Source organism: Prosopis cineraria, unplaced genomic scaffold (genome assembly GCF_029017545.1).
Source record: "Prosopis cineraria cultivar Desert tree isolate PC_DT_omini unplaced genomic scaffold, ASM2901754v1 PC9, whole genome shotgun sequence".
NCBI lineage: Eukaryota > Viridiplantae > Streptophyta > Magnoliopsida > Fabales > Fabaceae > Prosopis > Prosopis cineraria.
The window spans coordinates 22,097,172-22,241,350 of NW_026555340.1; the positions used below are offsets into that span (position 1 = coordinate 22,097,172).

General features: G+C 31.5%; 12 protein-coding genes, 1 long non-coding RNA gene, 2 other non-coding genes and 4 pseudogenes across 68 annotated transcripts; 2 read left to right on the forward strand and 17 right to left on the reverse strand.

The window, feature by feature from the left end:
• Positions 1 to 4,176: 4,176 nt before the first annotated feature.
• On the forward strand, positions 4,177 to 6,373 carry LOC129319929 (uncharacterized). Its single transcript, XM_054965038.1, has 2 exons — positions 4,177 to 4,758; positions 5,752 to 6,373. The coding sequence occupies exons 1-2, from the start codon at positions 4,405 to 4,407 to the stop codon at positions 5,989 to 5,991; spliced, it is 594 nt and encodes a 197-aa protein (XP_054821013.1). The 5' UTR covers positions 4,177 to 4,404; the 3' UTR covers positions 5,992 to 6,373.
• A 1,985-nt stretch (positions 6,374 to 8,358) lies between these two features.
• LOC129319931 (uncharacterized) lies at positions 8,359 to 12,295 on the reverse strand. The gene is made up of 5 exons (XM_054965043.1): positions 12,118 to 12,295; positions 10,782 to 10,930; positions 10,331 to 10,526; positions 9,926 to 9,945; positions 8,359 to 8,631 (listed from the first exon to the last, which is right to left on the reverse strand). Exons 2-5 carry the CDS (start codon positions 10,895 to 10,897, stop codon positions 8,601 to 8,603), a joined length of 363 nt encoding a protein of 120 aa, XP_054821018.1. The 5' UTR covers positions 10,898 to 10,930; positions 12,118 to 12,295; the 3' UTR covers positions 8,359 to 8,600.
• Positions 12,296 to 25,108: 12,813 nt separating this feature from the next.
• LOC129319930 (peptidyl-prolyl cis-trans isomerase CYP95-like) lies at positions 25,109 to 27,850 on the reverse strand. Of its 4 annotated transcripts, none has more exons than XM_054965040.1 (7): positions 27,569 to 27,848; positions 27,379 to 27,433; positions 27,124 to 27,221; positions 26,778 to 26,801; positions 25,895 to 25,933; positions 25,638 to 25,755; positions 25,109 to 25,488 (listed from the first exon to the last, which is right to left on the reverse strand). In XM_054965040.1, the coding sequence occupies exons 2-7, from the start codon at positions 27,384 to 27,386 to the stop codon at positions 25,356 to 25,358; spliced, it is 420 nt and encodes a 139-aa protein (XP_054821015.1). In that variant the 5' UTR covers positions 27,387 to 27,433; positions 27,569 to 27,848; the 3' UTR covers positions 25,109 to 25,355. The 4 variants fall into 4 exon arrangements, with proteins under 4 accessions (XP_054821015.1, XP_054821014.1, XP_054821017.1 ...); XM_054965039.1 differs by having other exon boundaries at positions 27,121 to 27,221; positions 27,569 to 27,844; XM_054965042.1 differs by lacking the exon at positions 25,895 to 25,933 and having other exon boundaries at positions 27,569 to 27,850.
• Positions 27,851 to 28,563: 713 nt separating this feature from the next.
• On the reverse strand, positions 28,564 to 29,564 carry LOC129319673 (uncharacterized). Its single transcript, XM_054964761.1, has 4 exons — positions 29,480 to 29,564; positions 29,267 to 29,384; positions 29,071 to 29,122; positions 28,564 to 28,953 (listed from the first exon to the last, which is right to left on the reverse strand). Exons 1-4 carry the CDS (start codon positions 29,562 to 29,564, stop codon positions 28,564 to 28,566), a joined length of 645 nt encoding a protein of 214 aa, XP_054820736.1.
• Positions 29,565 to 32,986: 3,422 nt separating this feature from the next.
• On the reverse strand, positions 32,987 to 33,748 carry LOC129319674 (secreted RxLR effector protein 161-like). Its single transcript, XM_054964762.1, has one exon. The coding sequence runs from the start codon at positions 33,746 to 33,748 to the stop codon at positions 32,987 to 32,989; it is 762 nt and encodes a 253-aa protein (XP_054820737.1).
• A 13,675-nt stretch (positions 33,749 to 47,423) lies between these two features.
• LOC129319675 (ferritin-like catalase Nec2) lies at positions 47,424 to 49,948 on the reverse strand. Its single transcript, XM_054964766.1, has 3 exons — positions 49,623 to 49,948; positions 48,837 to 49,062; positions 47,424 to 47,804 (listed from the first exon to the last, which is right to left on the reverse strand). Exons 1-3 carry the CDS (start codon positions 49,946 to 49,948, stop codon positions 47,424 to 47,426), a joined length of 933 nt encoding a protein of 310 aa, XP_054820741.1.
• Positions 49,949 to 52,038: 2,090 nt separating this feature from the next.
• Positions 52,039 to 59,790, reverse strand: LOC129319676 (ferritin-like catalase Nec2; the record flags this gene model as incomplete). The annotated part of the gene is made up of 5 exons (XM_054964767.1): positions 52,039 to 52,413; positions 53,209 to 53,434; positions 54,680 to 54,905; positions 58,923 to 58,988; positions 59,655 to 59,790. Coding segments are annotated over 5 exons (1,029 nt in total), but the record flags the coding sequence as incomplete, so codon positions are not given.
• Positions 59,791 to 61,134: 1,344 nt separating this feature from the next.
• Positions 61,135 to 61,320, reverse strand: LOC129321120 (U2 spliceosomal RNA; annotated as a pseudogene).
• Positions 61,321 to 62,283: 963 nt separating this feature from the next.
• Positions 62,284 to 62,479, reverse strand: LOC129321145 (U2 spliceosomal RNA). Its single transcript, XR_008595934.1, has one exon. It is a non-coding gene; the product is annotated as a U2 spliceosomal RNA (small nuclear RNA).
• A 5,574-nt stretch (positions 62,480 to 68,053) lies between these two features.
• On the reverse strand, positions 68,054 to 68,572 carry LOC129319677 (calcium-binding protein CP1-like). The gene has a single exon (XM_054964768.1). The coding sequence runs from the start codon at positions 68,570 to 68,572 to the stop codon at positions 68,054 to 68,056; it is 519 nt and encodes a 172-aa protein (XP_054820743.1).
• Positions 68,573 to 70,910: 2,338 nt separating this feature from the next.
• Positions 70,911 to 71,093, reverse strand: LOC129321123 (U2 spliceosomal RNA; annotated as a pseudogene).
• A 241-nt stretch (positions 71,094 to 71,334) lies between these two features.
• On the reverse strand, positions 71,335 to 71,495 carry LOC129321122 (U2 spliceosomal RNA; annotated as a pseudogene).
• Positions 71,496 to 87,884: 16,389 nt separating this feature from the next.
• LOC129321118 (U2 spliceosomal RNA) lies at positions 87,885 to 88,079 on the reverse strand. Its single transcript, XR_008595914.1, has one exon. It is a non-coding gene; the product is annotated as a U2 spliceosomal RNA (small nuclear RNA).
• Positions 88,080 to 91,598: 3,519 nt separating this feature from the next.
• On the reverse strand, positions 91,599 to 93,316 carry LOC129319372 (uncharacterized). Of its 2 annotated transcripts, none has more exons than XR_008595488.1 (3): positions 93,042 to 93,316; positions 92,781 to 92,890; positions 91,599 to 91,926 (listed from the first exon to the last, which is right to left on the reverse strand). It is a non-coding gene; the product is annotated as an uncharacterized LOC129319372 (long non-coding RNA). The 2 variants fall into 2 exon arrangements; XR_008595489.1 differs by having other exon boundaries at positions 91,599 to 92,099.
• A 2,261-nt stretch (positions 93,317 to 95,577) lies between these two features.
• LOC129320125 (uncharacterized) lies at positions 95,578 to 105,301 on the reverse strand. 34 transcript variants are annotated; one of them, XR_008595665.1, is made up of 11 exons: positions 104,381 to 105,301; positions 104,221 to 104,294; positions 103,937 to 104,034; positions 102,477 to 102,525; positions 101,683 to 101,877; positions 101,496 to 101,557; positions 101,196 to 101,376; positions 100,833 to 101,027; positions 100,606 to 100,751; positions 97,761 to 97,922; positions 95,578 to 96,322 (listed from the first exon to the last, which is right to left on the reverse strand). XR_008595665.1 is itself a non-coding variant. In XM_054965332.1 (4 exons), exons 3-4 carry the CDS (start codon positions 100,726 to 100,728, stop codon positions 96,032 to 96,034), a joined length of 414 nt encoding a protein of 137 aa, XP_054821307.1. In that variant the 5' UTR covers positions 100,729 to 100,751; positions 100,833 to 101,027; positions 101,196 to 101,489; the 3' UTR covers positions 95,578 to 96,031. The 34 variants fall into 34 exon arrangements, 1 of the variants encoding a protein (XP_054821307.1); XR_008595658.1 differs by having other exon boundaries at positions 95,578 to 96,342; XR_008595660.1 differs by having other exon boundaries at positions 95,578 to 96,347.
• A 2,010-nt stretch (positions 105,302 to 107,311) lies between these two features.
• On the reverse strand, positions 107,312 to 112,994 carry LOC129320297 (uncharacterized). Of its 15 annotated transcripts, none has more exons than XR_008595725.1 (5): positions 110,994 to 112,994; positions 109,344 to 109,421; positions 108,646 to 108,684; positions 108,192 to 108,290; positions 107,312 to 108,106 (listed from the first exon to the last, which is right to left on the reverse strand). XR_008595725.1 is itself a non-coding variant. In XM_054965673.1 (5 exons), exons 1-5 carry the CDS (start codon positions 110,974 to 110,976, stop codon positions 107,999 to 108,001), a joined length of 303 nt encoding a protein of 100 aa, XP_054821648.1. In that variant the 5' UTR covers positions 110,977 to 111,151; the 3' UTR covers positions 107,312 to 107,998. The 15 variants fall into 15 exon arrangements, 1 of the variants encoding a protein (XP_054821648.1); XR_008595721.1 differs by having other exon boundaries at positions 108,192 to 108,550; positions 110,942 to 111,260; XR_008595722.1 differs by having other exon boundaries at positions 108,192 to 108,550; positions 109,400 to 109,421; positions 110,942 to 111,181.
• Positions 112,995 to 115,563: 2,569 nt separating this feature from the next.
• Positions 115,564 to 119,735, reverse strand: LOC129320542 (serine carboxypeptidase-like 26). Of its 2 annotated transcripts, none has more exons than XM_054966048.1 (10): positions 119,335 to 119,726; positions 119,121 to 119,228; positions 118,880 to 118,975; positions 118,703 to 118,795; positions 118,353 to 118,441; positions 117,955 to 118,242; positions 117,699 to 117,859; positions 117,488 to 117,583; positions 117,015 to 117,120; positions 115,564 to 115,856 (listed from the first exon to the last, which is right to left on the reverse strand). In XM_054966048.1, the coding sequence occupies exons 1-10, from the start codon at positions 119,591 to 119,593 to the stop codon at positions 115,710 to 115,712; spliced, it is 1,443 nt and encodes a 480-aa protein (XP_054822023.1). In that variant the 5' UTR covers positions 119,594 to 119,726; the 3' UTR covers positions 115,564 to 115,709. The 2 variants fall into 2 exon arrangements, 1 of the variants encoding a protein (XP_054822023.1); XR_008595789.1 differs by having other exon boundaries at positions 115,657 to 115,856; positions 117,502 to 117,583; positions 119,335 to 119,735.
• Positions 119,736 to 122,897: 3,162 nt separating this feature from the next.
• On the reverse strand, positions 122,898 to 126,931 carry LOC129320768 (serine carboxypeptidase-like 26; annotated as a pseudogene).
• A 4,466-nt stretch (positions 126,932 to 131,397) lies between these two features.
• Positions 131,398 to 138,199, forward strand: LOC129320478 (uncharacterized). 2 transcript variants are annotated; one of them, XM_054965952.1, is made up of 5 exons: positions 131,398 to 131,544; positions 132,176 to 132,335; positions 136,647 to 136,680; positions 136,805 to 136,871; positions 137,233 to 138,199. In XM_054965952.1, the coding sequence occupies exons 2-5, from the start codon at positions 132,224 to 132,226 to the stop codon at positions 137,509 to 137,511; spliced, it is 492 nt and encodes a 163-aa protein (XP_054821927.1). In that variant the 5' UTR covers positions 131,398 to 131,544; positions 132,176 to 132,223; the 3' UTR covers positions 137,512 to 138,199. The 2 variants fall into 2 exon arrangements, with proteins under 2 accessions (XP_054821927.1, XP_054821928.1); XM_054965953.1 differs by having other exon boundaries at positions 136,808 to 136,871.
• Positions 138,200 to 144,179: the final 5,980 nt, after the last annotated feature.

Here is a 144,179-nt window from a genome sequence, read left to right on the forward strand (position 1 = left end):
CATGCATTACATGTTTTAAAAGATTAAATGTGCTTTATAAGGGGTTATGGGGTACTACTTTGATTATAGTGCAAATATGTTTTCTAATTGTTTAATAACAATGTTTTTATGGAAATGAGATTTATAATAAATATTATACTACTTTAGAGTGTTGAATGGTCAATACTCAGGAAAGGTAGACAAGAGTAAAAGGCATGATCTCGGTGGGAGTTCACCAATGAGAAGGTGTGGATTTTTTTGATTCTATGGCACACTGTCAGTACTCAGTGTTGTCTTACGTATTGTGGGCTCAGTGCACTAAAGTGGTTAGTGTATTGAGTGTTCGACACCTCTCAGTGGGGGAGGGAATCCGACATATGAAGTGTGAGGTTGAGTGCCTAGGCCAAGGTAGCCCTCACATGGAGAGTAAGTCGGGCTGGCTCTGGGAGGGAGTTAGCTTTGACTGCTCAGGATTCACGTCGAAGGGGCATAGGCGGTTCGGTGGATTAGATCATGCCTTAGATTATGTTTTGTGCCTGTGGAGGTACAAGTAGGTATAAGGTTTACCTGCGAGTTAAAGAGTGCCAGGGGGCATTCTGTTGGTCATGAAAGGCCATACCGGCCTAGGTCATGCATTCATGCATTTTAAATGGCTAAATTATATACTATGTTGAATTTATTATTCATTTATTTGATTATGGCTTACTTTGTAATAATCAATATAGATTTCACTGTTACTGAGACTGTGGTTGTCTCACCCCTTTCTTTTCAATATTCTAGGTCCAGGCGAAGGATCCAGTGGTGGACGGGGAAAAGAGCAAAGCTAGGGGTTTGCTTGTGATTTGTAAAGAACTGCAACCCCTTTCTTTTGAGCAAATATATTGTAATGTATTTAAGATTAGGGTGCCAGTAGGATATGATTATGTGTGTGTGTGTGAATATGTGTGGATTGTGTGCTTGTGTATGAATTTTTGTCTGTTTGCAGACTTGTGGCTAGGAAACTTGTTATGGTGTGTGGTTTTGATGGATTTACTTAGTAGACCAAGTTTCTATTACAAGCAGATCTTTATTTTGATATATATGTGATTTTATAAGCAAATGTAAAGTGGTTGCATTGCAAATGGTGTGCTATGGGAAAACATACAGCTTGGATAGAGAGAGTGGGTGCGTGGGCCCCACAAGGAGCTCTGAGCCAAGTGAAAATGTTTAGCATATGTATTTATATAAATACATGGTATTTGGATTGATTTGTGACCACTCTTGTATGATTTGTGCATTTTGGGGGTTTAGGGTCCATTTTAGTAAATGGCACCCGGGTGGTCAAATTTTGATGTATGGGGGTTTTCCATCATTTGAATGTTCTATCAATTGTTTTTAATCTTATTTGACGTGTCCAAAGTGTTTCCACAGGTTTGTGACCATTAGGATGGGATTTGGACAATTTTGAAAATGGTTTTTTACCAAAAAGCTGCACTTTTGCATCCGGGTGTCCAAATCTTAATCCGACCGTTGGATTTCTCTAAAATTTGGGTCACAAGTAAAACCTTTTATAAGCTTCGTGTGGGCTTTGGAATCACGTCGATCGGATATCGGACGGAGAAACGAAGCACTCCGGAATTTGGTCTGGAGGTGCTGTCATGACAGCATTAAATTGCTGTCATGACAGCTACAGTGTTGATTTGTAACCTGCACAAAATTCAATCCGTCCGTTGGATCTTTTCAAAATTTAGTATGCTAATAGTATTCTTTAAAAGTGACATGTGGGCTTTGGAATCACTCCGATCGGAGGTCAGATGATGAAATGGTGCACTCCGGAAGTTGGTCCGGAAGTGCTGTCATGACAGCTTTTTAGCTGTCATGACAGCAAAAATAGTCAATCTTTTAACATGTCTAATTTTTAATCCGACCGTTGGATCTTTTTGAAATTTGGTACACTTATAGTACCCTTTGAATGTGACGTGTGAGCTTTAAAATCACTTCAATCGGAGGTCGAATGACGGAACACCGCCTCCTGGAAGTTGGCCCAGGAGGGCTGTCATGACAGCAATAAATTACTGTCATGACAGCATCTTTTTATTCCATTTTCGTCTAACTTGCTTCCGTGCGCTATAGGTAGAACCTATAATTATTTTTAAGGTTTTAAATGATTTATTTCTTAAGTTGGTTAGAGGATCAACTCCTTAACCACACTTAGTTTGTTTGAATTATGTGATTTTTGGATAACACTCAAGGCTAGTGTTACAAATGTCATCACATTGTTAAATATGAAAAACATTGATCATTAAAAAAAGATTTGACTAAGGTATTTTTGCCTCTCCTTCCTTATGTGTTTTTTTATCTCTACCTTCCTTCGCCTCCCTTTTTTCTCTCTTCTTTCTTCTCCTTCTACTTTTTTCTACTATTTTTGGTGTAGAATTTGCATTACTTTGAACCTTGTGATGAATTTGCATGCATAATTAGTTATTTTGGTCATTATCTTTAATTTTTGGATCATTTCCTATAATTTTTTTAATCTTTTTTTTATTTTTGAGTTTTTTTATTATTTTTTAATCAATTAATAATCAAAGTTAACTTTCATTGATGATAAAGATTACATTACTCTATTTTTAAAAGTTGAAGGGAAACTTTACAATAAAAATGAGTCAAGAGTCTTAAAAATTTTAGTTTATAATTTAGAGGCCAATTTATTATCTTACCCAACTAATGAAGCAGAGTTATTAAAGCATAAATATGATGGATTACTATTTCTTTTTTCTTTTTAACTCAAAATAATGTAGTTTTAGACCCTGTAGGGGAGAAAGAAAAAAAAAAAATTACATAGACTCTTAACTGGAGAGACCACGATACTTGCCTATTGCAAGATATCTGTTGACATTCCACTCTCTTAAAAAAATCTTATTAATGATAGTTTAACATCTACAAGCTATGGCATCTTACTCTTTTCATTCCACCCAAAAAATCCCAAACTACTAAATGAAGAGAATTAATATAGATTTGTATTAAAAATAGATAATTTAATATAGATATTTTTTCTTAATTTTAAAAATAAGAAGTAAATCTTTCAACAATTTTTTTATGCATATAATTAATAGACGCGAGCCTTTTCCACTCATTCTAATGACTTTGGGTTGAAACTACTAAATCGTTCTTTTTTTTTTTTGATAAATAAATCGTTCTTTTTTTTTTCTCCCATAAAGATGGAAAGTATTAAACTTTGCATCTGGAAGCTTGACCAACAGTAAAAGTTGGAAAAAGAGAGAGAGAGAGAGAGACAAAGAATTACATTGAGGGTCCTCCGAAGCAAGAAATTTATTAAAAAGACCCAATAAAATCTAGTATTACTTCAAAAGGCCTTGTTTGCATTGTATTTTTACCTAAAATGACTTATTTGCCCCTCACACTACCCGACTGTTCGACTCTCATTTCTCTCACCGCCGCTGCAATCCACCTTTCCACATCACTTGTTCATTCTCAGCTCTCTCCCTCTCTCTCTCTCAACCTTCACCCCACTCAATCCGGAATCACTGGATGAAACTGCCACCTAATCAAATCCCAGATATTCAGGCCGATCCAAAAATAATAATCGAATCCCATATGGGATATTGTTGACTATTTTTGTGGGTTTTTTATCAGAACACAAAATGACCCACAAGAGAAGCAGAGTGAGGAACAGAAACAGAGTGTTATTTATGAGTGAATAGCTGCTGGAGTAGGAGGAGGAGACGACCTGGGAAAGCTAGATTGCATTCATGAAACCATGGCTGCGCTTGTTTTTTGTGACAGGATGAGCCATTCAGCGCGCAGGTTGTACTCGTCGAAAAGGATGGCATCAGAGGTGAGAGAAATGAGAGAGTAGTATGCTGGGGGCAAATAAGTCATTTCACCTACACATGTACAAGCAAGGCCTTGCCGCCTTTAGATTCAATTTAACCTTGTTTGTTAATTTCTTGTTTTTGATGGCCCCAAATGCAATTGATTCGTAGAAAAGCACAACTAATTTTGTTAAAAATTTTTATAATTTCTCATTCATGAACAGTCCATTAAAAAAATATTAAAAATTCACGAGAGAAAAACCCTAACCGAGGAGAATGCGTTTTCACGTGACATACACGTGACTATGATTATAGGAGTACTGATCCGTGGGCGCCGCAATGCGCAATCACGCCATCCGCACTGAACTCGCAATGCTTTCTCAGGAACCGTCGATCTATTGCCACGTCATCGATTCGCGTGAATTCTCGTTTCAACGGATGAGATCAGTGCTGCAGAGCTAACTGGTGAAACGAAGGAAGAAGCTGGAATCAACGTTCTGTCTCCCCTATCCTCCCTCCCTGCTCGATTTTCGATTGATTTTCGTTTCTTCCTGGAAAGTTAGGATTTTTTCTCGAGAAAGTGGTGTGATTTTCCTGTTTTTTCGATTTGGAGATGAAGGCTACGGAAGAATTGAAGGAACACGTGGCTGAAAACGAGGTCACGGTTCGGGAGGAAAAAGATGACGAGTATGAGGAAGATGACGGCTCCGAGGATGAAGTAGAAGATGGAGAAGATGATGACGATGACGAGGACGATGATGACGAGGACGAGGACGAGGACAATGAGGTTGATGACGAGGATGAAGATGAAGAAGACGATGACGACGCTCCGGACGGCGACGATGACGAAGATGGAGAAGACGATGACGATGCAGGTGATGTCGCTCAACACGCTGGTGCTGATGACGATGATAACGACGACGACGACGACGACGGTGAGGACGACGACGAAGAGGGCGACGATGAGGTAATTAACTCAGATTTGCTCTTTTTCCTACCTAGTTTTTGCAGAAATAGTTAAAAATTGCTGAATTTTCAAATCTGAAATATTTACTGCAATTCATGCGATTCGCTTCTCTTCTTTTCATTTGTTTAACTTTTTGGTTCCTTTCAAGTATGTTGTCAGTCAGCTCTGAGCAACAATTGAAAATCACAAGAAAGGGAAAAAAATAAAAATAAAAATAAAACGGAATTCGTTTTAGCTTATTTCTGCAACCATTTCCAATGATAAATCCTGGTTAGATCTTAGAAGAACCTGTCTGTGCATCAAATTTCTTTTCTGAATCTGTTTCAGCTTCAATTAGAGTGCGCTTTCGTTGTTTGTTTCTCCCTTAAAGTGATGGGAGAAGGACTAATCTAGTTTCTGCCATGTCCTTTTCCTTCGTTATCCTCAATCTTCTCGGTGATTTATCTTGGCGAGTCATAAATCCGGCACTGATCGAAAAGGTGAGGGAGAGAGAGCGAGAGAGAGCTTATAATTATAGCTTTTGACCATTTTAGATTTCGAGTTTTCTTAAATTACGTCTCTAGGGTTCTCAATATCCATACATTTGCTTTTTTTTTTTTTTTTAATAAAACCCGTGCATGTTTCATTATTCAGAGCACTGGGTATTATGTGCTAGTTTGGTCACCTGAATTTTTTTTTGGGACCTGAGTCACCTGAATTTTTATTATCCGTTTTATTCCTACTTTTTAAGGGGGGTTTGAGAAATGAGAATCATGGAATTGGACTGACATCTAAAATTGCATATATAATCATGTCATGCTTAATTGTAGCCTAATTGATCTGGCTGAGCCAAGGAACTTGAAAAATGAACGCCTGTTAAAGTTGAAGTTTTCTTGTCTATACGCCTATCTGCTTTTATTTCCCCCCCTTCAACTTTTCGTTAAATTATTCTATTTGGCTTTCTCTTCCCCTTTTTAAACTGCCCTAGTCTTGTAACACTTTTTAAACTTTTAGGAGGATTTGGGGACAGAGTACCTTGTTCGTCCTGTAGGCACTGCTGAGGAAGAGGAAGCATCAAGTGATTTTGAGCCTGCGCAGAATGGTGAGGAGGAAGATGAAGTTGATGATGACAATGAGGGGGAAGCTAAGAAGGCTGAGATTTCCTCAAAAAGAAAGAGGTCCAAGGATGATTCAGACGACAGCGACGACAACGACGACGGTGGCGAGGATGATGAGAGACCTTCCAAACGATAGGGTTTACAACCACACTTAAAGGGATTAGCTACTCAAACATAGTCAACATATTGCCCTCTTCTTAAAATCTCTCTCCATCGAAAGTACAACATGCTTGGTGGGAATTTTTCTTCTTGGGTCCTTTTTCCATATTCTGTATTGTTATGATGCAGTACTTTTACGTTTACTAGTTTCGTCTGATGGATTAGTCTGTTGAATGTGATTTATGGAGAACTCTCTTGAAGTACTGGTGAAGATTGTGTTAAACTTGAGTTTTATGTGATAGGCCTTTGCTTAGGATTTTAGTCTCTAGATAGAGTCCTCGTGAACTACAACTTCTGATACACTGAAATTGTGGGTAGAATTTCTTCTTGATTTATATGATTGGTGGTTGTTCATCTTATCCTTACATAATTTGGTTGTCATGCATTGATATTTCTGGAGCCCTATCAAGACTTCGAATGTTTGATCACCTATAGAGGGTCAAATATGGATAGAGAGATATTTAATTGTCTTTTTGCCAAAGTAAAAGGAACAGTGATTAAGTCAAAAACTGGAAAAGGTTATAACCAGGTTTTGTTTGAGAATGTTTTAGTATGTCATGGCGTTTACTTTGTGATGACAAAAGGTTAAGAAGAATTGAAACATGTAGGACTTGCATTGCTCTCTTTCGATGAGTGATATGATTATCCTTGTAAGTGGCACCTACAGGACATATAATCTAATCTTGTTTACTAAAATCAAAGTTCGAAATGCTCAAATGTCATTTTCATTATCGTCATGGATAATCACGAATCGTTGTTGCCTGTGTGTTGGACCCAAGGGTGGGCTTCCTAGTAGGTCTAGAAATGGTTCCATCCTGTACGTAAGGGGTCTCTTTCTTCACTTGAGAATAGGCCTTGCATTAAGCTGTTGAGTTGGACAATACTATTCTATAAACGAGAACGATAAAAAAAGTGGGGAAAGGAATACTCTATAATCTACATAGCAATAGGACCTTTATGTCTGGGATTTAAAAAATGATTTTAATTAGACTGAACATGAGAAGGTTGTTACTTGTGAGAATCTATGCGGGAGTTATTGTGAGAATTTAAGCTTAACACAAGCGTTAGTTTATTTGGATAAAAAATGGATATATTTATATATATAAAAGCAAAACTTTTATGATTAGCTTAATTTCTTCTCCAACAATTCGAAGAATCAAATTTAACTAAAATCACATTTTTTTAATTTTAAATAAATTGCCCCTTAAGGCCATCACGGCCATCACTAAGCATTGCAAAATCATTTTGCTGTGAATTTCATTATTTGAAATAAGTATGGACTTTTCGGCTAAAAAAAATATGAGCTTGAATGCACTTTTTAATAGAGCTGACAATTTAAGTCAAATTGATGTGTCAGTTTGAACAAACTTAAAAAAATTATTTAAGCCACTCAAATAAACTTAAATATATTCAAGCCGAACCCAAGTCCACCTAAATTCATTTTTTATTAACAAAATAAAATTAACATTCACTTTAACCTTCATTTCAAATTCACGGATCCTCCCCTATACTTAGTTTGCATACTTTATACTTCTAAATGAAGTTTCAATTTTCCCATAACTGTGTTTTAGATTTTTTTTTGTTGAAAATTTTAAAGAAATTTAGACTTAAAATATTACTTCTCATACTCTTTTTTTTTTTAAAACTTTTTAAATACTTGGTGTCACATTAGTAAGGATTAAAAAAATGGCGTTGTAATGTAGAGATATATTGCTTAAAAAATTATAATTTTTTAAAGTAAAAATTGAAAAGAAGTAAAAAAATAAAATAAAAAAAGGTTCAGCCATTCAAGCATTCAAACCAATTCAAAAAACTTAAAAAGCTTGAAATGTTTACGACCGAACTTGAATATGTGAACTTTTTTATATGATCCATCATTTTAAGCTTGGTTGAAATAATCATGACTTGAATTACCAGCTTTATTCAACAGTTTGATTAGTACAAAACCATGCTCCCTCCCTTAATAGACATTGGAGGGTATTTTAATCATTTTCTATTAAGACATTTTTAATTTAATCCCTTGATCCTACAGTGAAATTCTAGAATCCAATGGTCCTGATGTTAAATTATTTAGCTATTGTGGCCTTTTACTAAAATTCTCCCAATAAAGAGAGAGAAAACTATTATTTGAAAGTACTATTGCTTGATATGATCTTAGGAATAATCAACACTAATGAAGTTGGGGGAAAAAATCAACACTAACGAACAGTATCAATTATAACCCTGATCTCCACAGTTTACGCGCACAACACATGGATTCTATCGTCAAATAACTAGACGCTTGGAAGAAAATGTGAACATATTATCTGTCTACCCACACGAGGTATTACGTGGCACAACGACGTTGAGAAAAATCATCTCAGTAAAACTGTGTAACTGAAGAAATGTCAATTCAAAGATCTAATTATCCATTCTATCTACTTATGATTCCATTATATGATAATAATATAAATAAACTACAGAAATTACAACGTTTGAAAAAGCCAACATCATGAAAACTGACTAGAAAAGCAATGGTGCAAAAGCATCGTGACAAGCAGTGGCCACCGAAATACCTTCTCGTGAGACCTTCCACTTGGCTCTCCATCAAAATATATGAACAATGTCATATGCAAATCTTCGTTATGTTAAGGAAGAACATAAATAATAGCAACAATATGATCATTAGAGCAAGGGAAGCTTAGAAATTTTGGTTGAATTGTGCTTTATTATGGAAAATGTCACTAATACCCACACAACCCATACAAACGTAAGTTGAATGGGCAGTCTTGTCAATGACCATGACATAACAATTTAATGAGACACCATGGAACGACTCCTTTTTAAATGTTGTGAGAATAGCATCTGCTTTAGTAATGTGAGAAATTTTTCTATCACAAGAATACAGAGAATGGAGCTTCCTGCATGGGTACTGTCTATTTTGGCTAAGTGATGATATATTATTTTCTTGGAAAGTTTTAGTCATGACTATTTTCTTCCCTCTTTTGTCATATTTTGATGGGTATCTAAGTGGGATGGGAAACCTTATCCTAAAAGCTAGCTGTTAGAGTGGGAGAACCAACCCACTGATATACCCCATTGAACATCCCATACTACTTAATATGGGACTTGGTATTTCATACTACCAAGTCTCCATTAATTGGCCCCCCATAGAACCCAATGGTTGCACTCCACAACATTTAACTCGATCTCCTTCTAGTTAGAACCCTTTGTGGGTAGCCCTTTTCGAAATCACCAACAACGAGGCTCCAATACCAATTGATAGGTACCTAAGTGGGATCGGAAATCCAAAAGCTAACTGTTGGAGTAAAAGAACCAACCCACTTATATACCCCATTGAACATCTCATACTATTCAATGTGGGACTTGGTATCCCATACTACCAAGTCTTCACCATATTTTCATCAAATATGTTTATATAAATTTTGTTTTTGTTTTCAAAAGCTACAGTGCATGCACTAGGTAATCATACCTATTGACGACACTGGCAATGGGTAATGGCTGCCCTAGGGCATTTAAAATTTGGGTAAAATCCATATACCCTCCTTAAACTATAGTCTATAACAACTTTGATACATGAACTCAAACATAACTGCCACAAAACGTGAAAACATTACATGTCATGGGGGAAAAAAAAACAAACAAACCAAGTGATTGTCACATGATAACTTACATGTTTCATGTTACAATCACATGGCTCTGACGCATCAATGTTTTCACATGCACGTACTATAGATAGTTTAGAGGGTAATGTAATGTGTCATATTTGAAAGTTTCTTAACAAGTTGTAATCAAGCTATAGATGTGATGAGTTGTGTATAGTTTACTCTTATAAACCATAATACAAAATAAGTTCTAGTTATTTAAATATGGAGCCATACTTTACCACGTACTATAGATGAGAAGGATACGTCCAGAACAGCACGAAGGACTGCAGAAAGTTCAAAGGGAAAAATGTTAAAAAATGCAAACAATGCACGACAAAGGGGGGTTGGGGAGGGGGTTAAGGGAAGATCACTCATACCCACAGAAAAAAGATATATCACAATCATCATAAGGTGATGGTGAAGTGTCAAGCCAGCTATTTAACAAAATACAAAGATGGTAGTTCTGAAGATCAGACAAGCATTCCTTGCTAAAATTTCATCATGAAGATTGAAGTGGTTTGTGTTTTTCTGTTTTATTTATTTGGAGGATTATATCCTCTCTGTGGCTACTTCTTTAACAATCTACATGGGCATACTTCTTCATCCTAGAAATAAAAATCTCATACAAAAAATCATGCTGAGATAGAAAGAGATGATAAGAAATTGTACCATTAGACCACCAAAAAAGCCATCAAGTAACACCCGGTTCCAGGAGTCAAAGTATGAGTGGATTGAAAATTTAGCTTTTGCTATGAGCCCAATGGAAGTAAATGCCATGATAAGGAAGTAAAAGACAAATCCTTTCAATCCAGTAAACCCCAAAATTCCAGCAACAACTCCGCCAATTATAGACATAAATGTTCGGCTGCAAAAGAAACCACCACAGAAGGTATCTTGATTTAGTATTACTCATATCATCTAAGAATCATGTTTCCCTCTCCCGTTGCTCTATGACTAATCCGTATATACACATCTCATGCACTCTGGCAAGTGTTTCTCGCAAATAAAGTCATACAATGTAATTTAAACTTGGAACACCACCCCAAACATGACGCTTCTAGTCATATGCATGTTTTAGATAAATAGTTGAACTTGCTTACCGTAAAAAGTCAAAACAAACCTGTAATAGATAGTTTTCATGTTGTGTTGCAAATTCTCAGCATTGAAGGTTGGTAGGTCATTCATTCCATTGCCTGATTTCTTCTCTGATGAACTTGAGTCAATATGTGCACCCATGATATCTTACTTGTCTGATTTGAAAAATTGTATCTGAAAAAAGAAACGGAATTGACGCTTCTGAAGAGAGGCAGACCAAACATCAACTAAATTTGATGGAATGGACTACAAAGACATGGGCTTCAAACTAGGGACTGAGGAGAGATACCAACAAGAAAAATATTGGCATCGAGGGTATATACATTCTACTTGATTATACTTGATTGAGCGAATAAATGGTAGTCAAATTAAAATTTCTACACTATAGAGATGTCACCGTATATCAAATGGCTGCGAACCTAAATAAATCAAACTTGATTTCTAAGCTTGACATTCAAAAAGTGAATCAAAGTTGTAGGTTGGGAAGAGAGAACATTCAACATCAGTTACACTTCTTCCTTCCTTTCTCTTGGCACAAACATGAATTTAAATTTTGATGTGATGAAGTTTGTCTGATGTTGATGAGAAAATTCTTCTATTAATTCTGCGCATAACTACATAGGCAGACCTGTATTACAGTGGGGGAACCTGTCCCCATGAAATCCTTGAGATATGCATAGTTAATATCATACCCTTTTAATTTTTGTTCTAGATAGTTTTTAACGAAGATGGCTTAGTAAACCAATTGATTCAGGAAATTCCTCCAAGCCACCGAAGAGTGACAAGGTTAACACTCTTTGCAGTTTATGATCTTCCAATTTCATCTTGCAATTTATGATCATGACAAGTGTTGCTTACAGTAAGGTGGGCAATTGATTGTTTCTGTCAATAGCTCCTAAATTCACAGCAGCACGAAATGATTAAAAGTCAAGCTTCTAAATTGCCAGACACAAATTGAGCCAATTCATTTAACAGATCGTGCATCACAAATACCTTGAGAAATCTCTCAATTGATGATAATATAAACAGATGATTAACAAACAGAATGCCAACACACAACAAATCCAACATTGAATAACAACACAATCCAAAGACTATATAAGTCGCTAGTATTAAAAAATGGAGAGGGCAGAAGTATAACGGCCAACTACACTCCATCACGCAAAAACTAGAAATCAAAGTCAATTAAAAAACTGTAAGCGTCAATATTCAAACGATTACACAACCGGATTCGAAGAAAAATTAAAATAAAAATTTTATAACAAATCAAGAAACAGTTCGACGGCGTCCAACAAAGGGTTGACCACGACGCAGGGAACAGATGACGCGGGGGACAAATTCAAATATAGAATAAATCTCACCGGATTTTGGTATAAGATGAAGCCCTAGGGTTCGAATCTTCTTCAATACTTCCCGGAAAACAACCACGCAGGGCTGACAACTGTGGATGGCCTCCAACGGCGAGCTCGACCAAGTGTGGGGTGCTTGTTCGTCGAAGAAGACAAATGGATCTGCTCCTTGTACCCGACGAGACTGTACTTCGCTGGAGACTGGAGATTATAATTATTAATTTTATTAATTAATAATTAATTTTTTATAAGTTCATGATTTTTTTTTGGCAAAAAAAAAAATGATCGCTATTGTTTGGGCTTCTACTGTTCTATTAGGAAGTGGGGACTCTCCATTTTTCTTCACTTTCCCCATCTCCACAATTCATATGGGAGAAGTGGAGGGAAAGGGGGGGGAAAATGGAGACAATCCTAATTCGTTCTACTGAAAGTGGGGACTCTCTATTTTTTTCCTCTCCATTTCCCTCCATTTCTCCCATTCCAACCATTCATTAATTTTATCATTTAAAAAAATTGTCTAATAAAAAAATTTGAATGGTGGGGATGGGGGAAGTGGAGGGAAAGGGAGGGGAAAAAATGGAGACACCCATAGTCCGTCCTACTGGAAGTGGGGACTCTCCATTTTTTTTCTCTCCATTTCCTCCACTTCCTCCATCCCCACCATTCATTAATTTTATCATTTTAAAAAATCATTTAATAAAAAATTTGAATAGTGGGGATGGGGGAAGTGGAGGGAAAGGGAGGGGAAAAAATGGAAACACCCCCGATCCGTTCTACTGGAAGTGCGGACTTTTCATTTCTCTTTTCTCAATTTTCCTCCACTTCCTTCATCCCCACTATTCAAATTTTTTTATTAGACAATTTTTTTAAATGATAAAATTAATGAATGGTGGGCATGAGGGAAGTGAAGGGAAAGGGAGGGGAAAAAATGGAGACACTCCTGGTCCGTTCTACTGGAAGTGGGGACTCTCCATTTCTTTTCTCTTCATTTCCCTCCACTTCCCCCATTCCCACTATTCATTAATTTTATCATTTAAAAAATTGTTTAATAAAAAAATTTGAATGATGGGGATGGGGGAAGTGGAGAGAAAGGGAGGGAAAAAAATGGAGACACCCCTGGTCCGTTCTGCTAGAAGTGGGGACTCTCTATTTCTTTTCTCTCAATTTTCCTCCACTTTCCTCATCCCCACCATTCATTAATTTTATCATTTAAAAAAATTGTCTAATAAAAAAATTTGAATGGTGGGGGGGGGGAAGTGGAGGGAAAGGGAGGGAAGAAAATGGAGACACCCCTGGTCCGTTCTATTGGAAGTAGAGACTCTTCATTTCTTTTCTCTCCATTTCCCTCCACTTCCCCCATCCCCACCATTCATTAATTTTATCATTTAAAAAAATTGTTTAATAAAAAAATTTAAATGGTGGGAATGGGGGAAGTGGAGGGAAAGTGGAGGAAAAAAATGGGTCTCCATCCTAATACTCTAGTACCCTCCTTCCTAATCTCTTTTAAAGCCAGCGTTTAAAAGGATTGGATTTGAAAAGTTTGAATATATTTTAGGGTTAGTTTTTTCAAAGCCTTAATGGCTTGTGACCCTAATTTTTTTTTAATTTTAAATATTTATAAGTTAAAAAAACTATTTTACATAAGATAAAATCTAGAAAAAATAAAAAATTAAAAAAAAATCAACCCACAACCATAACAAATCAATAACAACTATTAATAATACAAATAACACATTAAAAATTAAACATTTGCAGCAACATCATCATTAAGATTTAAGTTCATCATTATCACCACCACCACTCCAACATTAATACAATTTGATCATTCTCCTTGTGATACTTTCTTGGTAGTAAACATATTAAATTTTTCATATCTTCCTTCATCATCCTTTATTGTTAACATGATTTAATTAATTTGTGTTTTTATTTGAAATTTAAGAACAATAATAATATGCCTTAACAGGGTGGGTCCTTTTATTTTTAAGCCCAATAGAACTAATCTTTTTAACTTTGAATACCTTTTTTAAACTCTAAATGAGAAGTTTGACCCTATCTAATTTAGGGATTAAATAAGTAGGCCTAACAGGCTTGGTCTATTTTTCTGACTTTAAAATCAAGACATGTTACTAAATTCTAGAAACACTTATATTGATACTTACAAATTGCCCATGATAAGGTCTTCATATTAGTAACATAATTTGATCAACAACCTTGTGGGTTATGGGTTAACTTCTTATCAATTAAATTAACTTTATTGTTTTTTTCTTATTTTATAGTTATAAAAAAATGGTGTACTTTTTTTTGGTTAAATGAAAAATTAACCACCAAATTATAAGTTTTAAACTTGCTTTTAATGCAATGCTCCTTTGAAAATTTCACAATGATACAATATGGTCCCTGTCATTAATAAAAGTTGAATCTAGTGACTATAAAATTACAAAAAAGATGCAAAAACTGTAGAAAGGATGAATAAATTTTTCTTGATCTTTTTTTGTAAATTTTTGTTCTTGTTTGTAATTTTTGTTTAATTCTCTATAACTTTCTAGCAAACTAATTGCAGAGTTAACTTTTGCTATTGGTAGAAATGACATTATATTATTTTAAAAATTAAAGAAAAATATTACACTACAAATGAGTTTAGAATCCCACACACCCTTTAACCTATAATTTAGGGGCTCATTTGCCTTTAACACTTATTATTTAATATTTTTTAAAAAGATTAAAACTATAGTACTTCATATTTTCTAAATTATAGAAAAATACAAAAATTACATTTTAAGATATCATAATATTTTTTATTTTAAGTAAGAATAAAAAATAAATTTGAAAAGGTGGGGTGTTATAAAGCATTTTAGAGGTTTCAAGCCCTTCTTGTCTGCCAAATAATGTTTATGCAAGCATTCATTTTAAAATTTTTACAACACTAGACATATTTTAAAGATTCTTTTTATTTATTTTCTTTTTCACATTCTCATTTTATTCCTATTCTAGTCCCTTCAAAATCTCTATAATGAATCAAATGTTGAAATGTATTAGCCTTTAACTCCATCTATAAATTGAATTGAACAAAAGAAATAAAGTTGATTGAAAAAATCATGAAAAATAAAGCAGACCTTGTTTAACATACATGTATAAACTGTTTTTGGGCCAAACATAAAACTTACAAAAATACATTTTTGTCAAGAGATGCTATCTATACTATTCATGACAAAGCTTTGTATACATTAAAGTTGGATTTTTGAAACTCCTTAAAAAATTTAAAAGAAAAAAATAAATATTTGGCCATTATTATTTGCCTTAATTGTTAATTTAGTCTATATAATTTCAAAACTTTCTTTGGAATTGAAAATGAATATAATTGTGATGCATCATTTATTTATATCAAGTCCACCCATTGAATTATGATATTCCATTTTATCACACACAAGTCTTCATATTACATAAACATAATAATTTAGGCAAAGCCTTGCTATCTCATCAGGCTGAATTGAATTGAAAGAGAATTAACTTCACATTAATCTCATGATTAAAAGAGTTAATTATTTACATGTGGAGTACCTAAAGGTTCAATGACGCTTGAACTAGAAGGTGCTTTTCTATTAATCTCATACTTTAAAGAGTTGCATTCATAAGAAATTGATGTTTGCTTTAAAGGAGTAATTGGAGGCTCAATGACCCTCAAACTAGATGGAGCTTTTCTGTTTATCTCATACTTTAAAGAATTGTATCTATTAGATACTGAAACTTGCTTCAAAGAATGAGTAATCGGAGGTTTAATGACTCTCGAATTAGATGGGACTTTTTTATTTATCTCATACTTTAAAGAGCTGTAACCATCAGACATTGAAACTTGCATCAAAGGAGGAGTAACTGGAGGTTCAATGACACCTGACTTAGATGGTACTTTTCTATTAATCTCGTACTTTAAAGAGTTGTATCCATAAAAAATTGAAGCTTGCTTCAAAGGAGGAGTAACTGGAGGCTCAATCACCCTCGAACTGGATGGAACTTTTCTGTTAATTTCATACTTTAAAGAGTTGTATCTATCAAAAACTAAAACTTGATTCAAATGGGGAGTAACCAGAGGCTCGATAATGCCTAAACCATATGATACTTTTTTATTCATCTCATAATTTAAAGAGTTGTAACTCTCATGACTTTGGATTACAGGTGGTGGAGAATTTCCTGTTGGACTTGGACCTTCAAGTACAGCACACTGCATGGAAATAAAGCTACAAGAAGTTAAAACAAGATATAGCAAAGACAAAACGAAAACCAAATATTTCTGTGATGTTGCCATTTGTTTATGTTTACTCTGGTTCTAAAACATGCATATAGAACCCAATAAGTGGAGGTATATATAAATTTTGAAAAGCTGTACAAAATTCATCACATATAAAGATAGAAACAAAATCTAATGATTTTATGAAATTTACATTTTAACAATTAATATTTGAACCAAGGAATTAATTATTTATTCATATAAGTTATATTTTCATTAACAACATATTTGTAAAAAGTCAACACTTAATGCTTAAGTTTTTTTGTCACATGACCAGTATTCTATCACAAATTTAAATTATTTACATAATTAGTATACAACATCTAAGAGGTTAAAAGAAATACTTATTTTAAAAACAACAGTAAAACAAGAAAGGAAACTAAGAAAAGAAGCTTTCAATAACAAATTACAAAAGCAGAAAAAGTTGAAGATTCACATATGAGAATCCAACTCATTGTGGGTTTCCGAATGATATACTAATAATATACAAAGACATGCAAAGATATGTCTTGATAATATAAAGATAAATTTTTAGACAAATCAGTTGCGCTTTATCATTTGTAGTCTATCTAATTAAAATGTCTCAACCTATCTAAATAAAATATTATGTAATATTATTTTAATTAATTTCATTTCTCTAATATAAAATATGAGCTCACACATTATCTAATAAGTTTAAAGAAACAATTGTGAAAAAGAGAGAGAGTGAAACAAACATGAAAGGAAAGTTACTACTAGTATTCACAGCTCTTCCTAATGAAAAAATAATGCAATAAACTTTAATAAAATCAAATCATTTATTTACTTGTAATATTCATTAATAAAATTTACGATTTATTACTATTTTTTTAAGGAAAAGTCAATATATTACCATTTAAGATGAGTACAAAATAAAAGGCCCCTCAGAACACAAACTGTGGGTCCATTAGTAATGTTTGGCTTACTAATTACAACAATAAAAATTAAAAGTCCAAACAAATCAAAGACAGATATCTGGAAAAGAAAAACCAGATGGGCCGCGTCATAATAATCTGGAGCTGGCAGAGAAGAAGCTAAGTGGTTCTTTGAAGAAAGATCATTAATTTTTCCAAATAAAGGATCAACAAGAAGTTGAAAAAGCACCACGAACCAAAGGAAATTTTGATCTCCATAGACGTTGGAAATCAAAAGTTGAAGAACCTTCATGATGTCAAATTACTATTTATACTTTATGTCATTTTTATTTTTTAAAAATATTATTTTCAATTTTCAAATTGGTATTGATGACCATTTGATTTAATATAATATATAAATTTTGAAATATAATATTTTTTAGACCATGCAAATATATATTTTAATAATTATTTATTAATAAAGATAAACTTTTACTATTTTACATTACGAATCTACAATAAGAATATATTCTTTCTCCACAACTTTACTTAAATTTGTTAGTTTGACAGCCATAAAGTACTTATGGCTTTTCCTAATAAAAGAAAAAAATGTTGCATCAACCTTTGATAAAATTAAATCATTTAGTTATTTGTCATAGTCTTACGTAAGATTGGGTTAGTTATTAACTTGATGCCCAACCCTTATATATTGAAATTAAGATTGGGTCAACCCATATGAAAAGACTAGGTTTGGTCTTATATTGAAACAAAAAAAAAATAAGATAACAAATAAATTTTATATATTAAATTACGTCCATCTAAAACGTTCCCTTGCAAAATGATATTATAATCAAAAGTAATATTTTAAATTTTTAAAAACTTTAACATACATTGTTTTTATATAATATTAAGTTAGGAAGTCAAATTAAAATTTTAAATAAAAATAATATATTTACTTCTTAAAACTTTTCATAATAACAACAAAGTAATTTATTAAGTATGATCTATAAAAGGAAAAATTTCTTATAAGATTAATTGATACTAATAAAATTTATGATAACATATATATACACATACACCGGGCAAGCAAGATCGAGTTTAGATTAAACCTAAAGTTTAGCCCGACCTGATAATTGAGACCAACTTGAAAAACTAGGTAAGACCGAGCTTACCAAGTCACTGGGTTAGTTAAACACCCCTAGTTAAATTGCCATCTAGGAAGTTTAATTTCATAATTGTAGTGAATTGAACAATATTTTGGTTTTTATACTTTTAATTTGAAATGGAATCTCATTTGATGAACTCTATAATTTAGTAAACTTTCAATTACCATAATAGATTTTATTTATTACACTTAACACTTTTCTACCATGATATACTCTTTTCTATCATGGTAGTTGGTTTTGAAATTATCTTTATTTAATTAAAAGAAATCTTTTTCTATCATGGTAAAACTTTCTAAAATTCTTTTATCTCTTTTCTATCATAGTATTGTTTTCAAAAATAGTTTTTGTTATTTCTACCATGATAAATACTTTTTTACTATGTTAAGCATTTTAAAAAGATAAGTTTGTTTTAAATACCATGATAGACATTTAATTACCATAATAATTTTAATTAATTTAGTTTTAAAAAAATAGTGTCAACTGACCTGCTAGGGTTTAGGGTCGTTTCTATCTCAAGATACACAAATCTCACAACACTCGACATTGATAAAGAAGAAAAGAAAACAATTACTCACTTCATTTAAAAATATAAGGTGTTTTTGAGGAGTTGGATGTTAAAAAAATGTAAGACATTTCTAATCTTTTGAGATATAATTATTACCCTTTTTTCAAAAAATACCCCTATTGATGAATGACTTTATATTTATTGTAGAGTGTTTCATAAAGATAAATATGAAAATATAGGGTTAGTTAAAAAATAGATAACTACTTTATTGGGGGTAAAATTTAATTAAAAATATCTTATATTTTTAAATAAAGAGAGTATCAATTAGCGTTCAAATAAACGTTGATTAAAGAGGTCACTCATGGAATCTAACCAAACCCTCCGACAATAACACAACACAATGATTTAGTACACTTTTTATTCTCATCATTATTTTCTTGGTGGAACCTTATTCTCATTTTGATTAATACATGATTTTAAACCATGTCTTTGAAGTTTTAAATCAATTAAAAGCTTTTTTTTTTACTAAAAAAAATTTGAAGGCTTGTGTTTTTATGTTATCTCTCCACCTAGACCAATGTTCCGGGTTAAAAAAGGAGTCTTGAACCATACTTAGCTAAGCATGAAAGAATTATATTGGTTACGTTACTCATTGGAAACCGAAACTTGCCTTAAAAGAGAATAAGTCAGAGGTTCAATGACCCCTAGACCAGATGAGACTGTTTATTGTTAATCTAATAAAGAATTGCAGCCATTAGAAACTAAATCTTGCTTCAAAAGTGGAGAGGCCAAAGGCTTAGTGACCCCTGCACTAGGTGAGACTTTTCTATTAATCTCATAGTTATTTTTAGAATAATAGCCTTTTTAATTGTAGAGGCCATTGAAATTTTTATGATAAAAATATTCCTTTTGGTTCTATATAAAAGTTATCTTTCTAAAAAATATGGTCCTAAATGCAAGTCATTTTATAAGAGTTAGCATAGCATTAATTTCTTTATTTCAAATATGTCATTCTTTTCAATGAGGAGATAAAGAATTTTTTTTTAATTTATAGTATTCATTAGGGGAGTAAAAATGGAAAGGAATGTGATTTTTAGACAATTTAAATGATGTAATTATTTTTTATAATTTAATTATAGTAGCTTTTTTTTGGAAGTGGAAATGATTATGAAAGTGAATGTAGTTGTAATGCATCATTTATTGATATCAAGTCCACAAATTGAAATGTGATATTGCCTTTTATTTCACATACAAGTCATCCTATTACATAAACATAATAATCTAGGTGTAGCCTTGATATCATAAGATTGAATGGATATCAAAACAGATTTAATGTCCTATTAATCTCATAATTTGGCAGAGTTAACTCAATTTTGCTTCATATATTGTAAAACTAGAATCTCAAGGACCTCCAAACTAGATGGCACTTTTTTATTAATTTTCATACTTTAAAGAGTTGAATTTATCAAAAACTGAAGTTTGCTTCAAAAGGGGAATAATTGGAGGCTCAATAATACCCGAACTAAATGGGATTTTTTTGTTAATCTCATACTTTCAAGAATTATATTTATTAGATATTAAAACTTACTTTAAGGGAGGAATAATTAGAGGTTCAATGACTCCCAGACCAAATATGGCTTTTCCATTAATTTTATATTTTAAAGAGTTGTAACTGTCATGACATCAGACATGAGTTGGTGGAGACTTATTTCCTATTGGATTTGGATCAGAAGGTACATTATGCTTTCTGGAAACGAAGCCATAAGAAGCTCAAAAATGATATGGCAAAGACAAAACGAAAACCAAATTCTTTTGTGTTGCCCGTGTTTATGTTTCCTTTGGTTATCTAAAAAATACATGTACAACCCAAAATGTAAAGCTATATATAAGTTAGGAAAAAATGTACAATATTCATCACAAATTTAATTTAGAAGTAAAATATAATGATTTTATGAAATTTATCATTTAAAAAATAATATATGAATCAATAAATTATTGATTTATAAAAGTTATATTTTCCTTAACATATATTTACAAAAAGTTAACATTTAATGCTTAAGATTTTTGTTATATGACCAGATACTTTCGTAATTATTACACAATATCTAACGAATTACAAGAAATAATTATTTAAAAAAGAAACAGTAAGACAAGAAAGGAAAAAAAAAAAGAAGAGAAAATTTCACTTAGGACCCTTGATCAAACATAATAAAAAAGAAAGTCCTTGAATTTTTTAAACTCACTGCAAGTTTAGGCATTCAATTGAAATTAGAATTCAATGAGAAATGACAAGATTGTCCTTGCCCCTCTAAAAGTAATTCAATTGAAACAGAGCATTCTCTTGCTTTGAAGAGTTGCCGATTTGAGTGACAGCACCATTGTTGCTTCAGACAAGCCTTGCAAGTCACCAATTTGATAACAAAGCTCCTAGTCCAAGAACAAGATCCAAAAGAATAAGAGCGACCACTTCGTCTTTATGCTTTTCCCATCATTCCTCTTCTATTTTAGTCTATAATGGAAGATTCTGAGGAGCATGATAAAGCACAAGGGAAGAAGAATTGAAGTAAAATTTCACTGGACCATAGATTAAATTTTTTTCCCCCACTAAATCTATTTAAATCACTTGTTTATCACCTTAGTGTGTGTGGTTCATTACCCTACAGATTGTTGTTAATTTCTCTATCTTACTTCTTTGTTAGAACATTGACTTGAAAGAATTTTAAATGTTGGTTTAGAACATGCCCATACATATAGGGTTTCATATTTGAATGACTTGTTTGTCACTTTAGTGTGTGTGGTTCATCACCCTATAGACATGTGTTAGTTTCCTTATCACACTTGTTCATTATAACACTTACTTGAAAGAATTTCAAGTGTTAGTTTCATACTAGTAGGATTTCAAGTTTGAATAACTTGCTTGTCACCCTAATGTATGTGGTTCATTTCCTTATGATAGTTGTTAATTTTTCTACCGCACTTGTTCGTTACAACATTGATTTGAAAGAATTTTAAATGTTAGTTTCATATTAGTAAAACATGCTTATACTAGTAGAATTTCATGTTTGAATGACTTGTTTATTACTTTAGTTTGTGTGATTCATTACCCTACGACAATTGTTGTTTTTCCCACTGAACTTGTTCATTACAACACCAACTTGACAGAATTTTAAGTGTTGGTTTTATATTGGTAGAACATGTTTATACCGATAGAATTGTAAGTTTGAATGACTTGTTTATCACTTTAGTGTGTGTGGTTCATTATCCTACTGACAACTGGTAATTTCCCTGTTGCACTTGTTCATTACAACACTAGTTTAAAAGAATTCTAAATGTTAGTTTCATACCAATAGAACATGCTCATACTAGTAGGGTGCCAAAGAGGCAAGGACAATATTGTCATTTCTCACTAAATTTTAATTTCAATTCAATACCCTAGACTTGCAATAAGATTTCAAAAATTTGGGGTTTTTTTTTATTATTATGTTTGATCAAGGGGTTTTTAGTGAAATTTTTTTAAAAAGAATCTTTCTAGAACAAAAAGGGGGAAAGATAATTCACATATGAGAATCCAAATCCTTGTGGATTTCCGAAATCTAAACGTAATGTCTTAATAATATGAAATATGACTATATGAATCCGCAAAATATCAAGCAAGTTAAAAGAAACAATAGTTAAAAAGAGACATGGCGTAACAAACATGAAGAGAAGTTTTTTTTTTTTTTTTTTGGGCCAAGGAAAGAAAGGTTACGACTCGTAATAAATAAAAAATGGAGAGAATATGAATAAAAAAAATTAAGATAAGTAAATGAACAAACTTTCTCTTAAATTATAAGTCTAAAAATATTTAGGATTCTAAACTCATTTCTTATGTAATATTTTTCTTTAACTTTTAAAAACTGTACAATTTTACTTGTATCATTAATAAAAATTAACTTTGACTAGTAGTTGACCTTAAAATGACATAAAAAATTACTGAAAAGACCAAGAAAATTTTCTTGATATTTTCTTATATATTTTTAGATCATTGTCTATAATTTTTAGGGCCATTATTGTAATTTTTGATGTTCTTTTCTATTAATCAAAGGTAACTCTTGCTAACGGTAGGAGTTAGATTATGCCATTTTCAAAAATTAAACAAGAATGTTGCATAAAAGATGAGTTTAGGATTTCAAATGTTTCTGGATCTATAATTTAAAGACCAATTTGCTCACTTATTTCTTTTTTTTAATTGACTTAGCGCATCATTTTGAGTCATCGTTGATCTCCAGTTGAGTCACACAAATCCAGTTGAAGCAACAAGTCTATTTAAAAAGTAGGTCTCTTAAATAGGCTTATATATGAGTCTTTATATTTATCAAAGCCTACATATATTATATATTGATATAATTTATAATTTACAGTTTATATAATAATATACACCCTCAAGTCGCTTTTATAATTCACATTCTAGAAGGTCTATTTAATTTTATTTATAAGTCACCGTGTGACTTTTTAGGTAATATTTAAAAGGTATTTTTAAAATTACCCTTCATGAGAGAAAAAAATTAATATGACATCTCCTTTTAAATTTGTTATATAAGTAAATTTGTTATATAAGGACGTAATTGAAATTTTATGCACTTTTATTCTGTTTATTTTTTTTTTTTGCATCGTTTTGAGTCATCCTTGATCTCCAACTGGGTCGCACAAACCTAGTTGACGCAACAAGTCTATTTAGAAAGTAGACCTCTTAAATAGGCTTACATGTGAGGCTTTAGACTTATCAATGCCTACATATATTATATATTAATATAATTTATAATTTACGATTTATATAATAATATACACCCTCAAGTCGCATTTATAATTCATATTCTAAAAGGTCTATTTGATTTCATTTATAAGTCACGGTGTGACTCTTTTGGTAATATTTAAAAGGTATTTTTAAAATTATCCTTCATGAGAAAAAAAAAAGTAACAAGACATCTCCTTTTAAATTTGTTATATAAGGACATAATTGTTTTGAGTATTGATAAGATTGGGAGAAATAACTTATAAAGAGGACTAGAGGAGTATTTCATAAATATTATATATATTTATCTAAATTGGTAGGTCTTACGAAAATAGGCCTGGTATATTTATCTAAATAGACCTTATAAATAAACCTTCCAAAAAGCCTAAACTTAGTTGGCCTATTTATTAAATAGGCTAGGCCACGTTGAAAGTAGACCAAGCTATAAATTTTTGATAACCCATTGAACCTATTTTCACCTCTACAACCTATCAATTGAACATTTAGTCATAGACATTACTAAGTTTCCAACCATGTCCTACTCAGTCAATTTCTCACTTCAAACTTGTTACTTGATATCCACTATGTAAGAAATGGAAAAATAAGTAATGAATCTTGCATAAACATTTTCTTGTTCCTTTTTTTGGGACAAAAATTATTTGATATCCATTACTAATTGATAAATTTGAGCTTTGTTAGAAAATAATAACAAAATTTTACATTAGCAATCAAGGGCCTAATTTTAGCCTTTTTCTTTATTTAGGCTAAAAATATAGCGTGATTTATACAGCTGGTAATAAAATAAAACTTGTTATTGTTAGTCCTAACAAGGGATTCCTTTTCTAATATGATTTTCTTTTACATTAAGGTCTAAACCCTCAACCCTTATCCACATTTACTTAATTTTACTCGTTTGAATTACTTCATCAGTTAAATGCAGTATTAGGGGGAGTATTACTTGATGTGTTTGTATTACTTGTTGGTTTTTCCTTACTTTTCAGTGTTTGACACGCTCCGAAAAACACTACTCTAGGGAATATTGGCTTTGTAATATAGGATCTATCAACTATGCTAACCAAAACCAGTCCAAAAGCCAGTGCAGCTCCAAATAAAGCACTCAGTCTTGTACAAAGCATTTAGCCTTGAATTAGAAAGGCATGGATAAAGAAGAAACGCCTTTTTCCGTACTATAGAAACGTGTTTAATGGAGCTTTTGATAAGAGGAGAAGTTGGCGTATATGGAGTGTTCTTCAAAGACAAAATCAATAATATTTTATGTCCTTTGGATTTTATTAGACCATTTTGGATTAAGAGTTTCTTTTGCTAAGTTCTGCAAAGAATCGCTAAACTTGATCAAAGTCAGGAAAGAAATGCAAGTTGACCAAGATAGTGAGTTATGGACGAATTTGATGTATGGAGTCTGTATCTATACCATCATGTTTGTGAGTTAACATGATTTCTGCATGTAAAAATGCAAACTTGATGAACTCGATAATTCAACTAGTGATTTTGACAAACTTGTTCTTTTAGCAAAACAGCTTAGATATTCTAAGCAAGGCAAATCACCCAAAATAAGAACCCTATATGGCTCTATTAAAAGCACGTATGTACTCGACTTTCTGAAAACTAAAGAGATGCTATATGAGGCCTACCCTCATGTGTCTTTTTGACATTCATTGCATTCACTACAATTCGTTACTTCAATTAGTGCATAAGGATCCGCAGTAGCAACAATCTTTTCCAATACTTCATGTCTACTATCAAGCTTTCCAAAAACCACGAGAAACCTAGAAAAGATTTCACATAATAGGATTAGTAAATTATAAACTTCTTCAACTGCAATGCTTGCACAAAACACCCTAGCCGCTCAAGAGAAGGAAAAAAGGGCAGAAACACAGTGCTAAATACCTACAAGAGTTAAAACATACAAACAAACCTGTCAAGTATCGGATCATCCCTCAACTTGATCGTGAAATGAGAACCAAGGCTATAACGATCACGAATGTCAACGCACAGAATTCCTCCTCCAGAAAGTTTAACTGCAGATTTCTCATCTGAAATAAATCACATCATTGTAAATACCTTATTATCAAAATAAAGAGACATTTTGAGCTATGTCGGTAAGACAACAAAATATTTTGAATTTTTGCATTCTACATGGTGAGAACTTAAAAGCATGAATGGCATTCTCACTTGGGAGATTTGCACCATAAATACTTTGTCCATGTACGGCTGCGAAGATTTCAAAACAAGAGATGCAGAGGCATAAGATTAGACATTATATCAATGGGCAAAAGAAAATGAAATTTATAGAAAATTGAGCATTGGACTAGATGAAACTTATACTTGAAATTAACATTGTGACAGAATGCAATGCAAAAATGATTTTAAATACTAACTCCAGAATTGATATTCAACTTCCAAACATGATGCACAAAGTGTGAGCCTAATGGATTAAACTTTCAAACAATGAAGAAAATGAAAGAACATAAGAAAGACAAACTGAATACAAAACAGACCTATTAAATAAGTAAAATGATATTTTATATCAGTTGAAGATTTACATATACACCGGCACACACACACGCATAAATATCAACCGCAGAAACTGGTTAAGCTTGGACATTTTAAACAGATACACTATGTAACCACAAATACCACATCTTATGTGTTTAATTGGGAAAAAATGATCCTATTAAAAATCCCAATTGTTAGTCTTAATCCAATCCTACTATTCTGCGACTCAAATTGAATTCGAGGATAAGAGGACACAATGTCAAAGATAAATTATATAATAAGATTCATTATTTACAACCAATGAACATTATAACTCATTCTTCCATTTCCATGCAACGCAAAATAAAACAAACGAATCTGTTTTTATTTAATTAGTAATAGTAATTGCTTGTAAGTTACAGTAACTGCTTCATGTGATGACCCAAGATGATATGACCAAAAACATGAGATGGACAACTTCAAAAACATGAATGCGGCCATATGTATTGTATCAAATTACAAACATTGAAAACTAGAGAAGTGTGTCATCCTAATTCCAATGCAGCAATATAAAACATACCGTATGAATGGCAGAAATCACCCCCTGCAAGATGAAAACTAGCTATCAATACACAGTTAAGGTACCACAATGCATACAAAAATAGGTTTGGACACTATGAAACTTGTTAGCATTATAAGATGGACAACTCAGTATGTACAAGCTTAAAACTACATCACAAGAAAAGCACTCATGACCATCAACATTCAACAGTGCAACCTACAACATAAACAAGCATAATTGACTAAAAGAAGGGACCACAACTGAGCCACGTTCATCTTCAACCACAACAGGATGGATAGATCTACAATACAGAAGAATGACCTTGGATGTAACAAGAGTTAAAAAAAAAAAATGAACTCACCACCTTCACATAGGAGCCGCCTTTCCCAAAGTGATAAAAGGTAGAATCCTTGTAATGTAGGGGAAAACAAATACAACCTTGCTCCCGAGTTCCCTTTTCTCCTGAACAAAGAGGAAAACTAAATGAGAAATGGGAAACCTATAGCATAAGCTATAAAATCTAAATAAATTAACATGTCAAAGGGATTGTTCAATCAATCAGATAGTAATCGTAGCACAATAGGGTTTAACTAGGGGGAAAAAGCCATCAAATTATTACCAGTGCATAGCGCACAGAAATTTTCTACGGAGGCAGGGGCGTCATCTTTGAATAGCTGGGAGGACAAAAGAACTCATTAAGTTGCATTCCAATTCTCCTCGAAATCAAAGTTGCAAAATCCACAAAAATAAAAACTTGATCAAACGGTCATTGTTGTTTAAAATTAAAAGTATTGAAAAAAAGGGTATACCTCAAAAACCATCTTTCCTACAGGAAAAAAGATCTATAGAAACTTCCATAAAAACGAAGGGATTCTTCTTCTTTTCCATTCCCTTTCTTTTACCAGTCACGACCCTGGTTTTAAATACAAAATTCTTGCTTACGACACAAATCGTTGTTTATTACACAAATGAGCCCAGAGCAGTAATTTTTGTCAAACTACTCCTCAGCTCACCTGCAGCACTCAGTACGGTAGGATCCAAGACTCTCTTATATTGAAAGTGCTCCTCCACTCTCTTCTTTGGCTGTTCGATGCGGGACTTAGGTACAGGAACAGTAATACTAATTTGCATGCAATAGAATGCATTTTTTATGGTTAATGTTTATTGATTATTTTACTTAATTCTTAAATTATTTTTATAATATAAATAACCCTTTCATTTGAAAATATAAAACATTTTTTGCAAATTTAAATGTTAAAAAAGTGAGACATTTTTAATCTTTCAAGATACAATCTTTATTTTTTTTTAAAGTATTCTTATTAATAATAACTTTATATTTATTGTAAAGTATTTAATAAGAGTAAATATAAAAAATTGTGGCTCGTTTAGAAGAAGATAACTATTTTATTAAATGGTGAGATTTGATTAAAAAGTACATTATCTACTTTTTGAAAAGTTCTACCCCGCCTCCTTACCTTTCCAATATCATCCAATCGCCATCAAGGCATAAGATAGATTAATATAAAAAATAAATCCTGCAGGTTATCTGTCACAATCTAAAATGCAAAGCAAGTAGAATAACACACAAGTTGGAGATAAAACTCCTGTATTATTCAGGGGACCAACTATTCAAGGGACAAGTTCAGACAGTGTCGAGAAAACAACTGAGAGAGAGAAAGTTACAGAGAAAGAGAGAAATAACACAAGGCAATCCACATTTTCCATAACCACCCACTCCTGGCGTGTAGCTTTTATAACTCTCCTCTATCTGCGGTGAGCCTCTCGTAACTTTCACGTGAACCTTCTAGTGCGAGAACTCCTGCGCGTTCTGTCCCTCAACGCCAGCTGGCTTTCCCACTTGAACCTCCAGAGCCTTCGTGGAGTCCAAAGTCACTAACTGGACACGTGTACGTCTCATTCTCCTATTCATATCAGTATATTTAGATTTTGAACAATGCATGACCTTCATCAAATTTTTTATTAGAAAATTTAAACCCAAATTCCTCGCCTTTCGACGTTTCCCTGCAGAAGATGGATCGAAGGATGGGCATGATCCACTTGGCCCTTGAGATTTCCTTGAAGAACCTTGTGAGTACCTGAATGATTTAGGGTAGAGAGCCACCATCATATAGAGAGGACCTGACGCCACACCATCCAAATACCAAGGCCTATGACTAGCTGCAAAAAATGTTTTCTATGAGCTTAAAGAAAATTGTCATTCTTAATAAAATTAAGAATCAAAATAAACTACGGTCAGATACACCACAACTGGTGATTTGAACTGATGTTATGGGAGTCCATAATCCAAAACATCCTGTAGCGCATCAAGCCCATCCACAACCTCGCCAAAAATGACGCGAGAGCTGCCAAAAGATTCCAAATAACAGGATTAGCATATTATGTACTTTTACAAATGCAATGTTTGAAGGCCGAGCATTTTATAATGACACCCTAGCTGGTCAAGTGGAAAAACCAAAGCAAAACAAGAGTTAACAATACAAAAGAACCTATCAAGGCTGTGATCAGCTCCCGATGTTATTACAAAATGAGACCCACGATCATTACAGTCTCTTCTATCCATTGATAGTAACCCTTCCCTATCATGCTTACACTCATTTTCCTCAACTGAAATAAATCACAACAATGTAGAAACCTTGTTCATCAAAATACATAGACAGACATTTTGATAACTCTTTAAAAGTATGATCCAGCATTCTCACCTGGGAAATATGGGCCATAAATGCGCTCTCCACCTTTCCCTGCAAGACTATCAAAAATGAGATGCAGAGATGTAAGAGTAGACATTAATTATACAAAGGAGAAGAAATGATTGGTACCTTCGGAAAATTATAGCAAATTGGACATCAGACCAGATGAAACTTACAATTGTACTCAACAATGCAAGTATTAAGAACCTAACAATACTCGATCAACATGATAAAATGTTGAGAGGATCATGCAAATAATAATTCATATTAAGTAAAACAGTATTTTACATGAATTGAAAAATTATACGTACAATGTAGAGACTAGTTAAACTTACAATTTCCAAACAAATACACTATTTATCCACTCGTTTAGAAATACATCTTAGGGGACAACATTTTTGTTGCAATTATTGTGTGAGTGTGTCAAAGATAAATTTCCATTGACCACATGAGAGGAGAGGTTTCAGCAATTTTTGTGAAATATATTTGACAAAAATCAAAAATATTTATTTAAAAGAGTTTTTCAGAAAAGCCTTTATTTACTTGTTTAAATTTAAATTTAAATAATAAACTTGTTTTCTTAATTACCTTGGCAGAAAATGTTAGTCCCTCCTTAACTTCTAATTATCACATTTGAATATGTTAATCATCTCATTTGCAACATCTAGTCTTAATGTTTTATTATATTCAAACTGTGGTTTTATTTGGCATTAATTGCACCTTATATTTCTTAATGGTTGAAACTGATTTTCTTTGGTTGAAAAGGTGGCTTTATCCTTTTTTAATATTTTAATGATCAACTGAAGTCTTCTCCTCTAACGTCCAAAAATGTCATTCATCAATGACATTTTATTGTGTCAAAATAGTGAAATAAAGCAATGAGATGATGATAATTTATTTATTTAATAATGGTGTCGGTGAAAAGATATTTTATTATGAAGTGATGGTGATTCATTTTAGCAACAGTGCTTCAAATGTTTTTGTTCAATGCGTGGCTATATATATAGCAAAGTGTGTGCATGAGATTGATGCTAAGCATTTTTGAGTTTTTGGGCACTTCTCTTCCTCTCATGTGTCTTGCTTTCTGAGTTTAATTTTTCCTTTGAATTATCTTTACTATTCTGTCACCCTATTCAATTTTACGGGAGGGTTTCACTTAATTTTGAAAAACTCTAACAATTGTGCCGAAATTGCTCTTAAAGACAATTTTCTTGGGCACGACTTAGAACAAATTTTACATTGCTAACGCCAACAATTTTTAACTGGGGAAAAAAGATCCAATTAAAATCTTCAAGTGCTAGTCTTAATTAATTCTTACTGCATAGGAACCCCAATGATTTGAAGACAGGAGATACAAAATTTACTTGAAAGCAATACATCAATATCTAATATAAAATATAGATAACAAGACGCATCATTCACAGGCAACGAACATCATGGCTCACTGAATGAATACCGTGCTATGCACCAAAAAATGAATCTACTTTTATTTACTTAGTAATTAGTAATAATTAGAAAAAACAATAATAACTGAATCGATTGAAATTGACTAAACGTATTGTATCAAATAACAAACTTCGAAAAGTAGTCAAGTGTGTCATCCTAAGGTCAATGCATGGATAGACATCTTACCAATTTGAGACAAAGCACCTCCCTGCAAAGGAAAAGTGGCTACCAGTCCCTAGTCTTGATGCCACATTGCATAAAAAACGGTTTTGTACATAAAAAGCCTGTTTAGTATTGTAAGATGGACAACTAAGTAAGTAAAAGCCTAAAACTATATCAGCACACACCTTAACATGGGATAGGCTATTAACCTTGTAAAGGTAACACTACAGGTAAGACAAAAGCTTCCCGGTTTTGAGACTTACTCCCATTTCACCTGAACAAAAGAGAAGTCTAAATAGGAAACGGGGAAGCCATATCATGCATAAACCATAAATTCTAACTTAAATTAGCATATCTAGGGCCTTGTTCAACTAGTGAAACTGCAATTCCAGTACAGGAGGGTTCTATATAAAAGAAATGAGATCAAATAATTACTTGTACATAGCGCATGGAAATTTGACACGGTGTAGGGGGCTTTGTCATGGAATAGCTGGAAGTACGAAAGAATTCATTAGGTTGCACTTCTACATTCACGGTCGAAGTTGCAAAATTCAATAGTATTGAAAACAAAAGGGTACTTTAAAAACCATCCTTTTGTAGAGCCTCCATTTACAGATATCCATGTAAAGAAGGGGTGCGGGATCCTCCTCCGCCATTGTCTTTCTTTTGTGAATTAGAACTCAAGCCAACAAAACCACTAAAGTCACAAAAGTCAATCATGATAGGCCAATTAATTACTAATATTATGAAATAATAAATAATGCATCAGAAGCAGACACTGATACTGGCACTGTGCCATTTTTTTTCCAACAAGAAATTAAAATAATCAAAATCAAAATTTGCAAGTCAAATTTTTAAAGGCAAAAGAACATGATAAAGTCATAAAACCAAACATATATATAATCTCAGAAAAAAAAGAGTCGGGATACATATGCAAATGCAAGATAAGTAAAAATCAAAATGGGGGAGAAAACCAATTCTGAGATAGAAACATAGATTGTATCAGTTTTATAGACTAGTAAAAACATAACTGAAAGGAAAGCGTTAAAAATACAAATTAAATTAGTCAAATCTCATTTAAAGAATAAGAGAAAGCAGCTGAGAACTGATATTGGATAAATATCATGGATAATACTTGAATCAAAGAAACATCAGATAAAATGCATCAGATTATAACTTTTAAGAAGCAAATTTACTGGTCAATAAGCTAACATGTGCAAAGCTTACAGCAAATACTGAGATGAGCAATTCATGCAAAGAACTAAATAAATACAACACAAACCAAACAAGTGTTGGGGTTTTAGATGTATCATGAGTCTTTCTGATGTAAGAAGAAACGGCCAGAAAATTTCTCGAAAAGCAATTCAAAAAACTTGAAATAGCTCATGATTTTTAATCAATAAACATGCATAGAAAACAGAGAAACAACATACCAACCCAATTAAAACAAAAAATCAAATGAATATCGGGCCAAATCAAAGGACAAGCTGAAGGAATTGTGATAAGAAGCAACCAAAGATGAAGGGGGCAAACCTAGGATGAATCATAAGGAGCATGAAAGGCAACATAGGGCACCCAATATTACCTTGGAACGATGCGGAATGGGGCGACAGCAAACGTGATCACAGGTCTGGGCGACACGAGGATGGGCACGGATTTGGGCGACGCGAAGATAATAAATTCAGAAGCAGTATATTATTCTGCATGTTGCAATACATACATGTACATGACAGTTTCCTCTTGAATATAATCATATCCCTCTTCTCTTGCTATCTCCACTGACTATCTTTCCACAATATGCCCTTATATGATATTTACTACATAACTAACAGTATCATATAATATATTACATGCAATAAATGATATTTTCCATTATCGCAACGTATCTTTGACGTTCTGCAGTACTCCCCCTCAAAGTGGTGCATGGAGATTCGCAATGCCCAGTTTGCCCATGAGTGCTTTGAGTCTCTCTTTCCCCAACGCCTTCGTCAGCATATATGCCAGTTGGTCTCTTGTCCAGACGTTGCGTGGCATTATCTCTCCCGACTGATATCTTTCTCTCACAAAATAGCAGTCCATCTCTGCGTGCTTGGTTCGCTCGTGGAAGACCGGATTCGTGGCTATGTGAATCGCTGCCTGGTTATCACAATAGAGGGACGTCGCTTTGCTCTGCTGCTCCTGCAGTTCTTTGAGCAACCAACGAAGCCACAAAACTTCACTAACTGTGCAAGCCATCGCCCTATACTCTGGCTCAGCTGATGATTTGGCCACAACGTTCTGCTTTTTGGTCCTCCACGGCATAGGTGAGCCTCCAAGTGATATGAAATATCCACTACTTGATCGTCGGGTTAGAGGGCAGCCTCCCCAGTCCGCGTCGCAATATGCCTCAAGTTCCAGATTTCCTTCTGATCTGAGCAAAATGCCTTGACCTGGAGTGCACTTTAGGTATCGTAACACTCTTTCAACAGCCACCACGTGGGAGTGTTTGGGTTCTGATGTGAACTGGTTTAGGATATTTACCGCATAGACGATGTCTGGGCATGTTACCGTGAGGTATTGGAGTTTCCCTACCAACCTTCTGTATCGTGAAGCATCAACCTTGGTTTCACTTTCATCATTATGTAACTTACAATGCTGCTCCATTGGAAGCGCACTTGGTCTGCAGTTTGCCATATTCGAGCGTGTTTGGATTACTTTCTAACTGAGGTTTGAGAGGCTCCAACCTCAGTTGAGATAAAAAAAAAGCTCATCAGAGCATGTTTGGATAAAAAAAATTTCGGACGAGCGTTTATTGCAGAACGAGCGTTTCTAACGAAGCCAGACGAGGGAGCTTTTTTGATGCATATGGACGTTGGTGGGGCTGGGGGCAGATTCCTCTCTCCAGTCCTTATTATCTCACCTCAGCCGCGGCTTCTTCACTTTAATAAGCACTAGCTGTTAAAGTGATCTAATTATATATAAACTTTTGTCTGCTATTTCCTTTTGGTTTTATTAGTCTGTCATGCTTGGACTTCATATGGCTTTTTTGAGCCTTTTTTGTATTGCGATTTCCTTCTGCTTTCATAATGTTATAGTTTCCATTAAACTGTTACACTCTTTTGTTGTGATTTTTTTAAAATAGGAATGTGAGGTTGTTATTAGATGTACTATTCTAAAGGTAGAGATATACTTGGAACTATGATGGATGCGGCCCGTGTAAGAGCAAACCAAAAAAAAAAAAAAAAAAAAGAACAAGGTGAATGGTATTGCAAGAATTGTAAATAAACCATTCCTATTCTAGAACCAAAGTAATTCTATCTTCTAATACTTTCTTAATTCATTGGTTCCAATAATAGTGTTCTTCTTCGGTTCTTCCTCTAACTCAATTCTTTCACCAAAATGGCTTATGTGTATTCAGATTTAAGGTTCACTACACTGTTTTTGATAGCTCTGGTCATTGCTCTATACTATAGTCTTCTTCAATCGTTCTGCTGTTGAGCTCTTTGAGACTTCTTGTACCAATCTGCTTGCTAGCATGAATAAGGTTTGGTGAAATTATTCTATAGTCAAGAATAAGTGAAATGTGTTGTTTCAATAAGGTAAACAATTCCAAGGTTTGTTCTGGAGTCTTTTATCTGATATAATTTCTTCCTCTTACCTAAAAATTCCAAAATAGGCCTAATTCTTTCATAAGGGCTTCAGCAAAATGGTTGGGAGGGAAATGGTTTTAATGCTTAAAATTAACTCTTTCAATATTCGAAACCGTACAGTAGGCATTTGTGTCTCTCACCACTCCGAGGATCCTGACATCTGCAAACGTTTCACCTATTCAGAAAATTCAGGTAAATTTTATACATTTGCACATGAAAAAATAATTCAAAGAATGTGTATAAATAAGACACATAATCTAACTTCTCTACTACTTTGTATCATTGTCATCTGTCATGAAGCCTAATTCCACACCTGAGGAAGTTGTCAACCAGGTTATTAAAATTATAAATTCATATTATTTTTGGGATTTGAGCTTCTTTTATAATAATATTAACAATTTTCCTTCTTTGAATTCTTTCAGAAAATTCCTTCAACTAATACATTCTCTGAAGGAATGATGTCCACGCCTTCTAAGTCTACTAGATCAAAGAAATTTCTTCAATATTCAAGAATTGATGATGATATTGAGCTTGCAACTTGTGAATTCCCCAACCTGCAAGAAATTAAGGGCAAGAAACGAATCAATGATGGGGCATCTCTTGCTGAAGAAGATCAGCGAGGATTAGTTGCCATGTCTGTCATGCTTAGATCTCATATGGCTTTTTTAGAACCTCTTTGTATTGTGGTTTCCCTCCGCTTTCAGAATGTTAAGTTTTATTTACCAAGTTGATGACTAATGTTAACAGTTTCCATGAAGTAGATTCATATAATGCCTAAAATAGTCTATAGCATCCTTATTAATCAACCATCTACCTGATAATGAAAAGGGAGTTCAACATCATTTTCACAAATGAACCTTAATATTGTAGGCCATTGCAAGTTCTTCAAAAATGATCAACAACTTCATCATTTTTAAATTTGGCAAACTTTTATAGGATTATATTATCGTTTCAAGCAAGAGGAAGTTGTATATATATCATTTCTTGGATAATTGGATTAAAAATTATCTTCCTTTTCAATGATGTCGAATGATTCTCATGAGTCTACATCTTAAATCATTTCTGTCAATTCAAAAAATTTTAGAAGATGCATTTCTCATGTGCTTCTCTCCCAAATGAATAAGATATTGTATTTTTTCAAAAAAAAAAGATATTAAATATTTGATCATAATAGAATTTATGTAATCATTCTCAACACATTTATTAATATGAAGTTAATGTAAATATCGAAATCCTGTTAGTTCTATCAATGTTGAATAATGGTTTTCATCATTAAAAGGATATGAAATTTTAGTCTCTGATGCAACCATTGTAAAGTCACCTCCTATCCTCACATGCCATTCAAGATTGCCTCTTCCATAGGTTGAAACTGTATTCATTCTTACTCGATAATAATTCAAATGATTGAATAGTAACTTTCCCCAATATAGATTAAATGATTTCAACTTCCAACATGAAACAATTGAACTTGACCTCTTCCATTTTATAGCAACCATTGAATTTTGCTCTAATTGGAAAATTCATTGCAATATTATTAATATTGATGTGCGTGCAAAGCTGTACAATTGAGTAAGATCAATTATTCTCAAGTTTCAATGAAATATTTTTTATGGTCGGAATGGGAACACCAAAGTCTATTATAAGTACTTTCTATAATCAAGCACTATTATCATGTTCAGATTTCAGTAATCACATTTCCTTCTGTCATTAATGGACAAATCCGTGTCTTCTTTTTAGGTTGCATCTGACTGGGGGAATGGTTAATATTAATTTTCTTAAGTTAACTAATGATGCTAATGAACCTTTAATGTATTGGCTGTGTATATAGATATATTAAGTACATTGAATATGTTAATTATATAGATGGGGCTCTTCCTATTCTTGCTGATATTACATCCTCCAATATTATTAATATTTCAAATAAAAGTTCACCATAATTAATTTTCACTCTCTCCTTTTATTCCAGTACTCCAACGTTCTTCACTTACTTCTGTAAGCCACTTCAACTTCAATTCATCATATATTACTAATGCCTCTGTTTGGTGAGAGCTGTTAAATTACGCTACTTCTATTGTTCATTGCGCCCTTGTTGAAACACTAATTAATTCAAGATGAGTTCAAATGGTAATATCATCAATACTTAGTAGTATTCCTTCATGACAGTCTCCTATAGTTATCACATCCATTCTAAATATTTCTATTGCTATGAACACAGAAAACACTCCTCCGAGATCAGTTTTGAGCGTTAGAAGAACTGCTAGGATGGTGAAATTTAATAAAGGAAATGAATTCATGTTAGAGCTCTGCTCTAAAGTAACTAATAGAACCAAGCTTTCAATGTAAAGAGAAATAAATGAGGGAAATTCTGAGGTTTTTGATATTAATGCATATGAACTGAATCAGTGTTACAAGAAAAACTCACTGATTCTAGCCAAAACCCTATTCCCAACAACTGAAATTACAAACTAAATGGAAGAACACAGCAACAAGAAAAGGTCTCTCACTGGTGTTCGAGAGACCAGCACTCTCCTCACTTCTGCCTAACTTCTCTAAAACATCCTTGAGTGCCAACAAAAATAATACAGCCAAATAAAGCAAGCAAAAAGGTGACTTCAATATCAAGACTAAATCTAAGCCACCCTACCAAAACATCATGGCATAATCCTTCTTTTTTGGACCCTCAGGATATTAATCCTAACCCAATGGGTATTTCCTTTCTACACCCAACTGCCCCCTTGATCTCCTCTTATAAGTCTGACCATATCTCACGGTCACATCATTTCCCGCCTCTAAGAGTCTCACCTTGTCCTCAAGGGGAAAATCTGGAAATTGGAGAGAAATGGTGTCAGCTGTCTCCCATGAATTCTCAAACTCGGGTAAATCTCTCCATTTCACTAAAACTTGCAGCTGGCCTGTCATAAGTTTCCGAACCTTGCATATGTCTTGAGGCTGTACCTGTAGCTCCAATTCTGCAGAAAGTACTGGTGGTATAGTAGGAGTGACAATAGCTGAACAAACTGATTTTTTGAGTTGAGAAATGTGAAAGACTGGGTGAATGCAAGCTGTAGAAGGAAGTTCCAGCTTGTATGCGACCTGTCCAATCTGCTCTATGATCTTGAAGGGGCCATAGAAACGAGGGCTGAGTTTCTCATTAAGTCTTTTAGCTAAAGATTTCAGCTTGTAGGGTCTGATTTTGACATAGACTAAATCTCCAATGTCCAGCTGTATCTCTCGCCTATGTTTGTCAGCTTGCTTCTTCATTCTTTCTTGCGCCACAGTGAGGTTTTCCTTTAAAATGGCAATAATGGAATTCCGGGACTGAATCTATTCATTGACAGCTTCAATGCCTGACGGTTCCCCATTCAACTTAAAAAAAGTAGGAGGGTCCCGTCCGTACACCGCCTTAAAGGGTGTCATTCCAGCAGCCCCATGATGAGTTGTGTTGTACCAATATTCAACCCAAGGTAACCATTGCGCCCATTGGGTTGGTTTCTCACTGGTGAAACAACGCAGGTAAGTTTCTAAGCTCCTGTTCAAGACTTCAGTTTGGCTATCAGATTCCGGGTGGTAAGCAGAGCTAAGACAAAGCTGAGTGCCTGCTTGCTTAAATAATTCCTTCCAAAACTGACTTACAAACACCCTATCCCTATCTGACACAATTGTTTTTGGAAACCCATGCAATTTAACAATGTCATTAATGAATCTTTCAGCAACTTCTTTTGCTGTAAATGGGTGGGTCAAAGCCAAGAAGTGGGCATATTTTGTCAACCTATCAACAACAACAAGTATAACGTCATGTCTTTTGGATTTTGGAAGTCCTGTAATGAAATCCATGCTAATATCTTCCCAAATTTGTTGAGGAATCGGCAAGGGTTGTAACAGCCCAGCTGGAGTTAATGCTTGATATTTGTTCTTTTGGCACATGTCGCACTATGACACATATTGTTGGATGTCTTTTTTCATGCCTTCCCAATATACAACAGTAGAAAGCCTCTTGTAAGTGCGCAAATAACCCGAATGGCCTCCGGTTGGTGAATCATGAAATTCTTTAATGAGCAATTGAATTCTAGTAGACTTCTTTGGTAGCATCAATCATCCTTTATAGTGTAGACAACCCTTCACAAGGCTGTATCCCTCCAAATTTCCTTGCTTGGTAATGACTTTTTGCAGTATATCATTTAACTTAGGATCAGCATGTACTTCTTTCTCCCATTCTTCAAGGTCACCTTGCTGCCATAAAGAAAAACCATGTATCTCCAGATTTTCTTCTTTCCTTGAAAGTGCATCCGCTGCACGATTTTCCTTGCCCGGTTTGTAAGCTATTTCAAACTTGAACCCTATTAATTTAGTGATCCAGTGCTGTTGACTTTCTTCTACAATTCTCTATTCCAGCAGAAACTTTAAAGCTTTCTGATCTGTCCGGATGACAAATTTCTCCCCCCATAAGTAGTGTCACCATTTCTTGACCGCCATAACAATTGCCATAAGTTCCCTCTTATAAATGGAACATTGTTGAGCGCGGTTAGAGAGCTTTTGGCTGAAATATGCCACTGGACGGCCATTCTGCATCAGCACTGCTCCTATTCCAGACCCGGAAGCGTCTGTTTCCAACTCAAACGGGATGGAAAAATCAGGCATAGCTAGTACTGGGAGAGAAGTCATGACTGTCTTGAGACTTTGGAAGGCTTCTTCAGCTTTTGAGGTCCATTTAAAGGCATCTTTCTTAAGTAAATCGGTGAGAGGACTAGCGATTTTTTTCATAATTCTTGATAAATCTTCTATAATACCCTGTCAACCCTAGGAACCCTCTTAAGGATTTCACATTCTTGGGTTTAGGCCACTGCACCATACTCTCAATTTTGCTGGGATCCGCTTGCACTCCCTCCTTGGAAATGATATGCCCAAGATATTCAATTTTTGGTTAGGCGAAAGTGCACTTTTTGAGGTTGATCACTAGCTGGTTCTCTTTCAGGATAGACAAAACAGCTTTCAAATGTTTCAAGTGAGATGATAAATCATGGCTATAAATAAGTATGTCATCAAAAAATACAAGCACAAATTTTCGAAGATGCTCTCGGAATATCTCATTCATTAAAGATTGGAATGTGGAAGGAGCATTGGTTAAACCAAAGGGCATTACCTTAAATTCATAATGTCCCTCGTGGGTTCTAAATGCTGTTTTATGTTCATCTCCAGCCATGATTCTGATCTGATGGTATCCGAACTTCAAATCCAGCTTGGTGAAGATGGCGGCTCCTTTTAACTCATCCAACAACTCATCTATAGCTGGTATGGGAAACTTGTCAGGCACCGTGATTTTGTTCAAGGCTCTATAGTCCACACAGAATCTCCAGCTTCCATCTTTTTTCTTAACCAACAAAACTGGACTTGAATAAGGACTTTGACTGGGCTGAATGATACCTGCTCTCAACATATCTTTCACCATCTTCTCAATTTCATTTTTTTAAACATGAGGGTACCGATACGGCCGTATGTTAGGAGGCTGTTTGCCTGGTTTGGTTGCTATTGCATGATCATGAGAATGAGTTGGTAGTAACCCTTCAAAAGGTCGACAAACTATAGAGAATTGGTCTAGGAGGTTCTGAATTTCAGGCGCCAATTGTATAGTTTCAGCTGTCGTTTCTTCATTATTCATCCCATTATATTCGATCATGTACCCCTCCCCTCTCTTCTGTACGGATCGAATAAATGACTTAAGGGAAACCAAGGCCTTGGTTAGAGCAGGATCACCTTGTAAACACACCTTGTTTCCTTTCTTACCAATCTTCATGGTCAGTTGCCCCCAGTTAACCTTCACTTCTCCTAAAGATTTTAACCATTCCACTCCTAGTACAACATCCACGCCACTGAGTGGAAAGGGGTAGAAAGTTTGAATAATGTCCAGGCCTTGTACCTGTAACTTGAGGTCATTGCAGCGTTGCTTCCCTTTAATACTAAACCCATCCCCAACAGTGATAGAATAGACGGCAATGTCCTCCACTGGAATTTTTATTTTGGTGACTAATTCCTCAGCTATGAAGTTATGGGTAGCCCCACTATCAATCAAAATCACAATCTCAGCTTTCTCTAGTCTCCCACGTACCTTCATAGTGTGATTCCCTCCAAACCAACTATGGAGTTTAGTGATAACTCCATTCGAGTTTCATCTTCTTCAGCTTCTTCACTATCTTCGGTGCATATTGGTTCATGGCCTTCGGTTCCCTTCTCAGGCTCTAGCTCCAGCAACATCACTTGCAGATTTTTATTTTTGCAGATGTGATTAGGTCCGAATTTATCTGCACATTTAAAACACAAACCAAGCTCTCGTCGACGAGTTAATTCCACATCTGACAGTCGCTGGGTTCGTCCCCCTGGACACGACGACGCTGTTCCTGTCGTGTTGCTCGCTACTTTTGAGTCTGCTGTTTTTGTCTCAGCCCGTTTCTGGAGTCCCGAGTGTATTGAAGAGGCGTGCATGCTTTTACTGGGCTCAGCCACATGAGTGATCCGTGTGAAAGGAGTTTGGGCTGATTCATTTTTAAGCCCACTTTAAAAACGCTGGCCTCGCAGAAACCGTGAGTCTTGGCCTTCTCTATTACCTGATTCCTCTCATCCACCCTAATAGACATCTCCATAATTTCTCTAAGGGTACTGGCGGCCGTGAGCTTTAATTCAGCCCTTATCTCTGGTTTTAGTCCTACACGAAATGCTCCAACCACACACGATTCTAATGCGTCTCCCACCATAGCTGATACGCGTTCGAACTCCTCCACATACTCGCGCACAGAATACTCCTGTTTGACTGCAAACATCATCTCATATTCATCCCCAAGCTGTGAGGGATGAAATTGACGCAGAAGTTCTTGCTTGAACTCTGACCATTCTCGGATAGGTGCTCGAGTTTCCACCCATTGATACCAGTTAAGAGCCTTACCTTCAAGGCACACGATGGCTGCTTCCAGTCTCTCTATTTCAGCCACAGCATTGATTCGAAAATACCTTTCCACTCTGAAAAGCCACCTAATAGGGTCTTCTCCATCAAATATTGGTAACTCCAGCTTCCTGTACTTCCCTACTTCTTTTTCATGATCTCCGGTGCTTCCTGTAGTCTCTTCATGGCTGGGTTGATCTTGTTCAGGAGGTTGGTCTGCACTTTTCTGTTTCTCTGCTATTTGCTCTAATTTATCTTGCATCGTCTGCATCATCTCCTTCATCATGATCATTTCTTTCGATAGTCCTCCAACAGATTCTTTCAACTCTTGTACCTCGGGATTGGAGTACTGCACTCTTTCGGCCATCTCTCTTGCGCTTATCAGAAGGTCCGAGGATTGCACGGCTCTGATGCCAATTGTTAGAGCTCTGCTCTAAAGTAACTAATAGAACCAAGCTTTCAATGTAAAGAGAAATAAATGAGGGAAATTCTGAGGTTTTTGATATTAATGCATATGAACTGAATCAGTGTTACAAGAGAAACTCACTGATTCTAGCCAAAACCCTATTCCCAACAACTGAAATTACAAACTAAATGGAAGAACACAGCAACAAGAAAAGGTCTCTCACTGGTGTTCGAGAGACCAGCACTCTCCTCACTTCTGCCTAACTTCTCTAAAACATCCTTGAGTGCCAACAAAAATAATACAGCCAAATAAAGCAAGCAAAAGGTGACTTCAATATCAAGACTAAATCTAAGCCACCCTACCAAAACATCATGGCATAATCCTTCTTTTTTGGACCCTCAGGATATTAATCCTAACCCAATGGGTATTTCCTTTCTACACCCAACTGCCCCCTTGATCTCCTCTTATAAGTCTGACCATATCTCACGGTCACATCAATCCAGCAAAAGCCTTTCTCATCCATTGGATGGTATTGTCGTTTGTTCCAACATCAACTGCAATGTGCTACTATATAATATCTGATAATTTATTCTTTACATTAATACAGGTATATCTGAAACTCAACCTGTAATAACATCAGACCCCATGGGAAGCAATCCTTGCAAAAGATCCCATCTGAAAAGCAGTAGTTTGAACACTCCCATGTATCTTCCTCTTTGACATGTAATGACATGTCTATCTCAAGTAACACCTAAGGAAACAGAATTTGACCAAATTAAGCTATCCATTCTCCAAACTCAATGACACATTTTCATGTTAATTCCTCTTTATTTGACAGTTCAAATTTTATCTCTCTGAATTTTTAGGCACTTTGTAGTCATCAGAATTAACAGTAAAGATTTGCATTTTTGAAACATTTCAATGATTGAAATTCTACTTCAAAATGGCATCAGCTATGACTATTTTTGTCAAGCATGGAATTAATGTAGTTTTAATCAATTGAAGAGGGTAACTTTAAATGGCAAATGAGATTATCCAAAGGTAACTATTGACAAAGAAATAATAATAAGAGAGCGAAAAGAGTGCATAGTTTAAATTATAAAAGTGATTTTATACCACTATCATCTATAAGCTTCTTCTGTAGTGTTTTTTAACAAAAGTTACAATTTACAACTAATCCTAAATGACAAATTCAAGTAAAAGTAACTAAAAGAATTGTCTATGTTGATAATGATTCTGTTCCATGTTTAAGTTTATTCATCATCATCTATATAAATAAGTATCGGAAAAATCTCTTCCTTAGGAATAAGTATCTGCAAGGCATGCGCAGAATCTTATTTAAAATATAATTTTTTTACAGGTCATCAATCAAAAATTAAACAATTTATCAAATGATGCCAGTAAAAAACTCAGATGTTTCTATGAATCCTTCCCCCCAATTTATAGTTCAAATCGCCTTTGGATAGATAAATCAAAATCCAAATTGTATAATAATATTTTAAACTTTAATATATGATAAGGATTTGGATGGACCAAATACTTGTTAAAAATAAGAATTTACTTGTTAGAAGTCTTTTTGTAAAATTAAATTGAAAAATATTGCGATAAACTAATAAAATCAAATCATTCGTTTATTCGTGATAGTTATGTATTGAGTGGAAGAGAGAGATAGAGAGAGGGGATTGGCGTTGAGATCGTGAGATAAGAAATTGAAAAATAAAATTGATGGAAAGAAAACAAACAAGTTCTACGTTAACATGACAGGACACAATGATTTAGTACACTTTTTATTCTCATCATTATTTTCTTGGCAGAATCTTATTCTCATTATCATCAATATATGTAGCATGGGGATACATTTTATTTAAAATATGATTCTAAAACATGTTTTAGAAATAAACTAAAGAGTTGTTTCATTGAAAATTGAACCTTACTTCAAAGGAGGAGTAATTGAAGGCTCAATAACTCTCGGACCGAATGAGACTTTTCTGTTAATCTCATAGTTTAAAGAGTTGTAGCCATTAGAAATTGAACCTTGTTTCAAAGGAGGAGTAACTGGAGGCTCAATAACCTCTGGACCAGATGGGACTTTTCTATTAATCTCATAATTTAAAGAATTGTAGCCACTAAAATTGAAGCTTGCTTCAAAGTAGGAGTAGGTGGAGGCTCAATAGGGTCTGAACCAGATGGGACTTTTCTATTAATCTCATAGTTTAAAGAGTTGTAGCCATTAAAAATTGAAGCTTGCTTCAAAGGAGGAGTAGGCGGAGGCTCAATAGGGTCTGGCCCAGATGGGACTTTTCTATTAATCTCATAGTTTAAAGAGTTGTAGCCATTGTAAATTGAAGCTTGCTTCAGAGGAGGAGTAATCGGAGGCTCGATGACCCCTGGACCAGATGGGACTTTTCTATTAATCTCATAGTTTAAAGAGTTGTAGCCATTGTAAATTGAAGCTTGCTTCAAAGGAGGAGTAATCGGAGGCTCGATGACCCCTGGACCAGATGGGACTTTTCTGTTAATCTCATAGTTTAAAGAGTTGTAGCTATTGAAACTCAAAGCTTGCTTCAAAGGAGGAGCAATTGGAGGCTCAATAACCCCTGGACCGGATGGAACTTTTCTGTTAATCTCATAGCTTAAAAAGTTGTAACCTTTGGAAATCGATGCTTGGTTAATTGCTAAGACACTAGAAGATTGATAACTTTGGAACAAGGAGGCTAGGAAAATAGTGAAAGAAATAGAGATAAAGTGGGTGTGAAGAGCCATGTGAGAGAAATATGACAGTGAATTGTAACTCACTCTTGAATTGCGTTTTATCCTTGTATGTGTAACTATATATACACATGCAAGAAGAATGTTAAGGAGGGGTTGGTGCATGTAATTCAAATAAATGATAAAACATACACGTTGGCATAGGATAAATCATTATCATTAAACGCTATTATCTTCTCGATTTAAATATGTATAAATTAAATTAGTAGTGATGAGATACGTGAATATGTTGATATATTACCTTTTTTTACCAACGTTATTGATATATTACCTTTAAAAATACATTTGATTCATGCGACCAAACTTTAAAATCATCATACATGTACTGATCGGTTTTGGGAGGAACAAAGAGGCTTAGGAAAATAGTGAAATAGATAGACGTTGATCTGAATCTGATAGGTGAGGTGCATGTGTATGAGGAAGATCAGAACTATGTGAGATAAATAACCGTTTCAATTGTAAAAGTTGAAGCTTGTGTGTGATAGAAATATCGAATCATTGTATCAAAAAAAATATCGAATTATATATTTATGGAAAAATTATAAATAAATTTCAAATAAAAAATTATTTATTAGTCTCACAAATTTGTGAATATACTTACATGTCTCATGAGACTTGATTAATTGTGATTATTGATTCTCCTTTGACTAGAATTGACTGAAGTTGACTGGCCATTGTTAGCTGGCTTCCGTTGATCAGTCATCAACTGGAGTTGACCGGTCAAAAAATAATTTTTCTGAAAAATTATTTTTATTAAAATATTAATACTTTAATATTTAAAAGTGAAATATCACAAATTTACAATTAAATTACCTGAATTTATAATTCAAACTTCTTATATTTACAAATCAAATTTTTATATTATTAATAAGTAACTAATATTTAAAATTCAACTTCACAAATTTACACATTAAACTTAACAGATTTACAAGTTGAATATCTTAAATTTACAAGTAAATTTCTGAAAAAATTAATACTTTAATATTAACAAGTTAATATTATAAACTTTGAAGTTAACGCAGTAGATCTAAAGGCGAATTTACATAATTTATTCTGTGGCTCTTCAAATTTTATAAATTAATTGAGTCAAAACTTAGAAATTTACCACTTAATACAGTAAAAACACTTAGTCTATTTAATAGAATGATTTGAAAATTTTGCAGATCTATTTTTAAAATTAGAAGAACTAATGCAAAAATTATATAAATTTATTTGTAAATCTATGGGGTTGATTTATGAATATAAGAGATTGAATTATAAATATTAAGATTTTAATTTTTTTTAATGGCTTACCTATAAATTTTAGAAGTATAAGTTGTAAATTTATGAATTTAATTTATAAATATTAAAGTACTAATATTATAAGAGGTTGACTTGTAAATATAAAAAATTTTACTTAAGTATTTACTTGCTAATCTATGATGTTTGACTTATAAATATTAAAATATTAATATTTCAATAAAATTTTTGTTGTTGGTGGTTGGTCAATACCGATCAACACTAGTTAAAGGGGCATGTGTCTAAGGACATTTATGTCATTTTACATGATAAATTAAATTTAACCTATTTTCATGAGATTTGAGTGCATTTTTACAAAATGCGTGGAATTCAATTGGAAATAATTTTTTTTTGTTTAAGACTCATTTATAATTATCTCTTTATATATTCATTTGTCACCATAGTTATGCACTAAGTGTTGAGGGAGGATTTGTGTGGTTGAGTTTTTTTCTTAGAAATTTATGTGTGAACTAATTAAAATTAATTAATTTATTGATTTTCCAAAACAAGTGCGATTTGTTGAGTTTGGTTAATCGTTAAAGTGTATGCCATTAACTAAACTAAAGCTTTGTAGTGAATGAGCCTAGTAAAGCTAGTAATTTGAGCCAATACAAATTAGCTAGCCTAAAATATTTTAGGCCTAAGCTAGCTAAGGAGTTTGGGATAATCCAAATAAGTCTAAATAAGAATAAGTTGTGCTCGAATGCCTAACTTTTTTAATATTAATAAAATAAAATTAGCTTTCATTTCAACTTTCAGTTAGCAGTTACAAACCCTCTTTCAAACTCTCAATTTTTATATTTCATATTCCTAAATGAAGTTTTAATGTTTTAATAACTACTTGTTTTGAATATTTTTAAAAATATTAAGAAAATATAAACATAAGGTGTTACTTCATATGCTTTCATTTTTCTCTTTTAATGCTTGGTCTCACTTTCATAGGGATAGAAAAAAAGATGCATTATAACGTTATGTTGCTTGAAAAATCTTAATTTTTAAGATAAAAATTAAAATTGGCTTAAAAATAGTATTTGGGTTAACTCTTGAATAAGCTTAAAAGTCTGAGATGTTAAAATCTAACTTGAGATTTTTTTTTTAACACAACCTATTGATTTACTAAACTTTTTTAATTCTCATAATTATTTTCTTCCCTATGATTATTACATATAGCATAGGATGGAGAACAAGGAAATTAATCATACTTAAAATATGATTCTAAAACACATCTTAGAAATAAAATATCTTTTCAATCTCTCTCTCCCCACCTAGAGTGTTCCAGGTCAAGAGAGAGAATCCTGAAGCGTACATAGTATAGCAACTAAGCATATATATGATCTATATTTTCTTGGGCAAGAAAGATCTGGCAATGCGACCATCACCTCCTTTAGGATGAAAACCACCAGGAACATGCTCATCACCACTACCATACACAATCCTTAAAACCTCTTGAGGTTGTCTGGGATAAGCAACAGAGTACTTATCACCAGCTAGGATGTTGCCAGAAATCTTTCCCTCTGCACCTATGTCATTTGCTACAACAAGTCCCTCATCTTTGATACCAGTTTTCCCTAACTTGTCTCGAAGAATAGAGATGCGATTTGTAAACTCTGCCACACTCACTTCATATGGATGCACAAGTTCATCTTTATGCTCATATAGCAATGTCCTAATTACTGCATCTTGCCCTGACTCTACTCCCAAAAGTCCTGCTACAAGCTGTACAGGCATTCACAAATCTCAATCTAACTAGAATTGGGTCTTATGTATTAAACTCTATATATATACATAACATCCATCCATTATTATAAGGTATTTTTTTCAAAGTTAATTTACAATTTGAACCTTAAACTACAAGCTTTGGGGCGATTTGAATTATAAATTTTTAAAAGGTATATTTTGAACCCTAAATAATTAAAGTTGAGACAATTTTACTCCCACCATTAACTTTCAACAAGCATTCATTAATTTTTTAAAAATTAGGGTATAACATGTGATTTTTACCAAATTTTGCTCCCACCATTAATTTAATAGTGGGGATAAAATTGCCCTAACTTTAATTATTTAAACTTAATGGTGGGGATGAAATTACTTCAACTTTAATTGCTTATGGTTCAAAATATATCTTTTAAAAGTTTAATATTCAATCACCCTTAGACTTATAGTTCAGGATTCTAATTCCATATTAACCATTTTTTTCTAAAGTACTCTAATATATTTTAAAATATAATATATTTTGGGTATTACAAGGTGCAATAAATAAGGTATTTTTTTAAAATACCATTAATTAGGGGGTGTAATTAATAAGATTTTCTAATTGAGACATCTTATTAAATAAGGGTGAACATAAAAAAAGTATATAATTTTCAAGATAATTAACTAACTTATTAAAATATATAATTCATTTAAAAGTACCTTATAATATTAAACGAATGGATGTAATATATTGATATTGATTCACATAGATTCCATTCATGATAATAATATATTCTTTCTCAGGGCACTTCTAACTGTTTGGTTAAAATTAAAGAAAAATAGTTAAGTTGTTGAAACGGTTTGATAATAAATTTAATTTTCAAGATTATCCCTATTTAAGAGTATGAATTTGAAAAATAAAATCATATGAAATTGTAAATGAGGGTGATTTTAGAAAAATAATAATTAATATTTTAACTTTTTATATAAAGTAATGTGTGAGAGAGAGAGAGAGAAAAGGGGGGGGGGAGACTATCAAATGTTCAAATTTAATACCTCCTTGGCAGTTTCAGTCTGGAGCAAATGCATGGCTCCAACATAGCCAGTGAGACCAACATAAGGAATAACGTAAGAGGCAAGCAAGTAATTTATGGAATTGGCATAAGGATCAAAAGGTGGGTTCAATGGTTTTCCAAAAGCATTGTCCATTATTGTGGCAAATGCTTCGCTGCTCAAATTCAATAATGGCCTTGGGAACCCTTTCACTTTGCTCAAGATCGCCCTACAATAACACATTCAATTTTAAATAATGTTGTTATTATTCATGGAGTAAAATATTGATAAAAGTAAACATTTAATTCTTTAACTTTATATAATATTTTATTTTAGTCCCTTAATTTTATAAAGTGTATTTTTATTCTTCTAACTTTAACAACATTAGTTTCATTAACAAAAAAATGCCAACATTAAACTTTTAAATGTTAACAAAACATTATCAAATGTTGATATATTAAGTTTAATTTTTTAGGAGAAAAATTTAATATATGATAAGAACTTAATAAATCAGATACTTGTTAAAACATGAACTTCACTTGTTGTTGTTAATGTTTATTTGTTAGAAATCCTTATTAGATATTAAATTCTTTTAAGGGTCCTTCCATGATATTCTCCCTTAATTTTTTTTTAAATAACCATGATTGAAAAATACTTTAATTTATAAAATTAAGGGACTAAATTGAAATTTTATATGAAGCTAGAAAACCAAATATGCACTTTTACCTAAAGTATTTAATTATAGGAGTATTATAATGGAAATCACAAAGAAGCAAAGATTCGAAATACCTTAAATACCCAACTTCTTGATAGCCAAATTGCAAGATAATATCCTTAGTAAGAGGATCAAGGTTGGCTAATTTTGCACCGCTTGGTAATGGGCCTCCTTGGGCCAATTTTGGATCAATAGCATCGAGCCCAAAGCCCAATGCACCATATAAAAAGAACTCGGCTTCCAAAAACTCCAAATTTAAAGGGAATTCAAGAAAATCATTATCTGTATAATTCAATGTTGCAGGACTTGCAAAGACATTAGAAGACTGAGGACTTGGGAGGAACAAGGAGACTAACAAAACAGTGAAAGAGATAGAGATGAAATGTGTGTGAAGAGCCATTTGAGAGAAATATGATAGTGAATTTGTAACTCACTTGAATTGCACTATATTCTTGTTTGTGTCTCTATACACACACACACACACAAGGAGGGTTGGTAGAATGGTGCATGTAATTCAAATAAACGATAAAACATACACGTTGGAATGTGATAAATCATTATCATTAAACGTTATTATCGTGTTGATTTAAAGAAATACATACATATATATATATATATATATATGAATTAAATTAGTAATAATGAGATATATATACACACACACACGTGAATATGTTGATTTGTTACCTTTAAAAAAAATATTTGATTCATCGTACGACCAAACTTTAGAATCATGTATGTACTGATCTGTTTTTAGTTTAAAGGAAAGCGGGGTTAAAGCACTTTAAAATATGAATCTCTAGATTCACAAAATAAATGTATATGGTGCTTAGCTTGTAACTTGTTCATAACGATAGTACGAATCATCATGACTTATGGCACTTATAGAAGATGATATTAATCAGGCTGCAAAATAGTTATAAATGATAATTAAATGTGATGATTCTACATATATTAAAATCAAATATAATAAAATAAAATCAACCATTAGAAGATTAGGTTAATGGTAATTTTATGCGATCGTTCTACATTTATTAAAATAAAATAAACCATGAGAAGATTAATTAGATTTATTCAAACCCTCCATTTATTAAAAAAATATAATTAAAATATTAACAAAAATAAATTACCATTAAATCTAAATTGTGCAATTATAATTTAAATGGTTCTGATTTATAATCAACTATATGTAACATCCCAAATTTTATAATCTAAATATATTAGAATTCAGTAAGTTATTAAGTTCAAATAATCAAAGTCCTTAAGGTTTCTTGAAAAGATAGAATAGTTCTCAAGAACTAAATCATAATTTTAAAGTTTTTATTGGATAAAAGTATAATATTTTAAGAGACATCAATGAAGTGTCTTTAATTGAAGTATGAGCAAGTTATAGTTCAAAAAAAATTCAAGATAGGTTAAAAGGAATAAATAAGGTTTAGGAGGGTAACATATATATCTAAGATTAGTCATAGAAAATAATCACTACAGTTACTAGACTAAATAGAGGTAGTTATTTGACAACTTTATCCTTATATCCTAAGTTGTTAGAGAAGGATTGCAATTAGATCATATTGATCATAGTATATCCAAAAAGAGCTCAATGAGATCGCAGTTAAATCTTATGATCATAATAGAGCTATAAGAAAGTTATTGGGCTACTAAGTATATGACGATTCTATAGGAAGACGACAGCATCGGATGGGTTAAGAGTACATATACATTTTAAGTTTGGCTAACTATTATTGAAAGAGTATCCTTAACTTTTTTTTAAATAGCTCAACAACTAATTAGATTAAGAAATGAAAGAAAAGAAAAGCAAGTAAAAATAATAGTCTATCCAAAATCAGATAGCAATAATTAACTTTTAAGGATAATTATATGTAATTAAATAAAATTAAATGATGAGAAAGTACTTACAATTAAAATGAACAAGAGTAAACTTTAAGATGGAAATGTCAAGCCCAACTGAAGTCAAAATGTAATTTTTTAAAGTTTTGGGTCTCAAAATGTGATTATAGAAAATTGCTCAAAATTGTGAAAAATTAAAAAAAATTAGTATATGAAGAAGAAATATTTAGAAGAGTAATACCAATTTTATTGATTAAGAATTTTTCTAAGGAGCTAATTATTAATTATATAGAAATCAAATTCATTTTGGTCAAAACAATGTCCAAACTAATCAAGATTAAAAATACAATGAGAATAGAGTTTTCAAATAAAGGGCTTGTATAATTGCTTTAGGTACACTGTCTTGTGGAGTTTATTGCCTTTATTATTATTTGACCTTGCTATAAAACAAACAAGAAATTTGCGGCGAATTCACAACAGAGTTTTCAAACACTTACCCTACTCATAAAGAGATGTGATTCACCAAAAGAAAAGAGGAAATTTGCGACGAATTCATGACAGAAATTTGTGAGTTCGGTCACAAGGACATGAATCTGCTGCAAATCCGTCCCAAATTTCCTGCTTTTTGTAGTGGCGATTTAATTATTGTGGTAAATAAGATTTAGCAATGCGACCATCTGCTCCATTAGGATAGAAACCACCAGGGACACTCTCATTGCCTCCTCCATAGCTAATCCTTAAGATCTCCTGAGGTGTTCTTCCATAAGAGAGAGAATTGTTGTTAGCTGAGAGAATGTTGCCAGTGACTTTGCCCTCAGAACCTTGTTCTATTGGCACCACAAGACCCTCGTCCTTCAAACCTGCGTTTCCTAGGTTGTCTCGAAGCTTGGAGATTCTGTCTGTAAATTCAGCTACACTCATACCATATGGAACAACAAGTCCAGATTTCTTCTCATATAATAATGCTCGAATCACTGCGTCTTGCCCTGATTCTACTCCCAATAGCCCTGCCACTAGCTGCTCATTTTCATTTTATAGCCACAAAGTTCATTAAGTTATAACCAACCCAACTTTTAATCTGATACTTCTTCCTATTCATAATATAGTGTAGTCACAATTTCATATTTATTAAGAAATAATAGTTACTTCCTTCCATCCTTAATATAAAACAAATTTTGAAATTCTTTTTCCTTCATATAAGGAAAAGTTAGAGTAGTTAATTTTACTTTTTTAATTTTATCCTTGTTTATTTATTATTATCTGAATTCTCGGACGTTATTAATTGTAAATAAGGATAAAATTAAAAAGTTACATTATTTTTTCCTACAATTTTAAGGACGTAACTAACATTTCGTAAGATAGCTTTGATTTTTAAAAGAAAATGTAACTTTTTAATTTTATCTTTTTTATGCAATTAATAATCATAATAAATTATTTTTTAAAAATTTAAATGACAATAAATAAACAAAGGATAAAATTGAAAAAAAGCATTAATTATTCTGACTTTGACTTATATTAATGACGAAAAAGAATTTTTAAGTTTGGCTTATACTAAGAACTAGAGAGAGTACATATTTATAATTATATATCCTAATTAAATATCATATTTAAATGTCTTAATATTGAAAATTAAAATCTCAGTGGACATTTTATTCAAAAAGAATAATAAATGAAATATGGGTAGAATTGAAAAAAATATATAAAAATCATTTAATATTATATTTTTTAAAAAATATCTTATATTATCAATAGAAAGGAGGTATGTAGCAAGTGATCATGAACCAAAGTTTGAATTGTATATAACATTTACACCTGCTTGGAGGCGGTACTTTGGAGCATAGGATTAGCTCGAACGTAGCCAGTGAGACCAACGTAAGGAATCAAATAAGACGCCAACAAAAAGTTAATGGAATTAGCATATCGATCAAAAGGTGGGACCATAGGTCTCCCAAAAGCTCTGTCCATTATTGTGCCAAACACTTCCCTGCTCACATTCAGTAATGGCCTTGGAAACCCTTTTACTGTACTTTTTATGGCCCTGCAATATTTACAATAATTTATAAACTAATATAAATACATACATACATACATATATAAAGAGTCTCCAACTTAAACAATGTGTGCGTGTAGCAGAGTGTGCTAATCGTGTGCTTGTAAAGTGTATGTGTTAAGACTCTTATCATTTAAGAAAATAATTGGGAATTTCAATTACTATTCTTGTACATGTATAAACTTATTTAAGATTTAGAATAAAGTCTATCATTTGCTTTCAATATTTTGGAAGAGATTAAATTTGAATGATTTAGGTCTCATCAATACTTTGTCAAGATGATGAGCTCCATGGTGTGCATCCTTCTAATGCATTGGATGGTAAGGGATTTTTTATGAAAATTTCAAGAAAAAATTATTCTTGTACAACCTACTTGTTCTAGTCCTAATTATATGAGCTAGTTAGGAAATTTGTTTTGATCCTAAACGTAAGATCTCAATCTCCTTTGATTTTTTTATTATATTTCCTTCAAATTAGCCCTATCGTAAGATTCTTGTGTATTGCAAAGTTGAATGGCTATCATATTCAAACTCTTTTAGTTGAAATATTTTAGGAAAATTTACACATTATTTTTGAAAAAAATAATTATTTGATCCCTGTAATTTTGATTCAATTATAACTTAATTTTTAAATTTTAACCCATTATAACTTAATTTTTATAATCTTGATTTGATTATAACTCAATTTTTAAACTTTAACTCGGTATAATGCAACTCAATCTATATAGTTTTAATTATTTAAAATATCAGTTCTTATATTTTAAAAGTAAAATTATAAACATCACAATTATTTTTAAATTTGGGGAATGATATTTTAAATCACTAAAACTTGTAATCTTTATCAAGATTAAAAATTTTAAAAGAATTTTATTTTCTAAAATATAAGTACTAATATTTTAAATTACTAAAATAAAAAAAATTGAGTTGCACCGAGTCAAAATTCAAAGCCTAAATTACAATGGGATCAAAATTATGAAGATTAAGTTACAATGAGTTAAAGTTCATTCATTAACTAAATTACAACTAAGTTAAAACTATAAAATTAAATGATTGATTTTTTTTTTATTTTTTTCACAAATAACTAGCTTACATAATTTTCTTAATCTATGTAAATTTTTTCATTAGCTCCTACATTCAAGATGAGAAGTGATATAATTGAAAAGTGACATATAGAAAATAGAAAGGAAAAAAAAAGGAAATAATTATAGAAATTAAAAATGAAGAAAGAAACAACCTCAGATGCCCAACTTCCTGCAAACCAAATTGGCAGATAATATCTTTAGTGAGAGGGTCAAGTCGTGCCATTTGCCCGCCAACTGGTGATGGGCCTCCTTGGGCCAGATTTGGGCTGACAGTGTCCAACCCATAGCCCATAGATCCAAACAGAAAGAACTCAGCCCCCAAGTACTCTAGATTAAGAGCACACTCAATGAGATCCTTGTCGTTGTTAGCATTGGCGGCTGCATTCACAATAATCTTAGAAGAATAACAATTTGGGGCAAACAAGGGAAGCAAAAAGGAAGTGACCAAAACGACAAAGGAAGTTGTGATGAAGTGAGTGTGAAAAGCCATGTTGATTCAGAAACTTCGCAAATCTCTTGAATGAATCTGTTGCTTGTTTGAGCAACTACATATACAGACAAGATGATAATTTCAAAGTGGGGCTGGAGTGCGAAGTTCAAACAAGTGGACAAGTAAATGCATGACAAATGTGTATTCTTTTTTTAAATGTAATTCTTGTTGATTTGATAATATTAGTTTTTTAAGAAATCAATTCTTATTTTTCAGATAGCCCATCAGACTTAAATTATTGATTTTAATCTTTCTGTTAAAATAACTTGATGTGATCGGAAAGTTCTAAAAACAAATGTATTGAGGAAGGTTGTTTTTTTTTTTGTAAAATTAATAACTACTCATGTAACATTATAGATTCAAAGAAACAAGAATATTTTGGAGAAATTTTTTTTAAATATTTTTTGACTTTATGTTTTATAGATTCAAAGAAACAAGAATATTTTGGAGAATTTTTTTTAAATATTTTTTGACTTTATGTTTGCTTTATTTTTTAACAATCAATGTTATAAATTTAACGGGATATAGATTGTTGCACTCCGTATTACAAGTTTATAGATATTCATGCAATTTTATTCACTTAGGAATATTATGTGTTTTTAGATAAAAAAAATTATTAAATATTTTTGTCTTTTAACCCTATGTTAAAACCCCACTTATTCACGCCCCGCATAGTTGACATTTTATTGTAAGCATAGTAATTAATTTTGTTAAATATATTTATACTAGATTTTTGTTCCCTAATCCTCCCAGCCTAAAAAATTTTCTGAAGAAGCACAAGCACGTCATCGAATCTTTCATTTTTCGGCCAAAACATGTGATCTAATCAATACATAGTGTGGTCTTGATTGGGCTAGCCTGTTTATTTTGACAAAATTTATTTAATTTTTATAGTTTAGATTACAAATGAAAAGTCTATAAATAAATTTTATCTTTTACTTTAATAATATTTATAAAATGTTGAATTTAAACCATAAAATTTGTTCAATTTTTATGAGCAAACATAACATATTATACCCCAACCCCAACCCCACCCCCCAAAGAAAGAAATTATAAAACGTGGCATGCCTAAATTCGTTTGATTAATCATATGGTTGAAATTTTTGACTTTATCAATCAAATTATATGAGAAAAAATATTGATTGGGTCCAGGTTCAACAAGAACAAGTCACACCCGAGTAATTTATAAAATGTGGTGTGCCAAATTTTGTTTGATTTGTCATGCGCTTGAAATTTTTTATAGAATTCATTAATTGGGTTCAATCGTGACAAATTATACTTTATACTCCTAATAAATTATAAAATACAACATGTGTAAATTCTTCAATTATTCGTGGGGTTGAAACTTTTTATTGAATTGGCATAATTTATAATAACTTAAATATAATTTAAACTCAATAAGTTGAAAACCGTGCTGGAATTTCAATAAAAAGTTAAGAGTCCTTTGGGCTAGTGTATGTTGCCCGGCAAATCCGTAGTTGCTCGTGATAAATAAATGAAAAATCTTATAAATAAATTTTATCTTTTACTTCAATAATATTTATGAAATGTTGAATTTACGCGATGAAAATTTGATTTGAACCAGTGATTAAAAAATAGATCGAATCAGATGGTCGGACAATCGACCGGTCCCGATTTTGGCTCAATCAAGATGTCAAAACTGTTTTAGGAATTAAGTCGGATTAGACCATTTTGGATTGACAGTTAGACAAGGAACCAAAATTAAGTCTGAAATCACATCTGATTTTCAAAATTAAATTGTTAATTTTTTTAAATTTTTTATCAAATTTTTTTTAGAAATGACCAATTTTTTAATCATTTAATGTTATGTTATATCATATGACTTGTTAAATTATGATAAACTTAAAATAATTGATTTTATTTTTAAGTTAAGTAGCAATTTTATATTTATCGCTTATATTTATATTATTATATACATATATAATTTTTTAATTTAATTATTATGTAACTAATTTAACAATTTATCCAACTCGGTTGAATCATGCAAATCATGAATCATTGACTTTCTCGATTCAATATCCAATCTGGTTTTGAAAATATTGATCTGAACTAGAATTTAGTTAATTTTAAAATGAATTCAACTATATGTTTTTACAAAAATATATTGATTGGATCAAATTGGATCAAGTTGTACACCCAACAAATTATAAAAATGTGGCATTATCCTTATTTCATTCAATTAGATAACATATAAAGGTCTTCACAGGATGGGACGGGATCAAGATAAGAGTGTCCTAGTCTCGCCTCATAAAAAAAATTGAGACTAAATTTTTGCCCTGTGTCCCATCTTATCCCATCCTGAAAGTCTTCCCTTCTTGTTAGGAATCGAGATAGGATCAGAATGTCTCAATGTCTCAATAAATTGAATAATGTAGGAGAAAAAATAACATCAATTAAAATTTTAAATCATATAATTTATTAAGTTTAAAATCAAAACAATACAAGTACATAAATCACAACAACTTAAAGTCAATTATTAAATTATATTAATCACAACTACGCATTATAATGACAATTACAAGTAATCTCTAGGCTATAAGAGCAGTAACAATAGGCCAGTTAAATATAACATTAAATCATTATTCTTCTACTTTAGTTAATATATGTTAAGCTAATTACTCTTTCAAAAATAAAGTAAGAAATACGACATAAATAAAAGTTATTAAATAGATATATATATATATATATAAATTATATTAATATAATAATATATTATAAAGAAAGATATCTCCCTGTTTATTCTATGTCATTAAAATTATTAATGTAAAAAATTTAATTAATTAATAATTGCACGTATTGAAATTATAATTGATATAAGTATAAATTATATTAATATAATTGATATATTTAATGTATATTTTAAAATAAAAATAATATATATATATATATATATATATTTGGGATGAAATGAGACGTGTAACACCCTCAAATTTACAAACCGATTTTTCACAAATTATTAATTCAACAAATCATTTTTTTTTCATTGAACCCTTATCATACCCTTATCATGGTAGAAAAATTTCTACCATGATACATCCAAGACAATATACCACAGGTCTTAAAATATCTCAAAAAGCAATTAGAACCATGAGGGACAGACATGATCCTCATAGCATGTTATTCAAATTAAGTCATAAATCAAAAGGGACAGACATAATCCTCTTGGACATATAAATGCATTTAATAAAAAGGATTAGAGTTTACATGCTCCATAGACAAGATATGTCCTAAGTTGGCATAAGATACATTGTATAATCTAAAATAAGAGGCAACGTAAAAGATGGTGTCTCATACACCATAATTACACCTCTGGTGCTTTCTCGGTCGGATTCGCTCCTGTAAAAATATTAACCACGGGGAATGAGACTTAAAAGTCCCAGTAATCAAAAATTAATATGTAATGATGCATGCGGATGTAACTAATCATGCGATTGCTAAGTGGGCACACAAAACATTTAACCGAACAATATTTTCAAACAAACCGAACAAGTATTTAATTGCATAACTGCACCTTATATCCTCCTTTCACCATGCTCGGATGCCAAATCACCCGGCCAAAGGTGAGTTGGACCAAGCGACACTCCACTCATTGGGTCTAATGAGGGCTTACCACGTGGTAATAATTAACCGAACAGAAATTCCCATTAACACCATACATTAAAATACCCTGACAAGTCATGCATCATTCAAATATCCAAATAGGAATATATCCGAACAATAATATCTCATCATGATAAACAAAAATAAATTTTTAACCCACTTAGCAATAATTTCAAACAAGTATATATAGTATTTATTTTTAATAATTCATAATTTTTCCAAACAACAAAACAACACATAACCATTCACAAACACACTCATCAAAACACATTAATAATGGTTACCTTGTGTCTTGAATAACAAGTTCCCCTTCACAACTCCTTTTTCACCACTATCTTTGTCAATATAATCTACATAATTATTTCACAAAACTATATATTAATTTTACATTAAAATAAATAACTCTAATTTAAAGAATTAGAAAGTCTTAGATCTATAATCCATATTAATACTAATTTAAGATTTATGCCTCATTTAACTTCCCAAATTCTTTTTCTAAAATTCTCGTACCCTAATAAACTATTTTTTTATCCTCAAATCACTTATAGTATCACAATTTCATCCTTCTATATTCTAAAAATTCGTCCAAAAATAAATTAAAAATTTTAAAATTATCCTGAAGCCTCAAATCACCTTTCTATAACCTCTAAAATACCTATTCATATTTAAATAAATATTTAATAATCATAGGTTTATCCCTACATCTCAGATTCCACATAAATTCAACCATATAGATCTAGATTTTAACTTAAAAATTCTTAAACATGAGTTTCAACCTCAAGAAAATATTCTATAATATTTATTATATCCCTAAGAGTTTTAACCTATATTTTTAATCCATCATATCATCATATTAACTATCCTATAGAAAAAAATCCTAATCAGAATATTTACTCTATCCTATAAAATAATCATATCATTAGAAAGCTAATATTATTTAGAAAATAACTATAAAATTAATTTTGTAATTAAATAAATTTTTAAATGCTAATCTAAACAGGAAAGTTAGAACATACCTGAAGAAAAAGAAAATAATCCCCCCTTGCGAAAAAAACGCCGAGCAACGTGAGAGGAAGAGAGAAAAATAATATAAAAATGGGATTGTGGTCCCAAAATTATATTAAAAAAAACTATAGGTTCGAATTTAATTATTCAAACCTTTGGGCCAAAAGCTGCAATTTCCTCTAAATTGCATCTTAGCCTCTCATACTTCCTAATGCACATACCCCCTCCTTTTTATACATGAAAGCACCTCTTCTCTTCCCTCATCTAACCAATGTGGGACTTAGAAACAACAACCTTCCACCACCCCCTTTTTTTTGTTCCTTCTACCTTCTCTTTTTTTTAACACACAATAAAAAATTATTTATGTATTATATCTTAACTAAATATTGCTTATGTGATTTTAAATTTAAATTTTTAAATTTATAATTAAATACCTAACCATAATATCATTTCTAAATAACCTCAAATAATATAAATTCCTATTATTATCATTTTTTTCCTAAGAACCTAAATTCCACAATTTTTTTATTATATAAAAATCAGGATGTTACAAGACGTCTTAATGACAATCTCATGTGTCGTCCTAAATTCATTTTCTGTCCCATTCTATAAAATTTCATTCTGATTATTTTTGAATTGAAATGATATTGGGCCAATCGAAATATGTACAAACTACACACCCTTAATAATATGTGCTAAAAAGAAAGGAATAATTGGATTCGATAGCAACAAATCATAGCCATTCCAAACCTAACATACCCCTAAGTCCTAACATGAATGCAGTTGCCCTCACGCAAAGATTATTTACATTGAACGGCCGAAAAGATCATAAATAAAATTAGTTCTACAAAAAAGAAAATACTACCCAAAAAATAAAGAAAAGAAATCAGTTGGAGTTAGATTTGGAAGAAAAGCTTAGGACCTGTTTAGTTTTTGTTCTCATCTTTTATTTTTAAAAACTGTTTTATAAGATAATTTTTAAAACTGTTTTTTAAAATAAAATAAAATAAAAATCTGTTTGGTTATATTAATTTAAAAATAATTTTAAAATTAAAAATAAATTGATAGTGATAATTATAGGTGATTAATGATGGTGATTTATCATAAAAATTGATCAGTATAATTATAATTTTTAATAATTAAATGTAGTATAGTTCAAAAATAAGAAAAATAAAATGAAAGCAACTTAAAATTATTTTTATTTTTTTATTTTTAAAAACAAAAAATAAAACCAATTTTGCAAATAAGTAAATAGAAAAACACTTAAACAAACGAGTTTTTAAATCTTTTTATTTTCAAAAACAAAAAACAATTTTTAACAATGAAAAACAAACAGGCTTTTAATCTCTCGCCATGTCATAAACCGTGCTTAAATTCTCATTAAAAAATATACTTATATTTAATATTTAATTGTACCTTGAAAAAATTCTTTCTAATAAAAGGGGGGAAAGGAAAACAAAGAAACAGTTGAAACAAAAACATAGCCCACTGTCTAAGCACTTCAAAGCCCATGCTGTCGTGCAAAGCAAAGTTGACACTTGAGGGACCCCGTAGCAAAGCTACCGTAGTGGACAACCCCTAGAAATATAAATTTAATATAAAGTTAGCCGTACCAAATATTAAACTGATTAGAACAGATACAGCATTTCATCTTAGCCTTAAGGCCGTGAAAGGCATGCTTCTTATTGTGGGTTCGCTCGGCTTTTGACGAGAACAGCTAGTAGTCTAGTGCCCTTCCAATTAAAGTTGGAAATTCAGGCATGGGGCAACTTGAACAGGTTCGATTCTTTAAAAAATTTTAATAGTTAAGTTCAGTCTGAATTTATTCGGGCAACCAAAATAATCAAATTTTATTTTTAAAATTAATTTTAATTATTTTTTATTTTAAAATTAATTATTTTATTTTATAAAAAATATAAAATATAATTTTTTTTATATTTAAATGATGTATATAAAAATTATTTATTCTAATATTCAGGCCCAGCCCAATTAATTAGGCTTGGTTCAAATTTTTTCAGACCTATTTATAAAAAGTATCTTTTTTTAAAGTCAATTCTAAAATTTTCAAGCCAAGTTTAGGCTAATTTTTTAAGTTTGACTTGAATTATTGGTTCCAGTTCTAATCTAACTCTCCACTGATAATAAAGTTATAAATTTCATATCGTTCAGGTAGGTTCAACCCAGTAAATACTCTTCCATTTTAGTTTATGAAATATTTTTTAATAAAATTACATATATTAATAAATTTCATTAAATATATTTTACAATCTTATATTTTAAAATAAAAAAATATACTTCACAAAATGTCATTTATTTAACATTTTATTTATAAAAAATATTAAAAAAAATTATATATGCAAATGAAAATATTTAAAAAAGTATTATTAATAAAATTTTATTTTTATTCTTTATATTTTGAAACTTCATTTATTACACCGAAATCGTAGGTATTCAATTGCCCTTGGAACTTGCATAACTATTCACGTGAAAAAGCGTAGCAGAGAATGCCTTCTACATCAATCTGAAACGCCAATATTAAGAACATTCAAAAAATGGAAAGATTTCTTAGGCATACAATTGGGCCGTCATTGCCATAGCATGCTTCAATGAAACTGGGTCGCAAAAGTTAAACTAGATTTGGTGGGGTGCGCCAGGCCCATGCTGTAGTGCAACGCAAGGGCGACGCGCGAGAGTCCCAATAGCAAGCTACTGCAGTGAACCCTCCCCTTAAAAAAATAAATTTAATATCATGTGGACCAATGGCCCACGTATCAGATATTAAACTGATAAGAACAGATACTACACTTGATCTTAGCCAAAAGGCCGAGAAAGGTATGCCTGGTTTGGTGGGTTCGTTTGGCTTTTATTGCTGCTCATTCGTTTGCACACTTCTTCATTCCCCGATGTGAGCCTAAATTCTAGATCACAGATAAAAGCTTTCATCCGCAGGTACTGTAGAGTAACAAGCAGTACTTCCTATTGTTGCCGCGAAAGCTCCATTTCAAGGCGAATTTCATTTCTAAATTCTCGTTTCTTTGAAGTATTGACGATGAATGATGTTGGGTCTTCGTGGATGCTTGAGTTCTTCTGAGTTTTAAGTTCGATTGTATTCTTATGTGTGCGTCTGCTGTGTGTATTTCGTTGTGATTCTACTTTTCATTTAATTTTTGATGTTCGGAGTTCAGACCACACAAGACGGTTTTAATATGAAGATTTCTTGGCAGCATATCGGATTGCCCATGAGTTTTAGTCATATTATACTTTATTTAGATTTTAACTAAAGCCATCATCACTTGGTTGAAAGCAAAATGTTTTAGATTCTAAAAATCGTCACTCAACATATATTTCAACAAGGAACTAAGAACAATGAACCACAACATAGCTCTTTGTTTTTTCTCCAAGATACAAGCTGTCAAGTGTCAATATTTCTGGCATTCGAAATGATGGAACAGACATATAAATACAAATCACGAATTTCAAACAACTTGGTAGAAAAAGATGAAGATACCATGCACAGGATCAGAGATTGCCAACTTGGAGCTCCATGGTGAAACCAGAGGAATATAATGGCACCAGTACTTCAAGAGTCTGCAAGAGATCATAGAGTGGTTAAAATGGAACTCAAAATGAAAAAAAGAAATTGGATCAGCGCACACCAAAAGGGATACCTTGGAAATGATTTTGAGCAGATGGAAAGTAATGCAGAAGGTGGTAGGAGAGGGATTGAACAGAGAAGCACTAAGTGAAACCAGGAAAATCATTTCAACCTGAAGATCGATAGATGTGTCAACAGATGATATATAGAGAAGAATACTCAAGTGGAGGACTCATCGCTGATGTGCAGGAGGCATGGAAGGTGGGCTTTTGTCAACAGCTATGTTCAATCCCTTTGATGATTTCTGTCATGAAAGGTATTTAATTATTAACGTGGTGGATATAGTGGTTCATACAGATATCTGTTGGAGAAAAGCAATGCTGAATGTAGTGGTTCATACAGATAATGCACTGGTGTTAGAATCAACTGCTGAGAGATAATGTGGAGAATCATCCTATTGCAGATCTTATATGTAAAACTAGGAATCTAAGGTGAAAAATGATGACAGGTGTCTTTATTTTGAGCTGTGTACATAATGTCTTTGATTGATGAAGTTTCTATTTCCATTGAAAAGAAAATTAAAAAAAAACTGAAGATTACTTACTGGGTTTCTTCTCCTTCCTCGATCTGTAAAAGAAAAAAGATGATGGTACATGCAGATAGGGTCACTAGGCAATGAAAGTGCAGCGACCTGTTATCCTTGCACTGTCAAGAGCCAAAGATTTTCGCTGCTCCGTGAAACCAGCCTCACGCTTTATAGGGCAGGCCAGCATGATACAGCAATCAGACCGACCCAGTAAAGCTGAATCTGCAATCCATCAGCTAAATGCATTCACTCGAGTCACAAGCTAGCATTGTCCAACTCAGCAGAGAGGAAGTACAGTTATGGATTTTATAAATTACTCGTGATCGATGTGGGACTTATAAATACTTTCAAGTACAATCTATTTAGGACTTGATGGGGATGACAGTGAGCTCGTAAAACTGAGAGCAAACCGAAAATATGATGATGCATCAACGAAGGAGCTGGAAACTCTTCGATAATCAAACCATCTCGTTGTGTTGTTATAGATTTGCGGCTTTTTAGAGAGACCCAAAATCATATATAAAAACATGTGAACAAGTTCTGAATTCGCCTTACACAAACTGAGCTTTATATGTTTCAAGAAAATTGAGATCCACGTGACGAATAGAGTCTCTCCTTCTATAGTTCGATCATACACAAGCTTAAACACATATATAGTTCGGTAGGAGACGAGCCAGCAAGTGAACGTATGTTTTGTTTGGGTACGTAGATCTGAACCATGCTTGCCTCCGATTGGCAAAATACATCGAAGTACTGTGTAGGAGAGGGCTGCTAGTAATGCTTTGGCTGTTAACGAAGTATTATTTAGGAGGAAGTGTTCAAGTAGCCCGAGATGTGGAATTTGCAAAGTGCATGTGGAAACTGTTAAACATATGCTTTTTCTATGTCCTTGGGCTAAGTTGTGTTGGTTTGTCTCACCTTTAGGGTTGAAGTTTGATGAGATTTGTATCAGTAGGTTGGATAGGTGGTTGGCTGATTGGTTGATGGGTAAGGATAGTCCTGATGATTTTGGGATAGCCTTGTTTGCTGGTATATGTTGGGAGATTTGGAGGGACTATTGGGAGGCTAAGGAGAGAAGAAGAAGGTGCTTGGTTTCTGTAACAAAGGCTGAAAGGGTTGTTAGGTGGTGCAGACCTGATGTGAATATGATTAAGGCCAATTTTGATGCTGCTTTTTGTTTGAATAGTAGAAAGGCAGCTGTGGGAGTTATTGCCAGAGATGAGAATGGTTTGTTTTTGGGTGGATATAGAAAGTTGGTTGAGCCTGACTCTGCGTTTACCGCTGGGTGTCTGGCATTTTCTGTAGCTTAGGAGGTAAGAGGTAGGTTTGGGTATAGGACTATGGTTTTTGAGACTGACTGTCAAGATTTGTTTTTGAGATTGAGGAATCTTAATGCTGCAGGTTATGAATGGTTTTGTGATGATGCTTTGCAGAATTGCTTCAAGTCCTGGAGGTCTGTCACTGATTGCTGCTTGGTTTTGGTAGCTAGAAGTGGGAATAGAGCTGCGGATTGGATTGCATTTGAGGTAATGAGACGACTGGTTCCACAAGGATGGCTGTTTCAGTCAGCACCCTCTCTGGCTTCAATTTTGGTTGAGGATCTCAATGATTTGGAGGTCTCTGCATACTAGAAGAAGGGTATAGGTTAATTGTTGTATTTTTTGATTATAGGTTGTAAAGATAAAGATCTACATATGGTTTTTATTGATTTGAAAAAAGCTTATGACCGTGTACCAAGAGAAGTGCTTTGGAAAGCGTTGAAAAAAAAGGGAGTACGGATTGCTTATATTAAAACCATACAAGATATGTATGAGGAGGTAAAAACTAGTATAAGAACACCTAGTGGTCAAACAAAGGATTTTCCTATAAAGATTGGACTACATCAGGGATCATCTCTGAGTCCTTATTTGTTCAACTTGATTTTAAATGTTTTGACGGAACATATTCAAGAGGAAATCCCGAAATATATGCTCTTCGCGGATGATATAGTTCTTATAGCAGAGACAAGAGAAGAGGTTAATTGCAAATTTGAGTTATGGAGGAGGACATTGGAGTTGAAAGGTTTTCGTCTGAGTAGAAGTAAGACGGAATATTTATATTGTAAATTTGGTAAAGGACTATTCGAAAATAATTTGGAAGTGAAATTGGGAGATCAAATTATACCTCAAGTGGAAAAGTTTAGATATTTGGGAGCCATTATTCAAAATGATGGCGAAATCAGTGGAGATATTTCACATAGAATTCAAGCTGGGTGGTTTAATTAGAGAAAAGCTAAAAGAGTTATTTGTGACCGTAAGGTGCCTAATAAACTTAAAGGAAAGTTTTATCGTACTGCTATCAGACCGGCAATGTTATATAGTAGTGAATGCTGGGCTCTAATGGGACAGCAAGAGCATAAAGTTGGAGTAGCAGAGATGAGAATGTTACGATGGATGTGCGGATATACACGTAAAGATAAAATTCGAAATGAGCACATACGCGAAAAAGTGAGGGTGGCACCTATTGAGGAAAAAATGGTAGAAAATCGGTTGAGATGGTTTGGGTATGTACAAAGAAGACCAAGGGAGGCACCAGTGAGAAGAGTGGAACATATAACTTTGAGTCCGATTAAGAGAGATAGAGGAAGGCCTAAGAGAATACTCTTGGAAGTTGTTGAACGTGATCTCTTAATTAATAATATTTCTAAAACCTTGATAAATGATAGAGTACAATGGCGTCTTACAATCCATGTAGCCAACCCCACATAGTGAAATAAAGGCTTGTTGTTGTTATTGTTGTTGTTTTGATTATAGGTTGTATTGGTGGTGTTCATGATTGTAGATTAATTACTGTATTTGCTTTATATTTTTGTTTGCTTTATAGGTTGTACGTGTTTCTTTTGTTTGCTTTCCAGTCTACTAGTGAGTGTAATAATTTTTTGATATTAATAAAATTGACTTTGTTTGTTCAAAAAAAAAAGAAAAGAAAAGAATGTGCTTTATCTTGAAACTCAAAAAATACAATGTTAAATAAGGATTGAAACAGCAAAATATTGATTCATATTAGATTTCATGAATAACCAGAGGTGTATAAGTTATGTTGGTCTATCTGAATCTATACATTAATATCTCTGATATATGGACTGGCAATCCTGCTGTTTTTTTTGCCTTTTTTTCAAAAATTAAATATCCTTCCTGTTCGAAGCAAATATTCTTTCATGAATGTAAGTGTTAGCTTTTTCAAGCTTTCAAAACAGAATAATAACTATAATCCTGTATGATCTTTTTTGTTGGATGAAAGCTTTCATTAGCACTCTTCATTTCTTTAGCCTTAATTTATTATTAGTACAGTTTATTCTATATATATATATATATATATATATTAGGAAACATAGTTCCCTCTCGAAATGAATGTATAAAATTGGATAAAAATGACATATCGCTACAAAAATATATAACAGGCAAACTTCCCAACAAACAAATAGCTTTTGGCACCATAAAGTATCAATTGAGTTAAGTTCCTATTTTTAGTAATTATTTAATTAATATTCTTAATTTTCATTATTTGATTTATATATAAGTCTATGTAGAGCCAAGCCAAGAAGAAAAAAAATCAGAGAAAAAGGAAAATCAAGGTGCTAGTTAGCACAGTTGACTTGGTGTTTTGTCCACTTACTTAACTTTTACACGCATTTACTTCCTTTTTCTATATATACAAAAGAGAAAATAATTGTTTATATAATTTTAAAAAATTGATTAATGATAATAATTATGTTTGGAATTTAAAAAATTAACTTAAAATATTCTTATATTTAATCAAAATAAGGTTGCATTAATAGTTTATTGTGATTGAAAATTATGAGTTTATAAGGAATAATTTAAAGAAGTTACAATAAATACTTATTAAAATATATGATTTTATTTATAAATAAAAAACAAGACAATAAGTAACAGTTTATGTTATGTATAGAAATAGAGGGAGTACAATTTTGGATTAATGACTTTCAGTTTTAACCCGGTCGATATTGTGCTTGACCCAAAAAAAAAAAAAAATAAAACTTAGTCATTATTGTGAACATTTTACACTCCATCATTTTCTCACACTCTCTCATTGAAACACACTGAAAAACACTAGCCTTCTTGAATCATCAAAATCAAATTGCTAACTTTGATTTATTTATAAATTATAAGAAACAACTCATAGTTAAATTAAAATAATGACACGATGTCTATAATGGATGAAATGGATCGTCAGGGTTCAAGACCAAGTATCCGAATGAAACCACCAAAGCTTACGCCGTCGTTTTGATCGCCGCCGCCAAGGGCGATCATGTCATCGATGTCTTGGTCGGAAACCGCGAGCCCAGCCCACTCCATGAAGCTTTTCAGATCTTTGTGGCTAAGCTTGTCATCATGGTCATGCATGTCCATGATTCTGAACACTTCCTTCATCACTCCACAGCCCCAAGCGCTTTTCCCGCCATCCGCCGCTCTTTCCAACACGTGCTCAAACTCTTCGTACTCCACGAACCCGTTGTGGTCGGTGTCCGCCTCCTTCATCATCGTCTCTATGATGTCTCTATTTTTGGTGTGGTCGTCCATGTCATGGCAAAACCTGTGGTAGAACGATTGAAGATCGTCGTGGCTTATTCTTCCGTCATGATCGACGTCGATCTTGTTGAACGCTACTCGAAAAGGTGTATTGATGGCGGCGGACGAAGAGGAGGAAGCATGGTGTCGGAGGAGGCTCCGGCAGCCGGAAGAACACATAAAAAGTTTTTGGGAAAAGAGAATGAAAGGAAACCCAGAGAAAGATGAGATGGGCTCGGTAAAATAAAGGCCCCATCGTCAAATATTGGTTTTGGGAAAAATAAAAATAAAAATATTATAAATAGGATATTTTATAAATCTATTTGTTTGGTGCGTTATTTTTTTTTTTGGCCAGCTGGTACGTCATATGCTTGTATGGGATAATTGTCAGCATTTTTTAACATTTTTATCAAAAAATCAAGTGAAATTGGGTTGCGGGAACTTATTAGAGTCACTTCAAGATAGAGGTAAAAATAGATTAAGCTGAATTAAATTTTAATTAAATAAGTTTGAACTTGTGTGGGTTAATCAAAATCCTAAGTTTAGTCTAAAACTTCTATGACTTTTTTTTATAATTCAAACTCTAAGTGAAACTTACTTAAAAGTAAATATTTTAAATAAATTTATATGTTAATTTTAAAGGTCTCATGTATCCTCTAAGATTATTAAAGTTTATATATACACACACAAATAACTTTATTTATCAACTTTAGGAAATAATAATTAAGAGGACTTATTAACTATGACACAATATGACAATAAAGTAGCGATATTAAAATTTATTAAAATTAATATATAGTTTCATTCTAATTGAAAATATAATTAATAAATTAAAAAAATTAATTAAAAATTAAATGGTAAAACTGATGTATCATCAATTTATTATACAAAAGTTAATATAAAAAAAACATATGTAAGAACTAACATGTTTAGTGCTTTCAAGTTTTGATTAAGAGGAAAAGCGAGAAAGGGATATAGTCGAATATTTCATAATTATTAAAACAAATATTGTGTGTGTGTGTAACGATATATGCATATATAGGCTTCATTTATTTAATTAAATAGCCTTAATCAAAGGTATGATCCTAGCCTATCAACAGATGATGTCTTTTTTTTTTTTTTACATTGCATGTATAAATAATATAATGAATGAACAGAAATATATTATTTTAGTTGTACGTAATCTATAAATGGGCTCATAATAATAATAATAATAATAATAATAATAATAATAATAATAATAATAATAATAATAATACGGTAAAACATATGATTTAATTAAAAGTTATACAGTTATTTCTAAAAATAATGTATCTATTATGTAGGCATGAAGATTAAATTTGTGAATTTTTTTTTTTGAGAGCATCAAAGCTGACAATGCTGACAATTATAAATTAGAAGTTAATGAACGCAGCATCACGGTATCACAGTAGACAGTAGTATCATTAAAAGAAATGATGGCTTTGTTTTATGCTAATGGAAAAGAAATAATGATATCGAAGAAAAAGCAGCGGACTTACTGTGGGAGGTGGTGGCGTTTTGTATGGTGTTTTGGCGCGGACAGTATTTGTATACGTATGCCATGACATCATTTGTGTTATATTGTTTTTTAGAAAAATATTATTATATGCGAAATTGTGAGCATGTTTGTTTTTCTTTCCTTTATTTTAAAATATTACCACCTAATGATAGCCTCGATATTTTTATTTAATATGATCGGATATCTTGCATTCGAATTCGAGAATAAGTTGATTAACCCTCTCAACTAATTGAATTAACTGTCTCGGTCTTTTTTTAAATTTTTTTAATAAAATACAATTTGCCATTATTTGAATTTTGAAACCATACAGGAGCCAGCGATCAAAATAAAATACCAGAGGAAGGAAAGCATTTGCACGACATAAAAACAATTCTGAAGAGAATAAAGGCAAGTAATAATATACCCTTTCAGCCAAATTACAGCTCACAAAAGTAATAATAAAATACATAAGAAATATATTCTGAAGAAAAAGGCAATAACCCTTCCAAATTATAATCCTCCATCAGAAGTTGATTTCCTATAAACTTTACTCTCTGATGGCTTAATGAAGTTAATATAAATTTCAGATTAGCTAAGTAGGCTCAACTCAACCCAGTATTGCAAAGCCGCATAAAAATTAATATTATTTAAACAAGTTCTACGTAAATAAAAAAAAGGGGCGTAACTATACTAAGTTACCAAGCCAACTACTCCAGCAGTAAATACCTAAACCTTGTAGATAAGTTTGAAAAAGAAATATTCCCAGTTCTAAATAAAAGATTTCTTATTTTTTAAAAAGTACATATGCAGATCAGTTTTAAATATTCCCCTCTTAATGAAAAAATAGAGAATGAAAATACTGCAAAATTAATTTAAATATTTCCGGAAAAAAATATTAAGAGACAAAACAAATTTTACCTCTCATTACTATTTTGTTGGGCCTTGATGTCTAGGCCCTTATACACAAGTGTACATGCGGTTTAAAAGGCTTTTGACTAGATTTGGCGAGTTAGGCCCAAGCTACACTGCCAACGCAAGGGCGATGCTTGAGAGCCCTAGTAGCAAGCTACTATATTGGACCCTCACCCTCAACAAATAAATTTAATATCGATCATGCGGACCATTAGCCCACGTACCAGGTATTAAATTGATAAGAATCATGATATTGAAACTCGAATCGGACCTACCAGGTCAACTTAAAAATCAGTGACCCGATCTCTTATTCGGTCTAGATTTACTTTTAAACCGGTGAGGGAATGAACTAATGGAACCTGGATTCAACCCAGTATAATCGGGTAGGTTGACTGGGTTAACTGGGTTATTATTTTTTCAAACAAAACCCCTAAAACGATGTTTTTTTGGGGGGATTTTTTTTTCATCTTTGATTTTCCAAAACGCTGAGTTCAAAAATAAAATAAAAAAAAAAGTAAAACTGAAGTCAAAAAATGAAAAATTAGAAGCAGATCCGGTTCAACCCTGATTGAACCACTAATCTATGACCCAATATCATAACCAATTTAATGACCAATTCGAGATAAGAACATATACTACACTTGATTTTAGCCAAAAGGCCAAGAAAGGTATGCTCGTTAAAGTCGATTTGCTCGGCTGATGTACCTGCTCGTTGCTTCGCTACTTGATGCGGGACTAAGTTCTAGGCTTAGACACTAGCATTCACTCACAGCACAAGCGCAGAACCTGGTAACACTTCACATTTCTCAAGAACTAAAATGAATCATTAGTTATTTTTGCTATTATATACATGTATATTGATTTGCAGATTTTCTAATTTTCTTTAGTCCGTACGAAATATGCTGAAAGAAGAGAAAAGAAAAACCTTACTTTATCATACCCCCAAAATGCTGGTTTGCTGTTGTTCCTATTCTACTCTCAGATTAAGTTTTCATGAAAGGTATATTTCATTTCTCAGCATATGTATGCATGTATGTATATTTTGTGGTGATAAGCTAATTAAGGAATGTGATTCCTGAGACCACTTCCTGCCACATAAAACTAGTGCTCGAAAGATATACACCATTGATCTCATGAGGAATATCCTCACAGTTCATTGTCCTGACAACATCCCGTGCCTTAGCTTTACATGAACATATACAGTTAAGTCATATAGTCTTTGGGGAATAATTATGCTGAAGGAAAAAAATTATGTATTTATAGAAGAAAGTGCTTAGAGAGCGTAATGATATGGAGTGTGAAGAAAAAAACAAGTTCAACAAGACTTCAATTACTTTCATTCAGTACGTTGATTTTTCTAACATCACACCCTAAGTTAAAAGAGACAAAAAATACTCAACAATGACAAGCTAGGGAAAGAATGCATGAACACATGATGAACAAATAATGAAACTAGAACCCAAAAAAAAAAAAAAACTTATTACAGGAAGCTAGGCAGATCAGATTTTTTTGAGGGGATAGTGAAACTAAAAAGACGAAAACATGAGATTTCAAGGAGCACTGAGAAGCTCAAAGTCATGAAAAGAAGGCATGGAAGTTCCAACAAGGAAGACTTTGATGAGAGCAAAAGCACATTTTGGTCTGTGCACAGCAACTACATGCCCTGCTCCTCTTGCTACCACAAAAGTTAGTCCTTCATGTTCCTGTGTCCATCCTCCCACCTGTTAACAAGTATCACTCACTTAACCACATCTGAATATGAATTATATATATATCTATATATATTTGCATGCATACATGAATAGTTGAGCACTTAGAATAAATCCGCCACCTAGCTAGTTTTGCATGCATGCACTCCTTTTGTTGTGCCACCTATAGTTTTCTCTTCATGCATGATGCAAATTCAATGAGAAGTTACGAGTCAAATTGATCAAATGCTCCATAAAAGAAATTTTAAAAGTGGGCTGTACAAGAATTTCAAATCAAAATCAATGCTTTTGAAAATGAAAATTTGCTATGTACTTCCTCTTCCTATTGAAAGATAACTATTTCACCTTTATATTTTTTTAAATATGCTATGTATTTTGATAATTGTGGGCCCAATCATATGTTAATGTAATACTCATCTTAACCATGAGATTTCAAGTGTTTGAAATTTAAAAGTTAAGTAAATTTTTTGTATATTTCAAGAGTTCAAAATTCAAAATGCTCATTGACCCTAAAATAATCAGTTGAAACTTTCATTTTTTCAAAAAATTAAATTTTTAAGTTATACTCTCATTATCAAAATTATAATGAAAATTATTAATTTATTAATATCTTAATAATGAAAATTAAAATTATAATGGATAATTTTTTTAAATAATGAATAAAGTATGGTATAATTAATAAAAAATTATAAACACTACTCAATATCTTATATTTTAAATCAAGTAAGGTTTATAGAAAATTCCTTATAATATAAACAAGAGGAAGTACTTTCTATAAGGGGGAATAACATTTAAATTTAAGAGATTAAATTAATAACAGTTAAGTCCATTAAAAAATAAATTTCTACAAATTGATAATTATATTTAAAATTTAAATGTATTGTTTCCAATTAAAAATTTTGAATTTATAGTTATTTAAATTGATATTTACAACCTATATTTTTTAAAAATATTTATCCAGAATCTAATTATCATTAATTTATTCTTTTACGAGACTTGACTATAATCCTAATCCATACTTCCTCTAATCCAATTTATAATTTACTTCCAGCATGTTAACTAAAATCAAAAAAATATTAAATCTCATTAATTCTTTCTAAAAATTTAATAAGTTTTCAACTTTACTCATAGTAAATATACATATTTAAATAAAATACTCTAGGATTTGAATGCAAAAAAAAATTGAATTTAATAAGAGAAAAGGTTAAAGATGAATACAATAATAATTAAGTGTTCTATAAATAGGATCAAAGTAAATACTCTTTCTTTGTCCTATAAATTGAATTAGAGAAGAACATCAGAATAAATATACCCTATAACCAAATTGCAACTAATTTACAAAACTAATAAGGTACACAAGAGATACAATCTGAAGAGAATAGCTAGTACCCTTCTAAATTCTAATTCCAACCCTCCAAATATATTGAAGTTATAAATTCAGATTATTCAGGTAGACTCAACCCCATAAATATTTTTTTTATTAAATCAAAGTCATAGGTACTCCTTCCATTTTTAAATGTAGGAAAATTTCAATCAACTCATATTTTTAAAAAAAATTAATTAATCATAATAATTATGTTTAAAATCAAATAGTTGGACTAAAATGCCTTATAATTAATGTTTATTTTTTCTAACTTAATGATAGTATCCATTTATGACACAATTTAAAAAAATATTTTTTGAAATTTGTAATTTTATTTATTATAAAAAAATATGGAGTAGTTTTTCTTATAAAAAGAATGAAATATTATTTAATTGCACTCAGAATTTGAATAATTATTCACCCAAGAAAGTTTATGTTCCTTCTCATCCGTCACTTTTCATCTTCACTTACGTCAAGTCAATGTTGGGCACTTGTAAAGATGTTCCAAGGGTATGACCTTGGATTTATATTTAATTTGACCGAAAGACAAAATTATACCAGAAAGCGTGTGAGTATATATATAAACTTTCAGGTTAAAAAGCTCCATCAAGAACGAATACCAATGCAGAAGGTGGACGAGGATTTGAAAGGAAACTTTACTCTTCTGTGCACAGTTTAATCCTTCTCAACACCCAAAGATGTCTGAAGTATTGAAAATGCTTGAAGGTGATGGCTTATAGGTTGAGAGAAAGAAATGGGAGGCTTTACAGAAGCTTGATGCATCAATGTTTTGTTGCTGTGAAAACTCATAGTATAAGCTATGGAGATCTCGTCGAACAGGATGATGAAGTCATGGAGAAGGCAGCCTTTGAAATTGCCAGGTGTGGAGAAGACGACGCTAGTGGAGAAGAAGAGAGGAGAGAGAATGAGAGAATAAAAAATATCAAAAAATTAGGGGCCCTACTGAGTATAAACCGACGTTTAATATATTCAATGCGAGGGTGATGAAAAATAAAATCTTTAAATTTAAAAGATATAAATAATTTATAATTAAATTTAAAATTATTTATAATTTTTTATATATACTTTAAGAATATTTTTAGCCGTCAGTTTTAAAATAGTTATAATTCATACCTTAAGAAGTTTATCTCACTTGCGATAATGTATTACTATTAACAAGTTTTGAATTAAATCTCTCAATTTTTTATATTTAAAGTACAGATTACTTTATGACAAGTTTATTCCTTCATAGTGCCATTACCCATTGAATTTCTTAAAGTGAGATAAACTTAATAAACGTGTACAAGGATAATCATAGTAATAAACTTGTACACGTTTATGACAAGTTTATTCCCTCTGATAATATTTTTTTATATTTAATAAACTTGTACACGTTTATTCCTTCAAACATCCTAACGACGATGACTTCCATAAGGATAATCAGAGGGCGATCAAAAGGATGCTTTAAACCCATATACAACCCAAGCATACATCTTAAATTATAGATATCAATTGAACTTTCATAGTGCCATTACCCATGATCTATCACCTGCTCTGAGGTAGACCAATAATTTTTTTTGTTGCCATCCAATTATAAATAAATTAATAATTTTTAGAAAATAAATTTTTTCATATTAATAATTTATTTTTTTAAAAAATTATTAATTTATTTAGAATTGGACGATAACGAAAAAAATTATTGGCCTACCCCCGAGCAGGTGATAAATCATGACCAATGGGATCATGAAAGTCCAATTGATATCCATAATTTAGGATATATGCTTGGATTATGTTTAAGTTTAAAGCATCCTTTTGATTGTCTCTTTGATTATCATTGTGAAAATCATCATTGTCAGGATGTCTTAAGGGATAAACGTGTCCAGTTTAACAATCATGTACTTTACAATCTTGTGTTAAGTATGACACATTATGACTTTGGCCATAGGTATGAAATTTTTTTATAAAATTTAATTGTCGATTTATATATTTATCTGTTTATATATAAATTTTTATTAAACAAAAAATTATATTTTTTAATTTGTGGGATAATAATAAACGACGTAACAACCCATCTTTTCTTTTAAAATTGTAAAAAAAAGACAAAGTTTTATGCACATGCAAGTAGATACTTAAATTGAAGACAATATCAAGATTCATTTATTTAGAATGTTTCACAGCATTTAGAGTCAAAAATCAAATCAATGATTGGTAGGTAGCCATGTAACCATATGATGATATGGATTCATCCTAATATCATTTCACATGCTACTCCCAACCAAAACAATGAACTGATCTATACCTCTAAATATAAAAAATTGAGAAATCTGATTCAACTGATTCAAAACTTACTAGTACACTATCCCAAATGAGGTGAGCTTCTCAACAAAATTAATTAATAATATATGTTATGGACCGTTTAAAATACCATTTTTTCTACGTTTTTCATGCATGTTTATGATGTGATGAGAACTCATTATGAGAATGAACAAATTTTAGAACGTTTGTTTATCCCCCTACTACTTTTAGCTGATGAATGTCTGTATTTAAAGGATAGAATTAAAACCATCTTTCTCATATCTGTCAACTCTTTTCTTCAATTTTTAATTAATTTTTTGTTATACTTAAATTAGGGCATATACATGTTTTCATCTTCCAAGTCAATCATTATCATCTTTTATAATTAATTAATATTTTCCATTTTAATTAAGTCTTATTTGGATTAATTAATCATAATGTATTCGAATTTCTAATACAATGATACGTGGCAAATAGTCTCATTCATGCTTTGACAATAAGTCAACAAAATCGCATAGAATTTAATCAAAGGATTATTTTCCCTACTGTTAAAAATATTACAATTTTTTCATAAAATAATTTTTTATTTAATATAATTAATTTTTTTATCAAAAACAATAATAAAAAAGAATGTTAAAAATTATTTTATTCAACGGTATCTTGTGCGTTAAATTTACTACTTTAAACATTTACTATCTTCAGTTTGGCCATTAAAATGGTTTGAGCTTACAATATATTTGTTAGTTTCATTCATACTAATTTTTTGTTTAAAATTAATTTTTATCAAAAACAATAATGAAAAGAACAAAGAAATATTTTATTCAATTATGTCCTGTGCACTAAATTGCCTACTTTGGACATTGACGATCATTAAGTTGATCATTAAAATAATCCGAGTTTATAATTTATTTATCATTTTCACTCATTAATTTTTTTGGCCTAATTATTGAGACTAATTATTTTAAGAGACTTCTTTGTCATTCATATTAATAAAATGAAGTAATTATTTTAAAGTGTCAAGGGACTATTTTAAAGCGTCAAGAGTCACAGCAGATCAAACCTTGTTATAGGCAAGAATTATACTTCTAAACCCAAATTTTTAAATTTTTTTAGAATACTATTTTTTATTTTCATTGTAAATCTTATAATTAGTTTTAATACCAAAATATTTGATGTTAAATTTTTAGATAATTATTATATTTTAAAAGCCACTATTATCCGTTAGTAAAAATATGTTTAAATATGCCAGAAAATATTTTAAAAAATAAACTGTCAAAGTCACAAAATTTAATCTTTTAAAATAATTTTGATTTTTAAAATAAAATTCATAAATAAGATATCAGAGATTTTGTCATAATATTTAAAAATATTATTATTAACTGGTAATTGTGACTTTTAAAATATAATAAATTTTTAAAAATTTAACTGCCAAATTATTTTCATATTAAAAATAATTATAATATTTAATTTAAAAATAAAAAATTGTATTACAAATTTGTTTAACAAATTTTGGATGTAAAACTATAATTTTACCAAAACATTGTTGGAGGCTGGAGGTACAAATGGGCACAAGTCACGCGTGATGTGGCTTTTCAGTTTCAGTGTGCTCAGGGTGTTATTACTTATTTCACTAAAGGATATAATAACAAAGTACCTTTGAAACAATTACTTTATTTTGTGGTACCTTTCTATCATTTATCTCTCTTGAGAGGGATTTTTGTGTCATTCTCCCTACAAAATATGAGTAACTCCCACCCTTCATGTGATTGCAATTTTCTTTCACACACATGTCCTCCTATTGGAGAACAGTTTGGCATATTACCAAAAACTAACTTTTTCTTTTTGTTGCTAGAATCAACTTTTATGGATAAAAATGCAATATTTACATATTATGGTTTATGAATAATATGATTTATTTTTCAAACTTTGTGTAACAAAAAAACTAACAAAAGAATAGATGAACTAAATCCATACACACTTTTGGCTTATGTCATTTTGGTTTATTAACATTTGTCAAGTCTCATGAAATATCTTTCATGGAGGTAGAGTATGAAGAAACCAAAAAAACAGAAACCAAAATGAAAGTGAATAGATAAAAGAAATTATGAGAGAAGAAAATTTGAAGGAAATGAAAAATGGTTAGCTCAAGAAACAACGCCAAGAGGCCGCGAAGATTGAAGAATGAAAGATCAAGAATAAAAAATTTTTTAACTTGCCTCAGATGCTTGTGGAGATCTCAGAGCTGAGACAGTGAAGACTTAGAACACTTAGCATGGTGAACAAGCCTGACATATATAAAAGGGAGAATTACTGTAAAGTCACACATAAAAGATGAAAATACAATAAAATCTCACAAAATGCCAAAATTCCTAGACCCTTTAATGTAAATATATTTTTACCCTCAATTACCAAAATGGCATCATATTATTATATTATATTATGCTAGCATTTACTGGGAGAAGCCTTGCATAAAAGCCTATATTTTCTGATGTTTATAATAAAGCATATTACTTTTGTATTTAAAAATAATTAAAAGTTTCATAATATATAAAAAAAATTGGTGTAGTCAATGCAATTTTAATGTTTCAGACCCATAAAGATGAAATAAAGCCTATAAGTTATATGAGTGAAACATATATAATCCAATTTAAATAGTAAACGAACATAACGCACCTCATTTGTAAATATGGCCCATGTTTGTTTAACATGCATGATGAATGAAGACACCTAATTTAATACTTACACTTAAATGGTTTAATTCATTTTACACGGTTCCAACATGGGTAAGAATTTTATATCCTATGATGCACAAGAAACGTTCATGATAACATTTAACATGATAAATCAATTATATCATGTCATAAACAATTTTTCCAATACAGTGTCAAACAATATCCAATAGCTAGGATGGAGGAGTGATTTCTGGTAGCGACGCAATGAGCGTTGAGATTGTTCCAGAAATTTATTTCATTTCCTTCATCCGTGGAGGAGAAGAAGACTGCAAAGAAGAAGAAGAAATCGATCAAGAAGCGAAAGATAGTAAAGCCAAGAATAAATTGATGAAGAAGAAAAAGGGGAAAGAGCTTATAGAAGCGAGAGAGGGAGAGAGTAGAGAGACGGGCGAGACGATGATGAAAAAGAAAATGCGTACCTTTGTATTTCGTCAGATGAGATAACTCCACAAGGGTTGCTCAGGCGTCAGAGAAGAAGACTCGGCCATATTTTCTCCGACGACCAGATACTAAGATCTGGCGGTGGTGCAACTAAGATTGAGAATGAGGAGCTTGGGGTTCCAAAAATTTCAGAGAATAGAGAGAGGGAGAGAAAGAAGTGACAGACGAAGACGAAGGAGGAAAAGGAACGGATAAAGAAGCGAGAAGAAGAGAGAGAGGAAAAGAGGTAGCTAAGTGTAGCAGCCATCCGTCATGGGACTGAAACAGTGACTACAGTCTATAGAAAAAATGCAGAGCATCGTTCAACGGACATAAACGATGAGTATAGCCGAGATGTGAGAATCGTTTGATGCTAAAATGAAATGCTCTCATTGAGGACATTTTATATATATGTACATGTTCTTCGAGGTTACGTTGATTACCACTTCCATTCATCATAGGTGTTTTCACTTGTGAACAACAAAAAAAAAAAAAAATCGTTAATGATTTTTTCATATATAAAATAAAAAAAATTACTATAACCTTCTAGGTTTCTTGTTCTCTTTTATTACAAAAAAATAGTGCAGGAGTGAAAAAAATGAAGTGTGCTATCCAATTAGTATTACTTTCAAACCATTGAATTGCCATGTCTTCCATGGAATGCATTATACAATATTTGTGTAGACACAAATGCTCCTACTGTCTCATTGCTAGGAAGTTGGATCACAAAGATAACCAAAAACTTGAGAAGTTTAATCACAACTAAGGTTACTATTTTACGTTTTCCCCTTAGATTAAAGCTAACCTTTGGTATATTGAGGTTTATAAAGTTGGAACAGTATAGGTTTTGGTTCATGGTGTATTGATCTAATGTGGTCAAAAAGCATGATCAAACTAATGATGTATTGATCTTTCAATAGAATCAAATGGTTCAATTCAGTTTTCCTCAGTCAATTATCCACATGAAGAAACAAATAATGCTTTGTGTAATTCGAACATTTTAGCCTTGGTCAATTGCTCAAACTAAAAGACAAATTTAGACCATAATAAGAATATAATTTAACAAATCTAATTAAAATGTATTTCAGTTCAAAAATATTTAGATCTTTTATATTTCATTTTAGCCTAATAGATTTTAATTTTAAATTTATTAAATTTAAATTTAGTTACTTGTATAAGAATATAATTTTAATTTTCCTTTTTAATATTTTACAAATCTAAAGTCAAACTAAATAATAAATAACCTTAATAAAAATGAAATCTAAAATTTTAAAACATACAAAAACTAAAAGAAGACCTAAAGATAATAAGATAGAGAGACTTTTTATTACAAAACAGAGTTTGAGATGAGAGATATAGTGAATGGCGTGAGAATGTGAAGTTAAGTGTGAGAAAATGATTAAAGCTAGCAATGATATTATCTGTTGTCACAATAACTATAGAAAGAGCTTTTTTTGCTAAATTTGTAAAAAATCGGTTGCATAATTGAATGGGAAACCTATGGTTTAATAGTATTGATAATAAGCTAATCATTTAATCGTGTCAAAACATGAAACCACATAGAGAAAACTTGTAAGGTATGTAAATATTTATTTTATATATTAAATTTTTATTTTTAATTATTTTTACATTTTATGTAATTTTAGAGAGAGAGAGAGAGAGAGAGAGATGGACACGATTGTGATTCTCACTTGTCAAATGGACACAATTGTGACAAGTCCTAATTCTCATTAATCAAAATGTACTATTAATGCGATTATTTTGCATTTGGTTACAATAATTTAAAAAAAAACATTACACAAAAGCCAAAATAATTAGAAGCCGTTAAATAACTTCTCAAAATAGTAAGAAATTTTATTTTTCTTATCAAATTTTGATTATTTTTAAAAACTTAAATATTCTAAATTTTTTTAAAAGTACTTCTTCTGATTCTCTATATAAATCACCTTTTAAAAGAAACCAATTATCCTTTTTATAAGTCAATTTACATTAAAAGATGAATAACTAGTTACTTTCTTCTAACTTTTGCCCTTTTACAATTTTCTATTAGTAGAGTAAAAGGTTATAGATGATCAGAAACAAAGTGTTTTTTAACATGATGCATTTAATAAAGATAAATTGAGAATTTTCTTTTTTTTTTCAGACTATGTCATTAATTCAACAACCTTTTTCAAATTCTGGTCATATGGTGAGCATTGTTAAAGAGTTTAGATTCAGTAAAATGAAACTGACCAACAAAACTATCCTCTAATATGGTGAGATCAGAAGAAGTGTTGGTGTAAGAAAAACCAACTTTGACTAAAGATTCAATGAACAACAAATTTGCCTCTGTGAAAACGTCAAAATTTTGCAACTGGGTTAAGCAAAATAAATTACTCAGCTCGGCGATTAACGAGCATAGTCGCATATCATGAACTTTATAATTGTTTGTTCGTGTTAAGAGTGCTGGTCCGAAGACTTCCAGGTATCATTTATTTACTGAGCTGTAATGATAGAAAAAATGTGGATGCATCAGGGAAGTGGCAAACTCTTAATGCTGGAGCAATCCAACACTGCCAGCCGGGGCCTTCCTGATTGTGGACCTTGGTCATCGTCAGACCCGACTGAGACGTTGGGGTGAACGGTTTGAGGCAGCGGATCTCCACTGAGTGATGGCAGAAGAAGGAGATCGAAGATAGTGAGAGACGAGAGATAAGACCAGAGACAGGTAGTTCATAATATTGTAATGGTAATTGATCTGAATAAAAAACAACCTCGTCAAGCTTATTAGAATAATCAATTCCAGCCATGGTAATCGATTAGTATTATTTTGAGCTGTTTGGATAAATTTCATTGAAATTGATTATTTTACCTAAAAAATCAATTATTTGTTTTATCCAAACACGTAGTTAGTTTTTGGATGTGAGGCAGCTTCAAAGAACCAGTAAAACAATGCTCTCCCAGCGTTTTGGTTCATGGTGATATAACATACCCATGTAATGTGCGAAGTTAACGTTAAACATATGACCTGGTAGCCTCTCGACCTAGTCTCATTGTTGCTGGACAATCAGTTTCGAGGAAGAAGATGAAGATGACTACAAAGCAAACCCAAGATTGGGATGAAGGCACAAGCCCAGAATGGTGGCTATTATGGCTAAAATTTGAGATAGAGCAGCAAAAAGCTTACGCTTTGCCGTGGATTCTAAAAAGACAGAGGACAATGATTATTTAGGAGTGTGACTCCTGAGGTTTAAATAAACAAAGATTTGTGTTGATGCCAATTATGATGCTTGCATGGCTCTTTCGCAAAAAAAATACTTCTATTGTGCCGCCTTGTGGTCCGTCTTTTCCGATGTTTACTTATCACTTTGATGTATATACACCATCCAGACTTTTAATTTGGATGATTCAAATTTAACATTTTTATTTTTTTATTTATATTTATTAAAATTAAATTTATAATTTTTTTAGTAAATTTGTTTATTATAACTTTAGATAATATAGATTTCATCTAAATGGTCTAATTTAATAATAAAATTTTTTATAATTTTTATAAATTAACTATCTAAATGTATCCTGAATGGTCCATATTTAATATTATTTTTTATAAATAAAATATTAATAATAAAGATAATATTCTAACTAGAAGTTTTTTAAAAAATTAAAATAAATAGAAGTTAAAAATTTTAAATTTAAAATATTTAGAGTAAATGTGGATAGTTAATTTATAAAAAAATTTAATATTAAATTTATATCATTTAAACTAAATCTATTTGTTCCAGTTGGTTGATAAGCAAATATATAAAAAATTTTAAATAATTTTAATAATTTTTTATTTTAATAAATATAAAATTTAAAACATTAAATATGGATTATCCATGTTTTTCATCAAAAGTATGAGTATCATGATACATCCATCACCTAGTTTTGCATACATGCACTCTTTTTGTTGTGGCTCTTATAATTTTCTCTGCATGCATGACGTAAATACTATGAGAAGTTACAAGTCAAATTAATCAAGTGCCCCATAAAATAAATTTTAAAAGTCGCCAGTACAACAATTTCAAATCAAAATCATTAAATCAATGCCTTTTAAAAATGAAAATGTGCTACGTACTTCCTCTTCTGATTCAAAGGATTGACTATTTCACGTTTTTTTTTAAATAATGTTAGTTAAAATTTTAATTTTTTTTTAAAATATTAATTATACTTTCATTAAATAACATATATTAGTATCTTAATAATAAAAATTAAAATTATAATGGATCATTTTTTTCAAATAAATAATAAATAAAGTATGAGTATAGTTAATAAAAAAATTATAAAAACTACCCAATATATTATATTTTAAATCAAGTAAAGTTTCTAAAAAATTCCTTATAATATGAACAAGAGGAAGTACTTTCTATAAAAGGGAATAACATTTAAATTCAAGAGAATAAATTAATAAAAAATAACTTACAAATCTTGTTACAAATTAAGAATTATATTTAAAATTTAAATGTATTATTTGTAATTAAAAGTTTTGAATTTATAATTATTTAAACTGATATTTAAAACTTTTTAAAAAAATTTATCAAGAATATAATTATCATTAATTTGTGCTTTTATGATTTGATTGTAATCATAATCTATACTTTTTTTGATCATATTTATAATTTACTTCCAACATTTTTACTAGAATTAAAAAAAAATCTTAAATCTCATTAATTCTTTTTAAAAATTTAATAAATTTTTAACTTTACCCTTATTAGATATACATAATTTAAATAAAATACTCTATGGCTGGAATGCCAAAAAAAAAAATTACTCTAGAATTAATAACATTCTTAATATTTAACAAAAGCAAAAGGATAAAGATGAATACAATAATCATTAAAATGCATTATCAATAGGATAAAAATAAATGCCCTTTCTCTGTCCTATAAACTAGACTAGAAGGGAACATCAGAATAAATGTGCCCTATAGCCAAATTACAGCTAATTAACATAACTAATAAGGTACGCAAGAAATATATTCTAAAGAGGATAGCTAGCACCTTTCTAATTCTAACCCTCCAAATATAATGAAGCTATAAATTTCAGATTATCCAGGTAAACTCAACCCAGTAAATTTTTTTTTTTATTAAATCAAATTCATGGGTACTCCTTTTGTTTTCAAATATAGAAAATTTTTAATAAACTCATATATTTAAAAAAATTAATTTATCATAATAATTATATCTAAAATTCAAATAGTTGAACTAAAATACCCTTATAATTAATGTTTATTTTTTTCCAATTTAATGATACCATTCATTTGAGTCAATTTGGAAAAAATGTTTCTTAAAATTTGTAATTTTACTTATAATAAAAAATAAAAATATATAGAATAGTTTCTCTTATATTTAAAAATAAAATATTATTTAATGCCCTCAAAATTTTAATGATCATTTCTTGAGAAAGTATGACAATAAATGTAATACTCTTCTTTCTAAACCTCAGTTAACTCCAAAACTGAGGTAAAATCACTATGTAGAAGCATGGAAATCCATATAATACTCTTTAAATCCACATATTTATCCATAATCAGAGTAAAATCACTATGCATAAACATGGAAATCCAATACCTTGTAGCATTTGCAAAAGAAGTGAGGAAACATCATTTTAAGCAAAGATATTACATGCGCCATGACATATAACATATGCATTGTGACGTGTCATTTTTGTGTCACACGCCATGGTGCATTGCACAAAATTTGATAGTATTTTGCTATCAAATGATAGCACCTGAGACGAACTTCTGATATGTCCCAAAACTCTATCTAATGTCTAATTGACATGATTTAGGTGTCTATAGAGATCTTTCTCCTGACTCTAACTAATGGCACTACCTTCATACCCAAATCATTTTTCTAACCAAAGTTGGACACCCGCTTTAAATCTTTCTCCTTTTTCATATAAATACACAACTAGAATGCCTAAACCATAATACAAATGCCAAAAACATACACCGACTTTTAAACTACACTTAATGGATTATGATGGACTCATGCAACATACTACAATCAATCAAAAATATGAATATTAAAATTTCAACACTCAATCCCTCAATTAACAAAAACAATAAGGGGAGTTCATTTGGCATAAACCTACATACCATCATTAATATCAATCACTTACACAATAACGTACTCACACTAGTATTTTAGCCCTATTAAGTTCTATAATCATTTATCAATATCTCAGGGTACAAAATATATGAGATATTTTTAACCATAATCCAAGTAGTGAAAATGAATTGTATGTTGTCTTAGTTAGCAAATAACTTCAAAATACACATAAGAGGCCTACAAGTAGGATTTACGCAAAATTCTTTCCCTCCATCATTTTCCCCTGTCCTGATTTGATGAGCTAGGCCCTGTAATATTGAAGAACGAGAGGTGAGTACAACCACTCAATAGCCAAGGTCAATCAAGCCTATACAATTGTATATCAATTAATTATAGATGCAAATAGCAATTAAATAACTTTATAAGCATCACATACTAAATTATAACTACAGCCTCGGCTACAAAACTAACAACCATGTGATCAGGCATTAATGCATATTATCACATTTATTTCACAAATACACATCTTGAGGTCGAAATAATAACAACCATATAGCCAGAAATAAAATGCATGATCAATACCAACTTCATACTCTCCTAATACCTCTGACATGAAATCGGTGGTTATTTAGTGGCTATGTCCATAACTCAAACTAACACAGCCCTAAGGAGCTGTCAGGCCATAACAAACCCACTCACTTGTGATTCATGACTTCCTTTAATACTAATCACCATGAGGCGTCAAACCTTAATCTAGTCTCCTCATGAACCGATAGAGATTAGCTAGGTTTAAGTTCCTTGAAGAGCAAGTGGGACGGTCCCTAATCAACCAAGAGACAATGACTACCTCCCAATTCCAACTGTCGGTGTTAAGACAAGCTTTCGATTCCAACGATAAGATGTCATTACCATGTGAATTTACCACACTCCTCTCCCTAGGTGAAACTCCTACTAATGATTATACTATGCATATATTGACACCTAGTATGTCATTTAAATAACATTAATCACATCATATCATGTTCACACAATTTTGCTTCGTTATACTCCACATAACTCAGTATGTATATAACTCATGACATTTATTTTCAAAAATATACATGCGCTATACTCTCATCAATGTGTATGACTATGCACTTTATTCATGTCAACAACATGCATACTTGCACATTACATCCTATTACCAAATTTGCATTACATGAGTTTACTACATCCATTAGTTACAAAAACAATCTTCCAAACACATAATTAACTAACACACAAAAACATAAACTAAATTTTTCCTCAATTATCTCAAACCTTTGAGAGGTCAAAGTTTACCCCTCAAAACACAAGCTTTCTAAAGCTTTTCTCAAGCTTGAATGGTGCCAATTTGGTTACTCTACAATGAAATTGTAAGAATATCATCATTATCCCTTATTTAGGAAATTTACAACATTCTAACTCCACAATCTCTTTTTATCAAAATCACAAATTTACTCCCAATCATAACCATTGGATTTGTTATATTTCAATAGCTCACATTGTCATTAATGAACTATTAAACTATTATTAATGGCTTTAAAACAACTCCAACTTCCTCCATTAATGTCATTTTCAGCTATTAATGGCCCTCACCAACTAACCATCCATAAAACCATTAATACTATGTTTAAAGTTCTAATAACTCTATTTAAGTTAATGGGTTCTAACTTATAGCTCATATGAGTCGAAAATCATTATCCTAACTCCCAAACTAGAAAAAAGGAAAGGAGAATGGAAGTAAAGGACATATGGGACTTTTATTTGATGTTAAGAGGCCTCGAAATATCTCTAATAATCCTTAAATTTATGCCCTATTAGAGCAAATGGCATGCTTTCATTTTCTCCTCCTTTCTTCTGATTTTTTACATAGACGGTGATTAATTTGAGAAGAAACCTAGCCATGCGTTGTGACTATAGTACAAAGAGGTCTCTTCTCACTTATTGCCATTTGTGTGCTGTGCTAGATGTGTTGCACGCCACGGCATGTAGTACAGAGGCTCATTCTTTAGCTTATCTCAATTTTTAATGCCTAAGTGACTTAATTTTACTTTGAACCTGTATTTAAGGTTAAAATCACAACTGAACACACATATTAGATCTCTCTGGCTACACACTACATTAATTCACTTAATTTTCCTAATTAAGCTTAGTTAATTAGGGTTAAATTTTTTATGATGTTACAGTTAATACCATCTACAAAGATAATACTAATAACATTCTAAAAAAACAAAAAGGGAAGATTCTTGCTAGGTTACAATATAACTGGGTTGTAAATGCAAAAGCCTATTTCAACCAAATTGGGCCTCATAACCTAAAACCAATATTCATAGGGTATGTCAGGCCCATATATCACAATGGAAAGGCTCTTTAAGTTACAATACAATTAGGTCATAATTGCATAAGCACACTTCAATGAAATTGAGCCACGAAACTTAAACTAAGATTTAAAGGGGTATGCTAGGCCATGTTGTAGTGCAACACAAGGGTGACACACGAGAGTCCTAATAGCAAGCTACTATAGTGAATCCTCCCCCTCAAAAAATTAATTTAAAATCATGCGGGTTGATGGCTCACGTATCACATTTTAAATTGATTAAAATAGATACTACGCTTGATCTTAGCCAAAAGGTCAAGAAAGATATGCTTCCAAATATAGTTTGCTCAGCTTTTATACCTACTCATTGCTTTGCTCATACTTTACTAACTGATGTGGGACTAAGTTCCATGATTAGACAAAACCTATCATTCTCAACAACTATATTGTTAAAGCCTCGAAGCTCATCACTAAAGCTCTTCCAAGTATAGTTAGTAATATGGGTCAACTTGCGATGAGTTGGTATAACTTGTATCTTGTGCGAGTTGTATTTCTACTAACCCACTAGCCTGTAACGGGTTGGTAGGTTAATGGGTTAAACTTTTTTTTCCTAGCCGAAAAATTCTAAGTTCATTGAAGTAAATTATCATAACAAAGACAATACAAGAAAAAATAAAGTTGGGATTTGTCCATAGCTTGACTATCTAATAACTCATAATTCAAAAGCCGTTGAAGAAGATTTGAAGATTGATATATAAATCATTTTAAATATCTCTAAAAATGATTCATATACCACTCGAGATGGCATTACTTCAAATGGCAACATAACAAGAAAGAGTTTAAACTCCATATAACCTTAAAAAAAATATGGATATATTACTTGTGCCTACTTGAAAATATTTTACTCAAATTAAATTTTGAAAAAGTCTTTGGTTGGGTGCATGCTGCACTAATGTACTTGATTGGTCATAAATTTATAACTATCTCAACAAACTAAATATGACAAGTAATAATGGCAGTATGTAATAAGTACATAATTTGAATTATTTTAATAATGTGAATAATGGTGAGGGTTTGAGAATTGAGAGAATGATCTTTCACTTTATGTCTTAAAAAAATTAAGCACGCCAACCCATTAACCCACAAGTTTGCCCTCTACAAGTTCAAGCTGTGCAGGGTAGGCTAAAATTGTCTAGCATAGAAATGAACATGCTTTTTGAACTAAACCTGCATATTTTTTTTGCAAGTTGAGCCCACCAGCTTCACTTCCAAGTGACTATAGTACCTATCTACTTTTGCTCCCATCAAACTGCATTGCCAGGCGCCTTTCCTTTTTAAATATATTCTTTCTGTGAAGTATTGATGATAAATGATGTTGGGTACCCGTGGATGTTTGAGTTCAAATAATTTATGAGAAAGACTGCATTATTCTTATGTGTGAATGTGTACTTGTGTTCTGTTATGATTGTATTTTACATGCTAATTTAATTTAAAGTTCTAAACTTGCCAAGAACTCTGACCATATAAGCCAGTTTTCTTATGATGCATTCACTGCTCATTTATTTTAGTCAAATGACTTTGTCCTTTTTGAATTTTTAATTCAAGCCTTCATCAATTGTCTGGAAAGAAAGTTGGTATTTACTCTTGCTTTAGACCATTGCAAGAAATGATGGATCACTTGAATTCACGTAAATTATTGGTCAAAGGAAAAAGAATTCATGTAAACTCTACTCTATAACATCATCACTCCCTCACCTAACAAGGAATGACAGACCAATGACCCAAGTTTTTCTCATAATATAAGCTGTCAACAAGGGCCTATTTTGGCTCCAACAAACACTTGGAGGAGCTCTTGGTCAGGTTGTTCATCCTTATGCAAATGATGTGAATCTGAAGATGAAGATGTTCTCCACATCCTCCGTGATTGTGTTTATGCCCAACACCTTTGTTGTAAATTACTACCAAGAAGGTATCACACTCAATTTTTCAATGCCTCTTTGCACGACTGGATGAGCTTGAATCTGAAACTGAATGTGACCTGTAATAGGTCCAATAATTGGAATTTAATTTGGGGTGTTGCTATTTGGAATTTATGGAAATGGAGAAACAATTTTGTCTTTCAACAAGATTTCCAAATGCCTATAAACCCTGTGTCTATAATCTTAAGAACTTGGAAGTCTTTTGTTGCCTGTGGTGATAACAATATCACATTCAGATCTGTAACTTGTAATGAGTTGCAAATATGGGATCCACCACCAAAAGATTGGATCAAAATTAATGCCGATGGTGCTGTTTCTACCTCTCAAAAGAAAGCAGGCTGTGGAGGAGTTTTGAGAGATCATTATGGTTCATGGATTGCTGGATTTTGTCAACTAATTGGTTACTGTAATCCCTTTGAAGCAGAAGAATAGGCTTTGCTCAAGTCCCTCCAACTAGCTTGGGAAATGGGTTTCAGGAAAATTATCCTGGAATCAGATTCTAAACTTCCAGTGGACTTGATATATGAAACAACTAAGGATATGAACAAGTGCAGCTTGGTTTTTGTTGAAATCAATGGATTGCTCCAACTTAATTGGGATGTTCACATCAGGAAAATTCCACGTGGCCAGAACAAGGTTGCTGATACGTTGGCAAAAGAGGGACTTCTTCTACAAGCCGTTTTAATTCAACTCCCCTTTCCTATAAGAATTTAGTGCACAATGAGTGCTTGGGATCTCAGTCCCCTCTTCCTTTTTAATTATGTACTTAGGGCCTAGCCCTTCTCTGATATCAAAAGAAAAAAACAAGGGCCTATTTTCTATTTTTGAAATCTATTTTTTCATTTTAATATTTTTAAAATAAAAAAACTTGTTTGGCTAATAGTTTTTCAAATTTTTGTTTTGGAAAACAGTTTTTAATTTTTTTAATTACAAGAAAACAAAAATAACTTTTAGCCATTTATATTCCTATTTTTTAAATTTCGAAGGTAAAAAGAGGGAAGCAAAAAATAAAAATTGTTCCCATCAATGGCAAATGTTGTAATTTTGTCCCGATAAAAAAAATAGAAATCACACACCTCGCTTTCATCATCGTAGGGTTCGCCATCGCTCTGCCTTTGGTGCAAAGTCTTCAGCATGGCATAGAGCCATTGCGACCCTTCTTGTCAAAGTCCCCTTACACGATGCTACCTTTGAGAAGTCTATTACTAATTTTTCAAAGGAGGCATACATTTGTTCCTTTTTATCCATCGCTTTTCATCTTCACTTAGGTCAAGCCACTATTGGACAGTTTTAAAACTGCTCCGGGGTATGACCTTGGATTTATATATATCAATCCATTGCTTTTCATGTTGCATAGAAATTTAGAAGACCTTAGATTTGAATTTATAATTTGACCAAAAGACAAAATTCTATCAGAAAGTGTTTGAGTGTATATATATGATTCCAATTTAGAAAGATGTGGTTGTTGTGAAAGCCATAAGCCTTGGTGTGTTTGCTGTTTAGGTTTGGAATCTTGCTTCTTTAGCTCATCACAAGTGACAAGACCTTGGATTTTGGATAAGATGCTAACCAGAAAGGTGTAATGTTTCTATGTCAATGATAGACATTTTATTAAATTTGGCAAATGTTAATAAAACAAAATGACACGAGGTAAAAGTGTGTAAGGATTTAGTTTATCTACCTTTTTTTTTTTTTAAGAAATTGTATCTGCCCTTTATATCAAGCATAAGATATCCAAATTCTTTTAGTACAACATGTCAGTCTGTTTCGCTATATAAAGTTTGAACAATAAATCATATTATTTAAAAATCATAAGATGTAAATATTTGATTTTTATCAATAGAAGTTAAGTAACAAAAGGAGGCCAATAAAGAACAAATAACAGAAAGGGAGAAACTGAAATGAATGTCATGGAATTTTTACACGGTGATCTGTCTTGAACCAGTCTCCAACAAGAATAGGGAAGTCACCAGTTGGAGAAGGGAAAGGGACAGGAATCTTAGGACGGCCCCAGATTCTGAGAGAACCAAATGCACCTGCAGCTTTCTGCATTCCAAGAGACGGGAAGTAGAAATAGCTTCCAATCTGATCCTTCACCAGCAAATTGCATGTGAAGTTCTTCCCAGGTGGGATAGGGCAGTTTGTTCCAAACACTCCGTGCCTTGCCATGAATTCCTTCGTTGCTGTAACCCATTCCTGCACAATGATGAAACTGATCAAGTATTTGGTACGCCACACTTCGTCATGGCGTCTAAAATTTCAAGAGGCATCTAAGATGTCTCTGTGTTTGATGCACTGGTATTTAAGGCACCTGGTGTTATTCAAGATGACAGAATGCAGAGGATGATATCACTTTTAAGTGTTGTCTCCTGCCCAAAGTTTGAGAAATTGATATAAGTACCTTTAAATATTTGAACTGTGAAAAGAAATTTAGTTATCAGAGTCCCATCGTATTTTTGGTGAGGAATAGGCACAACAATGGTTTCAATTATAATATCAATCAATAACTAAAGAACTGTCAAGAAAACTATCATCAGAGTTCTGTAAGTCCATGGTAAGATTAAGATATGAGATGCGATTATAAGAACTTGATATTGAAGCTGTCAGGGATTCATAAGATTAATCTTTATTCAATTCATAAAGCAAAAACCATGCCAAATTCCTCAGTCGGTGTTTACGAAGTATGATAAATAACCTACATGTGTTGTTCCACCAGAGTGGCAAAAATGGAAACCAAGCGCCTGTGTATGTCTATATATATGTGTGTGTGCCCTCATTTTTTGACATTATTCTCTTTTATCATTTATTTCAAATTAAACTCACGACAGTTTCTTTAATTACCCCCATTGACCTCTTAATTAACGGAATATGCCTGCTAATAATAGAAAGATAATATCTTGGCGAGATCTACTGATTTATAAAAGTCGGAAGCAACAAACAAGGCAATGCTCCACAATAGTAGAAATGAGGAACGTCCTTATTGTGTAAATCTCCCAGGATCTAATGTTCATAGCAAAAGAAACAAGAAGAAAGAAAATGCTAGGAGTTACCAAGAAATGAGAAGTGGCTCTCTAAGGTAGTTGAACACGGTAATAATCAAGTTATCATTAGTAATAGCATCAATGTGAGGCCCAGGGAACTGGCCATTGATCAAGATCACCTGCAAAATTGAAAAACACAAGCCAAATTGGATCTTGAAGAAAAAAAATGCCCAGATAAGCAAAGATAAAAACTACCCAGAAAAAATTAGTAGTAAAAGCACATGCAAATCCAAGATGGGAAATCCAGAAGAGAGTGAATGAACGAAGTACCTGTTGCTTAACACCGAGAGGGTAAATATCACCATAGGTGACTTCCAGGTGAAGAACCTATAAGGGTCGTGAAGAACCTATAAGGGTCTCCACACTAGGCTCCATGAAGCAGAAGAAGAAGGAAGACAAAGAAAGAAGAAAGAGCAATGCAATGTCTCATCCTGGGTTTAATAATAGGGAATAACAGATCTGTGAAGTGTGAGGAAGAAGGAAGAAGCAGCTCAAAACGGAGGAGGACTCAGCATTGGTGGAAAACATAATTGTATGGGGTTTGGATGTATATATATATAGGGGTGGCAAAAATGGAGAGAGGGGACAGCGTCAAAAATTGTTTGGCCTGAGACGAATGGCATTGGCACGAGTTGTCAGTAGAGTAAATGTATGAGTGTGTAGCCCCCAAAAAAAAAAAAATCTTTTGAATGGAATCTTATCATTTAAATTTCTCTATAACTACAATTAAACTTCCCATGCTCTTGGTATGCAACAAAAATCTAGATGAGAAATTATAATTTTTTCACTAAAGGTGCAGAAGTGAGAGAAAACATGAGCCATGCAACCTACTAAAATCTATATGATGTATATGCTTAAAGTATTTGTTACAATCTAACATCATCAAAACATGTCCCATCAACTCCCATGCAGCCAAAAACTCAAAGATTGAATAGAAAAAAGATATAGTAGTTGCATGAAACTGAACTGAATATTGAAATACAAACAAAATACCTTTACATGAAAGAACAAAAATTATCTATGCATAATTAAAAAAAAAAAACAGGTTGGACAGAGATGATTTAATATTCACTTCTAGGCCACCCCAGTTCTGCAAATCCATAAATGCCGTACACCTACAGAGTGCCTTAGTAAAGAAAAGGGAAAAGATTATTTGACAGATGTACGTAATAATAACATTGCTGTCAAACGATCCCAAATCCATGCAAAACAAATAGCACGATTGACATTAGCTCCAAACATCTAAAGCATTAGAAAAATCATTAAAATCAGAAGTAACGTACACTTACCTTGAAGGCTGTGAAAGACGGGAAGATTGTTGCTGCTAGACTTTTAACAGGTTGGAATTCAAAAAGCTGCAGGGAAGAATTTGGAGATTCGAGATTTACACACAATTGGAAAATAGGATGAAAAAACTTGAAGCCAATCCAACTGTAAAAATCATTTTCAATGAATGCTACGTGTCAGGTTTTAAGACTTACAATTTTTTAAATATGATCCATCTTGCAGAGATGAGCACGTGATGCCTGTTTAATATAAGCTATCTGATAAAAAAATTAAATATGCTATTTAATAGAAGCCCGACTTCCTAGGATTTGAAACAATGTATCATTAAAATGGCATAGAATCTTAGCAGGAAGAAAAAGCTGACATTGATTTTGATGCATTAAAGAAAAGCTGCAAAAGCCTTAGTCTCACTTTTCCTTCGATTTTCTTTGTATTGGTTGAAGACGACATTGGTCAAAGCGAATGCACCATTAATGAGTCAAGGGCAACCACATTTAGTTTATAATAAAAAAAATCAACGCATTTAAATTTAAAGCTGCCATCTTCACATTTTTTTAATGCTGAAAGAATGCATTATTTGAAACAATGTATTCCCTCCAATCCTATTTATAAATTATTCCTATCAATTTTATCAATACCAATACAATAAAAGTATAAGGAATAAAAGTAAGTAAAATTTCAAACATGCCCCTATATAACAAATCTAAAAAGTAATATCCTGTTATTTTTTCTCTCTCATGAAGGGTAATTTTGAAAATATCTCTTAAATATTACCTAAAAAGACGCACCATAACTTATAAATGGACCAAATACATCTTTTAAAATTGGACTTATAAATGAGACCGGAGCAGTATCATTCAAAACGGCATGGAATCTCAGCAGGAAGAAAAAGCTGACATTAATTTTGATGCATCAAAAAAAGCTGCAAAAGCCTTAGTCTCACTTTTCTTTCGATTTGCTTTGCATTGGTCGTAGACGATATTGGTCAAAGCAGATGCATCATTAATGAGTCAAGGACAACCACATTTAGTTTGTAATAAAAAAAATCAACGCATTTAAATTTAAAGCTGCCATCTTTACACTTTTTTTAAGGCTGAAAGAATGCATTCATTCTTGCCTTTTCAGCGTTACTTTCTATAGCTCTTTTTCTGCCATCTGGACGCTATCATGAAAATGGAATGGTAGGGTTTTTGTTTTTATCTTTTACTATTACTAGACACAACCACGGTTGCACGGGTTGGCCAATTAAACAGATGTAAATTTAAATAATGGTAGTATAATTCTAATAATTATAACCATAGTATATGGCATACGTAGACAAGAAGAAAATGAAATGCTGCTTCTGTATTTATGATTATTCCTCAGCTCTAACTTAAAACAACTAAGCTTATGACTGGATTTACTTTGGCTGGTCCTGACCTGGCCAGTGTAGTATATATCACCAGCGTTAAGCATATATTATTTCAATTCAAACAATATGCACCAAAAAAAATCAAATAATGACAAAAGAAAACCCAAATAATATGCATAAACCTGAGCTTTAAAATATCAATGACGAAAAAAATCAGCTGTAAAACTTTCACAATATGACAAATGAAGAATGAAAGAAAAATCAAATCCAGCTACAAGTTAGGATTTAGGAATAGCTCTTCATGCTGCCCGGATACAAGTCAAGCAATAAAAGAAAAAAAATCAGGAAGTTTCAGACTACATTTGCAATGACTCCAAAAAAAAAAGTTCTTTTAATTGGCATTTATTTAAACTAATTTTATAATAATTGAAGAGTAGTAGGTTAGTGAAAATTATGCTAGTAATTTTCTTAAAGATTTAGAGTTCAAATTTTATCAAGCAAAAGTTTAGTGTTATTTTGTTTTAATTTATAAAAAAATTTGTGCCATTTTCGTAATTTTATTGTGTTCTTTTTTGTAATTTTCCTTATGCTCTATTTGGTAACATTCTCAATTTCCTAATACTTAAATATTTCTTCTATCCTCTACGATTAAAGCTCCAGAGCATCGAGAAATTTCAAAATCTTCACGCATTCTCAACCTTCTCTCCTCCTCGCCATCGTTCTTCATTCCTTCTCTCCTCTTGGTTGTCATTCTTCGTTCTTTCTCTCCTCCTCCCTCTCGTCCGTCTGTTCCTTTTCCACTCTCGTCCATATGCCACAGTGAAGGAGAAATATTGCATCTCATTTCCTTCCATCTCTGCTCTGAGGCTGTCAGTGCTGGGCGGAATTCTTCTCTCCTTCGGTGGTCCATGGGCTGAAATGTAACAACTTTCACTGCACTTTGGTAAAAGTTAAATTGAAGCATCACTGAAATAAGCGTGAAATTAAAAAAATTTAATTATAAAATTATTAAAAACTCTTCAATAAGTGGATAGTATTATGAATAAATTTTTAATAAAATGTTTATAAAATTTATTTATTTAAATTTTAATATTATTATTTTATAAGCAATATAAATATTCTTGCAAATTTTATTTTTTATAATAATTGATTTACAAATGATGATTTCATGATTTTGGCCATGATTTATGTTATTCCCAAGTAATGATTGAAATTGGTATGTAACAAATAATATTACATCTCAAAAGCAACTTATTTAATAAATTTTATATTTGAAATGAAAATTTTTTAATATGATAATTCGTCCGAAGATGAACATAAAAAATAGAAAATGATTGTTGAACAACTTATTTGAAAGTAAAAAATTTTGAAGTTCTTATTCCTACTACATACATGCTTGATTTTAATTAGGAAAACTGAATTCAAAACACTGAATGCTAATAACAATTCTATTACCCTAGCGCGCCATGATACACCTAATTAGAAAAATGCATTGAAGATGCTAGCCCTCTGTAACAACCAATACACGTGAAATGAAGGATGTAGTTTTGTAGATATAATCCACGCTTATTATTCGTAAGCTTTATACTTATGCTTGTTTTTTATGACTTCTTGCCACACCAGATATGTTACTCTTGTGGACTATATATCCATGCTTGTTATTCATTCTAATAAAACCCTCCTAGATTGAGCTCAAAACTTATCATTTTTATACTAATTTCTTTAAAGACATTTTTTGAAAATCACATCATTACTTGAAATTTTATATATATTATAATTTTTTTATAAACTTATCTAGTTCTAATATTGTTATTGGTTCCACAATTTTCCTGTTAAGCAAACTTGTCATTTATTGTCAATTAAAGCAAGTGTTTCATTATTTTCTTGATTTGTTTAAATTAAATTATTAATTACTATTTTCATATTTTCATTTTTATTTATTAATTTATTATTTATAAACTCAATTGTGATGCTACTAACCAAAAAATTATTTGGTCTCAAATATTATAACCCTGCCTTCAGCTGATCATCAAGGGGCAGCATTGCTTTTTGAACCATGGGCGCACTCTGACCATTCATTCTGATATAATTATATATTATATTAAATCATAAATTTAACGTTCCACATATACCATAATTAAATCCTAATTTTATTTTGTTAATATAAATCTATTGGTGTGAAACTAAACTCCTTTCTAGTCTGGCTAGCAAGTTTTGCTATTGTAAAAATTGTGAGAGGTCCTAAGTATCGAGGAGTTCTATCAAAATTTCTATAAAATGTGTGATACTTTATGAACTTTATAAATTATATATCAATAATTTAGTTTAATCCCAAATTAATTAAGACTTACAAGATATGAATGTATCTCATATTCTGTGTTGGTTACACTTCTAGTAACGAGGTGTGACAGACATTGCACAATGCTCTCTCCGTCCGTCTATACCTCCTCTCCTAAGAAAAATGTCCCATCATGTTATATGCCTTTTCATGGATGTAAAGCTGATCCTGTGGCCTGTTATCTCTATCATTCAATAGATATTTCATGATCTATGAAAAACAAACTCATAAAGCACATGTCCTCTAGCATCGTGTACAATGCTTTTAGATTCTCAAAACCTTCATGGAAATAGCCATGGCTTATGACCCTAACAGAAGCAAAAGAGTTCATGCTTCAATAGATTAACCATTCACCATGCTAATATTTATAAACATTATGAACTAATATTAAACAATCAGTGATGTGCACAAATAATAAACAAAATTTTTAGAAGATAGCCGCTTCATTGGTGGCAGCCAAAGAATAGCTTAAATGTGATCAGTTAAGACAAAGGAGAGCAACTCTTGATCACATTCAATAAAATCTAGTCTTGAATAATTTTCTGATGGTGTCAATACTAATCCTTGTGACAGATTACAATTACTCAATTTGAAGAATGCTGTTTAAAAAGAAAAAAGGAACACGATCTCAGTTCTAAATTGCAGCGACATAAGAAAGTGCCTCACCTTAACAACGTTTCTATCAAGGTCAGATAACTTTCTTCAAGGGAAAAAAAGAAAAAAAAAGGCCCCGTCAAATAGCTCAATTGAAACACCTAAAGCACGCACGTATGCAAGTGTAACCAATTGAAACAATAAAGAGTAGAGAGAGAGCGAGAGAGAATCCAGCATCTAAATCAATTGTAATAGATACGAATATAGGTAAAGTACCATGCACACAAATCGACATTTTTTAAATGGTCAATAGGTAGATGCAAGTACAACCAATTGAAACAATAGAGAGAATCCATTGGAAATCTCCAAGAAACATGGGACAAAATACAACATGCAAACCAAGTGGTCTTCAATAAATGCTACAGATTGCCATCTCGTGGCATTTCATGTTGAAAATTCTCTTAGATTTCATTAAGGACCCTTAGTTTCAGGCCATATCAAACGAAAGAGCCAATGTAGCTAAAAAAGATGAAAAACTCATGCCCTTTAAGTGTTTATCAAATATAAACATGATCAAATTATTTTATAAAAAATTTCAACATAATCAAAAAGCTCACTATCTCAAGCTGAAATGTTGATTCTAAATTAAAAGCCGACAATAAATTCAAAGAATCCATAAATGACCATCTTCCTCAGCAAGGTAATTCACACATCCATTCTTAGATTGAAATAGTTTTACATCAATAATCAATAATAATCCAACAAATGAAACAGAAGTGAGAAGGCATAAAAACAACCTTGTTAAGAACCTAAAATTAAGAATTCTCACTTGTCAGTAAGAAAAGCATCTAAGAAGCTAAAATGATTGATCAATCATTATTATGAGAATATAAGTAACAGAGGCAATGACCATTTTAACATATATGCAGTACTTATAATACATCAGGAATTCAGGTCAACCCCAAAAAAAAAAATCATCAGGAAAACAATATTTTAACGGTAAGTGCATTAGTTATTTTGATAAGAGACCATGGTCATACATATATCCAAAATATAGCCCCATCTACACACGCACGCACGCACAAAAATCTCACAAGCATTTTTATGTAAACCTTTCAGGCTCCAGCAAGAGCGCGAGCGCGCATATAATATATATATATATAGATCCAATCAACTTAATTACTGTATCCCAGCACCTATATGATGTAGTAAGAACATGGCTTAAAAGAAGGAACATTGGAGAAATTCCAGACTAATCAATCACATGTATAAGCAAAAGGCAATTATATTTTCAGTAGATATTATCCCTCTCAAAATAAAGATAAGGCCATCTACAGTGCCTCAAAAATTCCTTCTCAGGATATAAATGAACCACCTTTTAGTAAACTTCAGCTTCAGAACTCAGAGAGAGAAATAGAGAATGACAGATGATGATTGGGGCTTGCCTTCACTATCATGAAATCAATCAAAGAGAAGCTTCAAAATCAAAATCCCTAGTTACAAAATGATGACCAACATATACTCAAAAGGGATTGCACATTGTTTTTAACACATACTCAAAAGAATCAGAGGAGTACATGGGCACATGGCTTTGAAAGTCCCAGCTGGGCCATTCATGGAAAATTATAAATGTTCGAATTAAATGCATTCTAACTTAGTTGGTCATAGATCATGTTAGAACTATAAATTCATGGAAAATTATAAATTTTTTTTCCTTTTTGGAGTTGGTTTTAAATTAAATAAATTGCATGTGACTGAGGTGGAAATCATGTTGCTTCCATATCAAAGATCCATATGAGTCCCAAGACAAGTAAACAAATCCTTGACACCCAATCATTAAAACTATTAATTATATCACATTAGGCACTGTGCTCAGTTTCTCAAATATTTTAACTCTGTAGAGGCAAACCTGTGTGATAATTGAGGAAAGAGGATGGTGATTTGGCTTCGTATTTATACTAAGCAGAGTCAATATATGTCATGACAGAGTTAAATCCTTGATTATTCTGTTACTTACATTTAAGAAAATAGTAGACAGTGGTTTAATGGTAAAAGAATATACCACAAAAGTTAAATGACGCATTTTAAACCATTGGCAGATAAAGTGATTAGCATCATTCAAAACATAGAAAAATGTTCAATCTACCTACCAATCCTTTCAACATAAATTACTCTCAGAATCTTATTAGAACATAAAAATTGCTAATGACATCAATACTTGAGCATAAATACAGCAAAAAGGAGTGAAGAGAGACCGAGATTACCTCTTTGGTTCCTTGCTCTAGCAATGCCAATGGCAGCAACTCAGCAACTTCTACAGTACGAGGTTGATTATTCTGTCTCTTTCTTCCAAAAGAAGATATAGCATTTCTCCTCCTCTTCGCCATAATTCACCATCAATCCTTGATCCCTGCAAAATGATGTAAAAATGACATTTTGATAGTTAGAGGGCCAAATGCGGGGAATATAACAGACGGTTAAGATTTGATACCTTGGCGGCCAAATGACGAAGTTCACAGGTTGTTCCATAGGTTCAAACGATCAAGATGACGCCTTTAGCTCTTTAAGATAATATATGTCTTCAAAATACATAAATCATGTATATTGGCTGAAAGTGTAGAAAAATAGAGCAGCCCAGGAAGAAAAAGAGAGATGGGGGATGTTCCCAATGAGTGGCAACCATTTTCTGAAACACAAAATGCAACAAAAAAACAGACAATCGTTTTCTGGCTTGTCCATGGCATAACCAATTTCTGTTGTTGACTTCAATTTCTCCTTATGTCCATAGCAGGGTAATGGGATGAGATGAAGAAGGAAAGATGAGAATAGGTAGAGAGAAAAGGATCACCCATACCTAAGATAAAGAAAGCGGCGTTTGGAGGATTTGTCTCTTGGCGGAAGCGGTGGTCGGAGTCAAAAGAATCAGAGGACCTTTCAGCAAATGTGTGCTAACTGATTGAGCTTGCAGGAGGAGTAATGATACCGAGAGTGAAATGTGCCTAAGAGATTGAGCTTGTAGAAGAAGCCAAAGTCAGCTGTCTTGAAATCAAGTCAGAAATGGCTCTGGTCATTACACATAACAAGCTTAATGACACGAAAGAACAATGCAAAACTCATCCAAAACGCAAGAACCAAATATAGCGACATCCATTACCCATAACAGAAGAACAACACCCTGCAGAATCAGCACCACAATCACCCTCAGGAAACCAGAACCTGAAATGGGAAACACATGAGGAAAACACCATGAGCTGGGAAACAACAAAAAGAAACAAAAAAATTAAAAAAAAAAAACAACGGTGGGGAAAGATAAATCCAGAGGGGAAAGCACCAATAACAACCACGATGTTTGCCGGATCCGACACCAGGCATTGCCAAATATCTACTCCAGGGAACCCAAAAAGAAAACAGCCAGCGGATTGCAATATTCTTGTTCTTGCAGCAATTACCTCATGTCATGCGAACCCTGAAAGCGGTAATCAGGTAATCAAGAAAGGACGAGCATTTAAATTTTCCCCAAGGTAAGCAAATGCATACTGCAAGCGCCCCCAAAGACAACTTTTAAATTTTAAAAGCATATAACAAAAAAGAAAGACAATAAAGTAATTATTAAATATTTAAATAAATGAAACCAAAAGGTAGCGTGAAAGAACTGGAGCACGTAATGTCCTGGAGCAGGTTAATAAAAGCAATAGATGGAGAACTTTTCATTTACTGTAGACATGGCCATCCCGCGTTAATAAAGGTAATAGATGCATGGGAATGAACCAGCCAATTTTATTTCTTATTTGTTGCATGTAGCCCAATACACTGCAAAGTGGCTCACCACAAGCCTAATAAGAAGCTGTTACTGTTCACTAAGCCACATCATAAAAAGGCTTTGTGAACAGTTTTTTTGTGAGAGAAGCCACTTTTTTCTCCATGGCTTGGTGGAATTACTTTCTTAGATAAATAATAGATAATAGGTGGAATTACTTTCTTAGATAATAATAGATATATTGATATGTCAAAGAGTACAGTCCCCTACAAGGACAAGTTCCATTCAAAAAATGTAAATGAGCTTACCTTAATCAATCAATCAATAAATACAGTTAAAAAGAAGCAAAAGTAAATGAGTTACAAGTGAATCACATACCAAAGATAGCATCGTTTTGCTAAATTCCCATAGAAGTTGTACTAACAACCTAGAAATAAAACAACATAAATTCATAGCATGTTAACATGTGAAGACATTAAACTTAGTCACTTATCAACAAAGGAGAGAAGATTACTCATAGACCTTGATCTATGGAAAAAAGAGAAAAATAAGATGACTCTTCAGTTGCAACTAAACCTTCTAAACCACTTCCCAAACTATCAATTGGCTGTACTAACCAAGGTGTTCAATAATTTATGACTATCACAGATTATAATATGAATCTTAAATGAGGCACGTCTTTATTCATTCTTGCAAATATGTCATTCAGAATCCAATTTCCCACGTTGAAAATAGTTCAATTGGGGTACTCTGCAGAAAGGATTTCAATTGTGTAATGGGATCATACAAGTCAATATTGAATAAACAAAGCAAACATGTCCATGATAAAATAAAAACAATAGGCTGGATGCAAGAATAGATCTTTTATTCTATTTGGGTGATACAGCATCACCTTGAGGACCACAGTTGAGACATAAAGATACAGTGATAGATCTTTTATTGTTTTTAATATCTGTCAAACCATTACAGGTATTCTAGAATTGTGCTTGTGTATTAAAATTTGTTAAACCATTACAATTTTATTTATCTCATAAATCATAGCAACTCCTTTTAAATCTGACCAAACATTTGATTATTCATGCTGTGATGATGAAGCTATTGTAATGGTTTGACAGGTATTAGAAACAATCACTTATGCATGTTCAAAAGATGTGCGAGAAAATAAAGAATAAACTTGCCCCTTTTTTGAGAAATTTTCTTAGCCTAAATTAAATTCATGCAACTCACAAATATCAGTCTTTTCAGCATGAATTTGCGAGCTGAATCCAAGAAGAGAATCACAAAGAAAGCCTCTCTTCGGCAATTCTTCAATCTATTAAAAGATTATGTTTTAGATTTACCACCAAAATGATGCAGTAATTGATTGATTTATGAAACCTGAACTAAATATAATCAAGAAGTTCAGGCTTTCAACATAAAGTCCTTGTGCCGAGATCACAATTCCGGAAGTCATGTGAGACAACTTACAACATTCAAGAAATTCGAAAAAAGATTCATGCATCTATATTCTTCAACTAAAACAGGCAGTCAAGCAAAGTAGAAAAATCTAAGAAATATCCATGCATCCATATCTCATAATTGAGGCATCTGAAAAAGAAAATTAAATAAAAAAATTATGGAGCTTGTGTAAGCTTACAAAGAACTGATATGCTTCTTCCCGGAAAAAAAAAAAAAAAATCCGATAACTCAAAATTAGACAGCCTCTCTTTCATTAAAAGAAAGGACCAATTAAAAAAGAGAAATCTTTGGATGAACCAACGAACTCAGTTTCTTTCTTGATGTTATGTCAACATCCAAAGCAATTAGTTTTAAGAATTCCCAGGGCTAGATTTACAAACCTTTGTACTTCAGAATCTGCAATATGGATATTTGGTAATTAACAAATCTTGACAAGTTTAATACTTTAAAGATTGCCTTGTATGCCTTCTGATCCTATCTGTTACAGAAAAAATGATTAGAATAAAGAATTTAGGTTTTTATATAAATTGATCACTTGACGAATATAAGAATCGAAAAAGGAAAAAGAAAGAAAAGAAAATAAGCTCAAATCAACTAGTCAAGAAAGTAGGTAGTTTAAGAACAAAAATAAATTTACAAAATTCTTAAAGAAAGCTTCCCCCACCTAAATTGTGACGTGCATCTTTGGAACTAATAACATGAAGTTATCGGAATTTCTTGTCCATTTGAAAGCATGGCCTGAATTTCAAACATAAAGTCAGCATATATATAAGTGAAGTGGCCTAACTTCATGTGAAAACCAAGAAAGCACACAAATTTGATACCGTGTAAACCTCTCCAAATCCGCCTTCACCATCCTGTTATCTGCAAAGAACTTAGCCGTGGCGGCGACATTTGTACAAAAATCATATTGCAGTGAAATCGGAACCACAATTGCAACAAGCGCCTCCGATAAGATGCCACTTTTTCTTGTATCATCCAGACACACAAGAAGGAAACATTGATTAAGGTAAATTCATTACAATAATTAGGATTATCATGATCCATTACCTACTTGAGCCATAGAAATACCATGTTTCCCCAAAAGATGATGTTTCCAGAGTCACCTAACTTCTTGGCAAACTCCAAGCCTTGATCTTCATCCTCGCATCCTTCAACAGATTGCAACATATTCAAAGGAAGAAATGGAGCTCTCTGGATTTTCCTCAGTGTGACTTTGAGCTTCTCGAGCTGCAATGCGCTCAGAATCTTCCTCACGTCCTTCCTAGAAAATTCTTATAGTGGATCAGCGGGGGCGGAAGGGCTAAGGTGGTGATTGTCTACGGTAATGTTGATGCCCTTGAGTTGAGGAAGTCAAGATGCTCTTCGCTGATGCCATAAGGTCAGAGGCAGCCATACGTTGGCCAACAAAGCAAGAACAGAGTAGGTTAGAGAAGGAGATTGTGGAGATGCGACGGGCGATGGTTGCTTGCAGCTAAACCCCTAGTAGAAAAAGGGGCAGAGCTCGGGAAGCTTCTTTATCACGACAGAAGATGGAAAATGTTGCAACAGCGGAAATGAGTACTGCAACTGGAGTGCTTACATCACTTTCATCAGCAATAGACCTTATTTTACTTGTAATCACTGTTGCTTATCAGCATCTGCGACCTGTTGCTTTTTCTATATCATAATTTGATGGGAAATTGCCATGTGCAGGAGTGATCATTTGAAATTGAACAGTGACATATTGTCATGTGTGTTTGTAAAATTGATTATGTTATTTTTGAAATTGTATGGCATGTTATAAATAGAATGAAAAATAAAACGTTAAAAGATAATAATAAAGATACTTCTGAATCAAGTGATGATAATTTCTCTAGTTATTGATAATTGATATAATTTATGATTATGATCAAAATTTTTTAAATAAAACAAAGGCTCAAACATTTATATTATATAATTATGACTTTATTGTTGAGTATTAAATAGATTTAGGACAACTTGTTTTGACTTGTTTTAAATGGAGAAGACATGTTTTGTTAACTTTTAGTAAACTAAAGGGATATGTTTATAGAAGAAAAAGTTGCAATGTTTTTATTTACAATTGATCATCATGTTCGTCACAAAATTATTGCTGATCGTTTACAACATTCAACAAAAATAATTTCTCATTACTTTAAAGAAGTGTTAAGAATAGTATGTCAACTAAGAAAAGAGTTGATAAAATAAGAATCCATAAAATTACCTGACAAAGATTAAAACCAATACAAAATACTATCCATGGTTCAAAGTATGAAATTTTTCATTTATAATATTGTTTATGTGTTTGAATAAATGTATTTTTAATTTTGTTTGTTTAGGTTTTGTTGTAGAATTGTTTCAGTGCAATTGATGGTACACATATCAGTGCACGTGTCTTGCATATAAAAAATTTTCATGTCGAAGTAAAAAGTCAATAGTCATGCAGAGTGTCATGTAGAGCTTTGCGCTTGTGATTTCAATATAATGTTTACATATGTGTAGTAGGATGGAAAGGAAGTGCACATAATGTAAAAGTTTTTATGGATGTACTTGTCAATTCAATACACATTTTCCTTAGCCATCCAGAGGTGAGCACTAGTTTTATAATTTTATTATGTTTTGAAAAAAAAATTTAAATTTAACATATTTTTATATTGATGTAGATTTTTCTATCTTGTTAATTCTGACTATTTATACATGAGAGGTTTTCTTTTCTCTTATGATAGGTATTGTGCACAAAAATATAGGGATAAAAGAATACAATTCAAGAGTCGAGAAGAGTTATTTAATTATAGGTATTTATCTTTGAAAATGACAATTGAATGTTGTTTTGAAGTTTTAAAAAACAGATTTCTCATTTTAAAATTAATACCTCCATATAAACCTTTCAGTTAATGACTAATAGTTATAGTATGTTATACAATTTACAATTATATAAGCAAATAAAATTTGCATGATAAATTGATCAGGATTTAGAAAGAAAAGGAAATAGAAATTATTGTCATGAATGTCGCTCCACGTGAGATAGAAGGAACAAGCTCAAAATGATGATATTTTTTTGATAATTGATCAAGGTGTAGTAGGTATGACAATGTATAGAAATTGTCTTGCAAATAAGATATGGCTATAATGTAACTAATAAATTGGTTAAACTGATTTGACTTTTTATGTTGAGCTTAGAATTTGTTTTTCAATTAAGTGGAGATTTGACAATCATGATAAATGAGATTGAAGTAACAGTTTTCAAAACATTATTTAGTTTATCTCATTTCATTTATATTACTTTTATTTTTATTTTTCTTTGGAGTCAACGTCAATTTCAAGTTGAAATTAATTCATGAATTTTATTTTTCCTTTTTATCATATTTAGTTATTTTGATTTATCACCTTCACGTAAATTGTGAGATTATATTATTAGTAAAATAAGTTAGTAATAATATAATAAATTCATGCTCTTATAAATATTACTCATTTTGTAAAGTGTGGAGAACTTCAAAAAAATTAAATATGTACTTCAAAACAACAGCCAAAACAATTACTATTAAACAAATTTTATTGCATTTTAGTTTTCGGCAATATTAATTTTGCCAAACAAGTTTTTTTTTGTTTTTTAATTCTAAAACTGTATTAAGGTTGTTATTACCAAACAAGTTTTTTTTTAACTTGTTCTCAAAAACAGTTTTTAAAATTATATTATAAAACACCTTTAAAAAAAAAAAAACAATAACCAAACAAGCCCTAAAATTTTAGAGATTGAGAGTCACAAATATACTGGATAATATTTCAATTATAAGTCTAATGACATACATAATAAGTATTTATAGTCTGCCATAATAGCTAAAAATAACAACCAGACAAACACAAAACTGAAAATAACTTGATAATAACTGACATATGATACAAAATTAAAACCACCTAAACCAAATTTTCAACATAAGTGAGACTACCATCGGAGAGCCATCATCCCCTTGGGACGCCTTTCTCTGTTCACAGCTTCTCCTCAAACGAGAAGGACAAGATCTTCCCTTCCTTCTCCCCAATCTTCACCATATTCACATTCTGATTCTGTGCCACCACAATATTCACAATCTTCACATTCTGTGCCCACATACTATTTTTTGAACCAAACAGAAGTATATCATCTGCTTTCTGAAAAGTGCTACCCGGCCTCCTTACTTTTCCAATATCATCCAATCACCAGCAAGACATAACATAGCTTAATATGAAAAAAATACTCCTACATGTTATCCTATTCATATCAGTATATTTAGGTTTTGAACTATTCATGACCTTCATCAAATTTTTCATTAGAAAATATATGATTGGGTTTTATTAGAAAATTTAAACTCAAATTCGCTTGCCGTTAGACGTTTCCCTGCAGAAGATGGAGCAAAAGATGGGTAATCTACTTGGCTCTTGAGATTTCCTTGAAGAAGATGGCTCTATCCCATCATTAATGCCCTGTGAGGACGTGAATGGCTTAGGGAAGAGAGCCACTCTATTACAAGGACTTGACCGCACATCATCCAAATACCAAGGCCTGTGCCTAGCTGCAAAAAAAAAAAAAAAAAACGTTTTTTATGAGCTTAAAGAAAATTGTCATTCTTAATAAAATTAAGAATCAAAATGACCTACCGTCATATGCACCACAACTGATGATTCTAATTGGTGATAAGGATTTCCATTCTCCAATATCCCGCGCCGCATCAAGTCCATGTACAAATCACATGAGAACTCCAAAAGATTCCAAACAACAGGATTAGTATATTATGTATTTTTACAGATGCAATGTTTGAAGGCTAGGCATTTTATAATGATACCCAGCTGGTCAAGTGGAAAAAACAAAGCAAAACAAGAGTTAACAATATAAAAGAACCTGTCAAGGTTGCGATCAGCTCCTAATGTTATCACAAAATGAGACCCACAATCATTACAGTCTCTTCTATCCATTGATAGTAACCCTTCCCTATCATGCTTACACTCATTTTCCTCAACTAAAATAAATCACAACAATTCAGAAACCTTGTTCATCAAAATGAATAGACAGACATTTTGATAACTATTCAAAAGTATGATCTAGCATTCTCACTTGGGAAATATGGCCCATATATGCTATCTCCACCTTCCCCTGCAAGACGATTAAAAATGAGAGGCAAAGGTGTAAGAGTTGGCATTAATTATAGAAAGGAGGAGAAATGATTGGTACGTTCAGAAAATTGTAGCAAACTGGACATCAGACCAGAAGAAACTTATAATTGTAATTAACATTGCGAGTATTAAGAACCCAACATTACTTAATCAATATGATAAAATGTTGAGAGGATCATTCAAATAACAATTCATATTAAGTAAAACAGTATTTTACATGAACTGAAGAATTATACGTACACTGTAGCAACTAGTTATAAACACAATTTCCAAACAAATACGCTATTTATGCACTCGTTTAGAAATACATCTTGGGAACAACATTTTTAATTGGGGAAAAAGATTCAATTAAAATCCTCAACTGCTAGTCTTAATTCCTACTGTTTAGGAACCCCAATGATTTGAACACACGGGATACAAAATTTACTTGAAATCAATACATCAATATCTAATATAAAATATACATAACAAGTAGCATCATTCACAGGCAATGAACATCATGGCTCGTTCTACGAATATCGTGATATGCACCAAAAAATGAATCTACTTTCATTATTCAGTAATAAGTAATAATTAGAAAAAATAATAATAACTGAATCAATTGAAATTGACTAAAACGTATTGTATCAAATCACAAACTTTAGAAAGTAGTCAAGTGTGTCATCCTAAGGTCAATGCATTGATAGACATCGTACCTCTTGGACACAAAGCACCTCCCTGCAAAGGAAAATGGCTATCAGTCCCTAGTCTTGATGCCACATTGCATAGAAAATGGTTTTGGACATAAAAAGCCCATTTAGTATTGTAAGATGGACAACTGAATAAGTAAAACCCTAAAACTATATTAGTACATACCTTCACATTGGATAGGTTATTAACCTTGTAAAAGTAACACTGTAGGTAAGACAAAAGGTTTCTAGTTTTGGGACTTATTCCCTTTTCACCTGAACAAAGAGAAGCCTAAATAGCAAATGGGGAAGCCATATCATGCATAAACCATAAAATCCAAATAAATTAGCATGTCCAGGGGCTTGTCCAATTAGTGAGACTGTAATTCCAGCACAGGAGGGTTCTACTAGGGGTATAAACAAAATGAGATCAGATTGTTACTTGTACATAGCGCATGGAAATTTGACGCAGTGTAGGGGGTTTTGTCATGAAATAGCTGGGAGGGCGAAAGAATTAATTAGGTTGCACTTCTACACTCATAGTCAAAGTTGCAAAATTCAAAAGTATTGAAAACAAAAGGGTACTTCAAAAACCATCCTTTTATAGCGCCCCCATTTACAGACATCCATATAAAGAAGGGGTGCGAGATCTTCCTCAGCTATTGTCTTTCTTTTGTGAATCAGAACTCAGGCCAACAAAACCACTAAAGTCACAAAAATCAGTCAAGAAAGGCCAACTAATTACTGATATTATGAAAGAATAAATAATGCATCAGAAGCAGACACACATACTGGCACTGTGACTTGTTTTTCCAACAGGAAATTAAAATAATCAAAATCAAACTTTGCAAGTCAAATTTTTAACAGCAAAAGACATTATAAGGTCATAAAACCAAACAGGCATATAATCTTGGAAAAAAGAGTTGGAATACATATCCAAGATAAGTAAATATCAAAATGGGGGAGAAAACCAATTCTGAGATAGAAACATAGATTGTACCAGTTTCATAGACTAGTAAAAACACAACTGAAATGAAAGCATTAAAAACACGAATTATACTGCTCAAACCTCATTTAAAGAATAAAAGAACGCAGCTTAGAACTGATAGTGAATAAATATCACAGATAATACTTGAATCAAAGAAACAACAGATATAATACATCAGATTATAACTTTTAAGAAGCAAATTTACAGGTTAATAAGCTAACATGTACATAGCTTACAGCAAACACTGAGATCAGAGATGAGCAATTAATCCAAAGAACTAAATAAATACAAGACAAACCAAATTTGCCCATCAAATTTTGTAAGGGTTGAATCATGTACACCAGTCTGTAAAACAAGTGTTGGGGTTTTAGATGTATCATCAGTCTTTCTGATATAAGAAGAAACGGCCAGAAAATTTCTCAAAAAGCAACTCAAAATATTTGCAATAGCTTATATGATTTTTAATCAATAAACATGCATAGAAAACAGAAAAACAACATGCCAGCCTAAATAAAGCTACAAATCAAATGAAAAGCTGAAGGAGCTATGATAAGAAGCAACCAAAAATTAAGGGGGCAAACCTAGGATGAGTCATAAGGAGCATGAAAGGCAACATAGGGCAGTCAATATTACCAGATCGGTGCTCTTCGTCGCTTAAGTATAGTGTGCTTCTGTTTCTTTATTTATGATTCTGAAATCTGAAATCTTGAGATTGGTTTTGCAGATATTTTCTCAGAGCAATTTGATTGGAATAATAGCTGTCTCTGCCTTTTTTTTTTTTTTTTTTGTGTTTGTATCTGCCAATTGTGAGTTCGTGTTATTATTATTATTATTATTATGTACTCGCCTTTGGCAACTTGTGATACTTATGACCTAATTCAGGATATACTAATGAAATGTTTCCTAATTTCTGATTATATAGTTGTTTTTTTTATTTACTTTTCTTGATACAGTAAATTTTTTGATCCGTTATTTTTTTTTATGAAGATTTTCCTTTAGTTATTCTGATTCTGGGGTCATCTTATTTGTAATCGGTTGTCTTTATACTCTACATTTTACCAACTCATTTAATAAAGTAGAATCTAGACTTGAACATAAATCTACAAGCACTGGAAGATGTAAGAAGCTTAAAATAGGAAGCCACGTAATAATGTTGGCAGTTAGTTTATAATATGAGGCATTCAACTGTTAGATATATGAGGTGTTGCCAAACATTCAATTATTAGGAAGAACACAGTTGTCATCTATATAGCTGTCCATTTATATTGACTGGAAAATTATCAGGTAAAATTCAAATGTTAAATACTAACATTGGTAATTGTTAGGAAGAATAGCAACTGTCCATTATAACTTAGCTTATTGCAGAAATCCTTGGATGATGAAATTATACTACTGATAGAAGTTTTTTTTTTTTTTTTAATTTCATATAGATCAACCTCCTGCAGAGGACAAAAAATTGCTCCTGTATGCATTAGGATACAGCAGGTAAAGTTTAATTTCATCCTTTTCTTACAGGATTTTTTTTATGGAAGTCGATGGAATTAGCATAGAAGGCAAAATTGTGCTAATCTAATATTGTTACAACAATTATAATGTTATTTAGTGATTGTTTTAACTAAGAAGAATGCTCAAAATCTATGAGGTCAAGAAGATCTTTTCAGCGATAACATGCATATGCAGTATGATCTGACCTCGAGGTATGCAATTGTCTTTTCCCTTTAGTATAGTCTGCTTTCACTTATGTATTTATGATTCTGAAATATGAAATCTTGAGATTGGTTTTGCAGATATTTTCTCAAAAAAATTTGGTTCAACTTTTTTCTTGCAATAGAATCTGTCAGCTAGGTTTGTAATGTTGATATGTTTTACCTATTTAGTATAAACTGAAAAGTGTTCTTTGAAAATGACTCACAGAACGTGTGGTCACATAGTCAACTCTATTTTTCTTGGCTTTAATTGACTGGTGTTAATTATATTTGCTTGCTTTCTACTGATGACATGTTTCTTCATTATTTTTTCTGAGTTCATTTTTATTTGATGAAAACATTTAGATTTAGATGTTGATTTTTGCTGAGTTTATTTTTATTGATGGAATATTTGATTATGATATTGATGTTAATTTGATTTTAATTTTGGTTTGAGGTTTGATTTTATTTCTTTAATTAATGTCAGTAAGGATAAAGAAAGAAAGTCACTATTCATTCATCTGTTATTCTATAGTAATCCAATGGATCTTACGATATAAGTAGATAGATAGATGAACCGGAAAAGCTTAAAGTAATGATTTTAAATCAGGATTGAACAGGAAAATGTTTATTCAAATTATAATTAAAGAATAACCAGAGGTATAGTTACGTTGGTTTATTGGAATTTATGCTGCAATCCAGCATTTTCTATGATAGAATTAAGATCTAATTTTATCTCTATATTTATTTTTTAAAAATGCTAGGCAACCAATACTCATAAGTAAGGCAATTTTATTATGAAAATATCTTTTTGATGAGCAAAAAGCCCCTTTTGTTAGTCAATCGTTTAGTTTTCTTTTTTTTTACTGATATGGCACATGTGTAAGGCTCACACACAGCGACATATACAATTTTGACCATGTCTTTTGGCATTAATTTACCCCTAAATTTTTTTTCTAAGAGTGTTGAGCATCCTAAAATTTTTTTATTAGAGCACTGGCATATGAAATTTTGTTAAAATAAAATTTAATAAATATTATTAAAATATTAAGTATTTTATTTAAAATATTGCACCACCTAATTTAATATTTTAATATTTTATAATTTTGAATTAAAAATGAAGGGAATAAACTTTTAAATTAATGAAGATATTTTTTCTTCTCATCTCACTATTTTTTTCTGGTTAAGTAACTTTTTTGTAGCACATTAAAGAGTAAGTGATATCTTTTAAACTAATATTTTTGTTCGCATATTGTTAGTCCTGATTTGTCATATTTCTGATTTTACATCTAATACTATAACATATAAAGGGTATTAAATTTGGGTAATGCAATATTTTGAAGGAAGATCATTAGTTGACCAAAAAATTACAAAAACTGACCTAAAAATTTAAAAAACTTAACCAATATTAAAATATATAAATAAGTTCTCACACACACAAAAGGCATTGTCTTGAAGAGAGGATCAAAAATTGATATATAGAAAATAAAAAGTCATCTATAAATTTATAAAATATTAGTTTGAGTTATTAATATTTAAAAATTAATTTATAAATTTTGAATAAAATTTATAAATAATAATATTTAAATTATTAAATATGAAAATATGTAATATTTTTGTAATATTTATTAAATTTTATTTTAATAAGACTTTAAGGTATTCAATGTTCTTAAAAAAATACTTTAAAGCACCTAGCAATCCTGGAGAAAGAGTTCAAGAAAAAATTACCACCAAAGAACATAATTAAAGTCCTACGTGTTAGCAAAAAATGAAAAACTTAATAGGCTCCTAACATAAGGGTGTTTTTAGACCTTGAAAAAATACTTTAGAGAAAATTATCCAATTTAAAAGTATAGGTTGTCTAGTGTTCCTAAAAATAAATACAAGATAAAATTAAATCTTAACCCTTTATCATATATGAACTAGCAACCTTTTAAAAAAATAAAAATTGAACGGCATTGTAATTCTGAAAGAATCTAAAAATCCACCATCATTGTTTCTTGTTGGTCGCTTTCAAAACCTAAGTTTTTTTTTTTCTAATTTTATATGAAATTTTAATTTGATTTTTAATTTTTATAAATATCTTTTCATTTTTTATTTTAATATTGTTAATTTTAAATAATTATTTTTTGCTTTTATAATTGTTATGTTAAAAAATTAAACTTATTATTTCAGCATTTAAAAATATTTTATCAATATTTAAAAGTTTAATGTATGAATCTTTTTTTAATAAAGCTAAAGATGTTAAAGTTAAAAAATTAAAAAGACACACTATAAAATGAAAGGATCAAAATAATATATTTTATAAAGTTAAGGGATTAAAAATATATTTTAACCAAATTAAGTATTTTTTTTCATGTGATATAAAGCAAAAGGGTAATAATAACTCAGATAATTTTTGCAGGAATTTACTTAGTTTTTAATATATAAATCCTTTTTAAATATATTAAAAATTTGAAGGAACAGAAAAATTGTACAAAGCACAATATATTATATGGAGTCTGAAAAAAATGCGTGGCTCTATAAATTTTTCATTCTTGATATTGATGCTGAAACTATATGTATTTAGCATGTCTATTGCACAAATTGGTCATTGATCGTAGCAATCTACTTGAAAATTTTAGTTTTGATGATTTATCAATTGGTATAGAATTGTGCTGATGCAATTGTATGTGTGATTAGTTTTTATGATTTTTATAAACCCGTGCCTTGCTAGTCGAAGCTCTTTGGTCTTTAAAGAGAGTTATCCATAAATCTTTGTACAATTATAAGATGAAAGGAATTGGTTAAGATCTCAACTAGCTGAGCTTGATTCAATTTGTATGTCATATTATCATTTTACCATTTTTTGATTATAAAATTAGACCTTTATATATGTAAAAATAAAAATAAAAATAAAGACTTGGCATGCACTTAAGTAAACTCACAATTTGAACCTAAATTTAAGTAATATTAGGATTGGTGGGTTTAGACTTGAATTTTAAATTTTAAATTTTTATATTTCAAATCTTACATTTTAAAAGTCATGTATTTAAAATTTTTTGTTCGAGTAGTTTAAAAAAAATTCAAAGGAAGATTTATAGATGGATTTAAAATTATGTGTTGAGATTCAAAAATAAAAAATTAAAAATAATAAATTTATCTCTATTTTTTAATTAATGTGAGATGAAAATGAGATATGAAAATTATGGATTATGAATAGTAAAAATATAAAGAAAATATGATGTCTGAAATAATTGAAATTTCAAATGATTATGGTGTAAAGAAATTTAAATTTATAAGGAAATTGTAATAAGAAATGAAATTGAATCAAATTCAAATTCAAAGTTTTTTTTATGTATTCAAATGAATGATTTGGTTCAAATCCAGATCCTAGTCCTTATTAATCGAAACGCATCATTAATAAATTTTTAGGATTAATATGAAAATTTACTAATTTTTTAAAGATAAAATTAAATAAACCTAACAATTCTATATTCAAATTAAAGAAAAAGAGGAACCAAATTGAGAAAGATAAGTGTAAAACTTATTTAAACCAATTGATTCATTTTCCCTTTTTTTTTAACCAACTAGTTCATTGGAATTGATTTAGAACAATATTTATTGCAACATGAAACAAAAGGAAGAATTTATTAGCCGAATGAATATGATTATGATGATATGCTCAAGTATGAGTAGGAAGATTGTGTCCTGTGAGAAAAGAATGAATGAGGGAGAGAGCCTCACTTGGCTTGTTGAGTGGCACCAAATGGCCAGCTCCTCTCACTGTCACATATGTTAACCCTTCATATTCCGCTATCCTTCCCCCAACCTGATTTCATGTCAAATTACAAAAAACACAGAAAAAAAAAAATTAATGTCTTCTTTTGTCAAAAAAATAGTCCGTTAGCTTCATCTAACAATTAATAGAAAGGTTTGATCCAACAACTAAAAACTTCAACCTTGAAGACTATGCAATTAGAGAGAGAGAGAGAGAGAGAGAGAGAGAGAGAGAGAGAGAGAGAGAGAGAGAGAGAGAGAGAGAGAGAGAGAGATGGACAAAATTGTGGTTCTCAGTAGTCAAACGGAACCCACTTCTGTATTCAGGCCTGTTTGGATACCCATTTAGAATCAATTTTGGGTTTAAAATCATGGTTTTGAAAATTTTTATCCAAACACCCCAATTCTCCCAAACTCCATTTGGTTTCCAAAACTCCATTTGGAATAAGCTAAAATTTGTTCCATTTTAAAAATCAATATCATAATCAATTTTGAAAATTTATCCAAACACCATCACATTCTAATAATCAATTTTTTTCTTAATCAATTTTTTCCAATTAAAATCCAAACACACCCTTCATCTTCCTCCAATTGTACAAAGGACACAGTTAGAGAGGATTTACTTTTTATAGTGAAGTATAAATGTCAAAAGAAAATTAAAGTTGATGTTTAGATATTTTGTGATACGTAAACATTATTTTGCATTTGGTTACAATAATTTAAAAAAAAAACCATTACACGAAAAGCCAAAATAATTAGAAGCTGTTAAAATAACTTCTCAAAATAGTAAGAAATTTTATTTTTCTTTTCAAATTTTAATTATTTTTAAAAACTTAAATATTCTAAATTTTTTTAAAAAGTACTTCTTCCGATTCTTTATATAATTCATCTTTTAAAAGAAACCAATTGTCTTTTTTATAAGTCAATTTGTATTGAAAGATGAATAATTAATTATTTTTTTATAATTTTTGCCCTTTTATAATTTTCTGAGTAGAGTAAAAGGTTATAGATGGTCAGAAATAAAGTGTTTTTTTTAATATGATGTATTTAACAAAGATAATTTTGGTGATATACTTAGAAGTCACCCATGGGAGTAGTTTTTAAAAACCCAAAAAGGGCAAAAAGCAAGTGGCATGTGTGTTCCTATCACTGGTATAAATAATGTGAATCTGCCAAATTAGAGGAAGCAATTTGTAGATAAGAGGTGAACCTGATCATCATGGTACCAAGTTCGCCAGCTAGACTTGAGGGGCAATCCAAGAGCCTCAATGCAATATCTTGTCCCTATCACGGGTATTCTGCCATCTGCGTCCCCACTGTCACAATAAATAAAGCATCCATCAAACATAGCATATTATTAGGTTCATTAATGGAAGTCATGAACACGAGAGAATGATGATAAAGCCAAAAAAGGAGCATTTATTATTGCAACCCTTGCACAGAAACCATGTGACTGTTCCACCAACAAGGAAATAATTCAGTTGCCATTTTCAATCACCAGAAGCCTTAGAAAAGAAAGAGAAACAAGAACAAAGACCATCTGTCCAGTAAGGACTAGGCTTCTCTTCTGATTTTTGTCCACCAAGAAAGAGACTCTACGCTCCAATAAGTGTTTTTGTTATAGAATAAGCTTCCATCACTTGGTGTGTATAGCATAGAATCTAGTAGAATCACAAGAAATACCTGTAAATCCACACCTTAAGACCACCCTTGATGAGTTTTGTGTAGATGGGGAGGACAGAGAAAACGGTGAAGTTATATGTATTTAATATGGAGCCGCTGAGAAATGAGAGTCAGATGATAGAGACGAATCAGTATCAGAAAAAAACCAAATTACAAGGGGGAAAAAAAAGGATCATGAATGGAATATGAGTTTTGATAGTCTGGTGCTCACTTGCATGTCTTCCATGCTACACTAGTGTTTTCTCCTTTCACATTAGCATGAAAAGATGACTGAACATCTATCCTATTGAAATATTCTTCTGCATAAATGGAATAACAAGGGTCATAGCCTCCGAAAAGCCTCATTCTTCTGAGTCTGTAATCGTTTCTCCCCTGAAAGAATTTTTCCCATCAAAACTAAAAGCTCTTAAATGTAAATCATGTGTCATAATTGAAAATTAGTGCGTTTGCAACATTAAACTATCCACCTCAGGAACTGATTCGGAGCCTCTATTGTTGTTACTGTCATGAGCTATGGAGGAAGTATTATTATTTAAGCGACAAGCCGGAGCATAAATGTTGTAGATGTCTATCTCCCGGTAATATCGGAAGACCACACTCATGGCCTCATTGCATTCCTCAGACCAATCAAATTGCTTAAAATCGCAAACTTTTTTTGCGTTGTCATATTCCTGATCTGATATGACTGCATGGCTCCATGCATATTCCAAAAGGCCTTTATAATCATAATAATTTTCGGTTTCTGGATTCCCCACCTGCATAGTTCAAACAATATTCACTTAGATAGGAATCTAATCATCTGGGGCAGTATAGTCCCCAAGTCTTGCTTTTTTCCCCTCACAGTTGGGGAGATTTAATTACTTACAATAAAACCTTTTAGATTGATAAATGAGTATTTGCTTCTATCTTTGTTTCGATCAAAGATGAGCTCTGCCAGCTGAGGAATATAATGGCCTGCAAAATGTGGACAGCCAAAGTTGCAATAGTGCCCTAAAGCCTGAGCGAGACAAGGGATTCAGATCTTTTCATGTAAAATGATGTCATATGAGGGGAATGATAGATATAAGAGAATTGATTGAATGGGGGGGATACTGTTTATCTATCCCTCCCTCTCTCTCTCTCTCTCTTCCTATATGACGATCGGATTCCATGAAGAAGATCTGAACCAGACAAACAGACAAAATTATACTTTGAGATTTGAAGTTCAGCGCTCACCAGCATAACTCTCTCCTGATATAAAGAAATCTCGAGATTTAAACTGTGGGAACTTCTGCAGCCAATTTACCAAGAAATTGTAGGCATCCTCAGCTTATTCAAGTGGATTTCCATGTCAGTAATTTGCTTCATATGGTGAGAATAGTTAGAGTTTAGATTCAGTAACATGAAACTCACCAACAAGACTATCCTCTAACATCGTGAGATCAGAAGATGTGTTGGTGTAAGAAAAACCAACTCCGACCGGAGATTCAATAAATAACAAATTTGCCTCTGCGAAAAGGTCAAATTTTTGCAACTGGGTTAAGCAGAATAAATCATTCTCTCCTTTTTTGCAGCATTTGTTAGCATAGTTAATTTAAGACATGAGATAGTCAAACTAGATATGTCATAGACCAGAGAAGAAAACATAATAAACCTTGATTCCAGGAATAGGGGTTGAAATGTAGTCCTTCACCATTTTTGTTGACTGTAAAAGGTCCTATTTCAACAACCGCACCATACCCAATCGAGGAGCATCCAGGTCCTTCATTTGCAAAACCGAATAACAACATCAGACCAACAAGGAGAAGAAAATAGTGGAAACTAGATCTTACGACACTAGTTGTATAAGCTTTATGATGTAAATCTACCTCCATTGAGCCAGAGGAGGAGAGGCTTCTTGGACGGTTCAGATTGAGCTTCAAAGAACCAGTAGAAAAGTGCCCTCCCATGAGCTTCATTGACAGTGATATGACCTGAAAATTGTGAGACTGAGGGGCTTGAAGGTTGGCCAGGAAGAGTAATTACCCTATCAAGTTCATATGATTCTGCATTTATTTCTGATGCTTTAATGAATGAAATGGCTGAAGGGTAGAAACATAGGGACAGAAGACGGAGAATAATGTTCATTTCTGCAACTAAACTGGACAATTTTACTAGCAGCAGAGCATTTACGACTACATTTTTATTTAAGGTAATGAGTACATATATATACAGAGCTAACAAGTGGGCAGTATCCTTGGCATCACTTGGAATTTTTAGAAGTGGCTGCAACCACCAATAGAATCATCCTCAGCCACATAAGAAAAACTAAACCGCTCCACACAAAAATCTGTCAGAAGCGGAACCACTGAATAGTTTTCTTTACATGATCATGTGTTCTTCTGAAGTTCCTGTTATCTAATCATTTTTTTAGATGAAATTTCTTTTTCTTTCCGATAATTTATTCTTGCTTTAATTTCACCTCTATTTTTATGAATTTAATTTTATCTTTTGTAACTGCTTGTGCCAACTTATTCTTCAACAAGACAGTTAACATTATTTTTTAAAACTAATATCCACTACCTTAATGTTGCTGAAATGTGTGTGAAGAAACATGAATATGAAATGTAAATCATTATAAATTTTAATTTATCAATCAAAATGAAATATAAATCTAACCATACTGTTCATAAACCATAAATAGTGCAACCCGAACTTCATACAATGTACAGAAAAATGTGTCTGGTTGGAAGAATGAAAAGGGAGAATCTCACTTAGGCCCCTGAAGTATAAAAAATTGCATTTAGGGTCCAATATAATTTGAAAACTCTCTATAAGCTCAAAAGCTTCAAATAGAAATATGTTTTAACAAGAAAATACACATTGGTCCTCTCTCTATACATGAATGCACAACACAATGCTTATAAATTTTTAATATAATATTCTATAATATACATGGTCTAATGAAAATGATTTAATTTGAAATGTATAAATTGTGCAAAATAAAAGAATAATAATATATTTATAAATGCACAACATAATATTTATAAATTCTTAACATTATGCCATGTAATTGACAACAAAATGTTTAAAAACAAATACATTTTTTTTTAGAATATATTTTCATTTAAGGCCTCTGTAGAGAATTTTTAAATTATATTAGATTTTTAAATACAAAATTTTATACTATGAGGGTCTTCAGATTCTCCCAATAAAAAAATTACAAGAAAACTAATAAAATGTGTGAATAAGACTGAAAGTATGAAAAAGAAGTTGTAGAGTCCAATACAACACTATTATTTATAATAAAAAGAGTGGCTAATGTTTAGATTTTAGATTTTATATTAATAATATTGAGATTGATGACTTTTAGCTTTTGATCTTACCATGTTGCGCGAGTCATGGGCTTGGACTACCATTGATGACTCGTGAACCGTACAAATTTAGCAATTAAAAGATCATGCGATAAGAATCATAAATTAAAGACGTAATAGATAATACAAATATACAATACCTAAAAAGTCAAGCAGCAAGAATATTACATTAATTTTATTTTTTCCCCCCTTCACATCAGATACAGTACTGAAAAACTTCGTGACATGTGGGGCCACTGGCAGTCAAATACTATTGGGTGTTGACCACAAGAAGCACGAGATGATAATTGTCACTACAATTCTTATTCCACTAACCAAGGACGCAAAAGTGATAATTACCATTGACACTATGTGTGTCAGTAGTAAGCGTGCTGGGGTTGGTACCCTGACCTTATCATGATTCCTACCTTTGGATTGATTCACTGGTTTTTGGGCAAATCCAAAATGAGCTCTTTGACGAATCTTCAGCTGCGCATTTCATCAAACATGGTGTGGGCGTCTATGCATATGCTTTCAATCATTCCATATCCATCGTGTGTCACTAACTTGGCATTAGGGTTAAAGAGAAATTGCCAGAACTTACCCTTGAACTCGATGATTTTGTGGGGAGTCCACTAAAAGTTGGGAAGCCAATGATTCATGTGACGTGTAAGGAAACGTGGATTTATTTTAAAAAATGATAATAAAATCTTACAAAATATATAGATGACAATTAAATTTTTGAAATGTTGTAATTTTTTTAAAGTTTTTAAGTATTTTTTATATTAATAATTTTAAGTTAAATAATTTAATTATCTCTTATTTTACAAAATATATATAATAGGTTTGCATGAAAGGTTGTGATTTATTAATCTTTGTGATTTATGAAATAAAATTATAATTGTTTAAATAAAAATTATAATTAATTATTTTCAAAACTTGAGTTTCAATAATAAAAAAATTTTACATGAAAAATTATGATTTATTGTCTAATTATTGTAATTCACATGATAAAAATTATAATTTCTTAAATAAAAATTATAATTAATTATTTTTAAAACTTAAACTTAAATAATAAAATAAATTTTACATGTTGTGATTTATTATTTCATTTTTCAATTTACAGAATCAAAACAGTAATTATTTAAATAAAAATTGTAATTATAATTAATTATTTTTAAAATTTCTTTCTTATTCATAAAAAACATTCATACAATAAGTTATAATTTATTGTTTAATTTTTATGGTTCATGACATAAAAGTTATAATTATTTAAATAAAAATTATAATTTAAAAAATAAATTTAAATTTGATTATTTTAACTTTAAACAACTATCAATTTAATCACTTAATTTAAAATTATTAATGTCAAGAACCTACCCAAAGAAACGATGACATTTTAAAGAATCATTGGTCAGTTTCAGTCTTTCACAGAGCAAAAGTAAGATGAGACTCTGAGCCACCAGCAATTTGCTGGAAAAACGACAGGGAACTCGCCTAGGGTTCTGGAAGTTGCAAGAATTGGATTCTTAAAAGTCAATGGCAGACATGGCGAAAAACCAAACAAACAAACAAAAAAGTTTAAAAAAAAGTACAAGCCAGCTCAGCAAAGCGTGGGTCCACTAACAACGTAGCAGATTTCAAACGCACAAAGACAAAAATATTCAAAATTGAGTTCAGAATATCTATAAATTTAAAAAAAAATTAAAATAAAAAAGATCATTAATTTTTATATTTCCTTCATTTAAAAATATAAAATATTTTTAATAAAATTTTATTTTTTAATAAAATAATTATTTATTTTTAAACTAATTTTATCTTTTTATATTTGTCTCTATTAAACAACTTACAATAAATATAAAATCACTATTAATAGAGGTATTTTTGAAAAAAAAGCAATATAGCTCAAAAGATTAAAAATGCCTTATATTTTTTAATATTCAACTCTTCAAAAAATACCTTATATTTTTTAACGGAGAGAGTAAAAATATTTAAAAATGAAAATATTAGGACTCACATAATGATGGTTAAACACATTCACTTGGGGTGACAAGATAGCAAATTTCAAATATTTAGAGACAAAAATGACTTACAATCAAGTTCAGGATTTTCATAACTTTGAAGAAAAAGTTCAAGGCAAAAATGACCATTTAGCCTATTTAATTTTGCTAATAGAGTGCTTGTTTTATTCTGGTTAAGACAATATACTGCTAATTTAAAAAAATGATGTCATAATCTACTCAAATATTGAGTAATATTATTACAAAAGCAGGTACTGGCACAATTGAAGGAATCAGGATTCTTCTGATTATACCTCAGAAAAAGGCCAATAGAGTTGAGATCTAATTCTACTTTGTGGGCTTGAGAGTCCCGCAAAGGCATATTTCACTTTATGATCTCTGTCTCTCTCATTATTTTTTCCAAGATTAATTTCAGGACCACCCACAAGAAGATGCAGAGGAGAGATCATTGACATGGGAGATGCTTTCCAGATAGGAAGGAATGAATGAGGAAGAGAGCTTTACTTGGCTTGTTGAGTGGTACCAAATGACCTGCTCCTCTCACGGTCACATATGTTAGCCCTTATACTCCACTATCCTTCCTCCAACCTGATTTCATGTCAAATTACATATTACACCAGCATTGTCCAAAAAATTGTATCATCTTCTTCTATCTGAATTTAATTAAGTGTAACACTTGAGTTGTTGGGAGGAAAAATCTATTTTTAGCTTCTTTTCTTTTTTCTTTTTTTTTTACAAGTTATTCCTAATAGCTTGTTGAGATAAGCTTTTTTCAATACATTGTCTGTTTACCTTAAATTCTCTCAACAGTTCCCTCATACTCACAACAACTTCCTCATATTTAGTCTAGTTAAAACCACTTTTTTTTTTAAAAAAAAAAAAACAAACTGGCCCTTAATCTATTAGCTTGATCTAATGGTCAAAGAGAAGAGTTTAACCCGACAACCACAGTTGTGGGATCAAGCTCATCTTCTAGCTGTAGGATGAAGCCAAACGAATCAGATTTAAAACAAGAAATGACTGCGGTTTACCAAACCAAAAAAAAAAAAAGATATATCAATTTCCAGCGTTTAGAACATCTCATCTTGATTGTTCTTAACATTTTTATGTCTACTTACATTCTAGAAAAGAATCTAGTTCATCATCATCTTTTAAGATTGGTCCCCGTCATTCTAAGAAATGATGATCTGCATACAAGTATCACGTCCTAAAAAATGAAGATTACATATAATTCCTCGTAAACGCCTGGCTATATATACTTTTGTTTTCTCATTCTTCATTAAATATGTCTCATTTCATCTAGTCTATCTCAAAATGTCTGTATTTAATAACCTAGTATTCAATATGTATGATATGAATTAAAATATCAGGAGGCATATGATGAAACCATTTTAGAGATATGAGATACCACCAAACATCATGAAAATCTCAAATACATGAACCTTCAGTTCTATTTCATAAAAATAGTAATAGTCGTAACATCCAACCAATTTCTAAGAAAGCCAATATTTGTATTCCAAGGTTAAAAATTTACTGAACACATAAAGAGAAAATGGCTCAGCCTTAAAGACTTGGGAGAGTACTTTAGCCAAAACCAGAAAAGCGGAAAGCAAGTGGAATTTAAAGTCAGTAAAAAAGGATGAAGAAGTTTATAGAGGTGAACCTGATTATCATGGTACCAAGTTCGCCAACTAGACTTGAGAGGCAATCCAAGAGCTTCAATCCAATATCTCGTCCCTGTTACTGGTGTTCTACCATCTGCGTCCCCACTGTCACCATCAACAATAGCATATATCTCAAAGTTCTCTAATGGAGGTCATGATAAGATGATGACAAAGCAAAAGACACTTTAATTTCATCTATTGCGTAAAGCATGTGACTGTTCCAACGACAAGCAAAAAATTGAATTGTCAATTATTGTTCAAATATGTGTGGTAGACAGAGAAAACGGTGAAGTTATATGTATTCAATAGGGAATTGCTGAGAAATGAGATTATGAGAGAAGTGAATCAGATTCAGAAAGTCCATTACAAACAAAAGACCATGAATGGCTGAATTCTAGTACTTACCTGCAAGCCTTCCACGTAAAATTAGTGTTTCCTCTTTTCACATTAGCATGAAAAGATGACTGAACATCTCTTCTATTTAAGTATTCTTCTGCATATGTGGAATAACAAGGATCATAGCCATAAAAAATTCTCATCCTCCTTAGTCTGTAAATGTTGGACTCCTACAAGAAGCATGTTTTTCATCAAAAATGACAGCGATTAAATATAAATCAGGAGTCATAATTAAGAAGGAATATATTTGTAACATTAATTATCTACCTTAGGAAGTGATTCAGATCTTCTACTATTACTATCATAAGCTGTAGAGGAGTTGCTAGTTAGTCGACATGCTGAGGCATAAATGTTGTAGATGTCCATCTTCGAGTATTCACGGAAGACTTTAGCCATGGCATCATTGCATTCCTTAGATCAATTAAATTGCTTAAAATCACATACTTGTTTTTCCTTCTTATATTGTTGATCTGATATGACCGCATGGCTCCATGCATATTCCAGGATGCCTGTATCGTCATAGTAATATTCAGTTACTGGATTCCCCACCTGCAAAGTTAAAACACTTTCCATTAATATAATGAAATTCGATCATATATCAGGGGTTGTATATTCTTCTAGTTTTTTCCACGCTGATGATGAGATTTACTTACAATAAAACCTTTTACATTGATGAATCAGTATTTGCTTCTATCTTGGTTTCGGCTGAGGGATGTAGTGGCCTACATAATGACAATGTGTCCAATGAAAGTTGCAATAATGCACTAAGCTAAGCCCTGTGTGAGACAAGGGATTTGGATCTTTTCATATAAAATGATGTCATATGGGGAGAAAGATAGATGCGAGAGAATTCAATGCAAAAGAACAAAAAGAAAAATTACTGTTTGTATCTATCTCTGTTCTCTATATGACCATCGGATCACAAAGACAGGATCTGAATCAGACGCAGAAATACACATTGAAGTTCAAAGTTCAGCACTTACCAGCACAACTCTCTCCAGATATAAAAAGCTCTCGAGATTTGAACTGTGGGAACCTTTGCAGCCAATTTACCAAGAAATTGTAGGCATCCTCAGCTAATTCAAGTATGCTTACAGAAGAGTAATTCGGTTCATATGGTGAGCACTGAGCATAGGTAAATTTAAGTACAGTAAAGGTAAACTAACCCTCAAAACTATCCTCTAATATGGTGACATCAGAAGATGTATTGGTGTAAGAGAAACCAACTCCAACTGGGGACTCCACAAATAACAAATTTGCCTCTGCAAGGAATTAAAATTACTGAACAGCTTTAAGAAAACAAATGATAGATCATCCTCTCTCTTTTGTTTTGGTTGTTCCTTTCTGCTTCATTTTTTAGCATAGAAAATATTGAACATGACATGAGGTTGCCGAACTATAGATGTGTCATGAACCATAGAAGAACATGCAATAAACCTTGATTCCAGGAATAGCCGTTGAAATGTAATCCTTCACCGTTTTTCTTGACTGTAAGAGGTCCTATTTCAACAGCCGCACCATAACCAATTGATGAGCACCCAGGACCTACATGAGCAAAACAGAACCACATCTCAGATAAAAAGGATAAGGAAATATGAAAAACTAAATCATATAAGAGAGGTTGTACTAGCTTTATGATAGATATTATCCACAATTAGACTGCTATTATATACACCATATTCTATACCTCCATTGAGCCAGAGGAGGAGGGGCTTCTCAGATGATTCAGATTGAGCTTCAAAGAACAAGGAGAAAAGGGCCCTCCCATGATCTTTATTGACAGTGATGTAACCTGAAAACTGTGAGACTAACGGCCTTGAAGGTTGGCCAGGAAGATTAATTACCCTATCATGTTCATAGGGTTCTGCATTTATTTCTGATGCTTTGGTGAATGGAATTGCTGAAGGGTAGAAACACAGGGACAGAAAATAAAGAATAATATTCATATATGATACTAAAGTAGGCATCTTTGCTCCCAACATTGCATTTATTACCGCTGCTGCTTCTTCCTATTTATACATGTAAGGTTTGGGAGACATTTTCAGTGCTAACAAAGTACGCAGTGTCCATGAGATCTCTTAGACTTGTCAAAAATGTTTGTAGCGACTGCCCATAGTCAACATCAGCCAAAGAAAAGACTTTTAAATAAAGTAGTTAAGAGTGAACAATCTTCTCACACGAATGTCCATTGGTCTTGTTTTATATAGTTTTCAAATAATTGTATTTTGACCCAACAAATTTATTAATGGTTTATTCATTGCATTGATTTAGTCATCTGAATTCATTTTGAGCTAAATTAATCCTTTAATTTGACTAACAAATACAAAGAGCCAAGTTAAAACAATAAATAAATTAAAATACCAATATATTTATTCAACCTTCCGTTTCTTTCATGTCAGCCTATTTACATCCATAAGGGACTCGATGATTGCCAGTGTGTTACAGACAAAGACGGCATTAGGCTTATTATCGTAGTCATTTTTGTACGTTGTTTAGCAAGGTGGTTCGGCACCACCCGCTGTGACTCGTTCAATTGTTTCAGGGGAATCCTCAAGAAGTTACTGACAAATCTGCAACTGCGCATTTTAGCAAACACATCGTGTGCGTGTTGTGATTTTAATCTCTTGAATGAAATCGTTCGTCACTGAATATCACTATGTTTACTAATACTAGAGAAGATTGCCAGAGCTTACCTTCGGAGTCGTTGGAACTCCACTAAAGTCTTGAGAAAGAAAATGCCCCGCCCAGTAGGAGAAATAAAAACAAATGAAAAAATAGCTAGAAACAAAAACATAAAAACAAAAGGAGAAATATGGGAGCTGTTTGAAACTATTTTTATTTTATTGTTCTGAGAACTGGTGTTTTATAAAACATATTCTGAGAATAAAAAAATAATAAAAATAAAATATTTTTCTCATTCTGCCTTATTTTTCAGAACAATAATTCCATAACACTTGAAAGTTGTTTTCATTTTTCTGTTCTTCAAAATAATATTTTATTTTTTTATTCTTTAAAACACATTTTAAAAATACGTTACCAAATAAAATTTTTTTTTCTTTTGTTCTGGAGAACAGAAAATTATTTTCAAAACAAGTTTGCCAGACAAGCCCATGATATCCTATTGTTGTTTATTGTTTGGAAATGCTCTTGTCCAATTTCAAAGAGCTCTTTGTTTTTCATCCAATAAATTCTTTCTTTCTTTGCTTTAGATCCATCTAAGAGACTTATTTTCGCAAAATTAAAAAATTATAATCAAGTTTTTTGAAAATTGGATATAATTTATAATTAGAGTGTAAAAACAACACTATCCATATTAAAATACATCAAATTATATATGAAAAAAATGATAAATTTGTATTTATAAAACATAATATATGATTTGTAAATTGAGAATTTTTATTTGTAAATTATAAAATTACACTTATGAGTAAATGGTAAATATGATTTTAATATATTATTTATAAAATATGAAATATGACTTGTGAATTAATAATTTTTATTTATAAATTATGAATTTACAGTTATAAGTGTAAAATAAATATAACTTTAGTTTATTGTCTTTTTTTTTAGTATGGGCATAAAAGTTTTTTAACTTAAAATTCAATTATTGGCAGATTTTAAGAGACTTAGCTGTATTTTTAAATTCATGAGATCTATCTATAAATAACTCTTTTTTATAAGGATCGATATATAGTTTTTCCTTATTTTAATGTCTTTTTTCTTAGAGAAGGAAATATATAACGCCTTCCTCACAACTTTTCTTCTTGATAAGTAATGGGAGGGAGGGGGGAATTTTTTTTGGTTCTCAATTTAAAAATTATAAAAATATAATTTTAAATTTTTATACTTTGCTCACTTTTTGGTTCTCACTTTTTAAAATTAATGTTTTTTAGTACTTTTTTTTCGTATTGTAAATCTTTTCAAGATCCTTACACTTTGTTCATGTAGAGATCTAGAATATTAAAAAAAAACGTAAAGATTTATAACAAAATGCAAACAAAGTACAATGACCCAAATTTATGCTTTTCCTTAAAAAAATTTTCATGGTCACAATTCAATTTTCATGTAAATTTATCTAAATTACTGCTCACTCCCTCCACTTCCAAATATCTAAATTACTACCCTTCTTAATCAAATATTTGACACGTTTTTATTTTTTATTTTTCTATACAATTAACGACAGGACTAATGAATTGGAAGTAACCTCGTTGTAGCTACAAATGAAGCACTCCAAAAATAAACATTCAATCAGAACCAGAAGGTAAGTGTAAACGGCCTTCATAAAACCATTTATCATCTTAAGTTTGGACAAATACGGTTAAAAAATAAAAGTTTGAAGTTGAGGAGTTATAAGACCATATAAATCATCGTCGTTTCCATCTAAGTTTCAAAGTTAATGAAATGTTATTTTTTATTGTCTTTAACACAAGTTACTTTTAACTAACTTACATCTATTTTTTTAAAAAAAAAAATTAAAAGCCGGCTATATATTCAATTTTGTCAAAATATTCCAATAGTTTTCATTTTTTAACATTAGCCTTATTAAATACATTAAATTAAACACTTATTGTATTTCTAAAGATAAGGTATATTTGAAAACCTATGGCCTGGCGACCCTATCTAATCTTAATTAATGAAATCATTGTTCTTTTTTTTAATAAATTAAATCATTGTCCTAATAGCTCTAAAAATTTATAAATTTAGCTATTAATTTTATAATTTTAAGATGATGAATTTTATATTTTTTTTTCAAATTTTAAGAGAAAACACATATGTTAATGTACAAAGTTGAAAAATAACAAAATTATTGTTCTAACAACTCTAGCAATTTGCAAGTTTGGCCCCTAATTTTATAACTTTAAATTGATGTATTCACAAATTATTTTTCAAATTTTAAAAGGAAATACATATTTTAATGTTTAATATTGAAAAGTAACAAATTCATCATCATAATGGTTTCAAAAATTTACAAGTTTATCTTTCAATTTTGTAATTTTAAATTGATAAATTTACGATTTATTTTCTAAATTTTAAGAGAAAATATAAATATTGTTGTTTAAAGTTAAAAAGTAAGAAAATCATTCTTCTAGCAGCTTCATGGGTTTGCAAATTTGGTTCCTAATTATATTTTACAATTTCAAACTAATAAATTTACAATTTATTTGTCAAATTTCAATCATATGTTTAATTTAAAAGTATTTAAGTCAATTCCTTTATAATCAAATTTGTCAAAACAAGAAAGATACTTTGTTGGTATTTTGAAATTGATTAAAATTTAAGTTAAATTAATTAATCCTTTGAGACTTAATTGTCATTTTCTCTCCAAATAAACTCCAAATGTAAAATGTTCCACTATTTAAAAGATCTATTTCTCATTCAAATTCATGATCCATAGCCTTTACTATTCACTATTAATGGGAAGGTAATATTAAAAAAACAAAGTGTTTTATATTTTGCAACACCTCATATCTCTAAAAGTATTTTATAATTCGGAGTAGAAATAGTATTTACAATGATAAGACTTCTATTATGACTTATATCTTTTAATAGAGGGAATATAATTATTTGATTAAATTAGCTTCAAACCAATGATTTAAAAACCAAACTGAATCGGATGGTTAGATTGTCGACCAGAGCCATTAACGATTTGGTTTGGATTAAAAGACTGTTTTCATGATTAAGCTAGATTAAACTGGAGTTAAACTGTTATTGAGTAAATGTTTTTAAAAAACCGAACAGTTTTAAACATAATATTAAAAAAAGCTTAAAACATAAAAAAACTAGAAAATTTTTAAAATTAAATTATACTAAAAGTCAAATTTATTTTTGAATAATTTACATCTATAAAATATGATTTAAAAATAAAAATATTGATAATTATAAATGTAAATACAAATATTTTTGAGTTCATTCATATTTAATTTAACCAATATTTACTTATATTTAATAAATTATAAAATTATAATTTATAATAATATTATTTTATAGTCATATTATGTTATTTTATTGATATATTATAATTTTTTTATATTTATTATGTGTGTATATATTTAATATTAATTTTATTTAATTATTATGTCATGATTCAATGATTGATCTAACGGTGAAGTTAGAACTACTTGCTCCTCTGACTATTGGGATCTGAAAACATTGATTCAAAGATTTTTGAATTTCTTTCATATTCACGTAGACTCCAATTCGAGAATTCCCGTGTATTGAAGCATTCAAGAAGAATGGCAATTCGTGATGGCGCCTTTCCTCCGCTTGATCGTGGATGAAACTGAGGGGCAAAACAGACATTACACATAGCAGGCGCGTGCTGTACTGCAAACAAGTAGATCAGATCGTTTCTCTTTGTCCGCAATGCGAAGAAAGGCCGTCCCTAGCGGATCCGATCAATCCACTCAACATAGGTTGAGTCACAGAATCCGAGGAACGATAATCGAATCCAACGGTTAATAAGCGTGGTTTCACATTACTTGCTCTGTATTTACATGCACTGTATCATTGCTTCACTTCTCCTCATCACACGCTCTCACTCTCTATCCCTCACTGTTCTTCACCGAGCCCACCATTTGTGTCGCGTCTCCTGTTTTCCCTCCCACGCTCTTCGCTTCCTTCCTTCTTCTCATCCTCCTCTCTAAGGAGCCTCGGAGACAACTGAGGTACTCTATCTATCTATCTTCCTTTTTTTTCTTAAAGCGTAGTTCAGGTGTTTGATTTAATGTCTATGGAGGCATATCTATGTATTTATGCGGTTTTCAAGTTCGACTTCATGGATTTTCGGGTTTCCGTGAAGGATTAGATGAATTTTTTGCTAACTGAATTGTCTCAGAGCTCAGTTTCTTTGGATTCTGTTCTTTATGTTCTAAACGTTCGTTTGATTTGCTCTTGCGGCTTCTCTCTTTATCTGTGTGTCTTCCTGGTTCTGGTGGGCTTAGCAAAGTTCTTCTTTTGGAGGTGCTCAAGTGTTTATTATATATATTTATGTCTGTTCCTTGTACTTCTGGGAAAGTGGCTATTTTGAAAGTTTTCGTTTGCAAAGGTCTAGAAGATCAGGTCAGGTGTTTGATTTTATATCCCTGTGTGTCTTTATGTTTGCATGCGATTTCAAGCCTGGAATATGCTTCCCTTTGTCAGTTCTTGAGAAAATGAACTTCTTGGATTTTGCAAAGCTGTTTTAGAGCTCAGACTTATTTGGATTTTTTCTTCTTAGATTTCCTTTGATTTCTCGGGTGCCAAGCAAATTGCATACAGTTAACTATTTTTCCTGTGTTTTCCCCCATGTGGTTGCAGGCGCGCCTTGTCAAAATCTCAGATTTTCAAGAGTGAAACGTTGAAAAGATGAATCACTGTGGCTACCAGATGAACTCCTTGACAAGCTGCGATGAGAGGAGGATGGAACCTGTTGTCTGCCCCAAACCTCGTCGGTTAAATCTCCTAAACATCCCCATTGATGATCATATCCAAGGTACGTAAAACCGGACCGGTCATTGAACCGGTCATGACACTGGGTCACGGGTTAGTGGTTCAATTAGGGTTGAACCGGTGGCAAACCGGTCATGATTAAAATAATACAATTTAAATAAAAAAAAATATTAATTATAAGAACATTCAACCAAATACAATACTTCAAATATCTATCCTTACAATGACAACCTTTCTATCATATGATTAACATGTCCATGGTAACTAATATTGACCAACACCAAAATCATCATTAACTTCATTCAAATCTCCAGGCATTGAGACATTAGGACTGGAATGAGAAAAACCAGAACCACTAGCAACATCAGGCAAAGATGGGGGCTCTAGAACATTCATATATTCATCACCTACAATACAACAAATAAAAATTAATACTAATGAATGGCATTTCAAAAAATTCATATACTTGTATTAAACATGATAGTAAATTTAATAAACCTTCATAATCCCTCTCAAGGATTAATGGAGTAGCTATGGTTTCATTGTGAATGACATTTTCAAGATTTGCAACTTCTTGAGAATCAAACTCAGGAGCTGGCTCTTCCTCTTCTTCAGCCACCCAAAAGTCAATTTTGTCAATTGATTCATAATCAATGGGATCATAACTTTTATTTTTCCTCAATTGACTCCTTGAAAAAAAATAAAATAATCAAATATGATAAACAATAATAAAATTCATATTCAATTATAAATTATAAAAGCATTGCCATTTAAAACTCTAATTTTTACCTATGCTTCAATCGCAGATTATAATTTGTAAAAACTAAATCATTCAATCTTTGATGTTGTAATCTATTTCGTCTTTTGGTATGGATGCGTTCAAACAAACTCCAATTTCTTTCACAGCCAGAAGAAGAAGAAGTTTGGCTAAGAATACGCATTGCAAGAGTTTGCAATTCTGGAACAGAACCTCCATAGAATGACCACCATTCATCTGCAAATAAAAGACACTTAGTTAGATGTTAATCATATAATAACTAGAATTACCATGAACATGTTAAATAATAAATATGAATACTCACAAGGATCTAATTTCTGAGCTGCTCTTTCACATGAAGTTTTGTCAAAAGATTCTTTACGATCACGATACAAGCTCAATTGCTTCATCATTACAATATAATCAATTTCTTCACTTTCATTTGACTCAAACACATCAAGCATTGCATCCATTAACCTTCTCTTGTGAACAAAATTCTCATCATACAAGAATGCAGGATTCAACAAATATGCCGCTGCATGAAGATTTGTCTTAAAGTGCTTATCCCATCGAGCTTGAATAATGCTTGTGTAAGGCTTGTAATAATCTCTCTTATTGTTGAATGTTGCCTTAATTGCTTTTTTTGCCCTTTGCATGCCTTCATAAACATAAGGCAAAGAAGGCTTCTCATCTGAATCCACAATTCTCAACAACTTTATAAGAGGAGATACAACCTTCACAATTTCTAAGCAATCACCCCAAAAGCCATTATCTAATATGATGGCAGTAACAATTATTCCAGCTTGAGTCTTTGACAATTTGTGATCCACAAAGTGCTTATCAGTCACCAAAGCTTGCAAGTCATGCTTATGCATATATATGCTATGCAACGTAATAAATGTAGTAGCAAATCTTGTTGCACCAGGACGTACAATTTCTTTCCAACCCGATCTTTTCCTTAGCCATGACAAGAAGATCATATGATTATAAACAAAAACAGTTATCTTTGATGCCTTAGTTGCAAGTGCTGACACATTGTCCAAGCTTGCTATATCTTTTAAAGTAAGGTTCAAACAATGAGCAGCACAAGGTGACCAATAAATATTTTTATATTTTTCCTTAATCAACTTGCCACATGCTACATAATTTGCAGCATTATCAGTCACCACATGAACAATGTTCTTAGGACCAACCCACTCAATCACTTCACAAAACAACGAGAATAAAGTCCTAGCATCTTTTACCAAATCTGATGCATCAACAGATTTCACAAAAACCATTCCATGTGTAGAATAGACTAAGAAATTAATCAAAGTTCGCTGCCTCACATCTGTCCAACCATCAGCCATGAGTGTACATCCAGTGTTTTTCCATTTAGCCCGATGACTCTCAATAAGTAATTGACATTCTTTTTTCCAATCTGTCAACAAATTGACTCTAAATTCATAAGCATTAGGGGCTTTAAACCCTGGCCCAATAGAAGCAATAGCATCTATGGCTTTTTGAAATGAAGGGCAATCTAATGCATTAAATGAAATGCAATTGATGATAGCCCATTCAGCAATAGCCATTTTTGCATTGTACTGTGCTTCTTTTGTTGCAAACACACTTTTGATGCCAGGCTGGGAACCAGGAGTTGTCCTAGGGGCAAAATAATTCTCAACTGAAATAGTAGAAGCTTGCCTCTTATTGGCACCTCTCTCAAGGACTATCTTAATTGGAGTAGGAGCAATTGGATCATTAGTTTCAAGGTCCCCTATGTCTACTTGTTCTTGTTCTTGTTCTTGTTCTTTTCTATCATTAACCTTCCTTTTTCTCCCACCTTTCAAAGACTCTACCATTCTGTGACGTACATCATGAGGAACTTTTTTACAAGAAGCTACTTGACCACTTACACCAGCAAGATGTTGCTTCATTCTGTTAATCCCACCTCCTCCATAGCTTGATGCACAATAAAGGCAAGTATATATATTTTTCTTGCCTTCTTTTCTTAAGGCAACATGTGCCCAAGCAGGATCAGTTTTTCCACGCATAGATGGGGCCTCATATGTTGAATCATTACCACTAGGAGGGGGATCATTGGAATTAGAGGTAGGATTCTCATTTCTATCACTACTACTAGGATTACTTCCAATATCCATGATCAATGCAATAATTATATTTTAACCTGCAAGCTAAAATAATGACTAAGCTTCAATTTCATTTTTCCACACAAATGCTGATTAGTCATATTCAGTGTTGACTGCATAGTTTTCAAGTTTGGCCACAAAGAAAGAAGGAAAAATAAGAAGCTAGATATGCCCTGTCTATAACATAGTGCAATCCGTAGTTCAAAATTAAGATAGAAAATCACAACATTTTTAAAATGCACACACAGTATGAACCTGAGCAGAGGATAAAACATATGCCTTGAGATTGCAATCTATATAATAGCAATTCACGTGCAAAGATCTCATTTTCCCAACCAACATATATAACCCCCAAATCATCAACAAGATAAACAGATCACAGAGCAGGAAAAGATCAGAAAGCGCCATCAATAATCCCTATTTAATTTTAAAGGGCTTGGACATGATCGATCTACAAAGTCATGAAGCATAGGCTTGAGCTGTCAGATTCAAAGTCCTCTCCATACTTACTTGAAATATTAAACAGAACCATAAACTGACATTATATTGTCAAACAAGATCAAACACAAAATCATTACCAGAAGAAAGCCTAGATCCGAAGCCAAGATCAAACATTATATTATCAAAGCCACAGATGATTATGAAACTAAACCAGTACATACATATAGCTTCATTTCCGAAGCAACATAAAAGCACAAATTAACAGTAAAGAAACCTTAAAACCAGAAAAACACAAAACACCAGAAAGTTTCACACATACAAAATGATCTGCCAAACAAGCAAGAAACAAATCACTAGCAACAGAGTCGACCACTTAAGCTGAATCACGAAATAAAAAACAGAGTTGTGCACGATCAATAGTAACTAACCTGAAGCAAAATGCGAGCTGCGTACACCGAGCTGTCACGAACTGACCGGCTGAGATTTCAGATCGATCAGGCTAAGAGACGGAAGTCGTACACTGAGCTAAAGGAGAGATCGAACAGCAGAGATAGAGAGAGAGAGCTGGAGAGGACGGATGGTCGGAGACAGGGAAAGGCGAGAGAGGAGGGTCGGAGAGTAGGACGCTGATTAGGGCGAGAGAGAGGACTGAGGAGAGACGGTAAGACACAGACGTAAGTCACGAAAGGGAAAGGCGGAAAGCTGGTGCTGTCTGGCGTCCGTCTGCGTCTGGGCTTCATACCATGGGCTCTGGATTTGGACCGAAAGAAAATTAAAAAAAAAAACAAATCCCCCAAAACGACGTCGTTTTGGGGATTTTTGTCTGAAAAATCATGACCCGGTTAACCCAGTCAACCCATCGGGTTATCCGGGTTACACCGGGTTGACCCCGGGTTGACCGGGTTACACCGGTTCACCCCCTCACCGGTTTAGGAGTAAACCCAGACCGGACAAGGGACCGGGTCACCGGTTTCCGGGTTGACCCGGCCGGTCCGGTCCGGTTTTCAATACAATGATCATATCAGACCCCTGAAACGGTCAATCAAGTAATTTCTTTTCTTTCTTTCTTTTTTTTTTTTCCTCATCCTAGCCAATCTCTCTAATTATTGTTTATTTCTAAGTCTTTTCTCTATATAAATTCTGACTTTCTGTTATTTTGTTGTCATAAAGCAGCAACCAGTCTGAGATCGAAGACTTGGGAGTTGGGGCAGAGCTTATGAATATAATTTTCTCTAAGGTTGTTTTCTCTTTTGATCTATGTATCTTAACTAGTATTTTCCAGGGAAACAAACATACCGCTCCCCTCCTTTACGCCCAAGAAACGTGCTTTTTCACTCCTTGATTTATCGTGATTGTGCAAGGATGAAATAAAATTCAATCCTGGTTATTTGTTCTTCAAGCCCATCTATCTGTTTTGATGACTGCTGGACCTGGAAATGATTACATCTGTATGATCATTTGGGTATTTGAACCTGAACAATTAAGATATTGTTTGTCTTGTTATTTTTATTGAAGATCTACAAATAGATAAAAATTTAGCCAGGGTCTGTCCTTCCAGCCCGCCCCAAATATCTAACCACGATTCAACTCTATTGCAGGAAAGCTACAAGGGAAGATTTGAGAGCCAAATGGCTTATTCACCACCATTTTTCTGTGGATCTCCACCTAGCAGGGCTTCAAATCCTGTAATCCAAGATGAACAATTTGGTAATGAGACTTTTAACCCATCTTCTTTGGCACCCATCTCTCCATCCTCTTCTTCAGCTCGAGGTTGTGTTCAAATGAAATTTGATCTCAAACCAGCAGCCGTGAGGATCGAAGGTTTTGATTGCCTGAACAGAGATAGGAGCCCTTGCAGTATATCTGCTGTAGCATAAATAAATACCTTTTTCAAAAACAACAAAGCAAAGAAACAACTAGAATATAAAGAAAGATTACTGAAGTTAGAGGAGATTCTGGGACGGAGAAGCTTTTTTTTTTTTTTTAAGTTAGTGTTTTTTGTTTTTGCTTAGCTGCTTTTCTTAAAGTATTATTCATGTATTATATGGATGTATGTATATATGGTCTCTGGAAGCTATTGTTCATGAGTGAGAAGAAGTTGCCAAGTATGATTGAAATTTTTGAAGAAAGGTTTTTGTTTTCCTTTTGAAGAATAAAGGAAGACGAGATGGGGGGAGAGAGAGAGTCTAAAGTGGTAAAGTGTCTCTTCTGTCTTCACCTCCCTTGTTAGTTTTCATGGGTCTTAGAGATTGAAGGAGTTTGCAACTGTCAAGTGTTTGTTTCTCAGAAACTCAGATCCTCCATTTGTAATTTTGCCATCTTGGCTTGGAGGAAATTGAGAATTATTATTCTTTGGGGTCATGTAAATTATTGTTATTATTATTATTTTTTGTGGGGACGCTGTTTGGAGGTGTTACCTATTTGATAAATTCAACGTGTTGTGTTGTATGTACATAAAGTGTCACCTAAAGCAAAGCTCTTGTTTGTATATTATGTTGTACTTTTTAGGAGGATCAGAGGAAGTTTCAAAGCATTGTATGGCCAATTCTGTGTATTTGTCTTGTTTCTTTAAGCATTTTCTTGATAAGTTTGGATGGAGATTACGTATTGGTTCATGCGTGGATGAAGTAAACACAAGCGATGAGAAGTTTCAACTTTCAAATTATTTGTATTTTAATTGATTTTATTTATTATAATTATGATCAATAACCATATCAGAATGAACAAACCTTGGTAATGTTGGGTAGGAAGTTGCTCAATGCCGTTTAAACATGGTTTAACTTTAATAAAAATTATGCTTGGAGTTTCTTTCAATTAAAATAATTTAGCTCTAATAGTGAATAATAATGAATGTTAGTTGTTAGTTTAGAAGTACTTCCTAGTCTTATTTGTAAGATATTTTTTATCCAAAATATTACACATCTTGTAATAATTAATTTATTTTTTAATTTTACTTCTTATTAATTAATGTAAAAGTGTTTTTAAATATTGTTACATTATTATTTAAAATTAAGGATTAAAATAAAAATATTTTTTTATGATATCATAAAAAAATAATTTTTTCAAGATGTTTAAAACGATTAAAAATATTATATAATAAAAAATGTAAGGAGTATTGCTTCTTCAAAAATTTAAAAATGTTAATTAATATGATTTTTAAAATCGTACTTTCCCATTTATTTTTATAATGATTGTGCGTTTTTAACATTTTTAAAGTAATAATATGATATGATAATGCGTGTTTAGTCAACGAATGATTTAGCTCGTGAATCATATGGTCATGATCTTGATGGTACTTTATCTCAAAGGATGATTGTTATTTAAAATACAAAAATGTCAAAAATGAAATTATTTAGTCTACTGACTTTTTTGAAATAATTTGACAAGATCAAAGTTTCACTTGTTAAAGCAAGCATAGAATGGTCCAAGAAAGCTCCTTGAAGATGGCGATGAAGAGGAATCGGCAATATTCAGCATATTCTCAATATATTTCGGTCGGCGTGGGTGGGACGCACTTATTGGGATTCTTTAATGATTTTTCAAGAAAGCACGTTTAGTTTATCCATATTCACTATTATAATATTTCTTGAGTGCATGCACTTGTGTGCTAATGATGCTAATTGGTTAGGTTGTCAGTTTCATAACATTTACAAAAAGAAAAAATCAATTAAATCACACAAAGATGTGTTTGCTACAATGTACATGGAAAAAGGAAGGAGACAGGAATTCTTAAAAAAATAACAATAAAATTTTATCAAAATATATGAATTACAATCAAGTCTTTCAAATCTAAAATATTAAAATTTTTTTGAAGTTTATAGATACATTTTTGATATTAATGATTCTAGGTCAATGACCAAATTACTCTTGTTTAAAATAAAAAAATAATGAGTTCATATGAGAAGTTATAATTTTTTATTCAATTTTTATAATTTATAAAATAAAAGTTATGATTATTTAAATAAAATTTATAATTTATTTTTTAAATTTTAACTTCAATTATAAAAGAAATTTCACATAAGAATTTATAATTTTTTATTCAATTCTTGATATTTACATAATAAAAATTGTGATTGAATAAACAAAAGTTATGATTTGTTATTTTCAGAATTTGGATTTCAATAATAAAAGAAATTTCACGTAAAAAATTGTAATTTTTTATTTAATATTTGATATTCACACAATTAAAGTTATGATTGTTTAAATAAAAGTTGTAATTAAGATTGATTATTTTTAAAACTTTTTTATCAATTAAAAAAGAAATTTCACTTGAAAAATTGTGATTTTTTAATTATTTTTATGATTTATAAAACAAAAGTCGTGATTGAAAAAATAGGGCTAGACCCATTATTTTTATTTTAAACAACATGCAATTTAGTTATTTAACCTAAAATTATTAATGTCATAAAAGTAACTAAAAACTTTAGAGGAATTATGAAAATTTGAGAGATTTTATTGTCACTTATATATTTTGGTGAGATTTAATTATCATATTTCTAAGATTATTTTCTATAAACAATAAAAAACCCCCCTTTCTAATAAACAAAAGTCAATTTATCACACGCCAAATATGAAAATAAACACAAGTTATGATTTGTTATTTTCAAAATTTGGATTTCAATAATAAAAGAAATCTTATGTGAGAAATTATAATTTTTTATTTTATTTTTGATATTCACACAATCAAAGTTATGATTGTTTAAATAAAAATTGTAATTGAGATTGGTTATTTTCAGAACTTATTTATCAATTAAAAAAAATTCACTTGAAAAATTGTGATTTTTTTAATTATTTTTATAATTTATAAAATAAAAGTCATGATTGAAAAAATAGGGCCAAATCCATTATTTTTATTTTAAACAACATGCAATTTAGTTATTTAACCTAAAATTATTAATGACATAAAAGTACCTAAAAATTTTAGAGAAATTATGAAAATTTGAGAGACTTTATTGTCATTCATATATTTTGGTAAGATTTAATTATCATGTTTCTAAGATTATTTTCTATAAACAATAAATCCCCCCTTTCTAATAAACAAAAGTCAATTTATCACACACCAAATATGATATAAAAATAATTCTCATATTTTTATTTTCCTCAAATCTTCTTTTCATGTGCCAAGCGTAGCAAATTGCTTGCAATATTAATATATATCATATATTATACAATGATTATATATAAGTCTAAATATCAACAAATATTTGATAAGACATTAATGGAAAATAATTATAATATTTTATAATTTTTTGGGCAAACAATATTTTCTACTGATATCATATCATTTGTCAACTTATGTGATCGCTTATCAGTGGACATTATCAATCATATTAAATGTCCTTTCAAATTTATTATAATGAATGGATGATGATGATGTTTTTTTAATTTTTTTTGAGTTTTTATCTTAATATTAAAATTAAAAATTTTTAAATTTATTATTATTATTTTCATTTTTAACTGAATTTTTGAAAAGAAAATCATCTTTAACATTAAGAAAGATATTTTTCTAAATAAAAATGGTTTAAAAGTAAACTTTAAATTTAAAATCAAATTCTTAAGAATTTTTTTTTTGTCTTTTGCTTTTAATCTCCATTCACTTTTTAAATATTTAAAAACAATCTTCATGAATATCAAATCTAAAAAGTAAAAACCTTAGGAGGTTACGTGAAGCCCAATTAAAAGCTCTCCATATTTTACGGCATAAAATTCTCACAAGCGATTCCCTTCACCTCTTCTATTTCACTTCGATAGTTTCAGTAACTATCAATTGTATTTGTCAAGGTATTAAAAATTAGATTAATAATTAAATTAATTAAGCCAATAAATTATAAGTTGGTGATTTAATTTAGGTTGAATCGGGGTCAATTTAAAAAATAAATTAATCATAATTAAAATAATACTATTTGTTTAGTCATTAGTTTTTGAGACTGTAAACTAACATAACACCTCCTCGAGGTTTGCTTTTGCATTTTAAGTAAAAAAATTTTATTAGACTTAATTTCATTTAAAGCTCTTAAAATTTGAAAATTTTATTACATATGTAAGAGATTGAAATGAAATTAAAAGGATGATTGAAATGACTTTAATAATAAATGATGTATGAAAAATATTGAAATTTAACAGTTAAATATAAATAATTAAATTTATTTTTTTGAAACCTGTTTGTAATTCTTTAAACACATGGCTAAGAATATTCAAGGACATGGTTTCTCTCTGATTATCTGACCCTATGACATGCATTGGATCCGATATGTATATGTTACATCAATACTTCCACTTTTTAAAAAACAAGATACGATACATTTTATTTATAAACAAATTATAAACATACATTAAAAATTTATTTCAATTCATAAAATATCCAAACTAGCATAAATATATACTTTATAGTAATATTAAGTGAAACATAATCATTAATTAAATTTTTATTCCATCTCTATCTAATTGTCTATTTTTTAATCTTTGCTAATAGTTCCCCACATAGTGTTTATATGTCAAAATATTATATTTTTATGTTTGTATGATTAGAAAATATAATTTTTATCTTTTTTATACCTAAAACTTATTTAAAAAAAATCTAATATTTGACTTTAAAAGTAAAAAAGCACATTAGAAACAAAAAAATTAATATAGCAAAATTTCATTTCTTAAAAATAGACTTGGAATATTAGTTCTAAGGCATCAACTGGCACTCTAAAAATATGAGTACATATTGAAAATTAATTTTTTTAAAAAAAAATAAAAAAATATTATTTTAATATTTTATGTATCGAATAAATATAAATAAATATTAATATTGGATATGATATCAATACAAATATGTGAGAGAACTTAAAGAATAAGTGCTTTATAAGTTATTTCCAGCCCTCAGGTGCACCAAAACACTCTCAATCTCAGCTTCGCCTTTTTGGGCTTCTTGCGATGACATATTTACCATCTTGTCAAATTTATACATGTACATGAACAGACCTAGATATAAATGACCAGAAGGGAACCTGCTTCCACTGTTTAGAATATGTGAACGATGTGGCTAGTAAAAATTCAAAGTTTTGTAGTGGCATATTCTCTGATTTTTTTTATAAGTTATTTTTATTAACTTTATCAATAATAATGTTAAAAAAAGTAAAAGAAATAAAAGTTTGTAAATTTTTAAATATTTCTTTATATAATAAATTCAAAAAATGATGTGATGTTATTTTTTCTCTCTTATAAATGATAATTTTTAAAATATTATTTAAAAAGTCACACCATAATTTATAAATGAGATTAAATAAATTTTTTAAATTGTCTTTATGAATGGAACCGGAGAGAGTAGTATTGATTATTGATAATGATTACATTAATGGCAATTGATTGATATATTGAGGAAATTAATGATTGATGGGTGAAGATGTACTATCTTCTTCATATGTTGTTGTATTTGTCAGGCTAATTGCATAGACTCCACAGTGCACAGTCCCAGCAGCTGCAGTTTTTGATAGTGAAGCTTCAAAGCTAAGGGCTGAGAAAGTGCCTCTTGAACCATCTGAGAGGGACAATGCTTGTATTGCTGGCACTTACAGGGAAACCAAGAAGAGCAAAAAGAATAAAGATGCTGACTAGTTTGCTTATGAGGCTCTTACATTATGGGCAAGATTTCTGTAGTTAGATTTTACACTTAATATATTTTTATCTAATACATATATATTTTAATGTATTAATAATATTAATAATAAAAATTTATTATAAAATAAATAATATATCTTAATTTAATTGAAAACAAGTATACAAATATATTTGTAGTTTTAAAAGCGCTCCATTACATATTGCTTATGAGTATTTTGGTTAATGATTATGGGCTTTTCTTTTCTTTTGTTTGGGGTGGGTCTTGTTTATGATTTTTTTTTTAGACTGAGCGTTAGTGAATTTATATCAGATAGCCGATTGTGAGTCTTGCTATTTTTCATTAAAAAAAAATGAAAAAGAGAGAGTTGGGTTTTTTTAGAAATTTTCTAATTTGCTGTGAAATTTTCATTGTATTTTCAATTATTAGACCTTCTAATTGCATGCCAAGTGGGGGCCTGTATTGATTCGATTCTCAAATTCATGGTAAATTGAATCCTTAGGCCCCATTTAATAAGATGGGAAGAGTTTTTTTATAGAATTAAAAATAAAATTAAAATTGGAATAATGATCATGTAGTCATGTGAAAATAACATAAAATAATAAAATGTATATAAAATTTTAGTTTATATTATTATGTTTATTTTTCTCAAATTATATTTATTTTAGTCTGAGACACTGTAAAGACAATTGTCTTTCAACCCCTTTCCTTCCTCTTTTATATTAGAATTTTTTTTGTAATTGTTATTTTAAAATATATTTGATATTTTTATAATTGTTATATCCGAGATTAATAATTTTACGAAAGATTGTGTTTCAAAATATGACTAAAATATTAGGCCGATTGATGCACAGATCATAATGAAATCAAAAACTTATTTTGGGCATGTGAAAAAAGAAATAAGAGACAAACAATGATGAGTAATACTAATAATCACAAGTG

Bases quoted from the DNA above. Each gene is read 5' to 3' on its own strand.
- LOC129319929 (XM_054965038.1), top strand. From the start codon at position 4,405: ATGAAGGCTACGGAAGAATTGAAGGAACACGTGGCTGAAAACGAGGTC. The intron at 4,759-5,751 runs GTAATTAACTCA...TTAAACTTTTAG, and splicing joins ACGAAGAGGGCGACGATGAG to GAGGATTTGGGGACAGAGTA.
- LOC129319931 (XM_054965043.1), bottom strand. From the start codon at position 10,897: ATGGGTGCACATATTGACTCAAGTTCATCAGAGAAGAAATCAGGCAAT. The intron at 10,527-10,781 runs GTTTGTTTTGAC...TTTCTTTTGCAG, and splicing joins ATGAAAACTATCTATTACAG to CCGAACATTTATGTCTATAA. The intron at 9,946-10,330 runs GTACAATTTCTT...AACTTTCTGCAG, and splicing joins GCTTTTTTGGTGGTCTAATG to TCCTTCGTGCTGTTCTGGAC.
- LOC129319930 (XM_054965039.1), bottom strand. The intron at 26,802-27,120 runs GTGAGTTCATTT...TTCATCTTGCAG, and splicing joins GCGGCTCCTATGTGAAGGTG to GGGGTGATTTCTGCCATTCA. The intron at 25,934-26,777 runs GTATGTTTTATA...AAATCTTCGCAG, and splicing joins TGATTTCTGCCATTCATACG to CCGTACATGGACAAAGTATT.
- LOC129319673 (XM_054964761.1), bottom strand. From the start codon at position 29,564: ATGTCTACTCTTACATCTCTGCATCTCATTTTTGATAGTCTTGCAGGG. The intron at 29,123-29,266 runs GTTCTTTTGTAT...ATCTTTTGGCAG, and splicing joins GCTGATCACAGCCTTGATAG to CTCTCGCGTCATTTTTGGCG. The intron at 28,954-29,070 runs GTTTTGGATTAT...TTAAGCTCATAG, and splicing joins GGCTTGATGCGCTACAGGAT to AAAACATTTTTTGCAGCTAG.
- LOC129319674 (XM_054964762.1), bottom strand. From the start codon at position 33,748: ATGGCAAACTGCAGACCAAGTGCGCTTCCAATGGAGCAGCATTGTAAG.
- LOC129319675 (XM_054964766.1), bottom strand. From the start codon at position 49,948: ATGGCTCTTCACACACATTTCATCTCTATCTCTTTCACTGTTTTGTTA. The intron at 49,063-49,622 runs GTATTTCGAATC...GTGTTATTGTAG, and splicing joins CAAGAAGTTGGGTATTTAAG to GGCGATCTTGAGCAAAGTGA. The intron at 47,805-48,836 runs GTATTAAATTTG...ATGCCTGTACAG, and splicing joins AGACTGAAACTGCCAAGGAG to CTTGTAGCAGGACTTTTGGG.
- LOC129319677 (XM_054964768.1), bottom strand. From the start codon at position 68,572: ATGTGTTCTTCCGGCTGCCGGAGCCTCCTCCGACACCATGCTTCCTCC.
- LOC129320125 (XM_054965332.1), bottom strand. From the start codon at position 100,728: ATGGCGAAGAGGAGGAGAAATGCTATATCTTCTTTTGGAAGAAAGAGA. The intron at 96,323-100,605 runs GTAATCTCGGTC...GTTACATTTCAG, and splicing joins TAGAGCAAGGAACCAAAGAG to CCCATGGACCACCGAAGGAG.
- LOC129320297 (XM_054965673.1), bottom strand. From the start codon at position 110,976: ATGTTGCCTTTCATGCTCCTTATGACTCATCCTAG. The intron at 108,685-109,399 runs GTACGATGTCTA...ATCGTCTTGCAG, and splicing joins AGGTGCTTTGTGTCCAAGAG to GGGAAGGTGGAGATAGCATA. The intron at 108,291-108,645 runs GTGAGAATGCTA...AATCTTTTGGAG, and splicing joins ATATGGGCCATATTTCCCAA to TTCTCATGTGATTTGTACAT.
- LOC129320542 (XM_054966048.1), bottom strand. From the start codon at position 119,593: ATGAACATTATTCTCCGTCTTCTGTCCCTATGTTTCTACCCTTCAGCC. The intron at 118,796-118,879 runs GTGAGTTTCATG...CACTTGAATAAG, and splicing joins GTTAGAGGATAGTCTTGTTG to CTGAGGATGCCTACAATTTC. The intron at 118,243-118,352 runs GTAAGTAATTAA...TGAACTATGCAG, and splicing joins TCAATCTAAAAGGTTTTATT to GTGGGGAATCCAGAAACCGA.
- LOC129320478 (XM_054965952.1), top strand. From the start codon at position 132,224: ATGAATCACTGTGGCTACCAGATGAACTCCTTGACAAGCTGCGATGAG. The intron at 132,336-136,646 runs ATGATCATATCC...GTTTTCAATACA, and splicing joins TCTCCTAAACATCCCCATTG to ATGATCATATCAGACCCCTG. The intron at 136,681-136,804 runs GTAATTTCTTTT...GTTGTCATAAAG, and splicing joins CCCCTGAAACGGTCAATCAA to CAGCAACCAGTCTGAGATCG.